General features: G+C 41.1%; 2 protein-coding genes across 20 annotated transcripts; both read left to right on the top strand.

Annotated features, from left to right (window-relative positions):
* The first annotated feature begins 4,415 nt into the window (after nucleotides 1-4,415).
* Nucleotides 4,416-77,875, top strand: LOC104940620 (pleckstrin homology domain-containing family A member 5). 15 transcript variants are annotated; one of them, XM_027272731.1, is made up of 30 exons: nucleotides 4,417-4,588; nucleotides 4,716-4,792; nucleotides 6,067-6,124; nucleotides 45,257-45,340; nucleotides 49,117-49,155; nucleotides 52,834-52,954; nucleotides 53,085-53,189; nucleotides 55,205-55,277; nucleotides 57,403-57,503; nucleotides 58,800-58,915; nucleotides 60,392-60,919; nucleotides 62,285-62,765; nucleotides 63,224-63,307; nucleotides 64,000-64,119; nucleotides 65,002-65,055; nucleotides 65,986-66,066; nucleotides 68,503-68,565; nucleotides 68,657-68,737; nucleotides 69,660-69,809; nucleotides 69,967-70,068; nucleotides 70,615-70,764; nucleotides 71,193-71,348; nucleotides 71,916-72,030; nucleotides 72,833-72,948; nucleotides 74,103-74,318; nucleotides 74,420-74,581; nucleotides 75,363-75,496; nucleotides 75,894-76,036; nucleotides 76,310-76,409; nucleotides 76,698-77,875. In XM_027272731.1, exons 1-29 carry the CDS (start codon nucleotides 4,497-4,499, stop codon nucleotides 76,399-76,401), a joined length of 3,894 nt encoding a protein of 1,297 aa, XP_027128532.1. In that variant the 5' UTR covers nucleotides 4,417-4,496; the 3' UTR covers nucleotides 76,402-76,409; nucleotides 76,698-77,875. The 15 variants fall into 15 exon arrangements, with proteins under 15 accessions (XP_027128534.1, XP_027128532.1, XP_027128535.1 ...); XM_027272733.1 differs by lacking the exon at nucleotides 76,310-76,409 and having other exon boundaries at nucleotides 4,416-4,588; XM_027272734.1 differs by lacking the exon at nucleotides 65,986-66,066 and having other exon boundaries at nucleotides 4,418-4,588.
* A 1,486-nt stretch (nucleotides 77,876-79,361) lies between these two features.
* On the top strand, nucleotides 79,362-113,427 carry LOC104940678 (zinc finger protein AEBP2). Of its 5 annotated transcripts, none has more exons than XM_027272954.1 (10): nucleotides 79,362-80,037; nucleotides 81,209-81,419; nucleotides 82,185-82,292; nucleotides 82,437-82,623; nucleotides 84,177-84,322; nucleotides 90,582-90,649; nucleotides 98,054-98,167; nucleotides 99,459-99,488; nucleotides 110,554-110,609; nucleotides 112,013-113,427. In XM_027272954.1, exons 1-10 carry the CDS (start codon nucleotides 79,475-79,477, stop codon nucleotides 112,054-112,056), a joined length of 1,527 nt encoding a protein of 508 aa, XP_027128755.1. In that variant the 5' UTR covers nucleotides 79,362-79,474; the 3' UTR covers nucleotides 112,057-113,427. The 5 variants fall into 5 exon arrangements, 3 of the variants coding, with proteins under 3 accessions (XP_027128755.1, XP_027128756.1, XP_019116407.2); XM_027272955.1 differs by having other exon boundaries at nucleotides 79,363-80,037; nucleotides 84,198-84,322; nucleotides 112,013-113,419; XM_019260862.2 differs by lacking the exons at nucleotides 110,554-110,609; nucleotides 112,013-113,427 and adding an exon at nucleotides 100,509-101,503 and having other exon boundaries at nucleotides 79,364-80,037.
* The last annotated feature ends 8,469 nt before the right edge of the window (nucleotides 113,428-121,896 follow it).

Below are 121,896 nucleotides of genomic sequence, written 5' to 3'. Positions count from 1 at the left end.
ACAAATCCAGCTCTGTTTTTACTTTACACGGCAAAATAAAACCCAGCAGTTCTGGAGGAAATAACTTTGCTTGATTTTTTATTTTTTTATTTTTTTGTCACGGCAGAGCTGCAAAGCATTTCCCTTCACAATCACTTCAGTATAAAACTGACTCAGGCCACTTACAGCATCCTCTAATTACAAAATAGAGTAGTGGACACTAGTGGAAATCTCATAAAAGATGGAAAGAAAAACATTTGGACTGCATCCAAAAAAGCTATGGATCCAGTGAGGTCATTGCTGTGGTGAACATAGAGCCATTTGTGGGTTGGGTGTTTGTCAGGCTGTGACTAACAGTGATTCAGAGGAAGCATGTTTAATGATTCAGAGGTGAGTTGTGAGAAATATATACCTAATTTTTTCAAGCCTAGTGACCCATATTCCCACCATATGTATTGCTACTACTGCATACCTTTGCATCTACAACTAAATTAAGTGTTATTCAATTTTTTCCAGTGTTGCCTATTACCCTTTCCTGCTGACTTGACTGGCGCTAGTAGCTACACTGGTCTGTGGGTTTTGCATGCCAGTCAAATGATACTGTGTTGCAATCGGAGAAGCACAGATGACATCATGTTAACATGATTGAGCAATGCGTAAAGGATAGGATAAATAGTACCGTACCATAGGAAGTTACTGTGACCGCTAAGTTAGTTTTATAATGTACTTGTGGGCTGAACACTTCCTGGGCCTATATTAGGAACTGTTATTTTTATCTAATCAAAGAATGAGTAATTTTCCCTCAGTAGTAGTTAAGTGGCAATGTAATAAAATTTCCCTCATTTCCAATCCACTAATTTCAAAGCACTGTGTTCAGGATGAAAGATTGCTCTATCTGCAAAAGGCTTTTGATGCCAGCAGATAAGAAGTCCGCACAGATGCAGAGTGGCTCCAGTTTTAAGAGGAGAGTCCTCCCTCTTACCTAGCACAGACAGGCACGAGGCTACTGCTGAGCTGGCACCAGAACAAAGCCTTCCAACAGCTGCTTGATAATGTGTAACCATTAATTACATACTGATGCCTTAAGTCTGGCCTGTGCCGCTAAACAGAGAACGCTCGCCCTGCCGAGCGTGCAGGAATTATGTAAGAATGCGCTACACAATGTAAACTAGGCATAATGTTTATACTCAATAATGATTATTTTTGCAATTATGTATTCACACCCAAGTCTCCTTTAAGATATGAATTCATATTTTGTGAGTTGAATTGAGTCTTTAAGAAGATGGTTGTATTGTTTTATTCAGCTGATCTTGTTGCTTTGATTCTAAAACAAGGGTGTGAAATAGGCTCGTTTTCACAAGTTTTCTTTCTGATCTTTCAAAGTCTCTGCAGATTGTGACTTTCCATGACATTATGACCAGAGGCTCACTTAAGTATAGTGTGACATTTATTGGATCCCAGAGAAATCGTTGCCTGACAAAAAGAATAAGCAAATCTGCAGGGGCCAAGGCTTAATGGATGCAGATCTGTTTTGGCTTGTTCTCCATATCTTTCCATTTTCTATTACTCAACACAGCCCCCCACATGCGCGTCCTGTACTGACCTTACCTTTTTGCAGAAAGACAAACATACTATGTCACTCTCATTTAGGCTCCCACTTTAACTAAATGGTATTGGATTGCTTGAGTGCTGTTGATAAGCTACAGCAGAGCGAAGGCATTTATCATTCACCCTGGCAACTGTAGGCTCCAGATGAGAAATGTCTGCGCTCCTGCCAAAAGAAGAATTACACGAACTGACCCACCGAGCTGGACCTGTTATGTCAGTAGTGTCAGACCTTGAAAACAGAAGTCCATGGAAACTTGCTTATTGACTAAGGGCACCTGCGAAAAAAGTTTCTTGGCTTTACTAGAAATACTTTTATAGTAGTACTTTTGACTAATATACCTATCAGTGCAACGCTTTGTGTGTCATATATCAGGTTATCCTATAATTTCCAGTCAGTCAGGAAAAGGAAATAGTGCTTAAATGTTTCACTTTTCTTCTCTGAATGCTAATAATGGCAAGACATGAGAAGATTTACCTGTTGGAAAACTGAGAAGCAGAGACTCTGGCTTTCAGACACTACCTCACTTTCAGATCCCACGGGTATACCAGCACATGCAGGTAGGTAGCGGGCTTTAATCCAATTATTTCCACCTAATGGATCTCATTCATAGAGCTTCTGAAAGGGATTAAATAGTGATGGACAAGCTAGAGCTTGGGCAAGTAAGATATTGTGCCTATTTCCTACTTTAACTGTTGAAAAATGCCTGAATATCAGAATCAAAACATTTTCTACAGATTTTATCAAAAGGTTAGAAAATGGATTGTATTTAGCTGTGTGCCTGTCTCAGATGTAAACAGCACATGAAACTTAGCTTTGTTCAATACTGTTATGTTCTTTCTTCTCATGGATCTTTGTCTTAACTACCAGGGGAAAAACAAGCGGTTATTTTTCTTTTGTATAACCAGAAGGCTGTGCTGCTTTACCCCAGGTAAATAAAACAAAGAGCTTAGTGTTTGACATCTGACCAGGGGGGGCATCAGGCCCTAACTGCCTAACTGCTTCCTCTCTCTATTGAGTTATTCTCCAAAGTAGATGACCTGGCAGTTGGCAGATATGTCCACACTTCCCACCTCCACCTACAGCCACCACAAAAAACAGTGGCTTACCATGTGTCTAGAACACAATGCAACACAACAAACAGGCCAGGCACGGCGGTGTTAGATGACTTGTCTTTGTATGTTGTGAAAGGCTGATGCTGTAGTTTCACAGCATAATGACAGAAGGTGGAGACCCTAAAGGTAGAGTTAAAAGTGCGTATTCACCACTGCTTTGTGTGTGTCTTGTCTGTGTGTGCCAAGACTGAATTACCAACCAGTCAAAGCAGACAAGTTCCCCAGGATACGAGGACTCCAGGGGCCACAAAAGCTGCAGGCTTACTGTGTGTCATCTGGTTTGTGCTAATTTAATTGATCATTTGTTTTGGAAGATGTTCCACAAACTCACAATACCATCTGACATGATAAGGGACTCAAGGTGGCTCCTGCTATTAGCTGACCTAGAGGCACTGTCTTGAAAAGAGGCCTCGTGTGAGTTTTTTAAGCATTTAAATGTAGATGGTAATTGGGGTAATGAGGGGAGAGAGAGACATAAGGGATGATATACTGCTGTTGAGCGCCTCATCTGCATGTGTTGTTTCCGCTTTAAAATATTCTTGTTTTGGAGTCTGAAACATATCTGTGGTCATATTTAAGTCCATACAGAAAGGTGGACATACTCATCATAAAATCTGAAAACAAGTGTTCATATTGGCCTTAGTTGTCTTATTGTTTGTAAAAAAAAAAGAAAGAAATCAGTTTGGTTTGGTTTTGGCACCTAAACTATTTGGTTAGGTTTAAGAAAAGATTGTGGTTTAGAGTAAAATAATAAGTCAATGTTAAGATTTGGTTTCACATGGGACATAAACAGCAGCTTTCTGGGAGAATTGCCTTAAACACAACCTTCTCCCACATGTATAAACAGCGGGTATAAATTTCACGAGAGTTTCGCAATCTAGGGTTACCACGGCAGATTAGTACAATCTGGCTGATTCTTTTTAAATTAAAGCGCAATTAAAGCTAAACCAATTAAGGTCTTAATTTCGGTCCAGTTCAGATAATAATGTCAAATTAATCAAATTACCGAAACCAAGTGACGTGAATGCAGCAAGTCTGAGGTTTTTTGTTGAGCCTGAGGTTCTGGGCCTCCTGGGCAGGTGCCCACTTTCCCTGGTGGGTAATGCACAATCCATAAAGTGATGTGCTTAATCAAATTACCACACAGAAAATGTCATTCCAGCAAGAAAACTGTAAACACTACCAGAGAATACAAGTCCATCTTCCTTAATAGGCCTTATTCTCTGAGGATGGCTGATTTTCCTTGTAGCTTTATCCTCGTCAGGGTGCACATTGGCTCACTGTCACACTCTTGTGTCGAATAAAAAGGAGCCAATTTATGTTAATAATATTAGTAACACCTGCGCTTTCCCCTGCTATAACAAGTCAAACTGTCTGCTGTGAATACTGTAGGGGGGCCCAGAAGATCAATTTTGCCCTGGGGGGCCCCCTCCCCTCATCTGGATGGTTAATCCTTCCCTGCCCCCCATGGTAGGTGTCTTTGTTGTGAACAATGAGCATCCACAGCCATGAGAGAGACAACAATAACACAGCAAGGGGTAAAAGAAAGTGCCACACAAAAGAAAAACAGCACAAAAAACAAGTTTTAAAGATGAAATTTGACTTTCTGTCAATCAAACCATCCCTCAGACAGATGAGTTGCATGTACCTGCCTGCCCTGCCTGCCCCCTGGGCTCCTGCCCTGCCTGCCCCCTGGGCTCCTGCCCTCCTCTCAGCTATCCGCCGTTGCCAAGGTTTCCGTGTACGCGCTGCCTGAGCGAGCGGAGCCGCGCGGTTGTCATACAGTATTGCCAGACATGGCGGCGGATCTACAACCCGAGTGGATTTCTTGTCTCCCTTCTTCCTGGAGTTACGGCGTTACTCGGGATGGACGCGTCTTCTTCATTAAGTGAGTAAAGTAAAAACGGACTCGGGTCATTCGTGTTCGTTTCTCATACGGACAAAGTCACCGTGTGATTATGAATGATTTCCCCCCTCTCTCTCTCTCTCTCTTTCTGTATATCTCTCTCTAACAGCGAAGAAGCCAAGAGTACAACCTGGCTGCATCCAGTGAGTGGCGAAGCGGTAATAACCGGACACAGAAAAACTCCAGGTAAGGTGTCACCTGACGGCTGTCAAGTTTCTGTGCTGGGTTTAAAACGTCATTGAGCTGCTGTTTGCCCCCCCTTAATAATAAAAAAATAAAAATAAATAAATACTTTGACCACAGTGAGAGAAAAAGGCTGTGACATCCACGCTGTGTTTCTGAACACACGAGTGGGCTTTTGTCGCTCGTGATGTGAAAAGTGAAGTCCGCCCTTGCTCGTGCCACCTCCTCGTGAACCTCAGCCCCCCCCCTTTTATTTTTATTTATTTTTTTGTCTGTGGTCAGTTTGGTGAAGTTGAAACTTATCTGCGTGTTAAACCAATTTTTCACACACGCGTGATTAAACTAACGTAGCCTTTCCCCCCCCCACACGTGTAATTAGATAGTGTGACAGCTACGCAGCAACAGCTGCCCTGGACTAAAGAGCTGGTAAAGGTTAGTTGTAAATCTATTAAATGAGCTTCCTCTCGACGAGAAATCTCCTAACCAAGTTTAAACGCAGTGTGTTACATGATAGAAACGAGCTCCTTGCGGCACCATGAAGCTCCCTCCTCTTGTGAGTGTCTGCAAAGCATCCCCACTAATGTTATTGAGTGGCTGCTGCATCTGCATACATGTCTCTCACTTACAGTGATTTCTAATACAAAATGATCAATTTATTCAGTTCAGTTTCCCATAGCCCAAACAGATTTGTTGATTGCCAGAAAATGCATCGTCACATTTTTTTTATAATTAATAGCAAAAGTACTTTTTTTTAAGCAAAAAATGTCAAATATTCCACAGTTCCAGATTCTAATTCATGAGAAATTTCTGATTTTAATTATTATTTTTTGGTAATAGATTGAATATCTTTGCTATGTGAAGATGTGAAGAAGCTTAAGTGCACTATGATGGGTAGTCTTTACAGTTTTTTTGGTGTTTCTTTTTGTTTTTGCCATTTTCAAACAATTAACTGGTTGCTTAAGAAGATAATTGACATATTAACTGATAATGAAAATAATAGTTACAAACCTAAGAGTCTTAACAAATTGCTCAGTTTCTCCATTTCTTGAAGAAAAAGCACCAATTTCTTCACATTTGAGAGTAGATTTTTGGCATTCTTGCTTGAAAAAGGATAAAAAGATTTATGTTTTTTTTTTGGTTGACTAATAGTTCTTCTTAATCTCTGTGTCTTACTGTGTGAATTGACAGCTGGGAATGCATAGCCCTAGTGAATTTAATGCACACAACATCTGTTTGTTCCGCCAGTTTGTGTTCACATGTTTCTCCCTCTTTCACAGACCTACCCACTGGATGGGAGGAAGGATATACTTTTGAGGGTGCACGATGCTTTATCAAGTGAGTTTTAACACCTTTCCCTCCCCACAAGAAAGAACCTGGATTTAAATAAATTCAAAGCATGTTGTCATGATTGCAGCATGCCTCTTCATAAACTGGTATTTATTCATCACCGGCTTTATCACTTTGAATGAAAGGCTCGCTCACATACCTGAAAAGGTGTTGTGTATTTGAAGTAAACATTGCATGGCCATAAATTTGGAACCTTTACTCCTTGTCTCTGTACTGGAGAAGCCTATCGCAAAAGTTAATGATTACGCAGAGACATTGTGCAAATACTAAACAGACATGGGCAAAGTGTGGTTGCTGTCTTCTTGAGAGATGTTTTTTTAAAATTCAGACTTACCCTGCACAGAGCTCAGCCTGTTTGAAGAGTTGATCCGAAGCCGAATAATGTGTTCTCTTTTTTATGTCCAAAAAACTCTTATCCTCTCTCTTTAGGTTTATGTGGTTTACTTACTGTTTAAATTGACATTTGTCTTAAGTAAATGTTGGCGCATATCTCCGAGGTACATGCCAACCTACAGTATTAAAGACATTTTATCTCCTTCCATTGATGTTGTTTGAACATCATATCCCCAGTTTGTAGTGTGTGGGCAGGAGTTTTGTTTGAAGGCCAGGAACTACACAAATTACATCGGTAGCTGGATTTGTTACATAGTCGGTGAAGTATATTTCACATTTTCTTCTCTATACTCCGTGGTAGTGTGATGCATGCGACTAATGGAAAAAGATCACAAGTGCTGTCTTCCAGTCAGAGCAGATTCATCATCCGTACTCAAAATGTTTTAAATCCAAGGATGTGAATTCAACTGTTTAGTTCTTTTGCATCTCCTAATGAAACACTCCTCTCAAACAGCAGGTATGGATATTTTACAGATGAATCTCAGCTGCCAAAACGCTTCTGTATGATTGAAGACACTGCATTACACAGACTAAGAATTTAGGATATTATGCCTTATTATCCCCACTGAATCCCCTCTCCGTCTTTGACTTCCTCATGAATTTGAGGCGCTTCACGTGGCAGCTTGCCAGGCAGCCTGACTGAAAGGCAGTAATTTTATATTCCAGCATTTTATCACAGCTTCTCTGCGCAAAACAGACTTGGAGACCACATTCATTAGTTGATCACTGTGATTCTGGCACAGTTCAACGACATGGTAATGTTCTTTGTGAAACAAGTCACAAACTCATCGTGCTGGTGGCTGCAAAGTGTGCAGACTGCGTTTCGCAAGTGTAAAATGCTTTTGCTACATTTTTCGACACATTAAGTTTCAAGACAAGTTTATAATTGCATCGGAGAAGTCATTTGTATTCAAATATTGTGTCCTCAGAAGCTGCAGATGAATTTGCAGCTTTGTTTTTTAGTCTAAACCCAGTTGTGCATGTCTTAGTTAGCTTTCAATAGAAGTCACTCTACTGTTTGTGAAACACAAGGTATAACTGAGGACTGTAGTAACTGAGGGAATGTATTCACAAATATACACAAGATCTTACCAAGAATGATAAGTATATCTTAAATCGTCTATTCATTATGTACTAGCTCAGCTGCTGACACTTGCATTTGCCACTTATTTAATATTGTATTATCTCAGACATTTCAAATCTTATCTCATCTTAGTAGCTATAAGAAGGCCATTGCTTATCTGAGAAAATAAATAGACAATTTGCAGCAGCCGTGTATTAGCTGATGCACCACTTCTCAGTAAAGATGACACAAAAAAAAACAAAAAAAAACAAACAAACTGCAAACCAAAACCTCATGTTCTGCTGGTTTAGCTAAGCCACAGAGAAATAGTCCCAGCATATCGCCTTGTTTGGACCTTAAACAAAAACTGACCAGCAGTGTGATCAAATTTATGCAATATAAACATTTTTTTTTTCTTTTAGAATAGAGCAACATGACATATCATTCATTTGTGCAGGATACTGTTACCTTCCCCTTGCTCACATCATGGCGTCTCTGTGTCCTCTCTCACCTCTGTTTCCCCTTTGTCACATTAGTGGTGCCTGTCAGCACTGCATGAAATCAACCTACTGAAAGCTAAACTGCGAGCTCGTGCGATGTCCATGTTGTGGCCATACAACATGCTATACTGCTGCTCATTGGGTAGACTATAAGTTACATTTGCACGAGTGCTGATGCAGATTTTATTGGCAAAATGCAGATCATTGGCGTGTATGTGACACATGAATAAGACACATTTTTCCAACAGGTTTTCTGGTTCCACTTTATTGTTTTACTATATATTTGTGTCTTTACACTGGCTGTGAGTACTGCTACACAAGTTTTCCTTTTATGTATATTTTATTTAAAACATTTATTGTTCTATTTGAAGAAACAAGACAAATCTTTAAAGTTTGAGGAGGAGGAAGTATGCACTTAGCTGTTCCTACCCCTTGCCGCTACTTGTCGTTTCATGTCATGTCATGCCAGAACACAACTCCTGTACATACACATATACACACACCTATGTGCGCACATGCACCTATACATACATGTACTAACATCAAAGCCCTTTCTCATTCTTATACCTCAGGAAAACATTTTTTTTGTGTATCGTCTTGAAAGGAGTATTATTATTGACTTCCTCTTCCAACTCATTACACATAGTTGTATGAACACAACACTTCTTTAAATAAAATCTTCAAATTATAACTACCTTCCCTGTCAGCAAGCATTTTCTGTATATTACCTGACCATAAATAATTTCTTTCCTTATACATAATTTGTGCTGTGGTCAGTTCTACTACTAGACCCACAGACTTCAAGACATAAAAAAATAGTGTGTTTGCAAAAACCTCAATATTTACTATCCATATGGTCCTTTTTTGCAGTATGCATAATGGATGTTGGGTGTTTTTGTAAGTGCTACACCACTCCTCCAGACAATAAATTAGACATGGCAACAAAAAAAGAATATACAGCGTTTTGTGATGCAGTATGTGCCTTGTTCTTCCCAGGACTGCAATGCTCCTTGTCAGCTTTGCTCGTACATGTTTTCTACGATGTTTTCAGCAAATTCAAGGCAGTCAGTCCTTGATGATGAAGTTGTATCTTAGATGTACTTAAACTTACTTGAGTAATGTAAAATCATTGCCTGTTGGTTTCTTTGTGACTCATTGTTTTGACATAGGGACTTGTTGACAGGTTTATGTGATAACTGTCTTGGACAGTACTTGGGGCATTTTGAGGCTTTGTGCAAGGCTGCCAGTGAAAGCCTCTGAAATCTGTCCAAGACCATTAGCCTGATGACAGCTGGATAAGTCTTTTCCTTGTATTTTACAGTAGGTTATCATTACTTTGTCGTCAATTTAGTATTGTTAAGTTTTGCAAGTTTAGGCTTAGATTTTTAACAACAAGGGGCAAATAGTTAAAAACAAAAAAACAACACTCCTTTTGTCTACAGACTCTGGATCATTGAGTCATTTCTATGACTCAAGGCTTTTTTTTCAGCCTGCGAAAAGGGATCTGGCCCATTCACATGCTGGCAGTGCGGCTTGGCTGTTACCATCAGGTTACACAGTGTGAGCATCGAGAAGCAGATTGTGCTGACGTAGACTGTCCTCTGACTAGATGAGTTTGGGAGGATGGAGGTGCAGATTGTTGCTGCGATAGCGTGGACAAGAGGCATGGCCCATCACAAGATTTGATTATTTTATGGTGCTGTGAGTTTTGAATGAGTGAAGGTCAGCGCGGATGTTAATTGAATCAGTCGCGGCTTAGTGCTTTCTTCAGAATGAGCCGTTCTATTCTGGGTACGTTTCTGGGTTGTTTGCAGTTGGCCCAGTTCCAACACACCTTTTTTTAGTTTTGGGATCTATGTGTCAATTGTCCAGTACTTGCTAGCCCACTGACAGAGAGTGAGATCATGAGGAAGTGTAAATCTATCCAAAATATTTGCCTGCTATACGATTCCTGCCAAATTCTGTAAATAGAGCCCCTCTGACCTTACACGCTGGACCTTTTTGAAGGGAAACATTGCTGATTTCCAACCAGCTTTGTATCATTACATTGTGGGGAGTAGATGCATATTACCTGCACCCAGAGGTCCCCACCCATCTGTCAAGAAAAAGTCTGCAGGGTGACATCCTGCCAGCTCTGAGGGCCGATTTTTTGCATCACCACATTGCATCTGCAGACCATGCCCCCGTTGCTACAGAGAGTCAGATCGAGAGAGAGAGAGAGGTGGTGGTGGGTCATATTTTTGTCTAGCGTTTAGCTCTAATACAAAAAGGTCAGGCCATGTGACGAGGTCAAGTCATCCTTCCTGATCTGTACTGTGCAGATAGGGCAGGTTGGCCTGACCTCATCACATGGCCTGACCTTTTTGTAGAAGAACTCTGAACTGTCAGTTGATCACGGATCAAAAATGAATCAAGATTCTGTTGCCTTGTTGATTTCTATATTTCCGTGTGCTCTTTATCTAACTGCGAGCGTCTAACTTGCAGTATCTCACTCATCAGCTGGAGCTTTTATTGGTCTGTTGTGGCCCAGTGCATTCTGGTTGTTGTGGCATTTATACCATTCGAGCAAAACAGAATACCACAGCCCATTTCTCTGTTTTCTCCGGTCATATAATAGCACTAATTTCAAAAATATTTGTCCTGCATAGACAGCCCAGTATTATGACAAGACCATCTTTCCTGCAGTGAACTTTCTGCAAAGTTTTAAGATGCATTGAAACTGTGTTACTTAACTATTTTCAAATGTGCTAGTTTGCTTTTGTTTGAAGAACACATACCCATTACACACCCGCAGTATCATTGTATCTTCCCATCTCCTTTGGCTCATTGAGAAGAGAGTAACGGGTCAATAGCACCCACCCATTAATCCTAATACATTCAAGTTTTCGAGCCAGTGGCTTTTGGCCCTTACCTCAACTGCTGAATTTGGCGATGAATCAGAGAACACTGAGCTCCATCCATCCAGTCGTACTGCACATTAGCTTAACAGACCTTTAATGCTTTGCTCGTGTGTTACTTTGTACCCTGTGTTGAGAGTTGGGAGATTTATCTGTTAGTGAACTACACTTGTGTGCAAAGATCTGCAGCTGGGCTCTCTGATGCTGAAGATGTTATGCACACATGCACATAATACTCCGCTTAGGCCCTGTGCAACATCCTGTAGGGAGAGAGAATCCACTGGACATTTTATTGTTTATGACATTGTCTCTGTATCCCTGAATCGAGTCTACTAGTAAATTCAACAGCCACCCAGAGTGCCGTATCTGTTCAGTTTGGTTTTATTTGTGACGTAAACAGCGTTTTGATGAGACCGTGCCATCTGGCAGATTTTAGTTCCCCATTTTATCTCTGTGGCGCATAATCCTACATTTTAACTTAAGCCTCGTTTTGAACAAGACGGGGGGAATATGATTTGGGCAATTGAACAAGCATGTTGTCAGAATGTTTGTCACTGTCTGCTAATGAGGATTCTTGACAACCTTTCACAAGAGTATATCGGGATAAATGGGGATAAGTCAGCTTAACCGGTACAAAATATTTTAGTATGAGGTTGATGACCCTAATTACGAGTTTGTTGCCTTGTGGATGCAGGAAGTGTTTACAGCAATTAATCTTATGAACAGACAGGTGCAGATCTCCTGCCAGTTCCCTTTCTTCATTCTGGTAAAGGGACAGGGGGTGACTGCTGAAGCCAAGGCTAATTACAGTACGTTACACAATGAGATAGCTGACATCTTGTTTTGAGGCTAATGAGTGAGGCTGAAACAGCTGACCCTCACTGTGCTATTAGACCAAGAGTCTTGCTTGATTGCTGCCCAGTTATTAATGTTTCATTTAGTGACATTTTGTCAGCGTCCTTTGAGGGCAATCTGACACTTCCGAGTCCTCGTCAGTATAAACATAAAATATAAATATTGTACTATCTGCTCTGCAACTAGGACTTTCACTTTTTACTGATGCATAATTCATCACTCAGAACAGAAGAAAGCATGTCAATTGAAATTTGGCCAATTATGACAAAAATCTCTCAAGTGGATCTCTGTTCAGCTGTTGGGGCTCATTTTGTACTTTGAAGGCCCACACACTGGCTGACTGCACATTTAGACGTAGGAGTGTCGGGTTACGGTGATGTGGATCGATATTCAGTTGCAGTAATTGCCAGTCAAAGATAAATAATGAAATCGTCTTTTTTGATGACTCTGTGGTTCTTATTGATAACCTATTAGAGCCTCCGCTTGTCATAATGACAGCGGAAGCAAGCTGTGCAACACAATACTGACATATTGTCACATTGTAATTGTTGCCCTATTATCACTTGTTTCTCATAGTTTCCTGTTTAAACATGGAACAGATACAAATCAACATTGACATTAATTTGAAGATGAGTTTCTTGTCACCGACTGAATTCAAATATTCAGTTTCTTTTAGCTCTGTTTTTGGTCTCCACCAACTCGTGGAGGAAATATCTGCTACTAAATGCTCCCCTGTGGTCACAACAGCTATTTGCTAACCTTGTCATTAAGTGCTGAGAAGGTAGTGTACAGTAAGTTTTAAGAGCTTTTTGCCGGATGCATGCTTCAGGGAACTACAGAATTATGGTTATTATATCGATTGTTCCATTGTTATCGTCAACAAGTGGATACACTTGTTTGCCATGTTACCAACAGGCAGTCCATCCTCAAATGTTTTGTTTTGTCCACAGCCCAAAGATGTTCAGTTTTCTGACATAGAGGACTAAAGAAACCAGAAAAGTTTCTTTACTTTTTCTCCAAACAGTTGAAATTAATTAAATGGTTCAACTAATTGATTATACAACTAATGGTAGCAGCTATAGTATTGTTGTAGTTTTGTTCTTGTCTTGCCTGTTCTCTGTCTAAGTTTCATCTCTGCAGTTCCAGACACTGACACTTCAGGGGCTTCAGTAAAATGAGGCATTTTATCAGAGATCCGAAGAATGTCACAGATTTCAAGCATAGAGGATTTGTTTTCATTTTCATGGCTGACATCGGCTGAAGTGAATTAAGAAATCAAAAACACACCAGGGGACAATCTGAGAACCAAGCTCACACTGAGATTCTCATTTCTGTCCTTGTGAGTTTGCAGTGGCTTTATCTGTAGCTTCACCTGGAATATAGTAAAGGTGTGAGATTTGAGGGTTTAGGTCTTAATATTTCAGGGCAACCACCCTGTGAAATCTCCAGAACTGCCTGACACACAGTTATGGCAGACTTTAAAGGTTCTCTCCAGGGAATAATCCAAGTGTCTATCTGTGAGCAAAGCCCTATATCAGACCTGAGTGTATAACCCTGTCACAATCCAGTCACAGCAGTGAGAGTGAGTGAGGTGAGCGAGTGTTTAGACTGGGAATTGAATTAAATCCAAGATAGGGCTGTATATTTAAAGACCACAAGTTTGGCCTCCTCACTCAGGTTGATTGAATTCAATCAGGTGTAGTATTGATTTTATAGTTAGTACCCTGTTCTGGTGCATCAAATCAAGTGCTTCCTAGTTAAAAGAAAGCTTTAACCAATCACAAGTGTTTATTTCTATCACACTGTGATTAATTAAATATCATTGCAGCTATAGGCAAGAGCATTGTCACGACACAGTTAACCTTCCATGTAATGTGACTTCATTTTCTATGTATAGATCAATTGCTTTTATACAATGAGCATTATAAATGCTTGTGTATGATTAACTGGCAGGTGTAAAATTATTCATTAGGACATGGCAAATATAGCTCTAATCAACAACTAATCGTTTAATGACTGTTGTAAATTAGAGTGCATGGTATATTGTGTCTGAAACTCTGCCAGCCACCACATGCACCACCAGTGACTGTTTATAATGTGTTCTTTCATGTAAAATGCACTTATAGTTCTTTCCAAGAATATAGATGCGCCAAAAAAGTGTCAAATATGTATCCAAAGTTATAAATAAAATCATAATTTTATTTGAGCCAAAAAAGAAAAAAGGTTTTCAGTCTATATATTTGGTGTTGTCTAAAAACGTATACCAATCATACTATGTTACCTGTTAACTCTCGCTGCTAAACCTAACCTCAACCTTAATGAAGTCTAATTAACCACATCCTGTGCAGTGTTGCCGGGGCAACGCTCACAAAAGTTCCTCTTTTTTTTTCCATTTTCTTTCAATTAAATCAGTACCTATCCCCATACAGAAGTCTCTGGCTCTGCCTTCCTCAGCGTGTGGCTCCTGGCTGGTTTGAAGTACTTCAAGAGATTTATTACAAAGGCAACAAGTAGAGCCCGATTCTTTCATTTGTTTTGCCGGAGCCAGAGCCAATCTCAGTGCGTATTCGGTGAGAGGCAGGGTGCACGCTGGACAGACAGTGTATTTCACAAAATTAGTTTTCAATTCACCTAACCTGCATGTCTTACATATTTGTGGAAACCTGAGCACCCATAGAGTGTCACACAATGTGCAAATTTCTAAACTAACTAGAAACAAACTTTTTTTTAAAAAGTGACCTTTTTGTCTTTGGGAAATTGCCATAAGAAAAACATGCTGAAACATTATCTGATATCTGATTGAGAATAATGAACTCTGCCTCGTGTCGTGTCGATCTTTGCCTCGGCCCAGTCCATTATTATCATGCACTGATTTAATGTAAAAGGGTATTGGATGTGTATTCAACACTTAATCAATTTTAATGAAATAATCCTCCCCATGATCATCGTAGTCATAATTCTGAAGCCGATATGCAATGTCTGATGGTATGTTTGTAAACGAGTTCCTTCCTGTACACATGTCTAACATTAACGAATGGCACAGCAGGGACAGTGACTTATTCAAACCGTAAAGCTCTGAGAGAGTGTTTACTCACCCCCTTGGCAGGACGAGGCTCTGACGGCTGTGGCTGCTGACTCACTAACTCTGTCAGTGCTCGGCACTCATGCATTTCACTTGTGTGTGTAATGTGATTTAAGAGGGAAACCAGCGGACCTGGATCTGCTGTACATCATCCCCGTCTCTAGCCCCATAACTCTCTGTTCTGAGGCTTGGTGCCGACTGGGAGACAGACACTCAACTAGGCAGCCTTTGAGCAGTTCAGACTGCTCTCACGCGTTTCAGTCTCTGTGAGGTCCCTGCCATCTGGCTAGCACTGGAAGAAAAGCGTGCGTGTGTTTTTGGTGTTTGGATGCTCTGTGTGTGAACATATGTGTTAGAGATCCTGTGGTGTCCGCAACCAGGTGCTGATTAAGACCAAGATGTTCTCAGCAATTGTTCATTTAATCCTTGGCTACCTATTCCAGAGATGTGTGACGCATTTGTTGTTATCCTATTGGAAAGATTGCTTTCTCAGGATTGGAAACTAAAGGTGTGGCTGCTTTTAACGGGATCAAGAGACTCTTTTCTCTGCAGTGGTCATATTCTCCATCAGTAAAGAGGTGACGTCTAAGTCTCTAACTTTTAGGCTGCCAGGAGTGTGCACAAATCTAAACCTTGCTTCATTTTACAAATTATTTTGAACAAAATGCACATTTCATCAATGCTAAAACTGATACCATTAACACTCGGACTATGTATAATGTAGTCCTACCTCCTGGATTTCATAGTGGAGCACACAGTAGTACCACACTAGTAAGTCTTTGGTCTTAAAGCTTCTTAGCTGGGTGGCATCTTTGATTGAATGCTGATAGAGCTGTTGAATTTAAGTAATCCCAGTGGTAATCTGCAAAGAGCCATCGTCTACTGCCAGGTTGAATCTGAGGACAGCCGCCTCCATGGCTGTCATGCTGTTGGTCACCTATTATTCCGCATTTTATCAGGATATGAAAACGTGATATGCCAGCATCAATTGTTTAGAATCAGATTGTCTTCTCAGAGTCAATGTTTCTTGGGGAAGTATTTCGCTGTAGAAAGAGTGCCAGTCCCCTGCATTCTCTTCTATGCAGTCCACTTACTTTTATCTTTTTTATCCATGTAGTTGGAGAGAAGAGAGGGATGTGAAGGCGCAAAAGCTTTTGCAGGATATGATCTTAAGCCATTTGTGAGACTCCTCCATCTTCTGTTTTAAATGCCCGTCCAGCCTGACTGACTGCTTCTAAAAGGCCTGTTTTAATTAAAGAACTCGATATTGCTTGAAGCTTAAAGAGGCAACCATGGCAGTTCTCATGGTGATATGGCGTAAAAAACAAAACCAGAGCTTTTTGTCTGCATGTGGTAGTGGAAAGCAAACTGTATTAGCTGATGAAATCCCTTTACTTTGGCTCTGTGATATCTGTTCTGTGATCCAGGTGATGGGTATCTCTTAAGCTCTTAAAAAATGGTTTAGCATCCCGAACCTATGCCCTCTATCTTTTTTTTTCCTTCTCCCTCCCTCTCTCTCTTTCTCTTGTCTGTCTACCCTCAGTCCAGTGGACAGTGCACAGCCCAGTTGTTTTCCAGATGGTCTGTGATTATTAGGGAGCTTTTGGAAGCCGTCACTCTGCTCAAATGTTGTACAGCTGTGAGCTCTTGGATCACCATGTTAAAATGTCCACAGAGGGCTTTGGAACAACGCACTGTTTCCTGAAACAAATTGTTACAAAGCCTCTGAATTTGTCTTCATCCACATCCAAACAGGCTGTAAGTACTCTCTCTCTCTTTTTTTCCCCCAACTGCTGCGCAGAAAAAGGATCCAGGCCTCTGTTTTCACAGTGATCACCCCGTCATAAAAAAGTGTCCTATAAAATATTACAGTGTATCTTCTTTCAGAGGATTGAACATGGGTGTAGTTCTATATTGATGTACAGGAGGCTGCCAAGTTTTCAATTTAGCAGCAGCAGTGAAGGGATTAATATCGTCCCCTCCTGGTCCTGTGGATTTGGCTTATTCCCTCTCTTTCTCTCCTGGCAACGGCGTCGGCTGCACCGCTCCTCCTGCAGACCTCACATGTCCCACGATTGTCTCTCCCAGGCACATGTTGTTCAGGCTACATAATGTATTCTATCAGCAGGACGTTGTTTCTTTCCTTTCCTCATGGAAAGTTTTTAATCCTCTTACAGTTCTTGTCTGTGTCTCTTGAGCTCAGTGACAGCACAAATGCTTTTGGCTCCTTGGGTGCGACCCTTGGATATTTAACCAGCTCATAAGAACCACACTGAGAGTTAGTAATAGGGAATAAATAGCTGGCTGATCCATATGTAGACTTTATAACCCTTACCTTATCTCTGCTTGTCTAATAATGGAGAGATTATGTGCACTGGTAGGTTTTTTTTTTTGTCTCCAGTCCATCTCCAGTGCTGACACTTGTAGAAGCCGTTCATGTAAAGAGTCCTTATGTAATATCATAACCGTGTGAAGGACTTCCATAGTTATTACCAACAAACATTAACCCAAAGTGAAACTGCTTTTTACAACCACTCCGGGTCTCTTGTATGTCTGTGTGCATGCGGTTTAATGTGAGTCCCATCATGACTTGAGTGCTCTGTAAATTCTGCTGCTAGCTGGGCCACTTGACAGATATAAATAGTACCCAGGTCATCACGACTGCTTCAAATAGCACCAAGTTCTCTGATGTGTATTCGTACCATCAGACCCATCAGATTAGAAAGAGAGAGAGTGGAAATATTTCAAACTTATTTGCAAATAGGTCTCAGTGCTGACATTATCTGTAGAGCATGCATAGAGAGCTACTTGCTGGAGATTATCTTTCCGGGGACAGGGAGGGGTAGATAGTGGCAGTGATTGGATAATACACTGCATTTATTGCTCAACTCTTTGGTAGTGACTCTTCTGCTGTCAGAGTCCTCTCCCACGCTCTGTCCTAGAATCAGGCTGTCCCTGCTTAAACAAATATTTGAACTCCGTGCCAAGTCTGTCACTGAATAAAGTATACCTGCTGTGATTGATATTGTACAATTGTGTTTCTCACGAGCTTAATGCCATCACTGGAGTTACCAGAGGAAGAATGTGCCATAGCGGGGTCAGAGTCACAAAAAAAAAAAAAAACCCTACTAAAATTGTTGTCTCTCTTTACAAATAAACACAAACTATTTGTTTTTTCCAGGGTTTTGTGTTTACCCGACAAACGTGCTAAACGCGCATCCTGTGATCTGAATGTGGTACCTTGGAGGCACTGTGTGTTTCCTGCCTCTAGGAGTCTGGGCTGTCTGTTTGAGGTCAGGTGATTCGCAGATAGCTGAAGAGAATAACACGGCTAGGTAGTTAGTGTACATAGCCTTACAGCCAAACTCTCACTTTGAATGTTCGTCAGAATCCGAGGTAGCCTGTTTTTTGTTTTATTCGGGAGAAGAGCCAACATTTTAGGAAACAGTCCCTCCTTGTCAGAATCCACGTGCATCGACTGAAGCCAGTTTACTTTGTAAACAACACAATATTACTAGATATTTTTGATCCCTATCTTCATTTCCTAGCTTATTTTTTACCTAAATCATTTCTCTCTTGCATCTTTTACAACACATTACCACCATCACCAGCTAGTGCACTTTGCAGTCTGCGGTATCACTCTACTCCAAGCTTGTGTGTGCATCCTGCCGCTCATGGTGGCAAACCTCAAAACAATACGTGGACCAACTCATCAAAACATCACTCTCGCTTGCCATTAGTGGTTTTAAAAACTCCATAGGTTACCTTTTAAGGAGTTGGTGCAATGAAATCAATCTGTCCCTCCCTTTCATACTGCATATCAGCTCTGTGCAGCCTGCTTTCAGTTTCAGTTAGAGTGTGTGTGAGAGTCTGAGAGATGGTGGAGTAAGCTGACTGTATAACTGTAGCAGCGGTTGCTCCACATAGTGATCCATCAGTCTAATCATCTGTCAGTCCTCTGCAACATTAGGGACGGATGCCTCTGGAAGTCAACAGTCTGGTTTAAATACTTGCACTACTTGCTCAGGGATAAATGCAGCCTTCCCACCTCTGTGCTGCTATTCACAAACTGATGTGTGCTCCTCTCCTCTCTGTTTTTTACTGTAAGACCTCTGCTGGTGGTTCAGATAAATGCACCATCGACTTTGGCCGTGGCGTTATGATTGAAATGCTTCTTGTGTAAGGTCGGGGGATTTAGTCTGACGTTTTTTTCTAAGACATCTTCCATGTGTGACAGCTTTATTACTGCCTGCCACTGGACTGATGATGGCTCTTATTGAGTTTGCGGGTGGTAGGATGTGTGTGTGTGTGTGTGTGTGTGTGTGTGTGTGTGTGTGTGCGTGTGTATGCAGGGGTGAGAAAAAGAAACCAGTATAAATGTCAAAGTGGTACAGAGACAAGCCACAATTAAAATTTGACAATACTGCACTGACATAAGATGGACTTCACAGTGGGAGAATGTGCAGTGGGAGAATCAGCACAACTCACTGTGTATTAAGAGTGCAGATGGAATCAATGTCATGCCTTTTCCAGGATATTAAAAAGCGAGTATATAGCATTTAAATCATGTTATCTTGAAGTGTGGGAGGAAAAATGATATGTTGTGATTAGAGCTGCAGTGATAATCAAATAACAAATGTGACAGTGATCTTCTTTTGTTGGTCTTAAATCATAATAAATTGAATACTTTGAAGTTTTGGACAAAAAAGTTCCCTTGGTCTCTGGGGATGTTGTGGTTTTTCGTTGTTTTTCGAGAGCAATATTAATTAATATTAATTAAATATAATAACTAGTTACAATCCTAATTGTCTGTATGTTTTGTGTCTGTGTCTCTGTCAGATCATCCACAAGATACATACAAACATCATACACTCAAATAAAAGTTTTTCTCAGTCAGTATTTTGAATGTCTTGGATACTCACAACAGAGTACGAGACATCATCTGTAATTTCATTTGGCTCCGATTTGTATAACAGTGATGTCATTTACTCTCAAAGGAAAACTTCTACTCCGTGGTGAGAGTCTGTGGAGGAAGCCTCGTAAATAACTCTCGAGTCTCTTTGAGTATTTTACTGCTAGCCAGACTTGATGTGGATGATTACTAGGAGTGATTCTGAAACGCTTGATGAATGCCGGACCCTGATTCTTGAGGCTGCAGACTCGCATCCGTTTGTCTAACGAATGCGAAACCTTCCCCCGAATCAATGGAAGGTTTCTGCGTAGTGATTTGGAACAAGCCATAAGTGGACTGTAAGATCTTGTGAGCTGTTAGATTTGCCTCTCCGCCTATTTGTTTTCATTGTTTATTTATGGAAGAGGGAGGCTCATTAGTCATTCAGTGTGGCAGTGTAAATGTGTACACAAGAAGTTTGCTCTTTGCCAAGAACTAAAGCACAGTTGAAGCTGGCTCACCGCCATGCTTAAAATTAGCTTTACCTTACGTACAGTCAAAATGGCAGCGTTCTCAAAAATATGTTTATTTTTTAAAATTTTTTTTAGAAACCAAGCCAGGACAGTGCCTGACAGTAATTGTTTTAGTGTTTGGCAGATTGGTCTTACATCTTTAAGTCCTTGGTAACATCTTTTAAATAATACAGAGTTCAGATTGATTTTTTTACTGTTTATTTTAGTGGTATTTATGTGTGGCAATTAAACATGATTTTGTTACAAAAATCCAAAAACAAGCAGAAGGAAAACAACAAGCTCGAAGGACACACTCCAGCCCAGCACCAGCAGTTCATTTAGGCAGCGTTAGGCGCTGACGCTTGGTTGGTCATTAAACTCTCATAGTTGAATCATCGGTACAAAAGATGAACAACCGTGTTAGAAAATATCTGGTTTTTAGTTTGAAAGCTAAAATCTAGTTACTGTAAGATGAACTGTGACTCCAACGCAGCGTTTTAGTAAAATACATTTAAAGCTGAGATACTGTTTCCTGTATCTCTAACAGTTGGTGGTCAGGTGTTTAAATCAGTTTCTGAATTTGGGTCTATTTTGGATGAATTCAGCAACTACTAATACTGACTCACGTTGGTAATGTGACCAATGTATGTCCTTCCCACAGTGACAGGCTCATATGAGCCAGCATTTCACCAAAGACACACCACACCTATTTGACATGTTTAACAGTATTTTAGTTGTGGGCAGGAGTTCACATCTGGAGCCAGGCTAGGCAAGATGTGTGAGAGACACACACGCACAAACACTGATATCAGTGTGTCCTGGTGTTCATGTTTCATGTTGTCCTTATGATGACCACGCACCTGAAACCTGCTTAGTCAAACCTGAACAGAAACACTTCGATGCTGTCCACGGCGTTTCAGATTTCAGGCGGCGCACGACTCAAAAGCACCACAATCACACTCACAGCACTGTAACTCATGCAGGAGGAGTCTTTAAAGCACAGCAGCCATATCGAACCAGGAGGTTGTCGGTTTTGTTCCAGCAACACAGCTATCCTAGTAATGAGGCACTCATGTCGAGAGCTTTCCTGAGGGAAAGACGAGAGAGGTATGTGTGAACTAGACCATCTTGTCATTCCTATACTCCCACACTGCACACAGTTTTAAAATCAGACTGAATGATGCATTACAGTTCAGGGTATTGGCATGCCTCAGTATTTCTTTCCCATTGTGAATCAAATATCAGCATCACCGTGAAATGTCATTATGAACTTCAGTCACAGTCTTATAGCTTTTCTTCAGATGAGAGATCAACAGTAGAGAGTTGTGCTTTGGTTTAAACCAGGACTCATTTCTCTCCTCGACGAATGCGCTGACTCCGTGCGACCTGATGTAACTTCAGCAATAATATCCAACACTGGGAGGAGATGAGTGCGTCTGCTGAGAAAGGAGCTTTATTTCAGTGACTAAAGGAGGGCTGTTGTAAGCTCGGTCACCAGCCAGGGAGAAAGCATGTGGAGCAACAGTAGATGTTGATTTTTGTCAATGTTAATGCTGCACAGTAAGGAGAGACATTAGTCACGTCCCTAGTATCACAAAAGTCGGGGCGGCCCTGTGGCTTTCTTTGTATTCATGTAATCTTTAACAGTCACCACCCATATCAAAGGTGGAGATACTTTATGAAATCATGCAGTATTGCTCAAGGTGATTGTGCCAATGCAAACAGCATTTTAATGATGCAACCAGTGCTTTGTTTGCAGACCTATTGTTGTGTAAATGTAGTATACTCGTAGGTGTCCATGCCTCATGTTCATTTCCTTGTTTGTTTTAGACCAATACAGTGAACGCTTTAGAGGCTTCTGAAGGAATTTTAAAAGAAAATACATTTCCCTTTACAACTGAAAAGATTTTCTTCTGCTCTACTAATGTGACCTACAAGGTATGACAATCCTTTTTACCTTTTTCAGTGCTTCAGGTTGGTACTTGTCTGTGTGCTACTGAAGTGAGTTCCTCTGCCCTTTAATTGGATCTAATTACCACCTTGTTTTACAATTAGGTTAGTTGATGTTGTTGGGGAAATCACTCAAGTCTGGTTGGGAACAAGTTCATGTTCTGTCTGCAGAATGTGTCCCTTTCTATCTCTCTTCAGTCCTATTGCCTAGTGCAGCACTTATTTAGTCTTGCCATTAGTTTCCTGTACCCTCTAAAAACATACTGAAGATGATTCTGATTATCCATGAGTCATGGAAGTCTGCTAATCCTGTTTACATGTGTTTTGTTTATAGAGAAGGCCCGTGTCACAGTTCCCAAAGGCATCTGGCAGGAGGCGATGTGGGTGTATGAGGCAAGGGTTTCCCTTGGTCTGCTGCAGTACTCTAATCAAATGCTGTAATGAATGGATAAAAGCACTGACGGGGTTTACATTTTATGTGTCCCTTCCCTTTTTCTGACATTATACTTGCTTTAGTGTTAATGTTATGTTTGTTCATCAGTTATCTCCTGCAATGCGTGTTCGACTCGGAGAAGGTGGCTGTTATCCTGTCTGAAATATGACCCATCCCTTGCAATGGCAAAGGCAAAAGCAGGGAATAAATTGATTGTGCTTACTTGAAGTTTAATCTGTGACCATACTGCAGTGTGGGCCAGCGTTTCACCTAACCGCTTCCTTTGTATAAAATGAATCCCTTAACAACAAAGTGGTTAGAAATGTCTAAATGTAGATTTCAACAAACCTTGAAGTAAATCTTTGAATCCCAGCTATCCTAGCTGCTGCTAGTTACCAAAACTGATCAGTCAAGACTGTGTGACTTTACTGTAACATAGATATTTTTGTATGAGGTACTTCATAGTTGGTGTATTAGCTACATTATACAACGATCAGCACAACCCCAGTTTGAAGAAGCAGACAGACGTCCCGGCACGTAAGCAGAGCTTTGCACACGCTGTAGATGGGTGCAGCAAAGAGCAGTATCAGTTTAGGTTTACACTGTATTAATAATATTTTCACTGCTTTACCGTGCCATCACCTGCCAACTGTGCCATGCACTGCATTACACTGCAGATCAGCTGTTTGGATGGCATTTACAGAATGGTGACCTGCTGAAAAAATGAGATTCAGACAAGCAGGGAAGAGCAGGCAAGCTATTTGGTCTTGGCAACAGTGGCAGCATGCCCCCTTTATTTGTGATATTGATGTGCAATACATAAAGAAACAGATGAGGCCCAGAGAGCAAGAGTGTCTCACTATTGTTTCCTTTTGTGGCTTGTTTTTTATACTGTTACCACCTGCTGAAATAATATTGTTTTCCTGCTGAGTGGGATGTAGTCACAATAAGAGCCAACATCTTTTAATCTGTAACCATTTTTTCTCCCTCTGCAAAAAGTGTGCCGTGTCCTATTATTTTACAAAGGAAGCCGATGTCACAGTCAGAGGTGCCTGTGGGCTTGAGAGATAGTATGAGGGATTGTGACATTGAGAGGATTTATTCAGAGGATACACTGATGCGATTGTTCTATCTGACTGTGGGGAAAATCGAGACAGCGCAGCGGTGATTCAGACATCTTGATTTATCAGTCAGCATTGTTCTGACCTCCACCTATAGTCCGAAATAAGATCTGGGATAGAAGCAGCCGGCCTGCATCACCTTTCATGACAGGATGAGTTTAGTGACCCTGCTGGACCTTGGAGCTGAGCAGCTGATTCACTCTGTGTTGAGAAGACCGAGTGCAGACCTGTGACTGTGGAGATGACACATGTTTGAATTGGCCCGGGGACACCTGGGGATCCCCCAGAAGCAGCTGGAGGGTATTGCTTGTGAAATTATGTAACGTTCTTCCTGGAGTGGAGAAAATATGGAAGAATGGATGTGATTTGGAAGTCCTTATTAAAGCCAATTTTTTGACATTGCCTCGCTGTCTATGCATGCGTGTCTGATTGTGTCTGTGACACACGCTGCTGTTATTTTATCTCCCTCCAGCGCAGCCATTAGCAGAATGGGTTGCACATCTATTTGTGCAGCAGGGAGATGAAAGGCTCTTTTGATCTGAATTATTTTGAGGTTTTTTTCATTTGATTGAAGATATTTTCAGAAATTTAAATGTAAGCTATTTGAACACGGTTTAGTTTCTGACATTGTCTGATTGAGTTTTACACATTTGTCTGTTCTTTGATCTAAAATCTCTGCTGAAAATGCACAAAAGTATGAGCATGTACAAAAAAAAAATCTAAGTCAGATTTTTAATGTAGTTCATGCTCAACACTGACGCAAACATAACATCCCAAATATCACTCTTGCCTATGATTTGGTTTGCATTTGTCCAGGCAGTAAAATCTCCAAATAATCCAGTATGTTTGCATGTTCATGTTATCAATATCTGCAAAATGCTGATTTAGTGTAATTTGTGCGCTTCACAAAATTGTCAATGAAAGATTTTTGCCTATGTCTGGATTAGTGTGGGCATTCATGGCTGAAAGTATGTGAGCCGTTGGTGTTGGGTATGTGCACGTGAGGGGATTGACAAAAATAAAAAATATAAAACTCATTTCTGCTTTCATTTGTGTACGTGTGTTTGTGAGGCTCCTCTCCTAAACATAGATGAGTCTTCACAATCAAGCAGCTGTGCGCACAAATCTCTCTGTGATTTCTTTGAATATGCATAGATTTACTGCGATCATCCAATGCCTCCTATCATGTGGGGTTAATTGTTTATGCCTGCATGTATTCCTTTGCTCGTCTCCACAAAGTGCTTTGCTCTTTGCATCCTTTTCCAGCTGTAGGGGAAGCTGACTGTGCTGCTGAAAGTGAGAAATAAGCATTGAGATTAAGACCAGATGTAAGCCTGCGTGCAATTAGTGATTTTGCTAGTGTAATTTCAACTTTTATCCAGCAGAGGGCCTCACAACATGGACTATGATGTAAACCCAGTTTTAAAATGACAGTGGAAGACAGGAGATCTGTGTTGCAATTGTCACTTTGACTCATTGGCGACTCCAGTTTAAATTCAAAGTGATATTTTATCTCACAGACAGCATAAATATTTTTTTAAGCTGAAGCTGGTGCCAATAAACTGTGCATGGTTGTAATACTTTTAACATTTAAACAAGCATTTGTTTTGGAGCTGCACATACTTGGTAAACAGAAACCATATTTTGTTGTATTGATTCCCAGCAGGTCTGTTTCTTATTCTTTTTGGATTTTATTGTTGCATTTGGCAAGTGTTTGCCACATTGTGTACCACTTTGTACACCTATTGTGTAACAAATGATTGTAGCCATTGGAGGGCAGTGTTGGATTTTGGCCATAACATCTAGCATCTCTTCAGACATTATAATTAGAATTAGAAACTTTACTCTTTTTAAAAAAAACACTTCAATTACAGAGAAGTATACAGAGTGTGACAATTGTACAGTACTTGTTTGACATTGCTGTGCACTCTTATTAACAACATATTTTCCGTTTTCTCTTTTCTCTCTCTCTCCTCGCCCCCACTTTGTGTTGTGTTTGTTGCATCATTAATCCAGGTAAGTGCCACTTACCTGAATGCTTTAATTAGAAAATAGAAAAAAAGCCTCTACCAAGAGTAGGAGTATGACTTGATGTCTGTGTTTCGCATTAAGGTGTTTACAGTAGAGTGCGGTGCCCAACAGGGAACATTTTCTTTCCTGCTGTCTTATTGTTCATTGCTCCTCACACAGGTGTTAATCCTGTTTTTATGGAAACGGCCCTGTGAATGTGTCCCATGCTAAGAAACCATTTGTGATCAGTCTTTTTTAACTTCACCTTTCCTTACAGAAGCATTTGTTCTTTAGCTTTCATATTGCTATTGTAGTTTGCTCGGTCAGCTAGGTTAAACCACTCATTCAGTTCCCTCTCTGTCTCTCTCTCTCTCTCTTTCTATGTTTGTCTTTCCAAGTAATTCCCTCCCTCCTAATAATCTATGCGCTTGTCGGGATGTTGATGTATTGCCTTTGTGACCCCTTATAACTCTACACCTGACACATGCAGCTGTTGTTCAGAGGGCTGTAACCGGGAGGGAGCTGCAGGCGAGAAATTTACAACAGATTTTCATGGAGCCTGTTTATCTGAGACAATATCATCCCCCCCTAGAATTATCATGAAATAAGGTGGACCTGCCTGCTCGGTTGTAGGCGTGCTGAGCTGTAAAGGAACAGAATTTCGACGCCTCCCAACAGAAGTAGCTTGTTGTTCTTTTTCCCGGTTGGTTTGAGTAATGCAGCTGCACCTACAAAAAGAGCAGCGGGTGAACTTAGAGGAGACACTCCCTGTAAAAGTGATTAAAAAAAACATTTGGCCTCTCCCTCTCATGAGTCAATCCTCCAAATTGAGAACATTACAAATTAGCTGCATGCTATAAAATTTAGAAATAGACTGATCTGAATGAGGAAGATGACAAAGGGGAAAAAATGTGAATGTGGCAAACTCCCATTGAGTCACTAACCCTGTTGACTGTCGAGCACTGGAAGCTGTCAGCTGTACCTTCCCCTGTACACACCCAGGTCTGGTTTTAGAGTGACATTGATCGCCCCCATTTCAAATATGGATTGACAGGGTGTTATAATAAAATGTCAAATCAGGGTGTGGGAAGGTTCAGTGGGGACCTAGTCTGGCATGTCTTATTACTGCAACACTCACAGGTTTATCTGTACTTTACACTGAAAGAACTCAACAACTGACAAGTTACAACTACAGTAGTAATTTAGTAATTCTCTCTGCACTATTTTGAAATCAGTTGGCAGACCACGATTGCCCGAATGTCTCAAATATCTTTTATGGCAATAACCTGAACATGCTAATACCCTTGTAAGTAACTTGTTCAGATTTGTTGATGGCGAAATTAAATAAACGAGTCCCTGCGAGTGTGGAGCAATCATGTCTTATGGCAATGTGTTTTTCCAGTTTACCACTGCTTCTCTGTGTACATATGTTGTCTTGGATTAGGCTGGCCGACGAGACAGCAGTCAGCTCGGAGCTGTGGCCAATCCTTTTTCTTCCAGGATTCAGCGTGTCATGAATTGTTTGTTGTTGTGTCTGCACTATCATGTTTCGTGTTCAGAATTCAGTAGGCTCCTGTAATGGGTGATCTGTAATCAATGGTGGTGATCTTTTGTAGTGCCCTTTTTACTTGATTTACTTAATTATGCACACGACAGAGTAAACGCACAGCATCAGATCACCAAAAAGTGGGCTGATTACGTAACTGTACAATGCTGTATGACATTTAAACTTCACATGACTGAAACTGTGAGCAAGAACTAGAATATGTGCTCACTGGTGTTTGTTTAGTCATCTGCTGTTTGCTCTGCTGCAGCCTGAAGCTGATTATATTTCACAATCCACAACGCATGATGAGTGTTTTTGTTCTCGGTGTCAGAGAGCTCATCCAGTTAGGGGGGGAAAAAAGGTCTGAAAAAATAATGAACGTAGTTAACAAATGTACATCTAATTGCAAGGTAACACTCGTGTTGCGGTAAATATGGGCCTGCATGATTGCAGGCGCTGCGTCTCTCAGGTGTATACAACTGTTTACACCACAAATCTCCCACCTTCTAGTTTCTTGCAGATAACTTACTGTCCCTGTGGCTTACACTTTATTTCTTTTTCCGTCTCTCAAAGCATCTTCGCTGTCTCTCTGATGGCTGACCCACTTCTGTTGGTCATTTTTTTCTATAATCAGTTAGACCAATGTCCAACTGCCCCCTTTCTCTGCTCACACTACAAGCTTTGCCTGCGGACTAGATGAACTAGAACTTAACAGATCCTTTATTACATGTCATTACAGTGTCAGTTACAGGCTGCCTTTTTCACCTCATCTTTTAAGTATTTTTCCTTCAGCTGCAATCTTGGTCGTGGCTTTTGTGTGTCCATATCTTTGCCTGTTAAAGGTCTGGATGATAGACGGATCAATAACAGCCATCGCCAGGGGTGGTATTTGTTTGTGGCTGCGGTTGATGATATTGGATTTAGCTCCTATATTGAGGACACACACACTTCTGTGTGTCAAACACACTCTGTCAGATTGACACACACACACACACACACACACACACACACACACACACTCGCTGCAGAGAAACTTTCCGTGACATTATTGGCTTTATCAGAAGTAGGCCAAAGCCTGGCCCTCTGGCACGTCGACTGAGCATGCTCAGCACTGCTGAAGGCGAGGTAGTGGATCAAAACCTCATTCTACTACTTACCACCACATTCCTGTCTCTTTCTCTGCGGGTCTGTCACAGCACAAACTCACAAGCAAGACTCACTTTTATTGTTGTTTTAAATTTTGTGCTATAAAATCTGAGAAAACATCTTTTCTCATCTTGTCCTTTTATGAAGAAATTCAAAAGAAGCAACTGACTTATTCTTATCTGGGTTCATTAGGCAGGGAATTCCCAGTGTGTGGGGGGTTCCTGGGTGCAACCAGCAAATAAATGGTTGCAGATTTCTTATCTAATAGTTTAAACTCTATTTTCATTTATAACACAAAGCTAACTTAATTCAGTCTTTAAGTCAGTTACGTTGTGATGTTGCGTAGGACAATCAAAGAAGAAAAAAAAGCTTACATAACATGGATAATATCAGTCAGGTGACCACCCATCTCAACATCAACAGCAGGAGGAAAAGCATCTCCAGAGGGCAGTCACAATGTTCTAATTATGCTAAATACCGTCTGCATAAAGTATAAACTGCACTAATCTTTATGGAATACTGTTAGTATACAGGTAATAAATATAGTGTTTATCAGTTTACCATTGTATACTAACAGGAAATTATATAACACATGTGCTGTCGGATGTCAGTTGAACTGCAACTTTTAAAACTTCTCTTCAAACGAAACTTTAAACTCAGGAAAAAGCCAAACGTCCCTCTAAAGATGTGTCGCTTATCCTTCCGCATTCATATTTATTAGAATGTCTGTGTAATATTTTGCAGCACACTCAAATAAAACATTATCATAGCACACACACTTTTTTGAATCATATTTTATTTTGACACGTTTTCAACGTGAACACACTGCATACTCAAAACTTGCTAAGTATTAATAGATATCATGAAAGTAGGGAACAGTGAGTTTTTATTGGAATATAAACACAGTGATTTTGTTCCCACATGCACATGAACTTAAAAGTGGGTATTCTGGGCCAAGATTTACTGCCACAACAGCACAGAGAGAACTAAGACACATTAACATATTTTCAATCTCCACTGAAAGCATCCACTACTACCTCTGATACTCTCATCCTGTCCCTCTTTCTGAAACATATTGTTGCGTTTGTTGAAGCAGTTTTGGGGCTCAAAAGAAATTCTTCGCCATCTCTGTTCTTTTGTTTCCATTCAAATGCATTTAGGCAATTAGTTTGGTCTTCAAATAAGTGAGTGTCATAAAATCCACTTGAACAGTTGAATAGGCAGTTTTCACTCAGTTCCTTAGCAATGAAAGAAGTAGCTGTAGTCATGAGAGAAAAATGGGCCTTTGGAGCCAGTAAACTGTTGATGAATGAAAATCTAATGTCCATCTTTTCTCACTGAGAAAGTAGTTATGATTCTTCAAGAGGGAAATCAATGTTATTTTGTGAATCATACATAAGTAATATATTTATTACATGCAGACATACATCGCCTCAAGTATAGAGGAGTAGCGTTGATTACATTTGCAGCATAAAGTTTGCCTCAGCTTTATTGCTGTACTGTATACAGTATAGAAGACATTTCTGCACGTGAAGCAGATTGTGCGTCCGAAGGCTTCTCGGCAATCAATCCAAAACGACAACATAATCTCAGGAGGGAAATGAGCTGATAGAATGAGCGATAATACACGCTGTGCTGTGTTTTCCGCTGCCATACAATCATCAGCTTTGTTGATGGTTATGGAGGCTCCCCGTGTATGTGCACCAGTGTGCTGTTATTGGCTCTATCAAATCACCAAGCACGGACAACATTATCCAATCCCAACAGGTCCATTATGCTCAAGACAAGAGTTTATACATTCATTAGGCTCACAATGAACTGTGTGCATCTTTTTATGTGCCCGCCGAGGAGGCTGAAAGTGAGCGAGGGCTGACTTAGAACACTTAATGCTAGCAGTCAGTGTGGTTTCTCTATCGTTTTTATAATTAGTTCATGGCTTAATGATGATACCACTGTGAATACAATACTATACTATAATACTACACTGTATGGTTGTGCCACAGTGATGTCTTCATCCCCTCATTTGAGGACTTATGTCCAATCCATGATTTTCTTATCACGTTTTGCAACTCCATGAAACACTTTGTCTACCGTGACTATTGAAAGTCAGCCACCATTGTCAACTCAATGTATTGTCAACCCAAGTTTGACCCAGTTACATGAAGCTGCTCTCTCAGGTAAATCCCCAGTCATTACTGTACAGTCTGTAGTTTGCAGCTGTAGATCCACGTACATTACTCCAAAACTACAGGATAACATGCGTGTCTTGCTCAGCATTAGTTAAATGTTTAAAGGGCAAAGAACAAATTTCAGTGTCTGATAGAAACACCTGTCCACTGGGTTAAGGTGCATGGTAACCCATTCAAATGATTCACCGGCTCTGATTTCATTTGCATCACTGCGTTTATCTGAAAGGCCGTATAGGAAGATATCTGGACAATGGATCAAAAGCCTAAATTCCAGTTCAATTCCTGTGTTCAAGTGTTGTAATCTATGCACAAAAACACCACATCTTTTATTTATATGCAGGACCTGAAACAAACATGATCTTTCTCTGCTAGGCCCCATTTATATGACTGGATCAGACTCCAACTTTTTCTTCCCCATAGGACACAGTTTAACATACTTTTCTCATCATTCTACAAAACTGAAAACCCACAGATTGATGCCGTGCTTACCCAAAGCTTTTTGTGTTTATCTTGAGCAGTTTAACTATAAATTATTCATAGCCAAATAATTACCTCTGGGCTGGCTGCAAACATAAAGTTGACAGACTGATGCTGTCAGTCATATGATCTGAGATGTAAAGACTATAAATATTTCTTGAATAACTGTAGCCTTTTGCAGATACTGGAAAAATAAAGTCAAGCCTGGTCAGCAAGCAGTCATGAGTTGGCTGAGTTTGTGTTGAAGGGGGCTGGGTTTGGAGTCATGCTAGAGTGCATAGCTATTGGTGTTTTGACTTGCAAACGTTGGAATTTGTAACTGTCAGTCCTGCCAAGGCTCACAAAGCAGCCTGAGTAGTGAAGCGAGTGTGTCCGACCACACTGTTCTCATCTGACCTTCTGCAATGTCACTCAGGGCCATTGTGTTTTGCAAAACAATGACTGATCTGCAGGCCTAATTTTCCTCCTACTCTTCTTCTTGATCACTGCTGTGACCCGAGCATCTTTGGTTTTAATCCAACTGTCTTTGCCTCCAACTCGCATATATGCTCTCACACTCGTATGAGACAGATCCTAGAGACAGCCTTTTCGATTTTGAATTGTCAATGTGTCAGTAGCACAGTGTTTTTTTTTTTTTTTTCTGCCTGCTGATGTAATTATGGTCAGTGGGGTGTTGTAATTCATGAGAGGATCCAGCTCTCCTAAACTTCCTGACAGCCTGGGGGATTGTGAGTTTGACTTCCTCATTGATTGGTCCATTTTGTTAGCCTCTGCAAAATTAGCCGTGTTCTTTTGATCTTTTTCTAATTAGTATTTTCGTCAGCGTGCTAGTGTAAACACACTTCCATCATTTCCACCCCAAAAGGCATTTAGGGGAAAAAAAAGTCATAGATAAAACTGTTAAGAGCAATCGATTTTCTGTCTTCTGTCTATTTTTTACTTTATGTGAACTGTGAAGGAATGTGTCTCTTTTGACGCTGACGAATCACTAAAAACATTTAAATAAATCAAGATCCTCAAGGCTGACCATTCAATACAGCGACGCAGAGTGGGTGCAGTGATTTTAGGTGTTTTGAGAGAAATACATTTCACTATCAATATGCAAACGGAAAGGCAGACGACAAAATCTTGAAATCTCTCAGTTCTGAACAACCTTGTTTCCATCACTTAGATGGAAACAGCTCAAGAGGATTCTCTCTGCTGCTCTGTTCTTTAAAAAAATCTTTGGAAATGTTTGTATCTTCCCTGGAGCTTGCTCTGGCTTGTTATAAATTAGCTTGAAGTGAATGTGTTTCAGTTTATCTGGGGCCTCGTTCCAGGATTCACTTCACACAGTGAATGTGACTGTATTTGCATTCATTCCCCGGCATAATCAGCAGAAGTTTATGTTCATTGTATATTTGACCTTTGCAGAGTAGTTTCCAATTCACTGGTGTCACTGGAGTGACTAGATCTCAGCCTTGCTTCTCTGGATGCGACCGCTGAAGCACCCATGAGTCTATTGTTGTTTTTCAGCTCCATTTGACACACACAACTAATTACTGGAATAGAAGACGCCCCCCTTTCCCCATGCACTTGCACACCAATGCAGCAAGAGGGGTGGCCATTTCAGCCCATCTTCTCACTGGCTCCCTGAAGACGAGCTAGTAACAGAACTGTTTATGCATGCAGTATCCTTTCCCTATCACTCAGTTTGAAAAGAGCCCCCTGCAGAGTATTGGCAAATGCTCTGATTTAGACTGGCTTCTTAAACATCAACCTCGGGTCTACTGACGCTTTCAGCCACCGTTACCTGCAGCGGGTTCAGAACACCAGCAGGTAATAACCTGCAAATCAGTGACAAAGGAGAGAGCGTGGGAGTGTAGGTGGAAGAGGAAAGAGCCAGAGACGAGAGCGAGTGGGCAGGTAGAAGAGGATCCTCTGAGAGTGGATAAACATGTGAACACTTAGCGATTCCCTCTCCCTTCCTGTCTCTCTCTTACTCTGTGTGGGCAGTTAATGAGTCTGAAAGCTTCTCCTCGGCATCTGTCAGCTGAGAACCGGATGAAGCCCCTAGAGCAAGCTGGAGCTGAAAAGAAACGCTCTATTGCTCATTGATAATTGGTACAATGTATAGAAGTTGTTTCTTTTTGTGTCATCCATAGACTAAACTAAACAGTAAACGATGTCGCCCTGTGCTGCACAGCATGACTGAAATGTTCTTTAGACACACAAGAATATCGTGCAATTCACAGTATGAAGTCTTTGAGTTCCTCAGCCACCTCTTTGGATTTATGAATGTCTGTGCATGAAATAGTTACATTTTTTATAATCAAGTGTTTGCACAAAATAATTCTCTTTACTATAAAACAAACTCCGGCCTCAACAAGATACCACAGAGATGACTCATCACCTGCCTGATACGGCCTAACAAAGATTGTATTGTGTTGATGCGTATTATATATTCAGGGCTTACAGAGCTGGACGGCATTATGTTGTACAGGTGTTGCTTTAGTTCATGATCTCCGTATCTACCTTCACACACAGTGCATTGTTACTTTACAAGGCCTTCGGCTTTGATGGCAAGACAGGAGTAGTGGTGCCTAACCGCTGTGATAACATCAACAGATATGAGGTCTGCCTACCATGTTATCCTTACTTTGTGTGGTGTGTGGCCATAAAATGGAGTGTAGTTAAGTCCTGGGTTGAGATGAAACAGACTTTGTATGACCTCGGTATGGTCGTACCCCCCCACTTAAACAGATTCTTGGATCAGTAGTCAGCTCTCCCACTCCCATCGAATGCCTGATAAACTCATATAAAAACTATTCGGGGGTTTTTCCACTATCATTACCGAGCTTGGCATGTTTCCTAATTCCTAAAAAGAGAATTACAACAGTTGCAGTCAGACAGTTGCTCAGATGCTGAATTGATTGATCGTGACTGATTTCACAAGTGTTTGCAGTCTCAAGATGTTTTTAGCTACGAGGCACAAAACAATGTGAGCAGATTACGCTACGGCATCTGTGATTTCGATTCCAGCCTAAGGATGAATGTGTGGCGTAATTCAGGAAGGCAGTGATAGTGACATTTACTGTTTAATCATCCGGCAGATGCCCTTTGACTGACTTACAGTGAGTGAGCAGTTAGGAAGACTCTTTGTCTTTGAGGCTACTTTGATAAAACGCAGTTGTTAAACACAACTTTGGTATTGTGAGGATCAAACAACCGATACACTGTTGTCTGTAACCACCCTGTCCTGTTTTTGATAGAACAATGTGAAGGGCTTGACAGTAGAACAGTGGAAAATAATACTCTTTAGAACAGTACACTGTTGTTTGATTTGGGCGCTGACAGCAAACATTGATTCAGTTTTCCAGGATAAAAAAAAATCTCTCTCGTGGCAACACACGCACACGCAGATGGCTGAACAGCTTGCTTTGACTTTCCCCTCTGACACCTTTTTTGTGGGCGTTGGAGCACAAGCTCCTTATTGGCCATGGATTCATCTTCCAAGGATTGGGTCACAAAATATCATATCACATATCCTTCAGACGCTCCTTTTCCCCTCTCTCCCTTTGCTGTGCTTTCTCTAGGGACATGGTGTCCATTCTGCAACCCCAGGTGGTGGCCATATCCCCTGGTCCCAAGCACCAGCATGGGAGGGCCCTCCCTGGAGGATGAAGGGTAGCTTAAAGACTGAAGTGCACCCCCACCACCCCTCCCTTCGTTTTATAATGGAAGCGCAATGCATTATCTATGTGGTAGGGCTGGTCAACGTGGTGTTGATATATATGTGATGCCTCTTTATTGTGTTTTTAATCCATTAACAATTAATTCAGTGTAAAACACAATGACTTTCAGAGCTACAGCGCTTTCTTAAGAACTGTTGAAATATCTCTAAAAGGAGGCAACAGGCCGAGAAAAGAAGCCACTAAGAGAGCACTGACTGTCTCTGGGTGTCTTCCTGCACCCATTGACTGCACTCAGCAGGTTGATGAGTGGAGGAGCTGTTTGGCTTCTAGGTTTGGGCCGAGGTCATTGTCCCGGCTTTCATGTCTTCAATAGCTGCAGGCTCCCTGCTGAACCTACTTGGTATTCAGTTCTTTCTCTCACTTTATCCCATTGAAACTGACAAGATCCAACTAGATAGCACAGCTCCAGTAACAGGGGACTGGAAACAAGACCTAAGACACAGTAGAACAATACCTTGAACTGTGTGCCACGGTGTTTTGCAACAGATCACCACACTTTTACTAGGATGATTCATGAATACTTGCATGATGAGCCCTTTTTTTAAAGCCCCCAATTTTTTTTTTTTTTTTAGCACAACCCCTTTGTCAGGACTTGCTGAAGAATGAGCTGAAGGAGGTGCAGCTACCCACATTCATATGTACTGTAGGGAAGCAAATGCCAGAAATAACACAGCTCACTGAGGAAATAAAGCTCAAATTCATTCATGTGCATATTATTGACCTGCCTGCTGGGATACAGTCCCAAATAAACAATGGAACAGTTTTTTTTTTATTTTTAAATCAGGGATATGGTGTCACTTCAGTTCTTCCATGCGGTTTCAGTTCTTCCCTTTAGCTTTTGTCCATGCTGTTTCACATTTCTTGGAGGAAATTAGTCCAGAATAATTGTGCAAAGAGAAAAGTACACCAGGACACCATGGCAATCACTGTAGCCGCTCAGTCTGCGTGCACATCCTCTGTTTGCTCGCTTTGTAATTATGCTGGGAGGGCATAATAAAAAAGCGCCACCGGCCACCTTGCTTGTTTTTTTTTTTTTTTTTAACATCCGGACCGTGACATCATCGCCTCTCGGGTTTCAGTGTGTCTCTACTACAGGCGCACGCGGCGCGGCAGTCAGCGCGAGGGGGCTTTCTGGTGTGAGCAGTAGCACGAGCAGCACTGACAACACACCTCTTCTTCAAAGTAACAAGACCTCACCTGGATAAAAACGATCACTTGTTTTCACCGAGATTGGACATTTACGGACGCTTTGCATTGTAAGTATGAGAACCCTGCAGTGCTGTATGTGCGTGCGACATGTATTGATCTTACCGCGATAATTCATGCAGGGGGGGGGGGGTTGTTTAATATTTGATGCTATCAGAATCAGGATATTTAAATGCATCCCCCCCCCTCTTCATGTGATTGCTTCCTGCTGTACTGCAGATATGACCAGCTCCCTGACGGTCAGCGTTTTGCTCCTCACATGGCTTCATGTGCAAACAGCGTCTCCTGCACTGGACTTTGTCAAGGCACCTCTGTGTTGTTTAGTTAGAGAGCTCCGGGGTTCACATATTGTTACAGAAGCCTTTTTCACTGGTTATCTTCAAACTTAGGCTTAATAACAATATGTGATACAAGAAATCCTGCATGTTTTGGTCCTTTTTTTTTTTTTTTTTACTTTGGACTGGTAAAGCCAAAAGGAAATTGCAAATCAAATATTAGATTCTGGTCTTTGGTAGTGTTTTAAAAAAACTCATATTCTGTTGTGAAGCTCAGCCACAGCCCCAGGACCTTTTTTGAAAGATGGTACAGTACACAACAGTAAAAAAAAACAAACCCCGGAGGGAAAATATTTTTGACTCTCTGTGTCTCTTGTGTTTCAGTGCTGTCTAAGTTTTCCCAAACCTATTGTCAGTCAGAAAAAAAGTATGTCCTGCCAGTTTTAATACACTTTTTCAGTTTTCAGTTATAGAAACAGCATTTTTTTTTTTATTCCCACTGTTTATCCCCTCAGGACTGCATTTTATTACTTTGCATCAGCTGCTGTTTTCTATTCCTGATGGTACTAAACTGCACAGTGGTTCTGGGTGATGTCCTTTTCAAAGATTTTATCTGTTAATCACAGCCCGTTAAGCCATAATTATAGCATTGCTCACTGTCTCTCCTGCAGTGACCTACTGCAGACTATGCCCTCTCTTTAATAACCAATGTAGACCAGATCAAAACCACTAGATCTTCTAGACAGCATCTGTATTATTGTATTGGGTTTTTGATCTTGTGGTTTATGCCAGAATTCTGCAGGGAGGAGTTGGACCTGTTCCTCATTATCCAGTAGTTTTTTTTTTTTAGTAGGCAGAATGTTAACTGTCTTATTTTGTTGAACTCTTGTGTAGTCTTGCCATGCACAGACATCCTCGATAAAGCTGGCCACTGTTTTTGTGTCTGCATGTAAAAAAAAATATGGGACATCTTCATGGCTTTATTAGAGTTTCTGTCAAGACTGTGCCTGTATGGTCTGATTAGTTGAATACTAAGTAGATGTTTGCATACAGCACATTTATTTGTGACGTCTAACTTAAACCTCTTGAGGTGGTCAAAGCCAAAATATTCCTTGTCAAACCCACAGGGAGAGAAGGAACAACCGATCCGTGCTTACATATTCACTTTCCCTGTGAGCTCATGCAGTGACCATTGTCCTCACCATTTGTTTTTTACACACATGGAAACATTGATGTTTCAGCAATTTCCTACAGACATAATTTTCTTGTGAGATTCAGCTGGAGGGAGGGGGGCGGGGCACTCTGTTATCCAACACTTGAGCCGACTGCAAAACACCACTGCACCCACAAACTGACTTTTGTTTAAGGATCATTTTACCAGTCTCTATGATTTTTATATCGAATCAATACACTGTTCTTGCAGACCTTTTAGACTCTTCAGTTTGATGGATTGTTATTGTTTAATATTCAATCAAATCAAATCTATTCAGATGAGCCATACAAATAACTTGAAAATCTGATACTGATATCATTAAAGAGCAGGTCAGCAGTAATGGATATGTACAAATGCCCTGTTATTGGCTGCTGGACCAGTCCCAGCACTCACCAGGCAAAGACTTCAAGGGGAGAGAAGGGGCGGCGCTGCATTTGATTTCAGGCTTTGAGATCTGCAGAGAGGTGTCCACTCCTATATTCTGCCAATTTACTGGTTGTCTTGGTCAGATGTTACTATTTTTACAAAGATATAGAGAGAATGAATGTCCAACTTTCTGAACTTTCTCAGTTGGGGCATGAGACTAGCTCATGTGTGCAGAGCATTTTGTAAAGAAACATTTTGTGTTTTGCATAAAAGTAAATGTTTCTCAGTTGCCTCCACACTTTTGTGTGTGGTTAAAAGAGGAACTTCTTCAAACAGTGCTGAAGGTAATATGTTAGACCTTTTCACATATCCTTTAAAAAATGAGTGAGTTGTGTAATCATTTGTCATGTTATTTAATTGCCTGCAGCTCCCCAGTCTTTCATCCATCTATTCCTTTAAGGAGATGGCCTTGATTAGAAGAGTCTGAATACTATTTTGGGTGCTACACTTCTGCTCTTTGTCCCGCAATGGACCTACATGTGAATTTTGTCCCACTTTGTGGAAATGAAAACATAAATGTCATCATATTTTGATACAGTTCTTTGAACATCCTGCCTTTGGGGTTTTTTCCATGTACTACTATCTGCAATGAAAGCCACATTGAATGCTTGCCTGCTGTTGTCCTTAATGAGGCCTGAAATTGAACATTGAATCATTGACAAAGAAAGTTTTACAGACAACGAAAAACCTGGAAACTTTAGATGTGTGTGGGTTAATGCAATATTTAGAATACTTTCTGTTTCATAAGGAACCAACCCTTTTGTCTCACGAGGAACATTTGTAACGTGGGTCTTAGGTCAGAAAGTCACAGTGAGGCTTGGTTTTATATTACAATACACTGCAGCATAAACACAAAATTCTACTTCTTTCAGTCAGTGCTCTATATTTCCTTGAGAAGGCAGCTTGTTTCCATGGTTCTGAAATCTTCTTGAATCGACTGTTCAGCTGCGTCACCTTGACACACTTGGTTCCCAGTCACAGCTGCTTCATGGGGGCTGCTAATTAAATTGTTTGTGGAAAAAAAAATCTGATTTGTAGCCTGAATGAGCAGCTCTTTTCTCTGGTTAAGTGAAAAGGTCTAAAGTGAAAGTCAAAGCTCCTTCAGCTAAAGCTGCTGGTTGTGTAATGATTGTGGTGTGATGCAGGTTTTCCACTACTTTTCCTTTTTAAAAGATGCATACGTACACCCAAATTAGTAAAGGATATTACGCTAGTCCACGTATTAACATTTTGTGATAGCGCTGCATTTCATGTGGCCTCTCGGGGACTGCAAAGCCCCTGTTTTGTCTTTTCTCCTGCTGTCCTCGACATGCCCACTCACAAACTGCCTATTCTGCTTATTCAGCTCAGCTTTTGTGAGGACAGCTATTCATACCTCCAGTCAATGTCCATGTGGTATTGGGAAGTTTTTCTACAGTCAGACTCTTTTATTTATGTTTTTAATGCTAGTTAAGAGTACTCACCTATAATGCGGATAATAATGTGAAAACTTTAATCAGTACTCACTGGCCTCGTCCAACGTTTTTGGACAAGTTCCTTCCTGTGTAATTGGATTAGATTTATGAGCATTAACAGGTGGATTAATTATCACTGAAAGGCTTAGTTTGTTGATTTGCAGTTAGATTTATTAAAGGGACCAGTCGCTTTTCTGGCTCGACCTTTTGTAGACTTAATCTGTAGATTTTTCCTGTTTCTTTTGTCGAAGAAGTCACCACATAGAGTTAAACGTGACTTGTGCAGATGTATTAAGTGGATATAGGCTAAGGGAGCTTGAGCTGTGCTGGTTTAAATGGAATGGCATGATTTTACTAGCACAGCACTGCTAGGATAACGGTGTGATCCTATTGGGCAATGTGTGCTAAAATGTTCTCACTTAAGCTTCTGTGCGGGCTGTGATTAAAGCATCTACAGTGCTGGAGTATGTGCCGTTAGATCACATCCTTGGCAAAGGAGGAGTATTGCTTGATTGCTCTGACCTGCACTGTTCAGGTCCATACAGTAGGATGTCCCATGAGTAGAGGACTTGAATCAGCCTGGGCAGGCATTCATTTAAAAATAATTAGGATACATTTGCTGTGGTAAGGTAGTATATATTTATAGAAGTCGTGAGGACAGACAGAAAGGCGTGGCTTTCTTGGCTTGTAGTTAAAAGCCCAGAGTTTGAATCTCCTAGCAGCATGACTGTTGTGAGGCAAACAGATGCAGATAAAAGGATTCTGCAATATAAGACAATCTGCTGACTTTTTTTTTTCCCCCAATATGTTACCAATAAATAAAAGAATAAAGATGCGGCATATCTTTATGTTTAAATATTCAGTGTGTAAGCTGATCCCTGGTCCATTTTTAGAGCACAGCTTACCTGCCACAAATGACAAACGGTCAAATCTAGTTATTAATAGATGTGTTTTATGTCACACATCAATCAAAATCTTCCTGCTCCTTTCAGTTCTCGTACAATACACTATAGGGGTTTTTCTATTTTCCTGAGATTGAGTGTCATCATCACATCTCTTAACTCTCACGAGTTATTTGAGAAATGAGTTCTACTTTTTTTAACACAACACAAGGAAATCCCCTTTTGGATTTTACAGTTGCACAACACTGAAAACAATGAAAGTGACATTTTTGTTTTCCATCTTCCATTTGGTGTGTAGAAAGTAAGGCTGTAAGGATGTTAATTACTCTAGGGGGTTTAGGGGTTGAAAAATGGTCTGTCTCAAATTTACGGTATTTTTCCATTTCTATTTTTACTCCGACTCAACTTCAGACAGTTGAATGAAAATCAGAGATAATTTCCCAGTGAAAATAGCCCAAAATTAAAGGGCTGTTTTTAGCCGCATGAACAAGGGGGAATGGGAAACCAAATCTCCCTCACCCCACCTCATCTTTAAAAACATATTCAGATAAAATAATCACACTAAGGAGTGGGTCCTTAAACTCTGGTGTTAAAGTCCAACAACATGTTGTCAAAACTCATAAGGACCTTCTCCCCTCTCTCTAATGTAAAGATCCTTGTTGGAGCCTCATAGCTGTTTGTGGTTAAACTGTAGTGGAAGGAGGAGTGAGGGATCAAAGACCCATCCAGAATAATAAAAGCTAAGCCTGTGGAGTGTTGACCCCCAGACCTTAAGCTCTTCATTACTGCAGCTCAGTGTTAATTGTTGTGGACAGGACAGTGCAGAACCTAGAAAACTGCCAAACCCTCCTCACTACCGGGTGGTCAGTTCATACAGCCCCTCCTAGTTACCCACTTGTATACATCTGAGGTCAAGTAGGAGCCTCCTGGTGCCCTTCACTCTTATCCGCCCAATAAACCAACAATTCCCTCTTGAAGACAAGAAGAAATCCTAAACATATATGGAGAGCATGCAATGTTTTTGCCATCTACTGAAGCAAAAATGCTACCATATGCTCCCCTTACTGTACAGCCCCATGATTTAATGCAAACTTAATCTTGACTGTAGTGACCACAGACCACATCCTCCAGAGCATGTGTGACCATTTCTAAATGGTGCTGGTGCTGTGAGCTTAGTTGGCAGACGTATTTAGAAAAACATATTTACTCAAAAAGAGATTTGATTTCGAGCTGGTAGCTGTGCAGCATCAGTTGATCTTGGTGTAACAATGGGCGCAGTCATCAACCTTGATTACATTATCGTTCAATGTTTTCAGAAGGCCTTATGTTGCGTGAGACAAGGCAACTCACCCACATATTCTGTCAATAATTGTTTTTGCAACATGATCCTGTCATATTTGCAATCAGCTGTTGACGCCATATGGAGAATAGAATAATAGGGGGAATAGAATTGATATTGAATAATATACATATACAATGTGGGTTGCCTTTATTCTTTTCTCTGCATTGTCAAGCCTCTCAAAGTGGCATACTAAATGCCACTGCTGTATAATTTGAACATGATAACGAAAGAGCTCAAATGTAGTTCAAAAGGACAACTGGCAGTTGTCATGAGTTTCTTTTGTAGGTTCTCCAAAAGGGATTTTTCTGCTAAACAGGAACTCGGTTAGTCATATGCCTATTTTTGCCTACACACAACCGCAGCTATGTTACCTCATAGCCCCCATCTTTCCACGGAGGTTTAAGGACTCTCTGTCCTCCCATGCCACATGGACCATGTTGGGAATGTTTAGGACCTTCTCAAATAGCTTCTGTCCATATAGGTAGAGGGACTCTTTGATGTCACACGCCCCCCTTTTTAAAAATACTGACCTCGCACACGTGTCAGTCCGAACATCTGCAAAAACTTTCCTTTCGCCAGGAGGGCTTTTCTAATTTTATAGCTGTAACCCTAACAAACCTCGGTCAGCTTCATTTTGAAGGTCATATTGAACTTATAGCTTTGAACACTTTTATGTAGACACAAGGATGCTTGTGACTTCCTGACAGTTATAACCTGTGTCTTTCAGTTGATTACTTGACTGAAGTCAAACATTGATTTACATATTGCATATTTGACACAACATTTTATTGTTATTCACACAGTATGTCAGTGGGCAGGGTGAGCTGGTCAGGACTAATGATCGTAATTCAAGGAGTTAGTCATTAAACAATTATCAATTAGCCATGTAATACAGTGCTCCAGAGAACAAGTTTAAAATGATTTGTTATCCAAAAGAAGCCGGCTACATTAGCCAGTACTCTGAGCTATCTTATTTAACTTGGTGTCCTGTCAAAGGTCTTGATGAACAGGTGTTGCTAATGGGGCTCTCTTTCAATCAGGGTGGTTTTGGGCTAATGCCAAGTTCTGGTATCAATTACCTATGGCTAATATTTTAAACACTTGTCTAACATGACTTTCATCAACAGAAAAAGAGCAACATGGGTATCGTATTGAAGCCCTCTTTTAGTTTAGACGAAGTAGGGGTCATCACTCTGCCTACGTCTGAGAAAAATGTCTTGGTCTCTTTTGGCCAGCCTCGGTAGATGTTGAACTTGTTTTCCTGGGCTTGTTTTACTTTGCCATTTTTCATTGGGCAAGTAGTCATTTAAAGCCATTGGGACTTAACCACATGGATTAACCAAACCAAAACAATGCGCTGAAACCAGCTGAAAACTGTAAAGAGGTGCACACTGGGTGTTGATTCTCGGTGGGAATGGCAATACTAGCAAAACTTCCATATTACACAAAATCACATGATTCAGTGTTAATAGAACATTTGGTGACACACTGGTCCAAATTATAGCAGTAAAGGTGTAAGCATACAAGGTTATGGTGCACAGTGCGTTATGTAGTCACTCTGCAGGAGATAAGTGGAGGTTTTTAGGTAGAGGGTGTTTAATTAAATATTCTCTCTGCTTCCCTGGAATAAAATGGCGTGCATTGCCAATTAATAGGTTGGCTGAATACACCCATATATTTAAACTTCTTTTCCTTTTTAGCCATGGCTAAAATACCACATGAAAGAAAACTCGTGGAGCATGCATTAAGTCACTGTTTGCAAAGGAATCAAGAGTATCAAAGCTAAAAGATTCTCAAGCACTGGATAGGAACTGGTGATTAAATCCTATGCACAGTTCCACATAACATCATTCTTGCATACCATTCTTGTGTGTACATAAACACCTATCCAGACTTTCTTCCTTCCTCTGAAATCTGTAGCCAACCTATATGCAGAACAGTATAGGCATGTGTGAAGGGATACCAAAGAAAAATGGAGCCGTTGGTCTGCCCCAAGACCGCATAAAGTGCTCTGCTGCCAACAGTGCCTCCAGTAATTATAGACCAGAGCTGTGGAGACTGTTGCTCTCCAGGCTAAACTGAAACTAAACCCCCTATTTCATGCTCGGTATTCGCTCTTTTCAGTACATGAGTACCCCATGTTTAAAAACTGTTATTTTTGGGCTGTAGCTTGACTCTCTTCTGTTTATAGCACGGACGGACTGAGTTGAAATATAGAATAACTGTCCGGCACGTAAGGCAGTAGTAGCTTTGAAGACGTTGTGCGTTGACAGTGCAGCTCTTCTGAGTTGAGCTGAGTGCACGAGTTCTTTTTTTACTCATATTATCTAATGTCTTGTTTGATCTCTGCTGCCGTCAATAGATTTGATGAATATATTGACGAAATACTCTTTACAGTTACTGAACTTCCTATTGCTGTAACTCACTGAGTATAATAAAAAAAAAATAATGATTTTCCATCTCTAAGTTAGGTTGTAAGATAGGAAGCAGATACTTTGGAGCTTTTATTAATTCTGCAGTGTAGTCACTATTCCAGTGACACTGTTTATACAAGAGTTTGATTTAGGATTTACCACAGTGCGGAAGAATTACAAGCTTAAACTCCAATTTACTGAGTCTTCCGGCCCCAGGACATCCAGATCACATACACTGACCACACGCTACTTTACTGGAAAGCTGCTGCTGTTGTTGTAAAGGCCCCAGAGACTGTGTGGTCTGCATCCTGGTGTTTTAATCATGTTAGGATGGTAGTGACCGTGGGTCGCTGTAATTGACCATCAGGATGGGTGGGTGGCATCTTCTGTGTTTTTGTGATTACACGTCGAGTGTAGGATGGTACAACAACCTGCTGGAGCCTCTATGTCTTGATTTGTTTAAGATGGAATGAGCTCTTACTGGTTTTCAAGTACACACTTGGAAAAGCACACTGCATTTCTCTTTCCTCCTCTTGTTGTTCTTAAAAGGAAAGAGTTATTTTTGGCTGTGGACCTTTTTTTTGCTATACATCATGTAACTTCTTTCTGCTTATGTCATAATATGTACTTTGTCTTTTTGCAGGCTACTTAAGCTGTTGTTTCCCCCCAAAAGTTCCATCTATTTGTTCCTGTCTGTATTTCCTTGTGTGCTTTGAGTGCTTACTCTCGTGTCACATCGATCCAGTGTACGTCTGGTTGGACCAGTTTTCACAGTTTGCAGCTTGGACCAGTTTTTGATTGATGAATTCCTCCTTTGGCACAGCTTGCTAATATTATTTCCATATTGTGTATCAGTGCTGTCTCCACTCAATATTCCTGTTTCTACCCAGCCAACACAAACTCTACCTCAGCTGCTCTCATGTTTTGCAGCTCTATTGCAGCTGGAGTGATTTGAACATATGTTTCTGCTTCTCTAGGCAATAATCAGCATTTCGATGAACCGTTTTTAGAGATAGATCAAGTATTAGGGATGTTTTCTAATACTGATCACTCTTTTCATTCCTTTCCCCCCTTCCCAATTTCCAATAGTCACAATGAGCGGAAGGTGACCTGCAAGCATCCTGTCTCAAGCTTACCCTCGCAAGACAACTGCATCTTTGTCGTCAACGAACAGTAAGTCTCTTGTTTTTGCTTTTAGAATGCCACTGGGTAGCATTTTTGAGCTCTACAGTATGTTGTTGCAAGTCTTGATGTGTAGGCAACATACCACAAGTCTGTGCCTTGCCACCCTCTCTATGCAGCACTGCCTGTTTAAAGTCTCATCTATGCAGTGCTTCGTGTGTTCTCTATCTTTAGAAATGAGAACTTATGTTTGTATGCAATTGTCACTTTTAGACTTCTTAAGTACTCATTTAATTTCTTGCATGATTGGGCTGCAGTTTTCTAAAAGTGTTAAGCCAGGGCTAGTAATCTTGATACAAAGAAGTGGGGATGAAAGAGCCATTGTATGCATACATCAGCTAGTGGGAATGCAGTGATTCACATTTCCTCTTTTTGACCTGGTGTTCATGACCTTTTCGGTTGTCATAAGTAACATATGTCCCCCCAACAGTGTTACGTCCATGTGATCGTCCACACTGTTTTCAGCACAACAGTCATCACGTCTGCCCACATGACTGGGTGACGCCAGTCATCTTGAACTTTCACTTCAAGGAGAATGACTCTATGAATCTGTCAGACCAAACGTAGTCCGTTTCTTTCCACTTCCTATTTTCAGTTTCACTCACCTTTTTAGCTCTTTAATCCCACCCATGGGCCACTGATGGTGAGGTGTGGACAAGGTCAGGTACTCTGTCCAGAGGTTTGCAGGATGTACAAGACATAAAAAAAAAAATAGGGCAGATTTATAACTGACTTATATCTTTGGCCTCCTTTGCCTTTCCTAAATGTACGTGTACTAAACTGTTTGCCTCACAGTCCACACTCTGACACAGGTTTAACTTTCATCTTCCACCCTCGCCATCCTAGTTTAACGCTGCATGACACGTGTCAGCTCGACTCAGTTTCACTCCACTCAGATTCTCCATAACGTTATATTGTTGAACACTTATGCAATCACAACTGGTGTTAATTATTTTATTGAGCAACGAATGCTAGTTGCTATGCTCCGCCTCATAACATAATGAATGATGGCTAAAGTCCAAAAACTAGAGGAGGATGAATTCCCTGATGCCCCATCATGGGTACCAGTTTCAGCATTCCTCGATATGTGGCTTAAAAATTACAATTTTAATTCTGTCTCACCAAAGTCTTGAGAGCTGAATTTTGTTCAGCAGAGATGGAATAATTGGGAAATGGTTGTGAAGAAGCTTGTTGTACCAGAAACTGTCATGCTGCACTCTCTTGACACATTCCTCCCCTCACTGCGTTACTCTCACATCTCTGCTGTTTCTCGCACAGAGAGGCACAACATGCCCCAAGAAGATGACATCTAATTCAGTATTACTGTTTTATCATTGTAAAATAATCTGCAAAATAATCTGTATCACATGTATTAGAACAACAGCATCAATGAAAGTGAACTACTTGACTCCTTGTTGCATTTAAATTTGTCACAGTGCATTTCATCCGACAGTTGGATCTGTTTTAGCAAAACTAATAAGGGGGTAAATCTTCAGTCTGGATGAGTAAAGACAGATTTAAGCTGCCACAGGGATAAAGAGGCCAGACTGAAAATCACCGACTAATCTGCTCTGCACTTTAAGTAAATCCAAAACATGAAATTTAGTTTAAATTTGGTGTTAGAATTTTTCGTACCAGTCTAGTATAATATATAAAGAACATAAACTCCAGACATATATATATATATATAGGGAGTAATAAAATGCACAAAAGCACAGCTAAAAAGAAATTGAAGGGAAAGGGGAAAAGGAGATTAGTTTTAAATGAACAGATTTGAAAATACAAAGTCTTTTTCACCTCCGAAACTGCAGCTGTATCGCAGTCTGGGAATGAAATGAAGGTCTGCCATGATGTGTGAAATGCATCCATAATGAGTTATGTAATTGTCAGAGGGCGTGGCAGCCTCCGGTGAAGAGGCAACAGACAGGAGGGGCAAGCACACTCAGATGTCTGCTCAGTATGAATAAATTACATGCTTAAAAAGTTTCAATGCAGATAAGCAAAACTCCTCTGCCCTTGAACACAACAAAAACAGGTGATCCAGTGACGCCTGGGCCTCGCAGACATCGTCACAGTGAGTGGAGTTGGTACACAACCCCCTGTTTTGAAGACATTACTTGTACATTGGACTCTCCTAATCTTTTTTTTTTTAACATTGGGTTATATAATAACATACATATATACATCTGTCACTCAGACTTAACCTCTCAGCTATGCTCTGATGTAAATTACTGCTCGAGTCCTGGCACAATCCTGCCATAGCTTCACCCACCTCAGTGTATACATACTATACATGCCTGTGCCTATTTTAGTGCTCCACGTGATCATGTGCAAGCTGACAGGGAATATTTGTAACTCACATGTGAAACATGTTTACCAAAACATGAACTGACCACATCTGCTGATCAAGATCGTGCTCTTCAATTCAGTTTTTATTAAACAAAAAAAGGTTTTATCATCATGGTAGCTATCCCTAAAAATAGTTGCACGGCCTGCTTGGAGGAGGGTCACTTCATATTGAAACATGTCCACAATGTTGACCAGAAAGATTATTCGTAAAACAGTCCTACAGCATCCTGATAAAAGTCTTTCTAAATTTACAGTAATGTGAGAATAATAAGGACCAATAGATATATCAGTATGGTTTTTATGTGCAGCACATTCTCAGAATACAAACAAAACAAACATACACTCTCATATCAAAGACATCGTTTTATTTTAAGCCTTGCGCTTACTTTTAATATTTGGACTTTATATCTTGTTTTCTAAAGCTTCTATGTTCTAATCTAGTGATTATATTATTTATTATTCACTTGGCTGAATATCACTTGTATCACCTGAGCTTTTTTCTCAGTTTACTCCAGTGTTAACAGAGACTTCATGATACTTTCTGAGGATCTCTAGTGTTAGTTTTAGTTAAGCAAGTTATCCAAATAAGACCACTGCTAGAGATATGGAAGTTGGCCACTAGACAACTTCTAAAAACTTTTTTTTCTCATCCCAGACAACCTCTGAAATAATTATCTTCAAAACAACACACCAGTAAAGTTGCCAGTAATACTGTTACGTGAGTGTTGTTTGAGTACTTCAATGTCTCGGTGCTCATCACGAACCTGCGTCTCATCAGTCCGCTTACTGTCTGCCTCTTTGTTCTCTCCGGTTTCTTTTTATATTGGTGTGTGCGCACATACATACATACACACAGACACAGTTGTTTCTTTTGTGGTACGACACTTACCTTAGTACAATAAATGCTGCCTGTACTGGACTGAGTGTAATTAAACAGAGAAAACTATGAGCTCGAACTGCTGTTTATTATAAAGTTTTTGAACATTGGTGGGGATATGACCCCCAATGCTCCATTGTTTTTTATTCATGGTTGTTTTTTTTTAGTAAATGTGTATCTTCACCTATAAATTGAATTCAATAAATGTATCACTCTGATGCTAGATTGCTTTTTGTATACACTCAAAATTTACCACTTAAAGGTCTAGTGTGTAAGATTTGGGGCCTTTATTTTCAGAATAAGACAGACATGGGATATGATATTCATAACTATGTTTTCATGCATGAAATAAAAATCCTAATAATGGTGAAATCCTAAAAAAAACAAGAAGAACACAATGATTGGAATATTAACTTGTGCATATGTCCTTTTACCAACACGATATACCATCTAGTGTTGCAGCTAGTCTTCAGAACTTCTCATTTGTCAAGACGTTTGAACTTTCATTCTGAACAAATGTGTCTTTCCTCTGTTTTTGTAGTGTGAATTGTGGAAAATTGTGTCACCCAGCGTTTAGCAGGTAATGCACTACTAAGGTGCCAAATGGATCACTGTGTGTGCTCATTTGTTTGTTTTTTCTTTAAAACACCTGAACATGTCTGTCCGTTCCTAATCCTTGTTGTTGCACACTGGGTGTTTTTGAATGGTGTCTTGCCTGATGACATGTTATGCGTTTTGCATTCCAAAGTCCTGTAAGGTTGCACTTTACTGTCTGAACCTTTTGTTGTGTTCATCTGGACCTTGCTGAACAACTAACCACAGGGAGGTCATTACTCACTTATAGCTGAAGGAGCTGAAGGTCACGCTCTTCATCCTTGATGAACACTGAGCTTTTGGGCAAATCTTTTGCTTCCTCCCTTTCAATCCACTTAGTTGGCAGTGTACCGATTTCTCAGAGAGCATAAACTCTTGACCTCAGTTCTCTGTCCAATCTGTTAAAAACCTTGACTTTGTGAGCAACCCTTTCATGTTTTGACCCTTATGGATGTATAGACTACATACACACAGGTAAGAGTGTTGACTCTGTTTCTTGTTCGCTATGCTAGAGCTGGCTGATATGACCAAAAACAAATCAATAACAAGTTCTTCATCACTAAACTGACATGAAATGATTAAAACTATAAATAACAATACATTAGAAACACAATATTATTTTAACCCATCATCCCAGCTACAGGACAGCTGTATGTCTGCATTACAATGTCATAATAATCCACTAAACAATCATTCTTCAGCATTAGCTCACACTTTTTCAGAATATAGAGACATGGGTCATTTAATTAGGTTGGTTAATAATGTTGGTATCAGTAAATAGTTTGTTTATCACCCAGCTCTGCACTGCATTAATGTGAACTTATATCATGGCCTGTCTAATCGTCTCTTGTTCAGTAAAAACATAAAGGTCAGGTTCAGCACCTAACAAAAGTGTTTGAAACCCTTATTTCTTTAGAAATGCTGTGTGGTCATTTTAAAATGCACCCTCAGCCGCTCCGTTCAGTGTTTCCACACAGTGTGCTTAGAGCGCCAAGCTCCAGTGGCAGCGTAATCCCTCCTCACTCTTTTTGCACACACAGACTCACACAAATCCATGCAGGACCAGGCCGTGATGTGACACTTCAATACACATGGGTTAGCCTTGTATGTGGAATTGATGAACGTGTTTTGTCTTGTAGTATAACTCATGAGACAATATGAGAAGAGCAGTGTGTTTTTATGTTTTTATTGGACACATACCACACAAACCGTATGTCGCAGCTCGTTATAGCAGTATTAAAATAAGTAAGAAAACTGTTATAGAACTGAGAAAATTAGGTGTAATTGAAGCAATCTTTCTTAAATTTAATGTTTTGCATTGTGCATTAAGTTAAAATCTATTGACTTACCACTTTTGCGGTCTAAAGCTGTAAGACCAGCCGCAGTCTTCTCTTCTGAGGTAGCGCAGTGAATCGGACTTTCAGGTCCTGAGTTTGATTCATCGACCTCGATGTGTGGAGTTGGCATATTCTCTGTGTGTATTTCTCTCAGTGCACCAGCCTCAGCAGACTAAAGGGATATAAGTTATGTTGGATCAACTAAACACATAAAATTGCACCTGGGTATCAGATAAAATGTGCTTGTGTTGATCCTGTGATGGACAGGCAGCATGTTCATAATGTTTCTTTGCAGACAGATGTTTGGTGCATTAGAAAAGCATGCGTGCGCTGCAATATTTGAACATTATCCAAGCTATATAACTCAAACAAAATCTTACCAAACCAACTAAACTGTTACAGATAGATGTATAGCAATGTTATTTAGGAGAATGCTCCCCTTGTGGCCCTTTCAGGCCTCAATTTGAGACATTTTGACTTTGCTGTTGACAGGGAGCTGGAAGATGGTTTGTTGTCTGGCTCTGGTGTTTTTCTATATAACTATTACTGCGTCATATCTGCTGCGGGGCTGGTGTTAGTAGGAGATAAGCACTACACTAAAAAAGAAAATAGTAATTTAAAGCAGACAGACAACCGCATGTTGTGGATATGAACCCTGACATAATCCATGTGGAATTTCATGGTTTTCTTTCAGTTGGAGCAAAGTTAATTCAGAATATAGATTTGAAACATTGGGCGGTCTCCATTGCATGTGTAATAACTGTAAGCATTGACTGAAGAGGTCCAAATAGGGAGTGCTTTGGTTAGAGAGTTGCCCTGTGAATTCACATCATTAAGACTTTATTCAGTTTTTATTGATTCAGTATTAATTAGTACTTTGTATTAGCACAGTATTAGCTCGCAAAATAACAAACTGCAGGTTAAAGGCCTGGAAACTGTATGTTGGAAACTGTCAAATAGAGCAGTATCTCTCTTTACAACAAAGTCAGTCCACTTTCTCCACGTCTCCAAACCTTGGTGTCTGCACGGCAAGTCGATTATGGTTCACTTAGGATTTCGCCTGTCACTGAAGGTGCTGAAACTCCTCAGAGCTTCGTTTTCTGGATCATTAGACGGAGAAGGCAAGTCGTCACTTGAAAATTGTGTGCTTTTCATGTCTCGAGAGCATTAGTCACCCTCTTGTTCACCTAATCACTTGCTTGATGGTGTCTCTAGGGGAGTGTCAACCAGACACAGCTCCTTATACATTATATCATCACCTAAGACGGTGAACTCTAAGATGTCGCTGCTTCTTGCAGCTAAACCTTACCTTGTAACTAACGATGTAAATACAGGTAAGACAAAGTCAGTCTGTGATCGTCCTTGTGTTGTCTTGTCATTTTCTCGAAGGGTCTGCAGGTAGTACCAGATCTGTTATGCTATGCTGCACGGGAATGAGAATCCTGTGAGTGTTGCCTGCTGCTGTGAGCCGAGCTGATGTTATCCCTTGTGATCCCTTTTCATGTTTTGTGCACCTTGAGTATTACAGCATGGAGTCTGAATTGTAAAACAGTTTTTTTTTAAATTGAGTTTCCCTTTTTAGAGTGTTAATTAGTCTTGTATTCATGTCTAACAGATGGATAGATTGATAGATTGGTCTAGAATGAATATAGAATGGATGGATTAATTATTGATTGTCAGATGAGGGCCTTTTTTATGCTGAATGGTACCATCATTGATCAATCGAGCAGGTTAAATGGGGGGAGTTTGCAGAGTTAGCAGTTTCTGTTCTTATTCAGTGACCTGAAACCAGGACATCAGAGAGATTACACTTGTTTCACTGCTGCAGTATTTCCGCTCTACTCTGGTTCTCCTGTCTCGTTCCCTCTAGACCACAACGTTGTTCCCTTCCTAAAGAATATAGGACATCTCCATCGGCCACAGACAATTTATTTCACAAGGTGTTCTATCCTATGACAGATGTTGAAGTTACTATGTTTTTAGCTTTTGCTTTGAACAAAATTTTTATCAGTGGCATCCTGACCTGATTCATTGCTGCAACGTAGTACGTCAGGCAGACTTAGCAGATCATTTAAAGCTGTTAGAGGACTAGGAATGTATCTGCAGTGACATAGTGGGAGTAATTGGCTTGATTCATAGGCCCATGTTGAGATCTCATCATACAGAGAGTTTGAACGTCAGAGGAATGATGGGAGAACAGACAATAAAGTCTGCTTCCTTTCTGTTCTCCTTCTTTTATCGAGGTCATTACACAGAAGTCGGCTGTCTTTATTTCTGACTGATGATTTGCCTATATGCTCTTGGCATACTCTGTGTCTTTTGTTTAGATCCGTCTCCAAAGCGCCGACGAATGAAAAGAAGGAACGGCCGCTAAGCACCATGAGCGAGGCCTCCAACTACACAGGCGGCTCGGACTACGCCGCAAACCCCAGTAGCCCAGCAGTAAGAGTGAGTGATCCACATGAGGATAGGATTATCGTGCATGACATATTTTAATGCCTTGGAAAGTTTGGGGGGGTGGATTGTTTTTGTTTTTTTGTGGATTGAGACCACTTTGCTGTTCATATTTTATTTTTAGCCCTCAAGACCTTCCAAAAAAATTCATAACTTTGGAAAGAGATCCAACTCCATCAGGAGGAATCCTGGTGCCCCGGTCATCAAGAGAAACTGGCTTTATAAACAGGTGAGCACGTTTGTTTGACTTCAAGTAAAACATTTCATTTATTAGATAAATTCTATAAATTCTGGCCATAACTAGCCATGCTTACTGCGTATCTTCATGGATGGCAATGTTGGTCGGGACTGGGTTCCACATCAAATCATTTAGGATACTCATGAGTCTCTCATGTGCCTTAGTTGTATTTAATGCTGATTATCAATTGTTAGCATTGTCATTGGGAGATTTTTAGTAACATTGTGGCTCAGCTGCTGTTGTGCCTAAGTGCAGTCTAACCGAGCCTCTAGCATGACTGTAGGCTGTTGTTAAATTGAAGTCAGTCTAATCATAGCACATAAAAAACAATTAAATCCTTACTGCCTGGCTGTTTTTTAGCATTATTTTAACATTACCCTAAAATAATGATGAAACAGCAACCTGTTTTTATTATAGCAAAGGCAAGAAACTGTATAACACAATATAAAAGACAGGACCCAGAGTCTATATTATCTGTAAGTTGATGCCTATGTAATACACATATTCATATTAGTTTACTGTATGTTTGGTCATTTGTTTGATAAATGTATTTATAAGCTCAGAAGCTCAACTTGTAAATGCAAACTTTATTTTTATACACTTTCCCTTTTTAATTTTTCTTACACATCGAACAAGGTTATGGTCTCCAGTCACCAGTCTTGAGACATAAGGCACAAAGGAAGCTTTTTGACGCCTTACAGGATCTGAGCATTTCTTTGTCCAGTGTTTCTGCTCAGCCACTCAGTGCGGGCAGTGTTTAAATACCAATCCCTCATCACAGCTCCCTGGTTACTTACAGAAGGGTGAAAAGGGGGCACTTGAGGCAGCTCTTGGCCAGACAGGACTCTCTCATGCTTCTTAAGTGGGAGACTCATTTCATTTTGATTGCAGCCTCCTGGCGCAGCTTTGTGAACACATGATGGCTTCCTTTAGTACAGCTGCCAGCTGCTATTTCTTTGGGGACCTCAATCAGGGTGACGTAGATCAAGCAGAAGACTCACAAATCTGCTACACGGAATAAAAGCTGGATTTGCACTTTTATTTTCCTGCCTCATTGAAACCTGGAAGCTATTGAGGTCCTTGGCTGAGGGGAAAGCTGCAGCCCTTCAGCTGATCCATTGGGAGAACAAAATGCCACAGTGATTGATGTGATGGTGAAAGGCTCGTTTTTCTCTTCCCGCCTGAACAGTCCCGAGATCTGACGGAACTTTTGATAAAGTTTATTCATACCGACACTCATTGTAAAAATAAGTGGTTGAGACCTTAATTGAAGGTGATGAATTAACAGGAGCACAAAAAGTCTGAATCTTTTTGTTACATTTGCCTCCATTATGAACATCCTGAGCAGCATCTGGTATTGTGACTTTTTGATACTAATGTGTTAAACATGCTGGTTCATGGAAGTGAATTTCCATTTAAAGTAAACTGCAGCCCACATGCTGTTTGACCATAATGACAGAGTTGTTGAGGTCCCTCCTCCTCCTTTTGTCTCCGGGTGGAATCCATGATTAAGGACTCTGCCCAAGATTTTACAATAAAGCGAACAGGGGAGTTAATACCCCTTTTTTCCTCACCCTTCATCCTTTTCAAGCAGCAGTCCGAAATCCCCTTTGATCACAGCATAGCGATACCAAAGAACAACTTGGGCAAAAGAGGTTTATTTTTATTGGCCGTTGAAGATACTTTCTTCTAAAAGTGAAAGCTGTTTATTTGGTTTAAATTATGTACACAGTGGTGCACTTCCTTTATTATGATTATTCCTTACCAGAAATCAAATGTTTCCCCCGAACCAAACAATTTACCCTTACTCCATCTCAGGCCAAGAATATGTAAGAACCAGAAGCTTTGAGTTCCACACTGTCTTCATTAAAACATGTACAGGATGTACTAAGAACATTTCCAAGGACACGTTTTGGACCACGATATGTAGAAATGCATTCACGTTTCAAACCATTCCCTCTGGTTTGTGGAGTAACTGTTTCCCTGTCTCTCCGGTGTCTTTCCAGGACAGTACAGGGATGAAGCTGTGGAAAAAGAGGTGGTTTGTGCTGTCTGACCTTTGCCTCTTCTACTACAGAGGTGAGTCCTGCCCTCTCACTCTTCATTACTATTACTGCTATAGCTTACTATTACTACTATCGTTAGTTCAAAGTGCTGTCGTGACCTTCAGAGACACAAGCTGCACTCTTGGCTATTTGTAATACATCTGGATCCAAGTCCCTGTGGTCGGCGGCCTGTCAGGACCAACTGAGGAGACGTATTAATTGAAATGGCTCCCCTGTTGTCTGATTTGCCATTCGAGAGATCATTTTTTCCTCAAGCAAAGCCAGGGGCTGTAACCAAAGCTTGGATGCAGCCGTAATGTTGAAAGAGAAAGCACAGCAGAAAATTGGATTTCACACTAATGTTGAGTCATAAACAAGTTTCCGTAGAGGATGCTGTTTTTATACAGTGGTTGCAGACTTCAGTTCAGTTGCAGTAAACAAAATTTATCTCGCTAATATTTAAAGATCCACCTCCACTTCCACATTACACGGAACCACTGTTTTATTATCACTTTGATCATACGTTTGTATCTGTGTGGTATTTTAATGGATCTGTAATTTAGTGAAGGCACCCCGTACTTTTCATAACCAAGTCCTACAATTTTCCAATTTTGACCGAATTGGAAACTTGAGTGAATTTTTATTGAGTCTGCAATTGTATTTAAATAGGCCAACGCACTTCATTTATCACTTGTCATAATCGTAGCCATGTTTTTTCATGATAGGGCTTATTGTCATCCCACTCCCAGTCCAGGTTAATGGTTTTCCATTCGACTCTTTGCTACTATTGCACAGTAGGAAAATATTTGCAAGTGTTAGTGATCTTTTTTATTATAAGATGCTATTGACTGAGCTGCTGTTGATTGTGCATTCCATCCTCTCATGCAGTAGTAATGGTCATTGCAAATATTGACACAGCTGTGTCCAAAGAATGTTTGTGAGCTTTCCTATTCAACCAAAAATGAAATGCATACTGTGAATCATTGGGGCCTGTAAGGTAAATGTAGAGTAGGTCTGCACCAGGGTGCAGAGGGTGATAATATAAGTCCACACATCCTAAAGGCCCTCTGCTCACTTGATGCAGATACAGTCATCATTTTCTGCTGATCAGGATGACATCTAGTCTGTGTTATTTCTGGTGTCTGCCAGCCCTGTCGCCTTCTTTCCGCCCACTGACTGACAAAAGCCACAGACAGCAGCAGACCCAAAAGCTTTATCCAGATGGACACGTTGAGAAATCCATCCATCAGCACAGAGTGGGCAGGGAGGTCATGAACCGTGCTGCCCCTCGACTAGACACAACTGCTTTCTGCTGTAGTTAGCGATCTATTATTTTGCGCTAAGATCTCCCACGTTGTTAGATTCTATTCCGAAGCTGTTCTGCCGAATCCTCTTGTGTTTGTGTGGCTGTTACAGGGAGAGGCAGAGATATAGAGACTTCATGAATAAATAAATGAGGGGCCACAGGGATTGCAGGTACAATTTCTGCTGGCGAATAGATGAATCCATCAATTCTTCAGACTTTAGTATTGGAGCCAGGTCTCTAAACATAGCTAAAGGAGAAACAGTTTTACCTCTAACCTACCAGAAGCTGACAGAGTTCACTTATTCCCACAAATGTTACTCAACCGTTTATGATTCCAGTTGCTACCAGTATGCCACAAGAGACTGTTACATAACATCCCCAGTCAACACACAAATATGCAGAAAGAGCAAATGCACATGTGGGACTGCAGTTCCCTTTCCCTGATGTATTTTTGTTTTCTTGCACTGTTTTGGGTAAACCGTGCAGATTGCTTGTATCAAATTAGCAGGTTAGGCAATTCTGTGTAACTCGGGACTCCTATAATCCCCCCTGTGGAGAGAGCTCCATTGTCAGTGTGGAGCCCTGTCTGCTAATTTAATGAGGATTAGAGCAGCCAAGCTGCATTGGACACTGAATCAATGCACATCTTTTCCACTGATTGGACTCCGCTCATCAGACCAACACACTCCTTATTCAAGTTTTATCTTGCAAGCCACTTGGTTCGGCTGTGGCCTTTTTTTGATGTTTACAAATTGGCGTTCCACGAAAGAGGTTTAAGAGTAGTATCGTGGGCAACTTTTAAGTTGGCTGACATAAATAGCCCCTAATGTGTTGTATTGACTTGTCTCTGCAGATGAAAAAGAGGAAGGGATACTTGGCAGCATCCTCCTACCAAGCTTTCATATATCCATGCTGTCTGTGGATGATCACATTAACAGAAAATATGCCTTCAAGGTCAGTGCATGTTTTCATTCCTGTCAAACGTCATTAGACTGCACATTCTGTGGTTGAGTGCGCTGAAAAGTAAAGCATTAGTATTATTTAAAGCGCAAAGAAAATAAGATGATAACAGCATGCATGTAAAAACTCCCAAAAGGTGCTTTTGATCACTGATATACAGTTTGAAAGTTAGAAAATAGTTTTAAGCTGTGGTGGTATTATCTTCCCAGTGTTTTCTTAAACATACTGTGCAAATCAGCTTCTAGGTTTACCTTGCTTTGAACATGTTTTGTCTTGACTGTAGAAATAATTTGAAGTTGACTGACAGTGAAGCTGCAAGTCATTTTAAAAACTTAAATTGCACACTGCTAATGCTAGAAAAGCAAAGAAAGTGCTCGCCAACAGCGATAATGTCTCTGCTGGAGTACTAGAGCACTGCGATACTGCAACAGGGACATTTTATGGGATTTCATCGCTGTGTACAGTAACTGTGGGTCCTTCACAAACCCTAAGAGACAACAAAGTTGACCTGCCAAGTACAGCCAAACAGACGCCCGGGAGTCTGCTCAAGGTCTCTCCAACCACACAGCCTACTCCTTTTCCAACTTAGACTCAGTCTGAAAAAGAGAGAGTTGAGGTAAAGAGAGAAACATGAGAGCAGGGCCCGACCTCTTCAGTTTACAGTGATTCACTCAGGAACGTGATGACTTTTTGACTGCGTAGTTTTCATTCTAAACTTTTCCTGTCCCTTGTTGTTGTGGCCAAAATAACCATGCCATTAAAAGTTCTTTTATTTTTCAAGATTACTCTGAAGTGAGTGGAGTAATGACAGGGCTTTTTTTGTTTTCAGAAATTGGTAAACAGGATATTGAGGTTGTTCACTAAACAATCTGTTTTTCTCTTTCCACGTCTGGCTCTTAACAATAAAATTGGTTTGTTCACTGCAAGCGGACAGAGCATCTACGGAACAATGCATGGTAAGTCCTACAGTATTATGGCAGATTTAGTGCCCTAATCTTGTGGTATGCATGAAACTCAGGTGACTCATGGTTTGATTTATGTCGATGGAACACCAGATGCCCACAGCCAGGAGTATTTCACAAGCCATCATGAGCATTCCTCACCACATGATATGTGCTTCATCACCTCTACACTCTTCATTCTTTACATCTAGTAATGATCTACAGAAAAGCAACCAACTTTGACTTACTGGTCAGAGTTTTTATCTGATTGTTTCCCTTTTCTCTCTTTCAGGTTGCTTTCTCTGTGTGTCACTGTTCCTGTCCCTGATCCTCTCCATTGTCAAAACAGGCGACACATCCCAACATGAGGACATACTATTTTTGTACTGACACAGCCAAAGAGATGGAATCATGGATGAAAGCGATGACAGATGCTGCGCTTGTGCACGCAGAGCCAGTCATAAGGTTTGTAAAAGCATCATTAAAATAGTCATTTTTCCAGAGAGCTTGTCTTTTTACTTGAAGTCGGGAGATCTCAGTGGGTTGTTCTTAAAAGAAGGCATTTGAGGACGGCTCTTGAAACAAGTATGATTTATCTTAGTATTCCTTGCTTAATTTGTTCATCCCGATTTTTCTTTCTTAGCATTTGCACTGAAAGTAAGTGCCTTTTTAAATCCCTCTGTTAAGCCTGTTAACTTCTTAAGCAACAAATTCGACGGCAGCTTTTGACATTTCTGGTCTGTGGGTTTGTTGAAGAAGCTGCGGCTGTGCCTTTCATGTTATGTAACTGCTTTTACTGTCAAAGTTTATCACAGAGGAAAACGCACAAGAATGCTATGCAGGTATATACATAGCGTGAATGCACGGTGCAGGTTGTTCAGGGGATGCTGTACACAGCTGTGTTAGCCAACCAGGATCACTGACTCATCGCAAAAGGGTTTTTTCCTTCCTACTTTTAAACTGTGTTAAATATCTGTCATTTGGCAGCCTGCCTGTCTAATGCCCTCCTTTTTACATGGGCGAGCAGAGGCGTAATGGTAAAGTGCTTTGTAATTACACAGAGCAGTAGTGCTTGAAATCAACTGAATAGCACTGTTGCATTGGACAGTGCAATGCCGTTAAAAGGCTGTATAGGATAACAGCACTGTAATATTTATATATATATAGTGATTTCGAAGTATTTAGTGTCTTGTATTCTATAAGATTCAGTAGCTCAAGTTCTTCTAACAGTATGAGTAAATACAAACAGGCCCTTAATGCAGTTAAATGTGCTCTATTGGGCTGGTGGAGCCACAGAAGGCTGGAGAAGACATTATGTGACTAGAGCTGCTATTTAAAAGGATACAAGTGGAAACTCTGAAGGAATCCCTTTTCCTACTGCCCTCTTATTGCTAACTCAGTGAGCCATGCTGCTTAGGGGAATTTGCCAAACTTTGAAGCTGTGACCTTGAGTCTGTATAAGGCCAAGGAGTAGTGGTGTCTATTACCTCAGGAGGCCTCCCTAAGGACCACAGAGTTGTGGATAGGTCTTCTAGAGAGGGGACAAAAGGGAGCTGCAAATGGATTACCGGAGTCTGAGCAGCACCTTCAGTGACGTGCCCTAGCTGAGGCAGTGTTTTATTGGGGATATCTGATTTCCTTTTACACGCCTGGCCTCCTCTGGCAGCTGGAGGAAACATTGTGCACCTCCACCAAATTTCTTTGTGCTTTCTTTTTGTTTTGGAGATGACACCATGAGCACAGTTCACAAAGATAGTGCATTAGGTCTATAGTATATTTTATCCATACTCGATATAACGTCACTTTCCATTGGTGATCTATGAGACAGATGAGTTTCCCAGCTGCCAATCCAGTCTAATGCAGCTATCATCTTTCCTTCTCCGAGTAGGTGATCTTATGTCTTGAATTATTATAAGGCCTCCTTTTTGTCTTTGCCTTCAGGTTGGATAGGCTAAAAGTAGAACAGTGTGGACCACAAGAGATCAACCATGTGGCCAACAACAGGCCACCACTCACACAGCCTGAAATCCAGAACAATGAACGCAACCGTGAGGTGGACCGTGAGCACATTGCAGCAGCCCCCACCACCACCACCACCGCTACCACCACCACCACAGAAGAAGAGAGGAAGCAGCGAGACGCCGAGCGTTACGGCTTCCAGAAGGATGGGGCAGAGCGGGAGCGTCCGCTCACCAAAATCAACAGTATTAAACTTCAGCCAGCCCAGGCAGCGGCCGTCAAAGCTAGCATCGCCACGCCACAGACCCAAACAGAAACGGATGGGTCACACCGCAGCCCCCAGGTCAATGGATCTGGCGAACAGTGTCCATCTAATGGGACCGAAGTCCCCACTCAACGAAGTCCCAACCAGGAGCCAGAGCGCGCCCTGAGCAGGACCAGCTCTATGCAGCAACTGGAGCAGTGGGTCCGCACACAAAGAGGACGCAACCAGGATGACGACACCAGGAGGTTGGTTTGATTACATCACCGCTTGTCAATTTGAAACTACCTTAATTATTAAATTGTGTGTTCTCATATTGTGTGTGCTGCAAGAGCGGGGCAATACTCCTGCAAAACTTGTTGTCAAAGTAGGACAAGATTGAACTCTTGTGAGATAACTTTAACACAAGAGGTAGAACTGAGTACAGCGCATATGCAGACGACAATGTTTCAGAGCTCGTTAGTCACTTCTTTCTAAAGCGCCGTTGTTTAAAGCCAAACAATTCATGCGCTTTTCCTCATGATTTTGTTATTATACTTTGATACGACTCTATAGAGTGTACCTGTAAATACAACTGCGGATACACAATAGCTGAGCAGAGCTTTTAGCCAGAGTTACTGCCTGCCACTAATCCTGCTGCGAGAGTCCAATTTTTAATTGGCTGAGATTAAACTTGCTCCCTCACTGTGTCCGTCTGCCTGCCTGCCCGTCTGTCTGTCCGCGTGTCTGCCTCTCCATATGTTTAGCTGTCTGTCATTTTATCACTTGGCTGGCTTGTGCTCATGTTTGACACAGCCTTGCTTCTTTACCTCCACTCATTTCTTGAATACGTTTTATTTTAATAAACGGACATACCCATCTGTTTGGAGCAGTGCATGAAAAAGATGATCACGAATAAAACCACAGCAAATGCCATAGTCATCATTACCGTAGCGGTCCTCTGTGATAAGTGTGTACACTTTGTTTTCTCTCCATTCAACTCTCTCAGCAGTCTGTTTGTCATTACACGCATGTCCTCCAGAATGAAGCTTCTTTTTTTAATGCTACTGTTTTTTTTTTACAGACCAGTGAGTGTTCTAGCCACGATCTGTCAGGGAGTCTCAATAGAAAGCTCTTGCGATGCCAGTTGCACTTACTTTGAACCCACTTCAGGAAGGGAACTTTTCAAAGCCTTGCTCTCGCTGGAAAGGTCTAATTTGTCCTAGGGAGGTTCTTGAAAGAGAAAGGGCTGAATTGAATCTACATAGACTACAGAGATGTTTTCTAAGTACAAAGTTTTAAAAAGGCAAATTAAAAACTTCCATTAATTTGTTATTTCATAACATAACATTGCTTTGATAAGTGAGTGGGTTATACTTCTGTTAATAAAAAGCAGAGAAATGAAAGTCACTGACTTTGAATGTGTCAAGGAAACAAAATCTTGTTTTAAAAAAAATATACAAATAAAAAATAAAGTAGTTCCAGAAGATTAAATAAAGATAAAAAAGTTGAAGCAGCAAAATAAAAAGCTTTGTCCAAACAACACTTGAAATGGGATGACTTGATTTATTATTAAATAGTACTTCTATTAGTCTCTTCAGCTCCCTTATAACAACTTTTGTTTTTTCTTTCAGCATTACATCATACCAGACACTGCCCAGAAACATGCCAAGCCATCGGGTACCCTACATGCCTCATTACGGCGACGGCTACTGCAGTATGCCCCGGAATAGCATGGCACAGCGCGACAGCATCTGCAGCATGTCGCCGTCGTTGTATGACCAGGCTCTCGGCCCCTCACCGGGTGACAAACGCCGCTCCATGCGCGACGACACCATGTGGCAGTTGTTTGAGTGGCAGCAGAGGCAGGCCTACACCAGACAGCCGGGGCTTTACAGCAACATGGCCAGTCCCAAAACCATGATCAACCTGTCGGATCACACCGCACCGAGCCACTCCATCCCTCCCTCGCCCTCCCACGGCTCCCTGTCGATGTACGGTGGCTACTCTCCAATGCGATCCTATAACATGAACAGTGCTCGTTCAGAGGTGTCCTCCCCCATCTACAGAAGAGACTTGAGTATTGACAGACGGCACAGGCCACAACCAAACAAGGTCAGTTTGGGGCACACATCAATACTAATGGGGTGGTTGTTGAATTTTGCATGTGGTGCTTACAACATTAAGAAATGTAGTTTTAAGAAAATAAACAGCCGAAATCTCTCTCCACACTTTACATCAGACCATGCCATCAACAGTTTCCATTAGAGAGACCTGTTATTTAAGAAACAGAACTTTAAAACTGTTACAGTTCCCATCCATAAAACCATTTTTGATATGTTAAGTAGCACAAACAAAATTTGATTCATCTTTATTGTATTTGTGGTGACAGATTTTAGATGGATACATCAGTAATTTGGTAGATGAAACAAAAATATCTTAATACCAGTGAGGATATGTACAAAATGTTTCTTTGTATTGAGGTGAAGTGTTTGGCTGTGAGTGATTTATTTAAAGCTCTCCACAGTATACATTAACAGACTGTTGTGTTTTTAATCCACTGTGTCCTGCAGTACGTCTATCCACCTGATAGGCGGTCTATGCCTGCAGGGATCCCAGTCCAGACCATCACTTCCCAGTCTCTCCAAGGCAAAACAGTAAGTCTGAGTCCATGACTATTTTTTTTTTTTAACCGAATATCTGTAGTACACCGCCCAGTAAATTCAATCCTGGGCTCTGCACACTTGTTCATTTAGTTTTAATTGGACTTCTTAGAGCATGAGGCTATTTTCATAACACCAAATACCCTTCCCTTTCTCCCTCTTTCTATCCTTCATTTCCTTCCAAGAAGACGTTGTGAAAGAATCTCTAGAGACAGATTTAGGCAGAACTCAGATGTATGTTCCAAGTGGTAGGATTTAGGGTTCGGTTCACTTCAGGAGCTCCTTTTGACTTGCTTCACATCAGTGGAGACTTAAAAACCCTGTCACTCACAACTCTCTAAGCCAGATCAGGAATTTATGTCAAAGCCGCACACAGTGCTATGTCCTCACGGAGCTGGTAAAGTGTGAACTGGATTCTGTAATGAATGCTAAACTGTTCATCTGTCTAGAGTGGACGTGTAGAATTTGCATGCTGCTGACAGAGATAGCACCTTGGATAATCTCATGGTCCTGAACTGCATGAAAACCCGATACCTACATAACAACAACTGTTCACCTATCGGGAGCCTGATACCTCTAAATCTCCTGTCCTGGTGTGTTCTCTCCTTTCCTTTCCCACTCCCCCCCTGCGGTGTGTCCGTGTTTCATTGTGGTTGTATGTCCCTCCCTTCCTCCCTTCGTTGCAGCCTGAGGAACTGACTCTGCTGCTGATAAAGCTGCGGCGGCAGCAGGCAGAGCTAAACAGTATCCGGGAGCACACTGTAGCACAGCTTATGCAACTAAACATGGATGACGACAACCCAAAGGTCAGGCCCCCCAGAGATGCCCCTGCAGGGGTGTGTGTTAGCATGTGCTATGTATGCCATCTTTGCCAACGTCCATTATCCATCCGCATCCAGAGGATTTTTTTTCTTTATGGTTTTCACACTTGTCTGATTTTAAGGAGAAAAGGTGCTACAGTAGGCATGATCTCCATAAAGGATTATTCGGTTTGAAGTTGTCTCTTCATCATGTTTAGGGATCGGCTAACTTGCTTTCAGCTATTCGGAAAACACGTGGAATGACTGGAAACAAAAATGATCTGATTTTACAACCAACATATGACTTTTTATAGTTCATCAACGCCTTGCAGTTGATCGGTTTCTGTCAGACAAGCATTTTACTTCCCTAAAGACTCCAGACAGATGTTTGCCAGAAATTAAACTTAAAGCGAAAGAAGTTGTTTTATTTAGCTACTTCACTAAATTACAAATTTACTAATTCGAATTCTCCTCGTACTAGTAAAGCCAGAGATTTACTTTACTTTTCACTTTACTTTTTTTTTCAGAGCCTTACTTTATGTAGATTATTGGGTTCATATCAAGATACCCACACCTGGTTTAAGCAGATGTTTAAATCTTAGCTCACTGCTTTCTCTGTGTTTTGCCTGACTATGTGGTAACAATATAGCTCGCTCATGTCCCATGGTACACTCACTCTGTTACCTTATATAGTACCTCTACTTGAACTTTTGTCTTCACTCACCTTGACTGTCCAGTTATCTTTGGATATACCGTACATGACCTGTGTTTGTGTGTTTGTGTGAGTGAGACGGAGAGCATCAGAGAGAGAATGCGACGACGTCCTTTTTTGTTCTGTCTCACTCTCCTGTCGCCTTTCTATCTTCTCCTTTTTGCTGCTGACGTTAGAACGACATTCTCTCCCATCACCTCCAAAGGAACCTCATGTATTTGGACAATCAGGTGGGGTAATGCATGAATGCATGGCCCTGTCTCCTCCTGTCATCAGCTGAACTCATTGAATGCATTGCTAATTATTATATTAAACATTCCTGTCTGCTGAAAAGTCCTTTGATTTCCTGTTTGATGTCGTGCAGCTAACTTATTCTTAAATTCATGTAATGTTATGTTAATTTTTACAGGGACACTTACATAGCAGGTTGTAGAATGAATAGGTTCAAGATGGACCTATTCATTCATTCATTAGTCTAAATGCGTACCCTTAACTCACTGTCAGCTAACTGAATATCTGGGAATCTGTTTTGTATAGTTTGGGAGATGTGGACAAGTTTTGTGTTTTCTCTGCTCAGTACACACAGAGAGGCTTGTACCATGTCTTTCATCTTCTGTTCTTTTTCTTATTGCCCCGAAATTGCTTTGAGAGTATGAGAAATTACATAAGTGCAATGTGTAGTACACAAAGACACAATAACCCATTTTTAATAATAAATATAGGGAAGATGATTTCATACTTAAATGAGCTAGCTTCAGATTTGTGTAAACATTAATGAATGTGCAATTTTGCCCTTTATACAGAATCTTTATACTTTATACTGAAGGTGATGAGGCTTGACATTTCCCATGTACTGCACAACACTATACAAATCACAACAACAGTTTTCTTTTTTTTTGTTGCTATATTTGCATCATTATAATAAATTTCACACTGCTAATAACTAAACGTCTTGGAGCTTTGCACTTCAACAGTTTCCCGATTCTGTTTGTAAGCGTCTCTTACTTCATCCCTGTCTACCCTGGATGCTTGTGTTTGAGTCTGCTTCATGAGAGAGAGAGAGAGCAAGCGAGGTGTAACATCATTTTTGGTGTTGTTTCTGAAGTGAAGCACTGCTATGAACTGACTTGCTTATATTGCTCCTCTCCACACTGGACTAGATGAAGGAAAATGATCCTTTAATCGTCATGACTCACACTTTGATTGAGAACTCTGCCCCAAGGCCTCAACTTTACCAGCAAGTAAGGCCAGCCAAAGGCTTTGCTCCGCCTCATCCTCACCAGTCGCTGTTGTTATTTTGGTCTGTTGTGCAATGCTCCTCCTCCGGTGTCCAATTCCTCATGGCATCTTGAGACTGGTCTCCCTGTATCGTTTGTATCTCCAGCACCTCCTCATCCATTGCTTTTGACTGTTCTCCTCTTATTGTGAGAAGTCATGCCAATATGGGCATGACTTGTAAAAGAGTAGTACGATGTGTATGTATTCACTGTTCAGTTAAATCCCTTTGTCACTCTCAGGTTTGTGTGTGGGGGGAGCTGGATAAAGTTTTACTCATGTATTTAGAGAACACAAAGGACTGTCCTTTAATCAGATCATTCAACCAGATCATTTATGTAACAAAGCCTCAAGTCTTTACTCATCTTGTTTCATCTGGTTAGTCCTAACCAGTCAAGGGTAGTGTGTGATTTTTCATAACCCTTTGCAGAATGTGTTCCCTCCCATTAGCCAAGCCACCTGGACCTGGCAGGGGGACTCTAATTAGTGTGACTTAAATCTATGTTGCTTGACATGTCACTTCTCAGTCCAGTGTATGACCAAGTACTATTTCTTTCTGTGAAAATATTGTAGAGGATTGTTTTAATGGCACAATTCAAGTGCAAAAAAGGAAATATAAGTTTTCACATTTAGCAGGATACATAAATATTCAGTTAATTCAGTTAGTGTTTATTTGACATTATGATTGCCCAAGGAGCCACATTAGTGATGAAGATAAAGACAGATGTCTTCTAGGTAAAGTCCCTCTTTTAGTTTTACCTGTCTTCATTACTTCTCTCTCACCCCCTCTTGTCATTCTGCTGGTGGAAAGGATAAAGAGGTCCGGCTTGTGTGTGACGATGGCTATGACATCACTTTGCCACTTTTGTGAACACCCCTCGGGGTGTAAAAGTGCCGCCGAAGACTGCCCCCACCCACCCTCACCCCTCCGACCCATTCATTGGCGTTCCAGCCCGGCAACAGCTGCATTCCCCACCTGTTCAGCTGCCAGAAGTCTGTCTCCCTCTTCCCCCATGTCACTCGTAATCCACACCACACAACACCACAGTGAAGCTCCCTGAGCTGTGGGAGAGTCTGCATGTTCTGTGTGGAATGCCATGTGGTTCTCGGGTCCCACCTGCTTTAACTGTACTGTGTGGTTTAACTGGAGGAAAAAAGGTGTGAAGGAAAGTGTGTGTGAAAGAGTTCAGGTGTGAGTGTGGAATGCAAATATACAGAGAAGTCTAAAAGTATTTGGACAGTGAGTCATTTATTTTTGTTTTGGTTACGATCATGTGTTTTACTTGTAAAAGAAACTGAAATGCAAAAATCCCTAAAACAAGCAAGAAGGGAAGATTGCTGCAGTCTGGGCCTGACAGAGCGTCACAAGGGAAGATATCAAGTGTCTGCTGATGTTTGTAGGTTGTAGTTCCTTAAATTTTAAGCATAAAATTACTATAATTCCTCAATCTGGCTTCCCCCAATGATGTCAGTTAAAGCTGAACACTTTGACTTTATAGTCATCATGTGATTTCATCTCCAATGTGAGTACAAACACAAAACAACTGAAATATGTCACTGTCCTATTATTTATGGACTGCACATGTATTTTATTTTAGCTTTAGAAGAGTGTGTGAATGATGAGGCACCATGTTATGAATGGGTTTTCTGGAAACATGGGATCCAATGCAGTTGAAATTATTTCCCCAGTTTGATCAATGTTTTATTATTATTATTTTAAATAAGTCGATGAGTGGTATTAATACATTGGAAAATAAGTGGAAAGAAAGATGAGTTTTCCTTGGTTTTGTAACTACATAAATGTAGGCATTGTAATATGATAAACATGTGTTGTGATAGTATTGAACAGTTTTTGTTTGTATTTTAGCTTTGATTTAAGTTACCTTACTACTATACTTACTACTAAATGCAAAGTCCTAAAGAAATCTGTGGTTAAGTTGTCACTCTGGGAATATTTTTGAGTAATATTAGACTTAATGCAACACACACTCACAGCTACAAAACAGGCAGCGTCCTTGGACCATTTAGCTGCAGAGCATGAGCTGGAGAAAACAAAGTTGGTGCACACAGCTTTATGCGCTGACTCTAGAGTTTAGTAAGCAGTATTGTTTTACATGCCTTCCCCTTGCATTTCCAATAAAACCACTGCGCAGTGCTGATGGAGACAAATGACTGTGGGTGATGAAACACAAGGCACCAGGATTTGTGTTTAGACTGGCTGCTCTCCCACTGTTGGTTTGCAAACTTAGTCTGTCTGATTCAGGGAAATATGAGTTTCCACTCAAGGACAAATCCCGTGGCTCAGTGAGAGAGCCTTGTCATGACACTGCATTAGATCTCCAGATTCTAATGTGTATGTGCATATTCAGTGTCTCTGTCTAATGTTCACTTTGTCTTCCCAGATGGGTCCAGAAGACTACAGGGAACACGCCTACACATGTAGGCCAGAGGAGGTGGACATTGATGTAAGTTCAGTGCTGCACTTTTGAGCATGACATGATGCCACATCCATAGCTGTACATAATGAGTCAAAACTCTTTTTTTGTTTCTCTTCAGACCAAACTAAGCAGATTGTGTGAGCAGGATAAAGTGGTGAGGAGCCAGGAGGAAAAACTTCAGCAGCTGTACAGAGAGAAGGTAACGAAACAGTGCACGTCTGACGTCATTACTTTCTTACACACAGTGTGAAACGCTCACAAAGATGCAGTGGGGGGCAAAAAAATAAACTAAAAGAATATACAGTTTACATTTTTAAATTCTAAGAATAGCTCGAGTTAAGTGTATATGCACAAAACCGAGACAGAACAAACAAACTGAAAAGTCTTGTATATTTGTCATAATGCTTAATTACAGCCTCGCTGCTGTCATCAGCTTGAAAGATTTGTTTTGCTCTAAAAGGTTCATGTCATATTTAGCACATGTGATTGTCCACTGTCGGCTGACTGTTTGCGGTCGCTGTGCGGTGTTGACAAATTATCAAGTTAAGACGTACACTGCAAGGACAGTAATGTGCTGTTTTTGACCAAAAGATCATTGGAGTCACTTATGCAAGCCTTTTTCCTCCATAAATGTTTTTATGTGTTTAATTGAATGAATAAACACATAGTTAAATGTACAAATTGTCAAATTTCCCTGCCATGCTCATAAAAAATAAACTGTCTCTTCTTGAAAGGAGCTCTGAAACATTTGTTACTGCACAGATAATAAATTGGTTATTGATTAAGGATACCAAAAAAGCTGGTTCATGGTGGAGTTTTGTGCTGTTGGATATTAAATATGGTGAGAAGACAAAATAAACCGCTTCAAAACTATCCTTTGGGCGTTTGTCATTTTATAAACAATGACTTGATTAATCAAAAAGAAAATGCAGTTTTACCCATACAAGAAAAGACTCACATGCAGCTGTACTTTATTTACAAGAGTCATGGACCAGAAAAGTTGGAGGTTGGAGTGAAGGCTTGAAAAATCCACTATGACTTTGCCAAAGTGAAAAACGTTACGGTGACAAATAGCACAGTCATGCTTGTATGTGTATTTGATATGTCGTGTGTTCCTTCAGCACACCCTGGAGACAGCACTGCTGTCAGCCAGCCAGGAGATAGAGATGGGCTCTGATAACCCCGCTGCCATGCAGAGTGTCATCCAGCAGAGAGACTTACTGCAGAGCGGCCTGCTCAGCACCTGCAGAGAGCTTTCCAGAGTCACAGCTGTGAGTCATACAGTACATTCAAGCACACTACACACACTCATGCTGGACACTGCTGCTCTCTTTCTTTAGGAATGCAAGTAAGATGAGAGTTTCTGCTCTTGCTCTTTTCTTTTTTTTTTAACATTGTCATTCACAAAGTGTGTCTCTTCCAAACCAGGAGCTGGAGCGGTCGTGGAGGGAATACGACAAGCTGGAAGGAGATGTGACTCTGGCTAAGAACAACCTACTGGAGCAGCTTGAAGCACTGGGAAGCCCACAGGTAGAATAAATCTTGACTGAAGCAGTGTTGTGTTAGTCTTTCACCCCTCCTGCTGTCTTACATTGGCATGGAGAAACAATTGGAGTGCATGTACTGCAGAGCTTCAAAGAAAGATTTACCTTGAACAACTTTTTGTGGACACCCTTTTTTTTCATTTTAGTGAAATAGGATTTCTGTGCTCCAGTGGCCTCAGCTCCAGAGATCAAAACAACATTGTGGGTGATTGATGACTGTTGCAATGATAGAGCAGGCCTTGATTAAGTCTGCCTTTTTATCTAGTCCGTCGTCATGAGAGGTGTTGAGACGGGGAGAGCAGTTATTCCTGTGTGAGTCAGAGCGATGCTAATTCAGAGTAGAGAAGTCAGAGGACATCCTCCCCTTAAGTGCCCTTCACTCACAGACAAACCTATCATCAGTAATGAGGAGATAATTATGCATCTGTATCTCTAACTCTGCTTGTCTGTGTCCAAAACACCAAGTTAAGTGTTAATTCGTTGGTAATAATAGTTGTGAACGCGTGTATTTTTTTTTTCTGCGCACACTCAGACTGAGCCTCCCAGCCAGCAGCACGTCCGCATCCAGAAAGAACTTTGGAGGATTCAGGATGTGATGGAGGCCCTCAACAAACATAAAGCTCAGAGAAATGCTGTTGACGGCATGAACTCCTATGGGCCCCTCAGCAAGCACAGAAATGAGGTGAGGAACCACTAACAAAGACACCAAACGGTACACGTGGTCATTCAGTTCTTCAGTGCTGAAATTATTAGCCGTTCATTAGATTAGACATTGACATGAATTTTTCAACTGTATGTCATTTGTTGTTGAAGTTTTCTGACATTTTATACACAAAACAATTAACCCATTAATTGGGGACAAAAAACCTGATAATTATAGAATGAGACGTTGCAGCCTCACAGCTCTACAGTGGTAGAACGGTGATATCTGACTGGATGTGTCAGTCACCCTCTATCCACATATGGAGCGTTCTCTCTGGCTACTCAGCTGGATTGGCTGTCCTGTTGGCCAGAAGTACTCTGGACCAGATGGTGGTTGCCCTGAGCGTGCATGGTGGCACCATGTGTCACCTTGCTTGCTGTCCTGTCATGCCCTGTATAATCCCCCAGGAGGAGGACTCGGTACCACCACGGCCACCCTTACCACAGTCCTACGAGCCCAACCCCCCCACCGTGCCCCCTCTGCCCTCACAAGCCGGTGTGCGTCCTTCATCACTCCACAGGCCGGAGGACAGGAAGACGAATCACAGGAATGGAACACACAGCGTAAGCTTCTTGACCAGTTGAGCTCACGGTTGACCCCGACCCTCAGCTGTGTCACGTCATTGCTTGCTGTGATGGTTTTCACTTTCATTTTGATGGACATCTCATCTCTTTTGGATTTGTTTCTGGTTGGATCATCCCTTAATTTACTTGCCATCCCTTTTTGTTTTTGTTGGATGAAGCCTCATTCGTATATTTTTTTTGAGGTCTTTTTCATTTATTTTCCTCGTCTTCATTTTGTGTTCTTTTGTTCTCTTTTGTTATGTTCTGTCCTTGGTCGCAAACTATTTCTAAGTTAAAATGAATCTGCCTGCAGCTTACTTTTTCATTTTGCTGGAAAACTGTTTTGAACTCCCGACAACATGCCATGTTTTTGTTCAAGCTGTATGTATTTATGACTGGGCTGTAAAAACATTATATTGTCGATGTGTCACTGTCTCTGAAGTCATTCTGTAGGAGAAAATGTCAATTTTTTTATGTTTTATGTCTCACTTTGGCACAAAACTCTGCATAGCTATAAATCAGAGCTGTTCTCTATGTGTGTTGAATTTCTTTCTTTCTTACCAGCAGGGCCCAGACTACAGGCTTTATAAGAGTGAACCAGAGCTTACTACAGTGACCGAAGTGGATGAGGGCAATGGAGAGGACAGATCTGAACACCCGTCTGAACATTCTGCAAACAAAGGTACGTTAGAGTCGATGCCAGTTTGTGCAGTTTGCCAATAAATTGCAAAAACTCGTCATTCGGCTGATTGAATTTTACTCTGTGACATATTGAACTTGTTTCTAGCACTGATGGTTACCATAGCACAGAATAGAGGATAAATACAAGGTCAGCCTTTTCACCAAAGGGTAGCTCAGTATATCACAAAATAAATCTCATGGCAACCATTATTTGTTGTGCAGAGGTTACCATGGATACATTGGCTTTTTCGCCTGTCTTTGTCTGGATTTAATTTACACTGTATGAATCAAAACATAGCCCTGCTTCGTTTTTCTTTTTTTTTTACAAGCTTGAAATGTGTACCACTTTTGAAATAACCTAGTTATCCTATTTACTTGGCTATATTCAGACTTTATGACTATACATGCTCCCTGAAAAGAAGGCTTAGAATTTCCAAAAGAGCAAATTGACCTGAATTTAGTGAAACGGCTTGCACAGCATAATCCAGGTGCTCTGAAGTTGAATGATTACACTGTAGCTCCACACTTGTTCCACACCGATGCACAATCAATAGTAGCATCATGATAACGCTGACTGCAAACACTGTGGAAAAAATACTGTCTGTACTGTGTACTTGAGGCCAGACTGTATATTCCCAGGCCAAGGTACACAGACGATTTTATTCAACAAACTTAAGAAAATATGAATCATCAAACTGATGAGATAACTGTAGTTGCTGTACTTTTTTCCATTCTCATACAAGCTTATCTACTAATATGTCTTAAGTTTGGATAATTACTGACCTCTTGTTTTCTCTTACCAGGGATGTCCTACCCAGTTGGCATAGTCCCACCAAGGACCAAATCTCCAGTGCCTGACTCTTCCTCCATAGCTTCATACGTCACCTTAAGGAAGAGCAAGAAGCCTGACCTCAGGACGGTGAGTCCTCACTGCTGCGGGAGATAAACTTTTCCTATTTGACAGACCATACAATTTTGTCTTTAAGCAAGAAAAACAATGACAAAACTAATAATTAATTAATGTTTTTTTTCCCTCTTATTGTTATCTCATAATTTAGAGCCTGCTGTTGGCAGTAGCAAACCTGCCACCACTTACTTTTATTAAATTGCGTTTACTCCCTTCTTAATTGGTTGTTTTGGTCATTAAGTTGTTGTTTGAAAGCCAGCATGTGGCAGAAGAGGCCACTCGTCACGTGGCCAGGGTGTGACTCATGCTCTTAAAACCAGGCTGTCATAAAAAAATAGATGCCGAGCTCGGTTTAGACAGTTTCCAGCCTCAAACACTATCAACTTAAATATACTAACCATGTCATTAGTGCACCACACTGTAGGGTGTGTCCTGTTTTTAAAGTGTCTATATGTGTTTGAAACATAGATGGACATATAGTATAAATGAACGTATGTGAACTTTGTGAAATGTCAGCTGTACACATGCTGCAGTCCTCCCTGTAGGCCATAGAGCCCATGGTTGTCACCGGTCTGTAGAGTCCAGCTTAAGCCTTTGGATACCAGCCTTTTGAACAATATGGACAGTGGAGGGGGTCTGGACTGCATCCAGATCTGTCAGCCCTCCAGCATCGCACAAACCTGAAAGTGAACAACTTCTCCACAGTTCACTTCATATCATCAGCCTCTCCTGCTCAGGCATTAACAGGCCTCCAGCCTCTCTGAGTGCACCCATGTGTGCCAGCAGGAGTGTGTGTGTGTGCGCACAGCAGCCTGTCAGGTCGTTTCCACATGTACTTGGACTAGTGCTCAATTTAGTTCTAAGAGAGTGAACATTAAAGAGCCATTTCAAAGTCATTATTGTGGTTATTATGTCAATCTCGACTGTTTAAAGACGCAAAACGTTGGTCCAGTGTGTGCAGTATTGCCAGAGAAGATTAGACTGTTTTCAGCCATGAAGAGATGAGATCTGCCACTGTGCTACACACCTGAACTCTGGCGTGGTGGTATTTGTCTCCTAGCACTGAATATCTGACAGTAACACTAAACTATTATTAACTTCTATTTGTTGTCTGTGCCCCTCTGTGGTGTTTGTGTTCGTCTGTGGTTGTCGGCTCTGGCTAACAGGAACGTCCACGCAGTGCGGTGGAGCAGCAGCTGTGTGCTGGGGAGAGTGGCAGGCCCAGAATGAGCGTGGAGGAGCAGCTGGAGAGGATCCGACGCCACCAGCAGGGTGCCCTCAGGGAGAAAAAGAAAGGCCTCAGCATCCGGGGTGGCAGCCAGGAAAACACGCCCTCCCGCAGTCACTCGTTTACTAAAGAAAACCATTTTCGCAGCATGCAGGTATTGAGCGACTGCTGCTGACACCATGGCAGCAATTTCAGTTCAGAGTAGGCTGAAATCTAAACTCTGGAATGATTTATTTTTTTTTTTGTCATTTTTAGTCTCAAATGAGGCGCAGAGATGAGGTGATTAGCAGTGACATCCAGGAGCTGGAGGCCTCGCTCAGGCAACAGGAGGTGGTGAGGGAGCAGGAGACGCCTGCCGAGGAGATCGCGCGTCTCAAAGAAGCCTCGCAGGCTGACCACTTAAATATGGACCGAGAGGTACGGCACAGCAGTTGGCCTGTCTCACTCATCAGCTGGCTGTCTTAGTCATGACATTGAGAGGGCTAATATTATCTCAGGCCAACTATTTAGAAATTGTTTACCAACAGCACATCAGGTGTTGTGGGTTTGATTCTAAAGCCAAAAAGTATCTGTCATAAATGATGTTCTAAAAAATTAAACTTTATGTTCAGCTAGTCGTGGAACTGAAAGCTGATATATTGAATCACGTGTAACTCAGTGTAACACATTTTGTTACTTAAACCACAACGAAATAGAGAAATAATGCTGATGTCTGTCTCAGTTTGAGATTCATTTTGAAAAAATTAAACTTGTTGATCTTAGCTAGATGAACGTCACACTACCTTAAAGTCAGACACTTGATTTTAAGTTGCTTCTTGTTGTTTCTAAAAGAGTTCACAACCTTTTTTTGGATGATGTCAGTGAACTCCTTACTGTTTACATTCTCAACTGATCTCCATGGTGCAGAGTGACTGACATTAAGTGTTTCTCCCTCTAGGATAAAGCCTTTGGTGATATTCCATTTAGTCTTACACACCCAAAATGTGGAACAGCCTCACTGTGCTATAAACCATGATGAGCATCTGTTGTCTATTTATTACTGTCATTTTCTAATTTATATGTCCATATTTATTTATTTTTTATTGTGGACACTTGCAGCTTATCTCTGTTTTTGTTTTTATTGTAGTGCACGCAGTATTTCACTCATTTGCGTGAAGCGTGCTATCTGAAGTGTTTTCTCCGTGCTGCCTTTCTTCAGCTTTCTGTGCCTGACAAAGTGCTGATTCCTGAGCGTTACGTGGAGTCCGATCCCGAGGAGGCTCTGAGCCCTGAGCAGGAAGCTGACAAGCAGAGGAAAGTTGATCGTATCCGAGCCCTCATAGCCAAAAACAGGTAAACACAAGGACAGGGCTGTTTAGACCTTTTTAATGTCATGCAAAAATCCTTTGGTGAAAGGGCTATCTTTGTAGGTGACCACTGATATTTCCCTGCAGATGTCATGCATGTAATCCTTTTGTAGAAGTGAGGGGTAAGTCTGCAGTCACAGTAGGGCATCAGCATATAAAGCTCAAAAGGAGCCACGCAGATCCCTTAGTGCCTCAGATGTGCAGAAATGTCCCCGCTCTTATCTCCTCGCCACTGTGACATTTTATTCCAAATGTCAGCCCTCTTGAATTGATTTTAAAAGAGATATCTCGTCCGCCCCGAGGTATTTGTGTTTATTCTCAATGTTGACAATCACAGCCGCATTATATTCTATGAACCATTTTGTGTGTGTGTGTGCTCCTAGCATGCAGAATGCGCTGCCTAGTGTGGCTCTTAGCCCAGAGGAGGAGACTGAAGAGGAGGTTACCATACAGGAGAAAGAAAAGATGATTAATATCTCCTACGAGCTGGCAGCTGAGGCCTCCAAACGCAGCAAGCTGGTAGCAGGTACATCTCTAGGGAGAACTGGGGAGGAGGTGGATCAAAAGAATGCATGTGATACAACAAAACTGGTGTGAGCCTGTTCTTCAAGATCGCTACTTTTTATTGCAGATGTTTCCATTGTGTATGTGTTCAGTCGTTTTTGTCTCAGCAGTTTGTTCATTAATTCCACTTCAGTCATCTTTTGTGTCGTTCGATGGCGGTCATTCGTTTTTGTTATGTTGTGTGTATGCGTGTGTGCCTGACGTGTGCTCAACATGTTGCTCTGTTTCATTGCAGTGAAGAGCCCGTCGTCCTCTTCCCCACCCCTTCCACAGTCTCCTAACTCACCCCCTCAACTCACTGACGGGTCTCACTTCATGTGTGTGTAATAGCACCAGTAAGGGCCTTCATCAACCTGTTTTTGTCCATACTCACAATGCTAAAGTGTTCTCTGTGTTGTAATTATTGTCTCTGGGGAGAAAAGGTGCATCAGAATGGAAGCGATTGATGAAAAGTTGTGCTAAAGAGGGGGTTGTGATGTGTTTGCATGCACTCTGTGTTGCTCTTGACACCTTTGTTTCTCAAGACTCCAATAACTGTTACGTACTTTAGAAGCAGAAAACTTTCTATTGTCTAGTACTGTTGTTGTCCTCCATTATAAACTCTTCCTCGTCTCTTTGTGCAGCACAAGCTCTGGCCTCAGTGAAAACCTATACATGAAGGAAACAGCGGTGGAGGTATAAAGAAGCCTCAGAAGACTTCCCCCAAGGACATCAGCACAAGGCCACGGCCTACAGAGAGAGAAACTGCCCACTCCGTACTCTAACCTCTGACTTCTGTATGCTCACTGTGACGTCTTAAGCTCCTATGCCACCGACAACACTTTTTTTTCCCTGTGTGACATTTCTCTGTTACTGCCTTTCTGTGGGGCCCCCACACTCTCCCTCAACCTAGTGAGACAATACAGCTTTGATACCATTGGTGTTGCAGTTCCATTTTCAGTTTTTACAAGGCTTTTACGGTTGTTTTTATTATTTAAATGGTTTTATTAGGCTCTCATTTGAATATGGGCCAACGTCTATCTGTATGCATACAGTATATATGAGGCTAATAGCTCTATTGTGAGCCCTAAGGTCCTGTGACAAAATGTTTTGGGCCTTGCCACAGTTTGCATTTATGTTTCAGCACCTGTCTGAAAAGGTTTCAAGAACACACAGTTTCACATAAATCTAGTTCCGTTAAATCTTTTATAAGTTACACAATTAGTTTTTCAGACATCGTTCATTGGCTAACCATTCATATTTATCAATTTATTTGTTGATATGAAAGATGGGCATATAAGAGATGTAGATCCCTCCATTATATTGAAAGGAGGGGCCACTTTATTGCTGCAGATGAAGATTATTTGTGATTTCTCCTGTTGTAATTATTTAAAATCGGGATCTTCTGCAGTCCCTGTCGCATTGTTGCCGACACATATGTGAATGTTAAGGCTTTAGTCACTCTATACTGTCTTTTTTTTATTGCTGAGATATATATTTAAACTGAGAGAAGGAAAAAAATAGTTTGGTTCTATTTTATGATATGTTGGTTTGAAGTCTTGGAAGTATAAGAAGAAAAAAAACAACGATTTAGCACATGTAAAAAGCAATAATAAAAATAAAACGTTTGTGAATCCAGGATTTTTTTTTGTGTGTGTGCGTGTACAAAATGTAATTATAAGAGGTTTACTGTGTATATAATGTACATGGTAGAGCAGGATGGGAGGATGTATCCAACATATGGTTACAAACTAGATTTGATTTGCAAATGTTCATATTCCATCTGTTTTATATCATGTTAAATAAATGTTGCTGTTCTTAACAAATGCTTGCACTGGGCTCTTTACCATCATTTTAGCCAGATGTAATAGACAATAAAGCCACATAAACATACTTATTGGACTATTAGTTTTGATTATCGGCTTCATCAGAAATAATCAAATATAAAATTGATCACTGATAGCAAACAGAGGAATGGGGGTGATGTAGTCCTCAGTCAGAGTAACAGCCAGTTTAAATATAGAACTATGACTCCCTCTTGTGGTCATTCTGCTGCTGCAACATTGGTGGTATCTTGCAATAAATGTATCTATTTATGATAAACTCATCTCTTACACAATCCAATTTCTGTTTTTTGTTTAGAAAAACTAACACAGCATATTCTCTGTCAATTTCCATATTTCCACATAGTGGTGTCCAAACACAGAGCAGCTGTCAGCATTGATGACCTGCTTGGTTTAGGGTTAGGGTTAGGGACAGTGACCCACTTAGTTAGTAATCCAGCATCAGGTGAGTTATATAGTTCATGCTAAACCTGTGGCAGAGTAAATAAAATTTATAGGTTGTACTCAGGGGCGCCGCCAGGAATTTTGGGCCCCATGACAAAAAAAATCAAATCAGGGCCCCCCTCTGTGCAGCTGTTGTCACCACATCTATAGAACCTAACTATCCCATCAAAAGCTTTACATAACTCTAATTAAAGGCTTGCAACTGTTTTGCGTCTTGTAGTTCAATACTAGTACTAGCACAATATTTACTGCTGGTGGTTTGTACATGCATGCAAGTCTGCATACAGTATGCAGTGCAGTTCACTATTTGATGCAGGATTAAAAGCCACCATGAAAATGTGCTAAAGGCCATTTTTATTTAACTTTTACTGCCCAAAACACGTAAAAACAAAGAGATAATTAATTTCATTATTATATTTGTAATATATATACTCAATGATGATGGTTATATTGGTGTTTACCTATTTTTTGGGGGCCCGTCAGTCGTGTGCCGTGGAATTGTCCTAACTTTTTCCCCCTATACGGCGCCCCTAGTTGTAATCAATGATTTTATTAATAGTTCATAAATGATTTGATCGATAAATAAGTTGAACAACATCCTTTTGGTTGCCAGCGTTATCTCTGGCATAATTGAGTGATGGATCACCCATTAAATTATTGTTTCCTCATGAGCCATAAAGTCTAGAATTAATCATGTTGATAATATGTTACGAAGTGATTTATGCCCGGATACATTACAGTGTGTTTCTAGAAGGTAAGTGAGACTACACAACTATCAATATAAATCACAAACTGGAGTTCCTGGAGGAGGAGGAGAAAAAGGGAGGAGAGGATTTTTTTTTTTTGCACAACCTGGCAACCTAAAATTAAAATAAATTATCATCACGATCCGTGAATGACGGCCTCCTGGCTCTAATTTGTCCTGATCGCTTTAGTAAACAGTGACTCCCTCATTGTGTTGTTTCGGAAACACATGGAAAGTTTAAATACCAACGTCAGACTTTCTCCTCCTCGTGCCGCCGCCGGCCAATCAGAGAGCAGACAGTGTGCTTTGACCCCGCCCTTCTTCTGCAGTGACTGTTTGACGGTGCCACGGTTAAATTTTAATACCGAAAGTGTCCTACGCGGCTGAAATGGCTGCTGCGGCTCCAGAGGAAACACCCGCACCGAGCGCCGAGAGCGATGTGCAGCCCGCGGAGACAAACGGAGGCGCGGCTGAGGAGAAAGAAAAGGGCCTCGGCGAGCAGGAAACGGAGGAGCCGCGCAGTAGTGTAGAACCGAAAATGGAAGAGGCGGACGCGGAGGCCGGCGAGGAGAAGCCCGCCGCGGCGGCGGACAAGGCCGCGAGCGAGGCGGTGACCGACGACGGCGGCGGCGGAGGCGGCGTAACGGTCAACGAGGAGGCGAAAGCCGCTCCTGAGGAAGCGGAGCAAAAGCCGGAGGCACAGCAAAGCCCCGGGGGAGGTAACAGCGAACCTACCACCGGGGATAACACAATGAAAGAAGCGAAGGAGGAACCGGGAGAGGACAGCCGGTGTTCGGGGCTAGACTGCGAGAAGAGCAGCAGCAAAACCGTCTGTGAAGATGGGGAGAAAGCCAGCAGCGGAGGCGGGGAGCTGGGCGACAAGAGGCGGCCGAGTGTGGAGATCTCCTCCTCGGATGGTGAACCGCTGAGCCGTATGGACTCCGAGGACAGGTTGGAGCGGTGTGGGTGTGGACGGGTTACACTAGCTGTGGACAGTGGTGGTCCCTCCATCCTGTAGCACAGGATGACAATTAATCTGAGTTTTTATAGTTTATAGGTCATGCAGCTAAAAAAAAAAAAGATCAACCTACAAACTAAAACTTTAAACTCACACACCACTGATTTTCATTTTAACATGTCTTTTTTTTTTTCAATTAATTATCAGTTTAGTTAATTGCCTAGATCAGGAAAGCACTTTGCTTGGATAATTAATAACTTTATCTATATAGCACCTTTTTAAAAACAGAGGCTTTGTCAGACACAAACAGGATGCTCATAAACCCATAAAAGCAGGATTAAAATAAGATTTAAGAACATGGTGATGGAAAGAGACAGTTAAATAAAATAAGATTTAAGAACATGGTGATGGAAAGAGACAGTTAAAAGAGGTAATAAAATTTAAAAATGCATAAAAATAGGATAAAAAGATACAAATTATTTGTGATTTTTATGTTTTTCCCACTATAAAAAGTTCACACAACCTCAGACCCACAAAAAAAAGTTCTGTCCTTTCTCCTATTTGACAGAAAAGTCCATCTTCAGCATGCTTTTCATAAGTTTTGTAGATTTTCCTATCACATTTGTGCAAAGTTCCATATTGGACCATGATTAGTTTCTGACAGGCCACCAGCTCAGATTTAAGAGAAACTTCCCAGCTTCGACAGATGAATGGGGAAAACAGCTGACAGGCTGACATCAGTCTGCACAGTGAACTTCAAACATTAAGGAAGTTTACTGGACGTCACCGCTGCTGATCAAATTAATAAAACTGGGGTGATAATCTGTAACTGGTGTGTGTGTGTGTGTGTGTTGAATGATTGCCTATGAGGCCTTTTGGTGACGTGACCGCACATTAAATGAATAATATAGTGGTAGGAGCAATAAATACAACAATATGATTGATTTGGAGTGAGTGATGAACGTGGTATGCATGGAAAATCAGTTCCAGGCAGAAGTCTTTCACGCATAGTGACTTTTTAATGTGGCTAGTAATATCTGCACCTGTTCTTGACGGCTGTGCAAAGTCTGATCTAAGCTATGAAGATATTATGATGGCCTTAGCACCAGGACTCTTTCCTCTTTTTCTCTACTCACCCCCCCCTCTTCTCTCTCTTTCTCTCAGTATCAGCAGTACCCTGATGGAGATGGAGAGCACAGTGTCCAGCGGGCGCTCCACCCCTGCCATGATGAACGGACAGAGCAGTGCCAGCTCCTCCGGGGCTAAGACAGTAGCTTACTCTTGCTGCTGGGACCTCTGTCCGCAGTGCTTCAACAACAGTCCTGATCTGGCAGAGCATATCAGGGGTATTCACGTGGATGGACAGAGAGGAGGGGTCAGTAGACTTTTAAAGCTTTGGACAAGCTTCATGTTTATTCCACCTGACAGGTAGCCAGACAAGAGAATGTCACTTTTTGCTGTAGCTTAACACTGACAGTCAAGACAAAGCTTAACAGTTTAAGTGTGGGCAGTTCATTGGACTTTCACTTTCTGCTGAAGTCCTTTTGAAAACTGTAAAACTAAACCTAAACCAAACTTTCTCACTGACTTGGTACCACTGGAGCTACATAGAGTGTATCTTGTGTGAACTAATTCTTATTAATTGCATTATTGTACGCCACCCATTTGGCAGCATAATTAAAATACTATGCACTCAGAATATATCATGTATAAAAATGTGATAAACATGTTTAAGGAGCAACCTTTTGAATGCAGCGGTCAATGTCTATGCAGTTTTTATGTGAAGTTTTTCTTCTTTCTGTAAGTTTTAATGCGCCTTTTTATAAAGTGCACTTCCGACTGCACAATCAGGAAGAAGGTTTGCAAAATGAATCAGCCGGGATGTTCACATGTTGACACTTTGTCCTTTTTGACTAAAATAATAATAAAAAAAAGACAAAAGGAGGTAAGAAAACGCAGAGATCTCTTCCACCTCTAGGCTGCAGCCAGAAGTGGAAGTTAGGCAACTTAACAGATAATTTAAGAAATCTTTCTCTGTCCTTCTGTCTGACACTGCATCTGTAAGCTGTCTTGGCAACTTATCACAAACTACATCCTTTTTGTCCTCTCCTCTTCATGTCTGTCTCTCTTTGTCCCTCAGGTGTTTGTATGTCTATGGAAGGGTTGTAAGGTGTATAACACACCCTCCACCAGTCAAAGCTGGCTCCAGAGACACATGTTGACCCACAGCGGAGATAAACCCTTTAAGGTAAAAAAAAACTAACTCCGACACAGTCTACACCTGGAAGTGTTTCTCCAAAGACAATCTGATAATGAATGAACTTCTCGATGATCTTCTCTGCCATGTCATTTAGCTGTAAGTGTTTTAATATCTCACAATTTTCTGATGCAGTGTGTAGTCGGCGGCTGCAACGCAAGCTTCGCTTCTCAAGGAGGGTTAGCTCGTCATGTCCCCAGCCACTTCAGCCAGCAGAGCTCCTCCAAACTGTCCAGCCAGGCCAAACTAAAAGAGGAATCACCTTCCAAAGCCGGACTCAACAAGAGGAAGAAACTCAAGAACAAACGCAGGTGCTCCCTACGTACGTACCTAACAGGCACACAAACTAACCCCATTTCAAAACGTTTCTTGTTGTGGTTTCGCTCTTTTCTTTGCTGGAAAGGATTACAAGCTGAACACGTTTTTGAGGTATCGCCATGCGTACATAGGCTTGAAACACCTAAACCGTCTAATCATGTTTTAAAGAACAACTTAGCCTTTAACAGCAGCTTTTCATGTTGGTACTGATAGATCGCTTCTTTGTGACAAGTTTAAGCTTAGATGGCTTTTGTCTGCATTATATAGATAAATAATAGTGTTTATTGATGTATAAATACATGTGAAGCACGGAAGTAAAATCATCAAGCATAACTGTTTAATCTGATAACCTCTTAGATGCCCATTATCTTACATTCATTTAAAGAACACGAATGAACTTGCAGAGAAGTAAGCCTTGCCTGAGGTCATGATCTATCTGAAGTCTTGCACTGACGCAAGAAAACCCTCTTGACAAAGACGTCTGACAGTTGAGATTTCTTTTTTAGATATGATGCTAGAAAATAGAACACAGAAGAAAAATGATGAAAAGGGTATATCATGTGGAGACAAAGATCTATCTTGCTTCTTCAAGAAAAGAGATGAAGTTTGTCAAACGACTTTCAGATGTCAAAGTGTCTTTGAATTCAGAAACAGGTCAGGGAACGTTTTCTTTCTGCAGGTTGTTTCACACTGTAGCGAATCAGCTCTAAACCAATGGCTGATTTTAATGCATGCACCACTTCCTCTTGATTGTAGTCTTTTTTTTTTTTTTGCAAGTTGCAACAGTTGCAAGCACTGTTTTCTGTGGAGCTGCATGTACTTCTATAAAGACTTTAAACTCTTGCAACAGAGCAACATGCTCGTTAGTGGGGATGAGGTTGAGTTTGTTTTTTGTTTTTCTCTCTCTCTCTTCGATATTTGACACTGGCAAGTTCTATGCCAAGCATTCATCTAATATCCTAAAGGGAAAACAAGAAATGTATGGATATAAATCATGCAATAAACATCAAGTTTGCATACTTCAAGACTGATACATTATCCCGTTGAACGCCAATTTAAGATTCAGTGCCTCACCAACATGTGTCAAAAAAAATCATAAAAAGCAAATACTGGTTAGGACCTCTAAACATGATGGCAGCAAAAGGTCAAAGTGATACATGATCATGTATCCAAAAGTATGAAATTTAAAAACGTCAGCTCAAAATCCTGAATAAATGTATTTTCTAGTAACTTGGAATGTCACATGGTCCGAGTATCCTTACCACTGAATATGTGCAGTGAGGCAGTTATTCAAAGCGGCTGAACCATAAGAATCTCATTACTACAGCGTTCAATGGAGAGTTGTGCTTCTTTTGTTACACATTTGTTTTTGTTTTTTTGTTACTACAAAGTAGCATTTTAAAAACCACAAAGAAATAGCATTTTTCACTCATGGGATGATTCTGACGTAGTTCTGGTTAGTCACAGAAAGACTTGAAAAGCTGTGGAATTTTTATGTATCGGGGTCACAGTAAGAACCTTGGTGTTGCATTTGTTTGACTCTTTCTCTCATCTCAGTCTGTTCTCCTACCCCTCCAGCGAGGCCCCACGACTTCTTCGATGCTCAAACCATGGATGCCATTCGCCACAGGGCCATCTGTCTGAACCTCAGCACCCACATCGAAAGTGTGGGCAACGGCCACAGTGTGGTCTTTCACAGCACGGTGAGTCCATGTACAGCGTCACTATTCCTAATTCTGAAAGTGTACTACAGAAACTGAATCTAACCAAAGATGTCACAACGTGAAAATTGAATGTAGATAGGCTTGTTTCAGGTTTAGTGTTAAGTACACGCATGCGGCCCAATAAGAGAAATTTAATTTGTGATAATGATAAACTACATTTTGATTAGTTTACTTTGGCGGTGCTTCAAATCACCTCAAGTTAGACCGGTCTGAACAACAGTTAAGATCTTCCATCATAGTGACTCAAAATATGCTGATACGGGGCGGTCGGTAGCGTAATGGGTTAAGCGGCCGCCCCGTGTGTGGAGGCTGTAGTCCTCGCTGCAGCTGGCCCCGGTTCGAATCCCGCATCGGACGGCTAATTTACTGCGTGTCACTCCCCCTCTCTCTGCTTCCTGTCTGTCTTCAGCTGTACTATCAATAAAGGCCAAAAAAATAATCTTAAAAAAAAAATGCTGATACTGTGATGATTCAGTGTTAACTGGGAGCAAACTACTTACTTCATAAGCTAATTTCTGTATCTATATATTAAAAAGGTTTATAGGCATAATGAAGTAGCAGCATTACTGTTTCATAACTGATAAAAAATATATGGAGACGGTATCATTGGTATTTATCCTGTCTTACGGCATGTTTAAATCATAATCTGTTTTATCTACGGGAAAAAACTGAATCTTCCCTATTAATTTAATCTAAATATAACACCCAGTTTTTTTGTCTGTCTTCTGTTGTCTTCTTTTTAGACAACAGGGGGCATGAAAGAGTCACTGTTTTAAAGTCAGCCTCCGATCGCTGCAGATTCTTTCTCGATGCACTTGAAGTGAACCTTGTGAATCGCTTCAGGGCTTGATGTTGTTTTTCTCCGAATCAGGCGTCACAGGAAAGACAATTGGATTGTTTTTGTGAACCGTACTTGGTCCATTTTGATCCCTATGTGTGTGTGATACATTATTAATGAGCTCTAAAATGCCTTTTTTCGCCTTACTACTGAGGTCACATGTGAGCACTCACAGGAGAAACAATTTTTTTCCAGTAAAATATTCTCGCTCTTTTACTGACATGGAGTGGAGGAAGGAATCCTGCAGTAAGAGAAGTTAACTTTAGTTATATTTCGGATGCGAGGACCATATTTCTTCGACTGACTGCCTTTCTGGTGCATTTCCACTAGGGAGCACTCTCTCTCCTGTTCAAGACCTTCACATTGCATGTCGGTGGAAAAAAACAAAACAATCATCTGCTGCCAAATTCCCCATTCTTTCACACACCATACATCTACAAACACACTTTACTTAAGTTCTCAGCACAGTCTTTCATTCTATTCATAGAAACTGATTCTGTATACACGGGGTGCATTAGGGCAGAAATTTGGCCCGTATAATCGGCATGTTGCAGAGAAAATTTGCCATTTGGCGTTATTTATTTATTTATTTTTCTTCCCCCTCAGTGAGTTAACTCCTATAAATTATTTATTTAATGTGCTGTGTGCTACTGTAGCATACCACCACTGGCTAACCTAGCAGAAACAATTAGTGCACTCAGCAGAAGAATTTACATTTTCTCCCCTAAGAGAAAGGGGAAAACATCTCCTGGGGCGCTGCACAAGTGTTTTAAGCCACTTTGATACATGACTTACTTTCAAAGGCACAAACAGACGCACACAGGCAGGAGGGTAGTTTGAAGGTATGGGCAATATTGTTGGAATTATTATGACGATAGTAACGACATGTTATGACATTTATATCACATTATGGTATGCAAGAGCACATAAAAAAAGCAAAAGTACTAATATATTGTTATATTTTAATTGCAGCTTGCAGAATCATTCATTTGCACTAATGTACAAACATCATACATGAAGATCGTATTATTCCAAAAAGATTGCACTCAAAGTCAGTAAACTATTGTTACCATAAATAGATTTAGCTTTACTCACAGAACTAATCCAATCAAGAAGTTTAATTTTAACGGTGTGTTTGTCCACAAAACCCACCGCGGGGTGAAGATGATGTAAGTGTGTGGTAGACCTGCAGGTTATACAGGTGTCTTGTCTTTTTTTTAACCATACAAACAGAAAGCCATGAAGCAATCTCATGCATCTCTTTCCCATGAAATTGATTTCCATCGACAATAACTTAAGCTTGTCTGGATACAGAGATGAGTGCGGTTTTAGACCAACTCTCGGTTAATGTTTTTGTTCACCTTAGAGTGTAATTCAAGTATCTATCAGTGCTATGCTCACTAGTATTGTTTTGCTCCTAACTCAGTGCTCCCCTCCTACTACAGAGTAGAAATCACCAGCAGCCAAGAATTTAAAAAAGAAAAACTCACACAAAAAAAGTGAAGATAAAGCTTGGGAAGAGGTTAAGAGAGGTAACCACATATTTGGACACAGACTGAGAAGGAGGAAGAGCCAGCCAGGGGAGGGAGAGAAACCGAGTCTTGGAGAGAAAGGACAAGAAAAGGGGGGTTAAGTGAAGGTCAGGGTCATGGAATCGGAAGGAGATCTGGCCAGTTGGACATACATTTCTCTTCTTTATAACCCCTGGGGGATTGTGGTGGAGAGAGACTGTGGTGCTGCGTCAGACCCCAGGCCCCAGTGGACCCTCCCAGTCCTGGGGAGAGAGAGCAGAGCTGTAGGGGTCCGGTGGAGCTTGGCCAGTGGGCCCGCTGACACGCCAGAGCAACTCAGTCATGTTTATGATGGGATATTTTTGTTATTGCGGCAATCTGCGTCATCCACAGCTTGACCCTGTGACACTAGACAGGCACCCAGTTTTAGCAGGCCTGCCCTCCCCCGCCTTTGGTCCTGCAGTTTTCACTGCCTTGTTTTTGAGCCACGTTAATATCCACTGTTCACTCCCTATTTCCTCCCACTCTCTTTCTCTCTCCATTACCTCCCTCTCTTGGGTCTGTAGAGGAGGATTAAGATCTGTCCCTTAAAGCACCGACTTCCATCATCAAACCACTCAGCTCACAAATCACTTCATGCTGCTTAAACACAGGACCACTACTTCATCGTCAGCCTTTACATACATGGTCATGGCCTCTTCAAGTGTAGCCAGGGTTTGTGATTATTAACCTGGCGCTGTGAGGAGCCCGAGGGTGCAGGTTAACAGCTATGCATTTTTAATTAAAAGGGCAGTAAAGCAGCTGCTGGTGTGTAGTCTTTGCTGCAAGGCTCAGGACACTTGGGTCTCATTGCAGCCAGCACAGCATTCATTGCTAATGCTGCAGCCTGTTGTTGTCTCTGAAAAGTTGTCTCTTCTCCCACGTGTGGGTTTACCGTGGAGCTGCAGCAGCAGCAGCCAACCAAGCCCTGACGGAAAGCAAACAGATAAAGGCAGAGGCAGATAAACAAGAACAAAATACAATCCCTAAGTTATGAGGTGCTTTAAAAAGCTGGGAGGCAGTTTTAACATGTTGGAAGTGTCAAAGAGAGGCCTCTAATAGCATTTAAGTTGATCTGTATAAACAAAGAACAAGAAAAAAGTTTTGATTGTGCATCTGGTGAATGCCAGAAGATATTTTTTTTTTCTTTTTAAAGAGCATCGAGACAGCAATAACAAACTTTTGTGGTTCTTCACAGGGCTTAACATGCACAAGAGGCATTGGAAGTAAAGGCAACAAACTAGATGGGGATTTATTTAGCTTGTGTTCTTGAATATAAAATGTAGTCATCAAATATATAAATGTGACGATGCACTTGAAGTAATAATTGCGAATCAGTTTGGACAACACATACGTTTAGTGACAGGAAATATCTAATACATTTACATGCACTTATATAACCAGGTTACTCAGAGAAACCAAGTTAGGAGGATAATTTGAGAACACGCAGATTGCAACTGTATTAGTGGTGGGAGATGCTGTGATGCTGCTTTCTGATGGATGGAATTGTTTTAAATACAAGGACACCTCGTGTCCTGCCTGTCTGCCGTTTCCTGTTTCTGATTAGAAACAGGATTTCTCGTATAATAAATGACACAGAAATCTCATTTAAATGATGTTTAATGAATCTGCTTAATTGGGACAGCGCTCAGTTATTTAGTTGCATGTAGATGGCTCCATTAGAGGGAGATGACATCCAGTAAGATTTCATCCACAGTGTTTCTATGTTATGTTTCTATGGACAGACCAAACACTGGCTTTACGTGGGGCAGTTTGTGTTTTCCATGCATAGTAGCCAGCGTAGTTTCTCCTTCACGATGGGAACAGGATGGGGACTAGACATCACCAAATGCCACCAAATCCTACACACTGATGCTTTAAGCAAAATGTCTGAGTTCTTGTTCCGCCACTGATCCCATCAGAATAATGTCATATCTACATGTTTTCATACATGCATCAATATAATGTAATTCATTGACAGGGAAATTGATGCAGGAAGTCAGACTATACTACACATATTTGTTTTTCTAAGTTGTGCAAAGGGTTTAGATTTCACACCAACAGGGTTTCTGTTTAAAGTGTGAGATGCTCAAGTTATTTTTCTCTGTTTCGTCACTCCTGTTGTCACTGCTACTTTGCTCAGCCTACACATTCTGTCTTCCACTCTAAGGATTTTTACGCCTGAACAATGTATCACAGATAAGAGGCAACAACATGGGTGATTTGCCAACTTGGCTGCTATTTGTAAAGCTTCTCACACAAATCTTGAGGCACTGAGCCAGCAACAGCAAAATACGTATCTGCTAACTGAGCATAAACGGTTCCAAAAAGTTATTCGAACTGGAACTAAACATGTTTGTGTCCCGTTTGCTGTCCTCAAAAAGCTCTGTACCTGGAAACGTATCAAAATATAAATGTAGATTTGCGCATGGCACAGTTCACAACCAAGTTTTGTGCTGGATGGGAGACAAACATGAGTCTATATGCTGAATTATCAGACTGGTGATATTGATAAAACAGTTAGAGGTTCCTGAAATCAGAGAAATCGATACAAGTTTTAGCTCAGATGTCGGAGGTCTCCAAGGAGGAGAGTAATTCTAGGTCTGTGTCTCTTGTCTCAGTGGAGTCTTCTCCCTCCTGTCTTCAAACCAGTTTCCATCAATGCCGCAGCCGGTCTCTAGAGTCACAAAAATTATTTCGGATATCCATGTGCGTAAGAGAAGTTCTTCACACGTGAGCTCATTCCCTCTCCTAAAAATAGACATTCCTAACAACAAAAAAGAGTCGATTGACGCAAGAGCTTATATCTGTGGCTATTTTTGACACTTCTGGTTATTTTTCTATTTTTTTTTTTCCCCTACTGACAATATTTGTGCAAATTCCAGACGTTTTACTATAAACCAACACAGCGTGATCGGTGAAATGTTATGCATTAAAACGGAGCCAGCAGTTCAGGAAATCTGGTATTGTCTCAACTGTGTTTTCACAAGAAGAAAGGCCTTGATGTTTGAGGTTGTGCTGGCAGATTCAGCCTTGAGTAGTTAAACCAGGTGACGAAACGATAAAAGATCAAATGAACCCAACTTGCCATGTTACTGCAGTAAGTGTTATAAGAGTCTCCATCTCTAAAGCCGCGGAGTGTTTTGGAGCTGATATAATCCACAACGAGAGCGGGGGGGGACTTGTTTATGGTGATAACTGCTCACAGTGCGTACCCCGTGTCTATCTTCTCTCAAGAATGTCTGCAGCGATAAGCAGTTCTCAGACAAGTCCAGCGATGGGAGGAGATAAATAACTTTTTGTCTGGATTTGAATTCCTCGGTTACAGTATGTTGCGGGGAAATGTTGGATAGATCCTGTTTGCTCGCTGAGCTCTTGCATGCATTATTAAGAGTGCTCACATTGCTTATTAGTGTAATGATAAGCCACTGTATCAGTTGGTGAGATGTTTGAAGCATGTAGCCTCATTATTCATTAGAGATATGAGGCCAGGATGGGGGCATGTCTTTGAAGCCTTTTCTCAACAGACGAGAGAGAGAGAGAGAATGCTGCAATCGGAGCCAAACCCAACACATTTGTGCTAATCTGATGCCTGTAACATCACAAAATTTCTTGACATTTGAAATTACCCGTAATATGTAGGTTGTGTAATACACCTACTGTATGTCCATTTTTGGTGGCGACTTTTCATGGGTAAAGCTGAATGTTACTTTGCAATGCAAATACCAAACAGCAGAAAACAAATGGACTGTGTAAAAGCAAAAAAAAAAGACAAGAGACATGTTCTTATTCTCTTTGCTCTTTTTGTGTCTTATGAAATTTGTGTTTTTGTTTGATTGACTCTGTGTAGGTGCTAGCCAGAAGGAAAGAGGGGACTGGCAAGGTGAAGGTCCTCCTACATTGGACACCTGAAGACATGTGAGTAAACTCATCCTGTACATTGTTGCAAAATTACAACAATAATTTAGATCATTTGAGACTTTAAGACCAGATTTTCTTTCTGGTCTTCAAGTTCAGTTTTCAAGATCAAATTAGGATTGTTTTAATTAGTTCATCATTATTACCAGAAGAATAGAAAGAGCTGCAATTTGTGCACTAGAAAATCCCATGGCTGTTGTAGTGAACTACATGCAGATACATCTGTCATCATCAACTTACAAGATGGCTTCACTACCTGCTAAAGTTAATCATTAGCTTTATTCCTAATAGGGAACTGGTTAAGGTAGCTTTGAAATACTGCTCAGTATGTATTTAAGGGTAAAGGGTGTGTGTGTTGCATGACAGCCGAGACACATTTGTAGATAACCTTTTTTAAAATGTCACTGATCTACAAATAGAAAACTCAACATGACATTAACAAATCTCCAGCACATGCTTACCCGTTAAAGTCTGGGCCTGCCGCACAAACATTTCCTTTTATGAACAGCAGGGGTTCATGCACATACAAGCGAACATCAACAATATATACATTTCTCTCTCTGATAGTTTTACGATTCTCCTTTCCATACAGTTGTGTGCGCTCAACACGGTGGCCTTCTTTCGCATCAGGGCTTACTATAAATCTTCCCCACCTTCCTCTCTTGGCTGATCCAATATTTGTTGTGGAGAGCTCTCAGTGTGAGGAGGCCGGGTTTCTATATAGTCCAAATCACGCAAGCCCCTCTACTCGGCTCCACGTAGCTCTCCACAAAGAGAGCTGAGGGCGTCCGCCATGATTATCAGCTAGTACCCGCACTCGGTGTTATGATACGCACGTTCATGCCTGGAGAAGACTTGACTGTCTCTGTTACTCTCTAGGTCTATTGTTGGTTCTCTACCATCAGCTTGGCTTAGGTCGTACTTGGATAAACATCGATCAACCAAGATGTCTTAAAGAGTGGATCAGCACTCAAAATTACTTGGAGGCTGATTTCGGTGTAACCTCTGGATAAACTTACTCTAAAAAAATCATGCTCAGCCAGTTAGGGCCTGAGCTGCTCCGCCCAGTCCTCACTAGCTGCATACTTATTTTTAAGCTTAGTCTCACCAGGGTCGGCTCACTTGAGGTGAAGCCCCAGCTCATTTAAGTAATTGGGCAGAATGGCACACACGTCCGGCACTGTGCTTATGAAATGGGTCTGTCTCATAGAGAGAGCTTCACAGAGCGCTGTGATATTCAGCAGGGCATTTGCTCAGGGGAAGCTCCCACCACACTTGCAACACTCCCACACTGCCATTAAAGGGTTTGACTGCACGGCTGCTGAGAGTGATCAGAGAGCAGGGAGGAGGAAAGAGGGTGCAAGAGGTGGGAGATGAGAAGAAATGAGCAAAGACGGGAAAGAGGTGGATAAAGCGGGAGGTGGAGGAGGAAACAAAAACAAGGTCAAAGGAGACAAAGAACAGGTTGGAAAGCAAAAGGGAAAATGGGTTTGGCAAAAAGAAGAAAGAACCTGGATGATGCATCATAAAGTAGATTGCAGCTGACAGCTTCCGATGAACATACTGTAGCTCAAACCTTGTTCTCAGTCCTCTGCTGCCTCGTCCTTCCATCCTTCCTCTTCTTCTTTCTTCCCCTCTCTGATCCACCTCTGCTTTCCTCCTCCTCACCCCGCATGTGGGAGTTTTAATCTTGTGCATAGAGAAATAATGAGGTAAAGGGGGAGGGAGAGAAAGATGAAGTTTGGTGATCAGGAAAAGACCCCTCAGATAAATTCCAAACAGAGAGACATAGATGGAGATTGATACTGAGACTCAAAGACAGATGGAGACAGGATGGATGAGGGAAAGAATGGGGGAGACGGAGAATGCAGGAAAGTGAGAAATGGGAGTGGGAGCAAAATGGTTGTGGGGGGGGAGAGAGAAATGTGAAGAGGCAGAATGAAACCAGAGAGAGTGAACGGTAGGGAGAGAACTAAACAGAAGGATGGAAAACAAGAGTGAGATACCTTTTACCCTCCATCCATGCAGAAGAAATCAGCGATGCTACTGAGTCATATATTTGCCCTGCAGCAGGCGAGTGCTCTGGTGATTAATAAGCTTAACAAATCTATAGTGGGGTGCTGTAGGAAATGCACAATGTCTTAACCAGTGAGGGTGGCTGTATTATATCAGACAGACGTTGATTTAAGTTGTCCTATAATGCATACAATTTACAGCCCTGTCATGACTGTTGTGTTTATGGTTGTGACCCTTAAGTGTCACTTTTAATGACATTTCTTTGTTATAAAACTATTTTGGTTTTATGTGTTAACATTATTTTATACTGTAACATTCGTTTTGACATTGGCTGTCAAGAGACTATTATAATTGTGTCATGAGGAAACTGACGTGACGTGGCACCGCTTAGATTTGTAAAGATGTCATGAGGCCAGTTTGATGACAGACTATGGACGTATATGTTTTCTTGACCGATAGCTGGTTTTTCTTTTTGCTAGGCATCAGTCTCTGCAACTGTGTTCAGCATCTAACTGAGTACTGATCAGGCATGACCTCGCTACATCCTGATCAGTACTGTGCATGCGCAAGTTTCAACAGATGAGAAAGAAACGACACTCGTAATGTCACATTTATGACTTGCCCACTCTCTGTATTCTTCAGTACCTCACCTCGCCTTTTAGTTGCTGTTCAGGGGATGAATTTAACCAACTAGAGACATGGTTGGTAGTCTGTGTCAATTCTGCCAAGTTAATATTTAGTCCTTGACTCAGTGCCCGAGTATCTGAGAAACAGTCTAGTGGTCATTTTGACTGCCAAGAAGTGTCATGACCCTCAACACACAGAGGTCAACATCAAGTGCCGCACTGTTTGTGTACATGTACGTGTCCCAGTCACCGAGTTAATGATAAGCCCCTGTGAATGTGGGAAGTCATGTTTATTAATGCTGGAGCAAACCGTTCACGTCTTAACTGACACTCATTAACTCATTAATGAGTAACTGATTAACGTGAACCACCAGAGGCTCGCTAAGGACAGAGAAGGGAGGTGGGTGTGCTGGGAGCGACAGAGGACCATAACTGCTGCCTAATCTTTGATGCATGGGTGAATGGATTCCAATGCATGCCGTTGAATGCTTTAGAAATACAAACTGTACAATACACAGAGACAGCGAATGGTGGCACTGGAGGCATCCTGGCACGTCATTATGGACAAAACTACACATAACAACTAATATATAGGCTTATAAAACATAATAGATGGAAAATATAAATATAACCCTGTCTAGGAAAACCTGCCAAGCTTCAAGGGAGAACAGAAAATCCTGTGAATTTTGTCACATCAGGTTGGTATCACTTATTTAACGTGCAGAGATCAAGGATCTCTAAATACACTTATGGTCTGTAAGCGACCTCCATTCGAGGTGTGAAAATCCCTTACTTTGTGAGTATCTTTGATCGTAGAGGAACAGCAGTACATGGATGGCATTTTAAACGAGCTGCCGGTGAGTCAGTCGTAGGCCTATATGTGACTAATTTGTGCGAGTTTAATTGCATTCCTGCTGTGATATTACGGGAGAAGGGAGTATCATTGTGTTCTGCAGAAACAGGGCTGCAAGAAGACACGTCACTGCAGTTTATATGTTATAAAACAACAGAAGAACTGCGGCTTTGATCTCATAGTAGGAAAAACTTTTAACCTCAATAAAACGTGGTTATATATGACAGATTCCAGCAGGACCCTTGGTTCACCCAATACAATCCAGGGCTTGACCCTGTGGAAGACGCCAGTTTGAGGTTGATGTGTTGTGTCTTCTCTTTAGTCATGCACATGTCTTGTTGTTATTTTTCATTTAAAGGAAGTTGTATACTGTTTTATGTTAACTTCTTTTTGTAGTTTTCTTGCCTGCAGACATGACATTTTGTGAGGGGGGGAAAATTGCGGTTGAGAGAATCGTGTCACATATTGGCACTAAACCTAAAAACAGCCGCAGGCAGTAGTGGATATCACACAAAGGGAAAAAGTCTGAGCAGTAGTAACTCGTGATACTTTGTTTTTTCTTTTTTGAAATTTCAACCACCTGAGTAGCTCATCCAAATCCAGCAATGAGTAGAAATTTTTAATTAAATTTCAATGTAAGCCCAATTTATTCAACTATGAACAAGCTGTGTCTATCTATAAGGCATTTCGGAGCGCAGTCACAGTAGTGAGCAATTCTCTCTGTGCTGTGATTGTACTTAATTTGTGCAGTGCCACTCTTTGTGACATTTTTTCCTTTAGGCTACAATGTCCTTACCAACCTGACCCAGCCCTGTGAGCTCGCTCGCTCTCTTGCTGCTTCGCAGAATGATGCAGTTTATAAGGACATTGAACTCCTGCAGTCATTCTTGCCGAGTTCCATATAAAGCCATTTAACGTGTTTGCGATTTAATACACACTTTGCTGCTTTGTGATTAACTTATTGCTCCTGTCACCGCTGGGAGCTTCAAGGCCCGGAGCCAGCCATCAATCTAGCCTGGAACACTGGGCTTCTATCTGGCAGGCACCCCCCAGTAGCTCTCCCTACAGAGGCCTCACTCACAATATACATTTCTGGCTCATAAAGAAGCAAGCCAAATAACAGTCTCCTCTGGAAAATGAAATAAATCCATTTGTCTTTATTTGGCTTGGTGTGACTGAATGGAGTCTTTGGGTGGAGAGATCTTTGAAAATCTGTTTGTGTGTGTGTGTGCGTGCACAAACAGATTTTTCAGCCTTCCCTTTGGGCCTCACGTCCATCAGAATATAATTTACTCATCAGTACCAAAGCACACTCACCCTGACATGTTTACGGTGACTCTGGAGTGGAACACGTGCGCGCGCACAAAAACACATGGGTGTTTACTGCAAATTTAACACTCAGCAGGTCCTCCTCTGTCATTTGAGGTTTGCTTTGCACAAGCACACTAACTCAAGGCTAACCCAAACTTTGAAGCAGCTTTGAAGGGAACTGTTTCTTCTCTTGTCCCTGCCTCTTCTCAACTTCCTCTTTCTCCTCTCCCCACCACTAAAGAGGATAGACACACTATTAAAATGAAATGAGAGAAACTTGACGTACAACTCAGTCTGAGGGTTACATTTTAGAAATAACTATTCAAGCATTGGTATTTCTGAGTGCAATGCCACCGTCATAAATATGGGCAGTTGTACATGTGTATTTGACGACCAAACATCAAGTAAGTGCAATAAGACGAGGCATAGCAGCCAGCTAATATTACTTACCAGTCCAACAGGAGGAAGCTCAACTCGCTGTCTGTCTTTCAGCATCATAATGAAGCTTGCCAACATCTAAAAGCCATTCCCAGACTCTTGTCTGGCGTCTTCTTGCTCAGTCACTCTTGGCTTCCTCTGTCAGTGTCCTCTTTGGTGTCTTCTGCCATTGTATCCATGGAAGCTGCTTACATTACCTGCTTGTCCAACTCTGGTTCTGGCATGACACCGGCTCCCTGTCAGCTTTCCCCCAGCGTCCCGGTCCTGAAAACCTCCCTGATCCAAAATGCTTGTGGTACAAACCCTAACACTCTGCCTAATGCTCTGACCTCACAGTTCAGGCACCCCGGGAAATAAACACAGCTAGCATTAACTAACAGCAGCTATAGTTCACAGCAGTTTACTGTCCATCAGGAAACAAAGGGGGGAAAAAAGTTGATGCAGAGCAGCTGCAGGACATCAGAGGCAAAACCAAAAAACATTTTCTCCATAAAACATAATCCAGTCTCACCATAAGTGAAATAATTGGTGGTGTGTGACTTTGTGCGTAAGCGTTACGTACTTCTGGTGTGTGATCATACCCATGCAGAGAATGACAGACGCTATCCACCTGATTACAAGTCAGCGTCGCATCAAAATGATTTAGTTATTTTATGGTTGAAAAGTTAAATAATGGGGCTATATAAAAACCTTTCTATGCTTTTTTCCAAAATTAGGATTTCTTTATGCCGTTACGGCTCATTCATGAATTGAAAAGTAAGCACCAAAACTGCCATGAGCTGTACAGTGATCAGATATCATCGCCATCATATCCCTTAGACCTATGCATGATTACTTCCACATGTGCAAGTTTTAGTTTTATTTGTATCTCTTTTATCTATCGTGTTCCTCCCTCAGGTTTTTACGCTAAAGGGCGAGTCGGGCTTGCAATGTGCACACACTTGTTTAAAATAAAAAAAATTCTGTGGCTGTCTGTACATTTAATGGCAGATACAGACAGAAATCCTCATATGTGATATTGATGAATACCTAGTCAAGCTGAGGACAAATAGTAATTTCAAATTGTTTGTAACAGTGATGACTTGAAGGATTTATTTAATGCAGCATTCAAGGATGTGTATTGTAGATTATAACTACACTACTGTGGCTTTCCGAACTTTATAGCTGTAGTAAATTATCCTATCTTTCTAGTCCCACCCTCCAGGCATTTAAACATGCCATAAAAGGGGTTTGCAACCACTGTTCAAGCGAGTTGTTGTACATTAACTTGAGCCACTTAACATTTTTTCCCTCTCTCGCCACTTTCCTTTTCCCTATTCTTGATTTGTTAGTTCTCTATCACTTCTGTTCCATCTCTACCTGCACACAGTTGTGCTGAATATGCTGCATGTGGAGCATTACCTGCACACCATCCCTCTGAATGGGCTGACTAGGCATGTGAATGAGTGATTCGGCTGGGTGGCTGCCTGCTTGCCTAACTGCCGCCTGCAGTGAGTGTGTATGAGTGTATGCGTGCGTGCGTGTGTGTCTGCATCTCTGGGGGCTCCTGCGATGACGCACATGGTGACGGGGGGAATGCTGGGGGTGGAGACGGGGTGGCTGGAGGAGGGAGGGGAGGCGCAGTCGACTCGCTTAAGCTCTTTGTTTCCTCTGCACCTCGACTTGCCACGCCAGTGCTCGCTAACCCTTCTTTCACAGGGGGATCACGCCGCTGCGGGTACAGTGAGGTGCAGCTGAGCAGTGCAAATACATCATGTGCACGTGTGTTTGTGCGTGCCCGTCACTGTAAAGTCACCTCGTTAGCCTTGAGCTTAGAGGATAAAATTCTGGTTAATCATGAAGATACAGTGTAGAAGTTACTCGATAATTAATAACACAAGAGGACAGTGCGCTTTGTCCTCTGTGTGTGTGCGCGCGCATTTCTGTGCAGACCTGCGCACCCGTGTGCATGTGTGTCAGTCCCAGTGCTTTGGTCAAGGCCGTGTTACTTATGGAAATGTACTTAGTGTTCAGAGGAAGGTGTTAACATATGCGCTGGACTCAATGAGGCTCTTTGTCCATCTCTCTCACCCCCACCCCCCCCTACCCTTTTCTCTCTCTCTTTCTTAAACCCTGACCACATGTCCTCTCTGTGCATGTTGTACGTGTGTTGTCTTGCAGACTACCTGATGTGTGGGTGAACGAAACGGAGCGATCGCAGCTGAAGACTAAAGTGGTGCACTTGTCGCAATTACCACAGGACACAGCCATGCTGCTAGACCCAAATATCTACAGGTGAGCGTCTGTATGCGAGTGTGTGATGATGATGATGATGATGACGACGATGCCAGTAGCCTCTTTGTTCACATGCACACACAGACACGTAAACGCACAAACACACGCTACTGCAGATCCATTTTCGCCTGAGCCAAACACATGTTGCCCATGTGTAAACATTATGTAATCCTCAGTAGGATTCATTGTGTGAAGCATTTAAGTGCCACAAGAAAAGTGTTTGCAAGCGTTTTGCCTCTGGCCCCCCCATACCTGTGTTTGTGTGCTACACACTTATCACCTTGTTCCACCAGGTGGCACCAACTCCCACCTTCAGCAATTAGGTTAAAAAAGACAAGTGCAGAGAAAACACAGTTTGTTTGTTTGTCTGTGTGTGTGATGAGGTAAACATTGTATTGCTACAGCCTGATCATCATTGTCAGTGATCAGCAATATTGAGGTGTAACGTGACAATGATATTGTGTAATGATGTATGTTATTTAATGTATTAAATTGTTCATTTAGAGATATATTCACACTGTAAAACCTTCTCAGCTGATTTTAATATGAACACAAATATTTATTTGAGGAAATGATTTTGTTCATTTGATAATAGAAATAGTCACAGTTAGAGATTTTAAACCAGGACGATCTCCTGCTTCTGTGCAAATGTAACTCCACAACCTATGTTTTCTCTGTCTACCACATTCCACTAAACATTAGCTCTGATATTATTTGAGTCATGCGCAGCTCCGCCAGACTTATTACACTCATCGCTGAGATAAAAAAAACAAGTTTAGCTTTATGGTATACCATAAAAGGCTGAAAACGCATCCTGAAAGAGGAACAATGTGCCTAAAATAACAGAGTGGTCATCTTACTGGAGATATATGGCACACAAGTGTGCTGATCAGCACACAGGCTGGCTGATTTTAATTAGACCTGAAGGCTCAGTAACTGCAGGGGCTGCTGCTGGACTCTGGTTTCATAGTTGAATATAACCGTCAGCACTCAGCCAATTTATGTCAAGGTTGTCTTAATGCATGAAATCCCCAAACAAATGAGGTGGTTGGTGCCTGTGGCAGTAAATATAGTATGGTGTTTGAACCCCCTGTGCATGTGAATACGATGTGTTACCAGTGGCAGTCTAGTATTGTATTAGTTCATCAATGTTTCCATGCCGAAGTTCTTCATTCTGTCACAAGTCATGCTGGACTGAAACCGGCTCAAACACATGGTCGCATTGTGTTACATTTACACCAAAGATCCTCTAGTGCCGTGACCTCACAAACCTCTTTCTTTGTCTTTTCAGAGCACTTCCACAAAAGCGTCTAAAGCGCAGGTAAGATGAAACAGTCGAACATGTGTGTATGTGTGTTATGATCAAATATATCGATAAACACCTAAAGATGTGCGTCTTGGGCTGAAACACAGTGCTGTAGTAGCTCACAGCCAACAATTATAGTCGTGTTTAATCAATTACAATACGTGCGCATGTTATTAATACACAACTTAAAGTGGATACTGGACAGAAAGTCATAGTACACACACAAGTATATAAAGATAGAACAATTCTATTTAGTTTGAACTGCAGAAGTTCAAACTGAATGAATGCATTTTACCTTTTTGATTATTTTTAATTATTTTCCTTGACTTAATTAAAGTGTTAAATGTATTTCTAATAAGCTGTGTTACCATAGTTTTTGGCAGAAAGTCAAAGATGTATGAAATGAGTAGGGTGATGCATAAAAAGGTATCTTATATCAACATCCGTGCACAGCTTTTGAAGTTGAGTAATGTTGGTCTGTATCTGCGGACCGCACAGAGCTGCCTCCTTATTCTTACTTGTTAACTCAGCTGCCACAAGTCTTATACTGCTGTATCGTCCACATTTAAAATGTCCGTATTCTTTCTGCTGTATTGGAGATCAAACGACGCAGATGCCTTGACGGTATGGTAATGGCTTGTGCATCAGAAGTATTACCCGTGGCTCTGATTCTCCTGTGGCGAAACATCACTGTAGATGATTACTTATCGCCCACAGTTTCACAGTTCCTGTGCACCGCGGAGCCAGTTAATTGGGGAAACGAGCCATTTCAGAGCCACGACCCCTGGCATTCCCTAGTTTCACTAAAACGTGATGTCATATTTGGACATTGTTCATTATTCCACGACTTGACCTTAGTTGTTCATTGTAGCAAAGGCTCTAAAACACACACTGTAATGTGTCTGTGAAGGAAGACTGCCTAATGTCTGAACATCCAGGATGAAGCCAGTTCCTCACACTGTAATCTCTCATGACGAACTAAGAACATCTCATTCTCTCCATCTCTCTCTCTTTCTCTCCTGTCTTTGTGCTCAGCCTGTAAGGAGTCATCTGTGGACTCGATACTTAAGGGGAATTGCTTGTTCATAGGAGGTTTATCTGTGTGGGATGGGACGCTCTTCATCTGTCTCTGCCGAACGGGGGGAGTGAAGTGGCGATAAAAGGAAGTCAAACTTGGCTATGCTGCAGTTCTCCTGTTTTCCGTCTTCATATTTGTATATCTGAAATGACTGTTGTAGCCAAGTGTGGTATAAAACGGGACTAACCTTTTGTTTTTTTTAAAGTTTGTTTATTAAAAACTTAAATTAATGTTTGTTTTTTTGTTTTTTTTAACAAGCACCAAAATATGCTTAATACCCAACAGTGTAAAAGGAAAAAAAAAACATTAAAAAAATAGTTTTGTGTAACCTTGTCAGAAAATACAGCATATTTTCTAACTGTTTTGTGTAAAATATTTATGCAGATTTTTAACTTATTTTTCTACAGTGAAAATTCTGGTGTAATGTGGATTTTTGTGAAGGTTTTAAATAGAACCGTATTTACTGTGATAATCTATGTTAACTGTCACATGTAGGGGTATTTGAACAATTTCCAGTTGTAATTACATTGTACATGACAGAAGTCTTAACAGATTATCCTATTTATACTTATTGAATGCAGTACTTTTACCCGTGTGTATGACAGTGGGGTGTGAGGTTTTGCCAGTTATGTCAGATTTGTATTTAGTGTAATGCAAACTGTTACAGGAGCAATAACTCAGTAGTTAAGGACACTACCGTGTAGCTCTTAATCTTACACGCACTGTTGACAGTACAGCATAGAAATGACATTTCAGTACACATTTAAAAATGTAAATCACACCAGTTTAACTTCCCCACCACCTCTCCCCCAAGTAACATGAACTGTTTATCATAGTTGCAATGATAACTTTACATTATTACTTTTTTATTGTTAAAGGTGTGTTTTCTACTGTATCTTGTCCCTGTTGGAAATCTAATACTGTGTTTTGTAATAAAATGGGGGAAATGACAGATGTTGACGAACCCTAGTTGTTTGTACAGATGAGTATGCAAGGTGTTGGAATGGCGGAAAGGAGCAATGCATCCATTGTGGTATGAATATGAGTTCCTTATGTGTGCATTGGCTGAGTTATTTGGCGTCCATTAGCAGAACAGCTTTGGGAGCATGCTGTGGAGGAGCTAATGACTGGGCCAGCAGGGCAGAACCCCTGCCGGCCTCAGCTGTTAGTGAACATGCCTGCAGAGAAAACGGAGTTCAGGGAGAGGTCCGCTACAATATGGCTGTCCCGCTCTTCAATCCACGCTCACACACATGCAACATTCATGGGCATTAGGACTCCAGCATGTGATATAATGAGACCTTCAGGTGCTGGTTTATTCTCCTTGTGGGGTTAAAGCACTAAAAGTATATGTTTTGTGCTTTGTTTTTATGTCTTTCTCATATCTGCAATGGTCTGTGGCAGCACATAGAACTGTTTTGTGGTAAACTGATAAGATATGTCCAAAATATGCAGGCAACACAGTTTGGGGTCATTACAATAACTCCACCATCAGCTCGAGTTAAATTCCAGTAAATTCACGTGTCAACAAAAATATCTTCTTCACAGATTCTTGAATCAAGACAAGTTTTAAAAAGGATAACAAATATTTGAGCAAAGAGGAAAAATGTCACGCTTTCACACAATGCGTCTGCAGTAATAAAAAAACAACATAATATTAATAACAAAAAGCTGTGTAGCAGCACCATCAGGCCAGTGTAAACTTTTAAAACCCTTATTACAGATGATATTTTTCACCCTTTTTATAGATTCCTTGAGCCAAGAAAAGTCATTCAGGCTGTAGAACCGATTAAGTCATATGCAAAAGAAAGAAGCATTGGGCAGTGGATTTTCATACTTCACTGCTTTTTCGATTTTAAGATGCAAACATATTAAAATGTAGTATCTACAGATCAAAACAAATATTTATGGTTAAAGGTTGGTTAATCCCATTTAAACCTCCTAAAATTGCATTTAACACTCACTTAATTTTGCTTGTGGTTTATTAAGTAAGTGGAGGACTTATCACAGGATCACATCTGTAAGCAGGAAGTTCTCCACAATAAGCATGTACTGTGAGGTTAGACTGCACACATTACTTACACTTATTCAGTTACTCATGAGTCAAAGTATAAGACAGCTGAATAGACCTATCATTTGTTTTGTTTTTTTGTAGCAGTGAGTAAATAACATTCCCGCAGTTCTGTTGACAACACTCCACTAATTAATCACAGGCTGTTTGGCTGTGACAAAGTTGGAGCTGATGGTTACAAACAGGATGCAGGCCGTATCTGCAGTGCAGTTTGTCCAACAGGAGACTGGACCTTTTTGGACATATGCATGTTACTTTTGCAAACTGCATCATTGTTTTTGGGAGCCCAGGTTAAAATTTGATCCTGCCTGTGTGTGCGTTGATCTGACACTGAGTCCCGTAACGTACTTTCTGCTTTTGTTGCTTTGAAAATGACATGTTTTATTATGAATTACTTGTATGTGCCCATTCAAAACTGCAGACATTTATTTCATTGTTTCGTGCTTTCATTATTTTTTAAACTATAATCCTAACCTGTAAACCTTGAGTTTCATAAATATTATTGTAAACCACTTCCTAACATTGACATCCTTCTATAATCTCTAATAATCGTCTAATAATCCTTGCCGTTGGATTGGATTCATGTTTTTGTAATGCCTTCATTTCTCTTTGGAGCCTCAAGTGATTATTTGCAGAATGTTTCGATTAAAACAATACCACATTGTTAGTGAGGATTGCCCGAACCATGACTTCAGAAGTGACATCATTTGGAGAGAACAGAATGATTGATAGAAAGACTGGCAGGCAGATTTAGAGAGCGGACAGCAGCTCTGCCTGCAGAATCTAATCCCGCCTCAGCCTGTCCGTGAAGGAAAGGCTGGGATGCTACCCTGAAGTGACGTCTGTTCACTCAACCCATGAGATGAGTTTTCCTCCTTCATCTTCTCTTCCTCCAAACACCCAGTGTGATGCCAATCCCTTCGCCTCCGTCTCCACTGGAAAATCTCAGATAAACTGTTTTGTTTTGGATTAATCACAGCATGTTCACAGATGTGAACTTATTGATGTCCCATTCTTTAATATTGATCGAAGTTGCACCAGTAATGGAAGCACATTCTGTACCGTGACATGTGAACCTCATTAAGTCGGTCCATTAGTCATGTGTGACATTGTATCTGTAAGTGTTGTCCGTCGGTTCTGTGGTCCAACTACTTAGATCTGGACGTCTTCCATCGTCTGCAGCACTGCGTACACTTGGTCCTGAATCATCCATCTGACTTTCTCATTGTGCACAAAATCTTCGCTTTGCTTTGGCTACATGCGCCGCTGTCTCCATAAAGAATGAAGGCATTACATCAAGAACAAAAGCAATGAGCTGCCGCTCTAAATCCTGGACTGGAATTGTTTTTTCTCACTTTTCCACATATTTCACAAAAAGAAATTCTAGGGAATGGATGTTGTTCACCAGGAAACCTCAAGAGTTCAGTTAAGAGTGTTATTTTAGAGACTGATTAATTATTGTGCCTTACTAAAGGCTATTAACATTTTTTTTTAAAATTAGGAGCAGTGGCCATCATACTTTGCGCAACTTATTTATACAAATTACGATTTAACTTTAGTGTAGATAATCATACATGTGTGACAAGAGTCCATATAAGGAATTCATGCAGAGTGTATACACATGGTGTGTGTCTGCACAAAATTGGACCGGAGCATATCAGCTGCAGGAGTTTTTGTAAACAGCTTAACTCTTCCTTTTGTAAATGTCGTTTTAATTGGGTTTCCATCATGTTTCCAAATCATTTGTTGCATCAAGAAGCCCTAATGGTCTTTTTATTGAGTGGTCTTTCCATCTCGGTAATTTTCTTTAGTCTATTTGAGATGCTATAAGTCTGTATTGTGACATAACCGTCCATCCACGGTTTCATCTCCTTGTAATATTCATTCTGATGGCTTATTCATTTGTTTAAGCATTGTGCACAAATATATTTTGACAGCTTCAGACCCTTCCATTAGTGCAGGCTGCATGGAGAAATGGTCAATAATCTATCCTTAAGTGGCCCTGACTGTTGACCCATCCTGTCAACACAAGAAACTGACGCTGTCTAAACATCTTCCAGCTGGGGAAGCCAGCCACTCACTGGTAGCCTTTCGCTCACTATCCACCATCTTACGGTGCAGGGTGTCCCTTCCTCCTGTATATCCTTTGATTTTTGTGGCGCTCTGGGAATTTTCCTGTTCTCAGCATGAAGCAATTTGACCAAAAAAAAAGGTGGAATGAACTGTTACATTGGAACAGTTGTCATGCATGTACATGTTGTACATGAGACAGATGTAGTGTCACATTTATTGTAGTTAAATCTGAACCTTGTGTGGAAATACATACGTACATACAGCAGGATAAACAGTGTGGTCCGTATAATCGAGTAAACTTAAATCTGCAACAATCTCAGCTTCTGCTGACTCTGAAAACTACAAAACAGAAAAATAACTCTGGAACATATTTAAGATGATGTTGATCCTGCCAGCCAGTAGTTTATGTGCACAAAATGTTTCTTCTCATCGCCTTACATCCACAAGTAGAGATTCTATTACAACATAATAAGACAACACTGTGTTTACAGGATAAACGCCACCAGGCAGAACAATAACAATGAAAAGTCTGCACAAATACACATGGGGGATGTACAAATAACAACCTCACTCTGACTACTGTGTCCTTTTACCCGGTAGTTGTATATCAGTTGTAGAATATTGCAAGGGGGGAAACAGCTAGTTTGGCTCTTTACAAAGCTCCTACCAGGACCTCTGAAGCACATTGTGTCTCTGTGCACATATTTCTACATAAGTTTACAACAGTTACAGGCTGTAAATATTTCTTGGTAAACAAAAGGTCACAAGGATAAGTCAAGAAATAGTTTCACATCAACTTCCTTTAAAGCCATAAATTGTCTTTTTTACATTACACAGTTTATATGCAGATTAAACAAAAAAAGATGCATCGTCACTTAGTGGGATTTGGAGGAATTTTTGAGGTTTGGGGAAGGGCAGGATGCTTCCAGTCTTTATGCTAAGCTAGGCTTATCACTTCCTGACTCAAGCTTCATACTTAACAACATGGGAATAGTTTTAATTATCAAACTCTCTGGGAGATTGTGTATAATGTTTTCTCAGAATGTCTCAATTTCTCAAATTGACTGCCCAGGCTTAAGCGCATGGTTTCTCCCTCGGTACAATTAGTCCAATAGACTCAGTTGTCATCGTGCAAATATGACAACAACACAACACTCTGACGGGGGAGAAGTCAGTGTGTAGAGGTTATGTAAGCGGTAATTACAGTTGACCTGAAAGCAATGGGGGGTCTGCATTAATGAGTTTACGTCCATCTCTGTGCTTGCCCACGACTCATTCGCTGCTGTTTCCAACATTCAGGCTCTGTCAGTGTCGAATGGCCCTTTGGCCATTTACCCAGCGTCACGCTTCCCTCTCTGCTCTCCCATCAGGCTGTGCAGCTGAACGATAGTACCAGCTTTTATTTATAGATGATAGTATTTCATCAGATCCACAGTGTGCCATCAGCACCGGAGGAAAAACAGCAACAATGAACACAGTGCATGTGATTGTAACATCATCAGTTTCCTCTTTCAGCTCAGAGTAATGTTCTGTATTCTTGGATTTGTTATTAAGATGTGCTCATATCTCATGCAGTATCTATTTTTTCATGTTTGTTTTCTGGTTCTGGTGGGAAAAAGGGAGAATCTTGTGGGATTCATAAAACTGTACGACTTCCAGCTGGTGATCATCATACGACAAATAATCACCAATATAAACATAAACCAATTATACTCTGCTTCCAGACATTAGCATTAATTTATGTGTCTGACCTCCACTTACCTTCTGACCTGTATGATTTATTTATTGATACTACTTCTTGTTTATCTGTAAATCAAGTTTTTACGGTTTTGTTCTGCGCACAATGACGTGAGAATTCATTTACAAGATTTATTTAAGGAGTTTACAACAGAGGATGTGCAATTTATGTATTTTTCCTTGTGTAAGCTGATTTTTAGGAGCCTGCGTGGCTCAGCATTTCTGGTTCCTGACAACACTTGACATGTCTCATTTTTGACAATGCTTCTTAATCGTGGCAGGTTTACGTGCTGATTCATGAGGGTCAAGGGAAGCGGATGGGATGATAGTGATTGCAGCATGCTGTGCACTGATGACAGATGCAGAAATAAATGGTTAGGGCTGCTTTCGGTGTTTTGAACTCAGGCCCTGGGGAGAACCAATTAGTGAAGGCACATTAGAGATGCCTAGCATCAGCATCCCTTGTACCTCATGTGAAATAGAATAAGTTTATCTCAATCCTTTAGGTATTGTGCCACATGTTTCCTATGCATATTTCTCTGGAGGATAGAGGTTGTGTGTGATTGAGGTCGCCATATGGGAATAATATCATGCTTCTTGCCTGCCTTTTAAACAATTCCATCATGTCAGATTGCTTCAGATCATCCCCAGACAGAATAAAAACTACTTTCTCTACGACAAAGGCGACACGTGAGAGAAATGGAGCAACACTGCGGTATTGTGCAAGATAATGTCAAAAGGAATTACTCACAGGGCCTTAAGTTATACACTAATCATTGCCAGAGCAGTACGGCTTACACTCGTCAGCATTATCTCCACATCTTTGGCATCTAACCCATTCTTATGTCGCAGGTTGGTAGGTATAAGTGACGCTTACTGGTTGTGTTCGGTTTCCTTTTCTATCTGAGCTGGATCCCCCTTTTTCTCTGATGATTAAATACATTTGTTCTTAAAATCTTGAAATGCGATTGGCCTGCTGCGTCTCCCGTTGTCGGATCCCATTTTCCAGGCTTCAGCGATCTGTCAGAATTGCTGCCCAACTTTCTGTGTGGTCTCTCTCCCTCTCTCTCTGTGTCTATCTATCACTTGCCCTCTTTCCATCCCCTCCTCCCTTCATTATCTTCTTACGTTATCGAGCAATACGCCTTGACAGCTACAACTCTGTTTCTCTAGTTCCTCCTCACATTAGGCAATATCTTAGAGTTACATGAAAGCCCATCAATCCCATATGGATTTGGCAGGCCTGTAAAGAGGAAATGGAATGTGACGTGCGTGATTTACCTAGTGTGTGGTTACACAGAAACTTGCCATGTACATATGTTGAAACATTGCTGTCTTATACAAAAAACAGCAATAAACAAAGTATAGGCTACCAAGATGTTTTATTTGGTAATCTTATGGATCTTGGAGATTAAACAATAATTATATAATTATACAGCTGATTTATTAGTAGTAAAATCGTTTATTTAAAGTTAAATATCTCTGAATTTTCTGGATACTTTGAAACCATCAAATTGTACCTTCATGATAGCAGTGCAGTCCTAAAGACAACAGGTGCAACTTCTTGAGATTTAAAGGATTTAAAGTCTTGTTTCCCAACAGAAATCGGACATTCTCAGAGAACTATTCATCTTGTCAAGTAAGCATTGCAGAGAAGATATAAACAATTAAATAAAATAGAAAGTGTAATTATTCAGTGCGGCTGTAAGTACAAGTGATGCAATTGGTAGACGTGCAGAATAAAAAGCTAGATATGAACATGTGCTAGATATATAGAGGACAGAGCTATAAATATATATTAGCATGTCCAAGTAAGTGTGCAGTAGTGTGTTAGTGGAGAGGGTCAGTGGTGGAGGGGAACGGAGAGTCCTTTAGTGACTCCCAGAGGGAAGTAGGGCAAACAATCTGTGACCTCAGTTAGAGATGTCCCTGAAAATGCTTCGTGCCCTCCGCAGACACACTTGCACTGGACAACCTCAATGGTGGGGAGTGGAAGTGATGCATTGGACACCAACCTCTGCAGTGCTTTCTTGTCCAAGACAGAGCAGTTGCTATACCATATCGTGATGCAGCTGGTAATATAGCTCTCAGTGGTGCAGTGGTAGAAGTTCACCAATGCTTGCAGAAATAGATTGATCTTCCTGACTCATGTGGTGGTTTTTCTGAAGTCCACAACGATTGTGTTGAGGGACAGGTTGTCATCAATGCCAATCAATGTCACAAGGTGCTGGACCTCCCTGTGGTCTGACTCATATTGTCACTGTTGTTTCTCCTGCAAACTTGATAATAGTATTGGAAACGTACAGGTACACAGTCACAAGTGAAGAGGGAGGAGAGGAGAGGGCTCAGCACACAGCCCTGTGGGATGCCAGTATTCAGGGTGAGGGTTGACGAGGTGTGGTTGTCTAACCTAACAGATTGAGAGGAAGCAGTGATGCCCAGGTTGCTGAGGTTGGAAGGGATGATAGCATTGAAATCTTACTCTCACATAGGTGTTAATGTTGTCCAGGTGGGAAGTCAGGTTGGTCTAGGTCGTATAGACATGTAGATGTTTACTAAAAATGAGAACGAGTTCTGCTAATCGTACTCTTACAATCACATCTCATGCAGTGAAACTGTTTGAGCTAAGGTTATTAGATCCAGCTGACTTACAAGGAAAGTGTTTAGCTGCTCAATCAGGTCAGATTACTTAATGTAGTGGTGACTAGTCTCGCTCCCTTACACATACACACACACACACAAGGAATGGGCATGTCACGCTAACGCTGGCATGGATGCTACCTCTTTCATCTAAGGGCCAGCCCACCTCTCCGAATGGGCTCCCCAAACGCCAGCTTTCATTGCCTGATATGGAAATAACCAGCGACTATAAAACTGTCGGTGTGTGTGTGAGAGAGGACGCTTGTGTCTTTTTAAAACCGTCTTGTGTACAAAAAAATAAAGTCTTGTATGTGCATGACTTTTAGAGTTCGGATCATGAAGCCCTAGACAACACAAGAGCCGCTCTGTTGCCAAGTTAGTCTGGATCTTTCCAAGAATGGCTGGGAGGGTTTTTGTACATGTCAGAATTAGCAGTGTTTGCACACAGGTAATAGCTAACCCAACCATTAGCTAGAAGTGACCACTTGACAGCTGTATCCTCGAGATAACATCATAAGGCTCAGCTCTTCTCATATAAAAGACGTTTCCTTGAACACAACATCAAAAGATATGTAATCTTTGATGACAAAGCTGAACACTATTTTACTCTGCTAGCTGACACATTACTGGTACAAGCCCAATATGGAGCCTTTAATGGTCTGTCTCGACTGTTAAATGTTGCTTTTCACTTCTAAATCAGATTTTTAGGACTATATGTCATGTTTGTTAGTTGTTATTGGTCCCAATTGTGTTTTAAATCACGGTTAGCGAAACAATAGTTTAGCATGCAGACAGAAAAGTGGAGGCTTGTATAAATACCTGCGCAAGATTGATGTTGGCCATCTGTCAGTTTTGTTTTGGTCAATGCATTTTCATCTGGAGGGAATGACTAAATCAGATTGCAGATTTCGTCTCAAAATATAAATATTGACATCATATGTACTCTTTTAATGTATTCCAATGTAGGACACCACAAACATTTGATGGAATGTTTTTTTTATTCTCACGTCTGAGCTATCATGTCATTGTTGGCCAGATTATCTAACCTTAACCTTCCGATGATATACATGACATCTGCACATAGCAGAAGCGGCTAAAGGCATGATGACAAGCTGCCTCCTGCTCTCAGAGAGACGGGGAGTAGGACGTTGACGATAAGGGCCGAGCACGGAGCACTGCGACGTGTCTTGTGCTGCAGTTGCGAATGACACGTGGAGAGAGGGCCTTCGCAGCCTCCTGCCTCTCAGGGCTCCTTTGGCCTGTGTATAATTGATGAATGGAGTGAATAAGAGATGAGTTTGTGACTGTCAGCCAGCCTGATGGGGATGGACAGAGCTCAAGTTTGGCTCTCCTCATCTGGCTGATGATGACAATGATGGTGATGATGATGCCTGTTTTTTTTTTTTTCTTCCACGACACTGTCCTGGACTCTGCCCGGGCCGTGCATCACCACTATCGTCACTGCTACCTCTTCTGGATAGCAACACAAAGACAGAGGGACGTGCCAGAAAAGAAGAGGCAAGGAGAGGAGAAAGAGGCAAGAGGCGGGGGTTGGTGTGTGTGTGTGTGTGTGTGGGGGGGGACGAAGAAAGCGAGAAAGGAAGTTGAATAAAAGGAGGGCAGAGGATAGGAGTGGGGGAGGGGAAGACCAGAGCAGCTAGAGAGTGGAGAAAATAACCTAAAAGAAATAATAACATACTGATCAGAGGGGCATTCAACTGAAGAACAAAAAAGGCATTATAGTCCGTTTGAAATTATGTCTTTGAGCAGCTAGAAATCATCGTTTTAGCTTTGGTAACGGCAGTGCTTGCTCGTAGTAGTAGTTGACTAGGCAAATTATTATTTCTTCAATCTCCTCCTATGTATCTCTGAGGAAATAGAGGCAGTTTGTGCAGAAAATATCTGTGATTGTTAGAGGCAGGTGTTGTATGTAGGAGATGTTAGGACAGCAGTGTGCTGCCGTGGTATGAATACATTACCGGGGTCGTCCCTGAATCATTTTCAATCTCTGCCCCTTCTCTAATAACCATTCTGCCATTCTGAGACAACAGTTTACATATCAATGTGTTTCTTCAGAGGGGGATTACCAACAGAAATTGGACTTGTTACAGATTTGATAGAAAGAAATGGCTCATAAAGGAATGCATTTTCTCCCATCCTGACATGAATACCGATGCTAAATTGTCATTGTAGTGTCCAGAGATAACTCAGCCATGTACAAAGTTGCAGCAAGGTAGCTAAGGGAAACTAAGGGATCGACACAGCTTTGAGACATAAATGATAATTCCCAGCTGCAGTTAATGAGGGTAACAGTGTAAGATGTGATCTATGTGTAAATTTGAGCATATACATATTAACATATTTGACAAAAAAATAGCTATTTCATGGTCACGATTCACCAGATGGGCCCTGATGAATGAAAACAAACAGATGGACACTGTCCATAAATCCACAATTTATTCTCAAAGTACAATATAATCTGCTACAATCAGGATATGCAGGTTAATATTTTCTAACCTTTGACGGTACCAATTATAAATAAAAAAGACATCACCTCAGATAGCCATTAAATATCTCAGAAATATAATATTATAAGCGCAGCTACTATTGTTGTATTATTAACCACAAGTTATTGGTTGTTATGTCCTTCAGCTAGAGTTCAGGCTTGGGAAACATTCAATTTGAATGAAATTTTCTCATATCTGACATAGTGTTATTGTGCTTTAAGTGCTGGTGAAGTTGCAATCAAATCAGAATCACTCCTTGTATAATATTTTGTTACATTAAAAGGGGTCTTAAAAACTCATTTTTAAATTTCCGTTAGATTTGCTGTGACTAATCATGGCCCTCAGGGGATGAATCAAAATAGAAAAGTCCAAATCTGATGGTCATGGTTTAACACATGGATGCTCGTTAATAAACTCCATTTTCTTTTTCCAGGCTGCCATTGGAGAACACTTATTCCCTTTTTCCCTCTCAAATAGAGACCTTTCTTAAATGGTGCCACAGACATCAGATTTTAGAAGAAGGCTCCCGCAATAGCTCAAAGACCGGCGCATACGTATGCGTATATCATCTATAGCTGTCTGTCTGCTCGGTTCTTTGAAAATGAAATGGAGACATGCGACGGGAATCTGCTGGTTTAGTGGATAGCTGTGGTGGTGCCATGGAGAAAGAGAGTCTGCCCTTTACACAACCGCTGGGACTGGGTGACTGACATTTCTGCTAATGCCATCACATGAACCGTGCCATTTCAATGAAGACATGGACAGATGCCACCCTGTGCTCACACCACTGTGACCACACAGGAAACTCCATGTCTCTCTGTGTTTTCAAGTGAAGGCCTGCGGAGGTAAATTCTTACAGCCATCTATGGAAGCAAGCTGCCCCCTTAAACGTCATATGTTGAATTCTTCAACTGATCAATCAGTGCAGGTGACAGCACAGAGGAAATGCGGGCGAGTACAGTATATTGTATGCTTGGACATTGCGCGGCCCAACCAAACACCACATGGTGAAGCTTTTATATGTTGCATTTTACAGCTTCGAATGAATCTCAGCAAGCACGGCAAGTTGCGTGTCTGAATGTCATTTGCAGCTGACATTTTGCAATGTGTTGACCTCAGTTGAATCCGAGTCGTTAACAATACATGGTCCACTTTGACAGCGCTCCGTGCAGTCTGAGGGGATTAGGAGCTCGCAGAGCTCAAGGACTCTCTCTCTGCTTTCTGATAAACTGTCCACTTCCTCCTCTACTTTGTGTCTTTTGGGGGAAGGAAGGTGTTAGTTGGATACAGAGCAGGCGAGTACGCAAGCAGTGTAGCGAGGGGAGCCGAGAGTTTCAGCTGAGTCCAGCGTTTTTCTCTCCGTTCCCTGATGGCTCCCAGATGTTTTTTAAAGCAGCCACTCTCTCTGTATTTGCTCTCTTTCTATATCCCCCCCCCTCCCTCTGTCTCTCTCTCCTTTCACATATTCTGCCCCTCTCCCTCTGCTTGTCCTTCCAATTTTCCCTCTCTTCAGGGATCACACCCTTCACAAAAGTGCTCGCTTCACCTTGTCTGATCGTAATCACCCCTTGTCAAATAAACAGCCGTTCTCCACACTTGTTCTCTTTATTTCTCTTTCGCGTCTCCCTCCTCTGCCTACGCTCTCTTTGCTTCTTTCTCTCTCTCACTCATCATTCGTCTTGTCTAAAGTATAGGGAAATGGCATTCTGTTTCTCTTACAATACACCGGACTGTGTTGTGTTTTTGCAGTGTAACCACAGACCAACTGGCTTCACCAGCAAATGCATTGCCCATGTAAAATTCATGTGCTTCTAATGCATTCATCTGCTCGTTCACTAGTAGTCCAAAACATGGCCGGTACTGACTTCAGCCATTGTGTTTTCAGTACTGAAATGTCTTCCTTTAAAGTGCAAAAATAGTCGTTGTGCTCGAGATGTGAGTGCTGTATAAAAGCCTGTTTCCTCATGCAGGAATTAGTGTGTGTGTGTGTGTGTGTGTGTGTGTGTGTGTGTGTGTGTGTGTGTGTGTGTGAAAATGTAAAGACAGACGTGGAGGAGGAAAGAAGAAAGTGAGTAAGGAAGTCATAAGTCTCCTTGACCCCCCCTCTCTCTCTTCCTTAGCTGTCCAGAGAACACAGAAACATAACTCATATATGTAAACATGTTTACACAGCCTTAAAGGAATACACCATTAATTGACTTACCTCTGAAATAGTCGGAGAACCATCCATATAATTGTATATAATATATGTGTATTTTTTGCCAGTAGTAGTTTTGTCTGCAGCAGATTTTGTCTGCGGCAGGTAGAAAAAAAGCAAATTAAGTGAATGTTAAAAACAAAACACCAAGTCCACTTAGTTTAAAACATGTTCAACTGGCCTTTCTTTATTTATGGTGTTGCTTGTGTTCTCTTAGCATTCCCTTTTTTTTATATTTATATGATAATTTCTTAATATACTCCTACATAATTTAGAGCATATATTCCTAAATATTTATGCGTAAAGCTCTTACAGCGTGATTGACTACAAGGGCCACTATAATCGGAGAAAGTTCTAAAAGCTGTACTGTGGCTTGGCTCCAACATATGAACCATTAAGTTAATGATGCATCCTACACTGACAGCCCCAAGGGGAATAACAATGTCTTTTTAATCGTTGATATATCAAGCACAACACGTCAGAAGCTACTGGCAAGATCTTTGATGTCCCACATAGTTATATACATACAGTAATCTATTGTTTTAATCATTGATGCACTTCACTTTACATCAATATCCCATAGTCTTTACTGTTAACATGATTTTTACAACAGATGTAAACAGATTGCTTATGAGGGACAGACTCTCTCTGTCTCTCTCTCTAGATACAGGTTTCACGTGAGTGTTCACCGACAGACACAGAGGTTGACTGTAAACACCGTGATCTGTTTTGATGACGCACAACCCAGTGCAAGCTCATTGATATGGAGAGGGAACTGAGGGCAGGAGCTTTCTCATCAGCAAACACATTCCTGTGATGTTGACAGAGTGAACTCCAGCATACAGTATTTAAATGTGTTTGGGCACAAGGTGCAAGGCCTAAAGTTAGTTCACATGCACAACTTGAGATGCTTTGGTACACTCACAGAGCATACAGAATATGGCCAATTTAAAGGAATATGTTTATTCTTGCAGAGCATTACATGGTGTGATTTATAGCATGCTTATATCTCCCATGTTCCCCTGCCTCTAGTCTTTATGCTAAGGTGGGGTAATTGCCTTCTGGTTTCTTAAGCTTCATAATTCATACGTCATATCCATCTTCTTATCTACGTTTGCAATAAAGCAAATCTTGGTGCCTTTGCCACTCCTTTTCTGCTGCCTCTGTCTATGTAGTGTAGTCTGTCTGTTGATAAATAAGCTTGCCTGCTAACACCCTGATGATGGTATGTCAGTACAAGTTTTTGGAGATTTGCACCTCCTGCTTCTGCTGTTGCAGTCCCTCCCCCTATTTCACCTGTATGGTGCAAACACACCTGTTATTAGCTATTATTGGAATCATGCATTTTGCAGTCTGTTTGTTTGCTGCCAATATGGCTGACAACCCTGCGTTTTGTATTTGCTTTCTCACATATCTCCTTCTGCGAGATGCATTGATTTCTGTTGGCTGCTAATTTAAATAGCTGAGCTCCAGTTCTACACAACGCTGCAGTCACTGCCAACCTTCAGTGAATGTCATCTGTTTATCATGCTGCGAAACTTTTCATTGGATTGGACTGTCTGCTGAAAGCCATCATATTTTACGAGTCTAACAAGTGTAGCTTGTGTAACTGTTTTTCGTTTGTAATTCAAACATTCCAGTTTTTGTTGTTGTAAATGTGTAAATTCAATTATTCAATTTCATATATGACACCAAATCATAACAGAAGTTATCTCAGAATACATTTCATTTAGAGCAGGCTAGACCATACTCACACTTGGTAACAGTAGCAACTAAAAAGTTCTTTTTAAGATGGAAAAACCTCAATCAGAACCCAACTCAAAGTGAGCAGCTGGTTAGTTTAGAGAAGATACACAGATGGTAAATGGACTGTACTCATATAGCACCTTTCTAGTCTTTCTAGGCCACAGCTGCAGGACACAGCACCAGTAATAGTAACAATCACAACTATAACGTATATAATGTATATCAAGTTGATATATTATTAAGACATATAACTAGTAATAATAATAACAGTAGGAATATTAGAAGCGGTTGTCAAGCAGGACCACAACAGCACGTGCAACAACAATCCCCATTCTAGACTAAACCATGGTGGGAACCCGCGAGACGAGAAAGCACAAAAACTCTGGGGATAAAGCTACATTCATAACATGCATTAATGGGATTTGAATATGTACAGAGGGAGTGTGAGTGGAAGAGAGAAGAGCTGAGTGCATGATGGGAAGTCCTTGCAGTCTAGTTCTATAGCAGCATAGACATGCACAACCAAGACATGGTTTAGGTCTTAATCTGTTATCTAACTATTAATATAACTACTAATATCTCTATGATTTGTTTATAATTTAGGTCATAGTTAAAGGCGCTGTTGTACTGGACTGTATTATATAATCCTTCATATTTTCATACATGAGGGAGCCAGAAAACACAACTAAATATATATCACAGTACAGTACAGCATCACCGCTAGAGCAGCTTATGTCAGATTGCAGAGAGTGAGGAGGTCACACCAAACTCTGGACTATTATTATTACTGTGAAATCACATCATTTGTTTGATGTGAGTTGTGTATCTGACATGGTGTCAGTACAGTCATGTACGTATATTCACACAAACATACAAAAATATAAGGTTGGAAGGTCTCACACATGCCTTGAGCGTTTACCACGTTTCCTTGAATTCCCGTCTCATCTAACTTTCTTCGGATTTCTTCTATTTTCTCAAGTGCTGTAAATGAAAAGCGCATACAGTATGTGTGTGGTCACGTTGATAGTGGAGTTTTGAACAATGTGATGGAAGAAATCCATAGGGAGAAATATTCCCTTCAAAAGACGGGCATGAATATAATTATCACACAACAATGCTTATAATTAGCAGGAGTACAAGCTGGTGCACTTTAGCACAATGACGAACCTTGCTCCGGATTATTTGATTCGTACTGCTTTTTCCTCTTGTTAAAATATTCATTATCATATGATGAACTGTGGACCTGCCTCTTCCTGCTCACATCTCTCTGTTTCTTTCTGTCACTAACCCACTTCTTCTTCTCGTCCTTCCCTTCTCCATTATGCATTTATATTCTTCAAAAAGATTTTGTTACGCTGTTGTTTCTTTCCGTCCTCTCTCACTCTCTCCCACTAATTACCACTCACGTAATATTTCTCCATCCCCTCTCCTCCCTCCCTATTCTTATTTAAAAGAAAAACTCTCCCACTTTAGTACTGCCCTGGCTCAGGTCCTATTCGCTGTCACTAACTGATCCGAGGCATCTTCCAGCCACTTCAACTCCTTTCCTTCCTCCCTCTCTAACTCCTCTCCCTCTCCTCCCTCTCTCCTTCCTGCTCTCTCTCTGGCTGGCTCGGCATGTAAGGAGTGACGCACGGCCCTGCTGTCAGGGAGAGATAGCAGACTTGACTGTGGCTGTGACGTCACCAGGTTATCTCCAAGCTGTCCTTCTGAAGAACTCAGACCTGCTACACACACACACACACACACACCTGCACCAGTACTATTGGGCTACACATAAGCACAACCATCACGATTATGGTTCTCCTGCTTCTACAGCGTACGAGACAAATGCACACACATGCAGTCACGTTCCACTCCTCTAAAACCCCAAACCAATTATCAGATCGCATGTCTTAGCGTCACCATCTTGCATGCCAGTCACACTTTACATGAAATCATTAACATACAAGATTTAGCCTTTTCCCACGTCTGCAGCTATAGTGAAATGCACACAGCTAGTCTTGCACTTGTAATTCAGACAACCACCAATGGGGAGATATTCTTTTTATTTGAGTATGCTCAGATTAGGCGTGAGGCATATGCAAAAATTATGACTTGTCCTACTTTATACTATAACTTCTGAAATGATTAATGAAGTCTTGAATACATAATTTTCGACTGAGGATGTGTGACACAAACTGAGAAACTGATGAAGCAAACGTTTTGTTATTTTCTTTCTTCATATAATAGTTGTTATTGTGATTCTCCAAAAATGGAATAAACATTTTCATTAATCAAAAAAAAGCACAGAAAAACAGATATTGAGCGAAGGTGATGGATAGGTGGTACGTGTCTGATTCCTACTGATGCACACGATGTTGCTGTTGTGTTAACCTTAGTTTTATTGCTTGTCCTAAAAGCATTTTCCATATTGAGTGATTTGCTGATTATTTTCTGGATTCATTGATCGTTCATTTACAAAATGTCAAAAACAAATCATAAAAAAATGACATCTCCAGATGTCTTTTCCTGTGCGACTACCAGTCCAAAACCACAACAATGTTTTATTTACAAGAAAGAAGAAGAAAAGAAGAAAATACTCACATCTAAGAGACTGAAGCCAGAAAATGTTTGGCATTTTCCCTTTAAAACTGACTCAGTCGATTATCAGAAATGTTTTGGATTCATTTTCTGCTTATGAATCAATCTGTTTCTTGCTGCAAGCCATTATATTTTGTGAATCTAACGAGTGCCGCTTATGTAAGTGTTTCAGGTTTGTAGTTCAATACAACAGCTGTTACCATAAATCCTATCTTTACACGGTGAATAATTCGCTGACATTGTCTACTTTAATCAAAAGCAGAAAAATATGTAGTAAATTAATAATCAACAGTCAATTATTGAAATAAAATGTATAATAGTAAAAATGCAATAAATGAGAAAACCAAGTGCTGTGAACGTGATGCAGTTATACCATTAGAGAATACATGATGAGCTGCCAAATGAGGCCCTGCTCCAAATGGAAAAGTATCCCAGCTGTCCGACCATTATTGGGGTTAATTTAAACCATTGCTGCACCATCTCCTCCAGTAATGAGAGGAGAGGTGTGCCATGCTGTGCTGTACTGTGTTTTCCAAGGCAGGCAATGGACCCAGACTATCTATGATGGATGGATGGGGAGGTACCAACCCCTGGACAGCTGTTTCATCAAGACTCTTTGCTTGTAATTAGGCTCTCTGTGTACTGGATATTAATGAGCATATAAATTCATAATTGTTCCTTGTCATTTATATCTTATTTTTTTGCAGTTTGTTTATTAATTTTTCAATGTCTCTCCCAAAATATGTAATAATAAAACACCTTTAATAGTAATGGCTGTATGAGGGTTAAAGTAGGTCAAACTCTGTTTCATTTTCACTCGATCTCTCTGGTTCAATCCCTTATGTCCTGTCGTCCTGTCCAGTTTGAACCTCCCATAGTATGCCTTGTTTCTACTACAAAGGTAAGCTTTGTTCGTGTTCTTTGTTAATGTGACAGCATTTATCCCAGAGGTGCTGTCAAAAGTACACCAGTTCCACAGAGAGCACCACAGGAAGAGAAAGCTTTTTTTTCCCCTTCTCTAATAAAATTTCCAATGCCTGATTTCACATTTACAGTCAGTCTCAGAGTGAACCCTAAGCAAGTCCCAAACTGATTGGAACCTTTACTCACAAAGCAGAAAAAAGGGACACTCTCTCAATATTCCTTTGAAGTGGAAAATCAGGCAATGGTGAAGTTCAGTGGGTTTGGGTGGGATTCAGATGAATAAAATTGGATGGCCCACTTTTTTCCATTTCAATGAATTCAGATCAGGACACGATGCCAGCTCTTAGATGTGTCGCAAAAATTTGGCATCGCCAGTGATGGCAGAGACAGCTGTAACCAACAGCCTCCACCTCCATTAGAAACGAAAAAACTCAACCACCCACTACGCTCATGCGTTTTGATCATCCTGTTCTTGATTATAATTTCATCACATTCATATCGTCTGTTGCTGTCTTCGAAAAGAGTAAAGAATGTTCCAAATTTCATATTGTTTTGTTCTCGTATTGCACACAATTGTTCCCAGGATACATTGTCATCATCAGTCCTGCCCAGCACTTGGCTGACATGGATCCATAGTCTTACCGGAATGGGACAGCCAGACACAGGCAGATGTTCGGAGCGGTGTGTAGGTGTGGCCAGGGGCTATATTAGAGCCTGATAGAAACAGCAGGACAGACTTCGCTGTAGTAATGACGGCGAGTGTGAGCTGCTGCGTTTTCCTTTGTGTTCACCAGCTTACGTCAGCCAGCCATGATGCAACATAGCAAAGGAGAAGAGGCACATAGTAGGCATGTCAGTGATGTTGCAGAATAGCACTTTGAACATGACCTTTGTGTGAAAGCACCTTGTGACATTTGCAGCTTGTCAGGAGAACTCGGATCAGAGTTTTCTTTTTAAGTTGGGGCATAGAGCTCATAATACTATTCTCCATCTGTTCATCTGCTTTTAATTGATTCTGAGCTCTGTGGAGGAAAGATAAAATTACAATTGTGTGACTGTTACTTACTCAAGATGGTGATTCACCCAGGGTGGAAGTATGAAGGCGGGCACCTCCTGGGCACTGCTGAGCTTCATTTGAGCAATGTACAAAACATATAATGGTCTTCATCAACAGATAGTTTTGAAAGTTTAATTCTGGTAGAAATATATCTACCGATGTCAATCAGGCTCTATTACAATACAACAAAAGTGACCAAGAAATAGTACTTCACACATGTCACAAAATAAATATCACAGCTGGGAGCTGATCATCCCAAATTATAACACAGGAAGTTCCCTACTCCCCTCCCCAGAATTTTCAATCTGGTTATTTGTTGAATCTGTGCATTGTGTTTGTATTGTAGTTTGCTGTACGCGAGCCTGCAGTCACACCATATTTATGCAACACACACAAGGGACTTTTCACATGTAACATATGAACCTGTGCTCTTCTCTTTCAGTTATGCAACATCCATTGGTGTATTCCATAATGTTCTGGATGTACTGATTTCTGTATCAGTGGGTCCACATCTGTGTGCTAACCCTGATTTATTGGAACTTATAAGTAATTCAGAAGCAAAAACAATTTTCCATAAACAATGCACAAGTGTGACAACTGACAGAAATGCACAGTCAACTGATTGGAGAACGAATAGGAGGAAATCACCTGAGAATGCTGACAGTCACTTCTGATTACTCACTATCATGATATACTCACCATGTTTGGATAAAAAAAATGTGACTCTGAAATAGATTTTATGGCCATGCTTGTACTTTCATTTTTTTAATGCTTCAGCTCAAGATTCAAGCCACACTCGGTGCAGCTCTGTCAAGATGGGATCACACAGAATTAGATGCCAATCCAAATAATAATTGAAGCATAACACTCCAAATAGAAAGTGCTCAGGTTGAATCCCAGAGTTAAATGGTAATTTTGTGAATTTCTATCATCCAGTTGTCCTGTCACATCATATAATGTGCAGCGCACCTTGATGTTATCAATCAAATTATTATAATGCATGCATTCATATGTGAGCTCAATACCGGTCCAGTCCACATGAACCAAAGAGAATAATGTAAATGAATGAATGAATGCATTTAAATGGGAATAGCTTCAAAGTTGCAAGCGTGATCTTTTCATATTTCTGGGCTTCTTCTTCCTGAAAGCTCAAAACATCGCACGCAGCACCAGGCAGCACAATCGACTCTTGGCGCAGAGTAGGCAATATGTGGTGATGATCTCACACACTCCTGCAGGCCTGATAGTGTGATTCATAGCTCATGTGATTGTCAGTCAAAGGAAGGGGAGTGCAAGAAGAGGGACAGCGTTCACAATCCCTCTGTGGCTTCAGATGTGCTGGAGAGCCTTTAGTTCCTTCCTTTACAGTGACAAGTGAGAAATGAGCGTTCAGAAAAAGGGTGTTTGTCTCTTGAGCTCCTAGCTGTTAACCTGGCAACGGGATACGAAAGGGAAAGTTTGGTTCTTCTCAGTGATCAGGGGTGTCACATGAGGCATAGACAGTGCCAGAGCTGAGAAAGAATCTCTTCATTTTCTCGACATCAAAAGAACCTACTGTCTGCAAATGTAACAACTTTAAAGAAGACAGGAAAGAGATTAGTTTGGAAGCTTAAAATGGGAGACAGATAATCGTGTCCTCAGCTTGCTTTGGCAAGATGCTTTCCTTACTGAGCCAGAGAAATCAAACAGGTCAATGAAGGCAGCAGATAGCCCCAAAACTTCAGCCAGTTTCATCAGTCACCCTTCACTGATTGCACATCTCCTTCCTGAGTGTATCAAACTGAATGAAGATTCACATGATTCACCCCAC

The sequence above is a fragment of the Larimichthys crocea genome, chromosome XXI (assembly GCF_000972845.2).
Source record: "Larimichthys crocea isolate SSNF chromosome XXI, L_crocea_2.0, whole genome shotgun sequence".
NCBI lineage: Eukaryota > Metazoa > Chordata > Actinopteri > Sciaenidae > Larimichthys > Larimichthys crocea.
Note: the sequence above shows the minus strand (reverse complement) of the source record. Positions and strands in the feature narration are given on the sequence as shown.

Excerpts from the sequence above, each read along its gene's own strand:
- LOC104940620 (XM_027272731.1), top strand. The coding sequence starts at position 4,497 with ATGGCGGCGGATCTACAACCCGAGTGGATTTCTTGTCTCCCTTCTTCC. Across the intron at positions 68,738-69,659 it reads AGCAGCTGTACAGAGAGAAG|CACACCCTGGAGACAGCACT; the intron begins GTAACGAAACAG and ends GTGTTCCTTCAG. Across the intron at positions 71,349-71,915 it reads ACAGGAATGGAACACACAGC|GGCCCAGACTACAGGCTTTA; the intron begins GTAAGCTTCTTG and ends TCTTACCAGCAG.
- LOC104940678 (XM_027272954.1), top strand. The coding sequence starts at position 79,475 with ATGGCTGCTGCGGCTCCAGAGGAAACACCCGCACCGAGCGCCGAGAGC. Across the intron at positions 81,420-82,184 it reads TGGATGGACAGAGAGGAGGG|GTGTTTGTATGTCTATGGAA; the intron begins GTCAGTAGACTT and ends TTTGTCCCTCAG. Across the intron at positions 84,323-90,581 it reads GTGTGGTCTTTCACAGCACG|GTGCTAGCCAGAAGGAAAGA; the intron begins GTGAGTCCATGT and ends GACTCTGTGTAG.